Raw genomic sequence first — 144,179 nt, 5'->3', positions numbered from 1 at the left:
GACACCCCAATTAGAAGACAACTTTTTTGAGCTTTGTTGCAACCCTGTTCATTTGGCACGTTCATGAACTTAGCTGATCGGTGACAGCCTTGGCATTTGCAAATTGGGGGAAACTTTTTGCCAACTTTCGCTTATCATGAAAGTGGTTCTATTTGTTTAAAAATAAAAGTATAAGTATGAAAAGCAAAGATCAAGGTATGTAGAAACAATTTCTAAGCCATATCGTGACGTCATTGTATGTGTGTTCGTGTTATCCAGTATTTTGTGTGTGTCTATTTAGCAGGAATGTATAACAAAAGTAATTGTGTTTTGTGGAGTATTACTTTCGCAGAGCGCGTCAGAGCGTGGAGGTAAGTGTCAATGATATATAATTATTAAGTCTCCTTTACCCGTTTTCGAAAAAATCGCTTTCATTACAGCAAAACTCGTGTTTGGGCACGTAGAAATTATTGGCATTTTTATGCATACATATGTATATTGCAAAATTAAAAAGTCGTAGTTGAAAATAATACTATGTTGATATCGGAAAAAGTAAAAGCTTTCGCCAATTATATTAAAAACCACAAGCCGAGTTGTAATGAAGCTCTATAGAAATTCAAAAAAACACGAATTGTTTTGCGTTTAACATGGTTGTAGAAGTTGATGGCCATTTTGAGTATTGATTAAAAACGCTACAGTCGAGCAATCTCAACAGTGAAATACCCTGTACCCAGACAAACTTCCGGCACTAAGTTATATGAGTCCCTAGCGGAAGCAAAAGGAAGAAGAAGAGCGAACTTGATGCTGCAGTTTGTAGGCATAGTACTGGACTGAAATTGTTTCGCTAATAACTTTTCTATAAATTAATCGATTTCGAAATTTAAAACAAAGCTAGATAGTTGTAAATAGAATCTGCGTGAAAAGTTTTGTTTATGTAGCTTTCGAAATGTGGACAGTATTGACAATATTCTGTATTGGAGAGAGGGGAGGGGGGAATATTAAAAAAATAAAATAAACTATTTTGTAAACTGAAATATATTGCACTGGAGAGAATTATAGGCCAATTCCTGTTTTGATACGGCAAAAAAAAAACCAATGTTAGTAAAAGTCGGCCATATCGGTTATATGACAGCTATATGAATTAGTGGCCCAAACTGAAGTAAACTTGGTATGTCGTACAAACTAAATTCGGGGCAAATATCTTAATATTTCGAATTTATGCCAAAAAATGTGGATTTGGGACCATAGTGCGCTGGTCATAATTTATTTCTTCCATTTCATGTTTTCTCATTAAGCTCTTTTATGGGTAAAATAAACAATTCAAGGCAATAGGAAATTTCTTCTCAGTACTGGTTATGTACGTCGATAGAGTTGGCTTTAGTTGTATCCAAAACCCTGTAACATTCAGATTTAGCTCGTATTAATTGCATTACCTGGAGCATGTTCCAACTACAAAAGTGAGTTAAGGTAATACGCTTCTTTTTTAAATATTTTCAATTTCTATCGTGTAAGTACGAGGTTTTCTGCATGTTAATAGCAGCGTTCCTAAAATGTGTTCACCACCCGCTGCTACCCATAAGGAATGCAGCCACAGGTATTTGTGAGTCGCACGGCTCGCACGACCCACGGCTTCTGCCAGACGGCTCGCACTACCCATGGCTTCAGTTGGCAGCGAGCCGCGGAAGAATTTCTCGTGGGTCGCATTTTACGAACCCTATAAAATAGCACGGAATATATAAACTGTGTAGAGGCCTCTGGAACTATATTATTAAAAATAACAATAATTTTTTTTTATAAAAATCAAACGGATCATAAACGAAAATATGAGAAAACATACATTTTAGTTATGTAAAAACTTCAAAGAAAAAAGCAATTACGTAGTAGTTTTATGTCCGCCCTATCACTTGGCATCATCTTTGTTATTCTAATGGCCCCCATACTCAGCTAGTTACGCGCAATTTTGGTCTCGTCGATTCTGCTCCGGAAATTTCTACCTGAAAGATGCACTTTGCACAAGCCCGTCGACTAAAACTCCGATAATATCGTGCCAAATTTTGAAGTAGAACGACATGTCAGCAGTGTAAGCGCCGCTCAAAAGCTTCAAATTAACCACACAACAATTTTAAACCACATTTAACCACGAAAGGACTCTAGCATTCCTTTGAGGGGCCATATGATTTTTCGTTATCCCTAATATGCATTTTGAATGACTTCACTTTTGATAGTTTGAAAAAATTGATTAAAAACAAAAACATCAAAAAAGTCCACAAAATAGTTTTGGATAACCGTAAAGTGAAGTTGATTGATATTGCTGAGACCCATAAGATATCAAAGGAACGTGTATACTGTGGCTCACAGCTTATTCGACCCAGTCCATAGAACAAATTTTAAATGAGTATAACTTTTAAACGGAAAGTGATATCAACCAAATCGTAGATTAATATTTAAACTAAAGCATAATGATTTCATTTTTAATTTATATTAACCTATTTAATAATTAAAAAACAAAAACAAAACAATTTCAACAGTTCAATGTTACAGCTTATTAGACCCACCTTAAAAAATATTGGCAAAAAGCAAAATAAAGGAACAACTACAATATTTTAATATTTAGTATGACCCCCCCTTTTCCTCTTAGGCATCGATTCTACTAATTATACTCTGTACATGAAATGTACAAGAGTATATTAGGTTTGCGCGAGCTGAAAAATGTAACAGGCAGAAGGAGGCGTGGTAGACCCCACAAAGTATATATATTCTTGATCAGCATGACAAGACGAGTCGATTTAGCCCTGTCTGTATGTCTGTCCGTCCGTATGATCACCTAGATCTCAGAGACTATAAGAGCTAGAGACACCAAATTTTGCACAAAGATGCCTTATGTGTGTACGCTATACGAGTTTGTTTTATTTTTTTGATTTTCCCCCCACTTCCCCCCTATGGGGGTTTTCCCGATTTTCCATTCGTATAATCGCCTATATCTCGGAGACTATAAGACCTAGGAACACCAAATTTTAGTCCCAGATGCCTTATGTGAATACGCAGAAAATGTTTATTTTGGAATTTCCCTCCCTCCCCCCTCTCCCCCGCAAATGCGATTTTCTCTAACTCCCGTAATTCTTGGAATTTCGAAAATTTTGGAAATACCACCAGTTGGTTATTATGTGTCCGTGTGTCAAGTTTCACTATGATAGACCGATTTAACAAGAAGTTATAGCCATAAATATATTTGCTGCTGCAGCGCTGCTGTTGTTGATGTTGCTGTTTAGTTGACTGCGAAAATGCTTACACAGACACAAATAGACGCACATAAACATACATACACTCACATAGACCCAATTGCTTTGTATATGTGCAATTATATACCCTTTACGTGAGTTCGAATACCGAGAAAGGTAAAATCGATCAAATTTTTTTAAATTTTCTAATTTTTTTTTCTATAATTATTGTAAACATATGTACAGAGTATTTCAAAGTCGGGACACCCGACTTTAGCTTTTTTACTTGTTTTTTTGTTATTTCTGAAGAGATCTTTTCCCATTCCTCAGTAAGTGCAGTCTTCAAGTCGTTTTTGTTGGAAATATGTCTTTTCCGGATATTCGCGTCCAAAATCGCCCATAAATTTTCAATTACGTTAATGTCTGGTGACTGTGCCGGCGGTTTTATAACGTGCGGACCGTTCCAGATACACCAAGTTCGCACTATCCTGGACGTATGCTTTGGATCATTGTCTTGATAGAAACGAAAAGTGTCCTTTACGCCAAGATCCTCAGCACTTTGGAGCAAATTTTTTTAAGTATATCTAGGTACATATTTTTGTCCATTGTACTTTCAATAAGTTCCATTCTTCCGATCCCCGCTGCAGACATACAGGCCCAAACCATGACGCTGCCACCGCCATTTTTGACTGTAGCTTTTAAATGTTTTTCTTCCAGCTCTGCATTAGCTTTACGCCAGACGTATGACTGCCCATCGGAGCCGAAAATATTAAATTTGGACTCATCAGCGAAAATAACGCTCTCCCAGAAGCTCCTTAATATGCTCCTTAGCGAATTTCAATCGGTGCTCACGATTTCTCTTGCTTATAATAGGCTTCTTACGAGCAATTCTGCCGTGCAGATCATTGTTTCGTAGCACTCGACGGATTGTTTCTGCAGAACATGACTTGCCTAGCCTGTCCCGCATGTCACTGGCCACTTTTGTAGCAGAAATCTTTGGGTTTTGTTTAACAATCCGCACAATACTTCGCTCATCCGTTTCATTGATTATTTTATTTGGCGCTATTCTTCCTTTGTTTTCCACTCTATTTTCAAAACGATTTATGATTCCCTTTACTGTGGACTCCGGCATATTAACACATTGTGCTATTTTTCGGCGAGAATGGCAATTTTTGTGGTGGTTTAGTACCAGTTCACGTTGCTCTACGGTTGTGCGATTGCCCATTGTTATAACACGGGTTGCGCTGATCAAATCTGAGTAGAAATGTACATTCTACTTGCAAATATAATGACCAAAGCATAGACAAACAAGTAAAAAAGCTAAAGTCGGGTGTCCCGACTTTGAAATACTCTGTACATATGTTTACAATAATTATAGAAAATAAAAAAAATTAAGAAAATAAAAAAAAAAATTTGATCGATTTTACCTCTCTCGGTATTCGAACTCACGTAAAGGGTGTATAATTGCACATTTACATAGCAATTGCGTCTGTGTGAGTGTATGTATGCCTATGCGCATCAATTCGTGTCTGTGTAAGCATTTTCGCAGTCAACCAAACAGCAACATCAACAACAGCCGCGGGCAGCGCTTGAGCAGCGCTGCAGCAGCGCTGCATCAGCAAATATATTTATGGCTATAACTTCTTGTTAAATCGGTCTATCATAATGAAATTTGGCATACGGACACATAATAACTAACTGGGGGTATTTCCAAAATTTTAGTTCGAAATTCCAAGAATTACGGGAGTTACGATTTGCGGGGTAGAGGGGGGAGGGAGGGGAATTCCAAAATATACATTTTCTGCGTATTCACATAAGGCATCTGGGACTAAAATTTGGTGTTCCTAGGTCTTATAGTCTCCGAGATATAGGCGATTATACAAATGGAAAATCGGGAAAACCCCCATAGGGGGGAAGTGGGGCGGAAAATCAAAAAAATAAAACAAACTCGTATAGAATACACACATAACGCATCTTCGTGCAAAATTTGGTGTCTCTATCTCTTATAGTCTCTGAGATCCAGGTGTTCATACGGACGGACAGACGGACAGACGGACAGACAGACAGACAGGGCTAGATCGACTCGTCTCGTCATGCTGATCAAGAATATATATACTTTGTGGGGTCTGCCACGCCTCCTTCTGCCTGTTACATTTTTCAGCTCCCGCAAACCTAATATACTCTTGTACATTTCATGTACAGAGTATAAAAAGTACCATTATCCTGCATGTCCAGCGATCGTAACTGTTCATTGAACATCGTGGGTCGAATAAGCTGTGACATTGAATTGTTGAAATTGTTTTGTTTTCTAATTATTAAATAGGTTAATATAAATAATAAATTAAATCATTATGCCTTAGTTTAAATATTAATCTATGATTCTGCGTTTAAATTTGGTTGATATCTCTTTTCGTTTAAAAGTTATACTCATTTAAAATTTTTTCTATGGACAGGGACGAATAAGCTGATAGCCACTGTATATCTTGAATGAATATTTGGGTATACGAAAGCTCTGTTCAAACTGGTTGCCGCGCAAGCTCACAATCGATCGAAAACACAAGCGGATTGATGATTCTGGGCAGTTTTTGGAGCTGTTCAGCCGTAATACAAGTAATCCTGAATTTTAGCATCGATATGTGTCAATGGATGAAACATGGCATCATCATTTCACACTGGAGTCAAATCGACAGTCAGCCGAGTAGACTGCACGTGATGAACCGACTCGAAAGTTGGCTGGCAAGGTTATAACATCAGCACAATTGCATGAATTGGGCTTCAATTTGCTTCCGCATCCACCGTTTTTTCTCAGTGTTTTTTTCCGGTTCTCAGACCTAAACAGAATGCTCGCTGGACAGAAATTTCGGCCCGATGAAGAGGTAACTTCCGAAACTGAAGCCTATTTTGAGGCTAAAGAAAAATTGTACTAAAAAAAATATTATATAAAATCGTATGATCGCTAGATTTGTTCTATCACCCGCGAAGGCGTAGTGGATACCGCACCCGCACATCAAAGAAGAGGTCGGGGGTTCGAGCCCCACTCATGGCGAGAGCATGACCCGAATTTTATTTGGTATTTCCTCCTCTCGAAAAACTCTCCTAAATACATACTTTCAACGTCGTGGTCATTTAATAACCACCAAAACACGTTCATCCACGCTATCTGGACAACACCAATAGTAGCCCCCAAGACGCTTCTCTCCGGCGGCGACAGGTAGAAGCCTCACCACTGGCATAAATCGCAGCTGGCTATTCACCAGTTCGATTGACAATTACATTGATTACCGAAAATGCAAGACACATAAATCCAAACGGCTCCACTTTCATGACGACCATAGGCATTTCATCACGGACAAGAATCGGACAATGGAACGTTAAAAATCCTAAGGAACTAACCATGGTAGCAAAATTGGAAGGAGAATTTCAGTAGAAAGAGCGGCAATATGGGGCGCACTTGCAAGGAAAGGAGACTCGATCAAAATCATCGTAATAATTAAGGCAATGTATGATGATTTGTTGCATCGAAAAAAAAATTTAACTCGTACCTTCTCGGTCTTAGAAGAATCTGAATAGCAAGTTTGGTTGTTCTAGCTCTTATACTTTCTGAGATCCTTGCGTTCATACAAGCGGACGGACAGACGGGCATGGTTATATCGACTCGCCTTGTCATGCTGATCAAGAATATATATACTTTGTGGGGTCTGCCATGCCTCCTTCTGTGTGTTCCATGTACACTCGCACAAAACTAATATACCCTTTTACCCTTTGGGTACAGGGTATAAAAACTTTATTTATATCTATATATATATAAAACAGTTTATCCTGACTGACTGAGTGGTGATCAACGCACAGCCCAAACGGTAAAAGCTAGGAAGCTGAAATTTGGACTCAAGTATCCTTTCATAGCGTAGGCTGGTGATAAGAAAGTTAGAGCTCCAAAGGGGGAAAACAGGCTCCAACAAACTTAGTTTGTATACTCTTAGAAAAGTTCCAAGAAAAACTGCATACTTGGGGCCTGAAATATGGGAGTTTTCCTGTAAAAAAATGTTAGCCCAAACGGTAAAAGCTAGGAAGCTGAAAATTGTATCATATTATAGTGTAGATGTGTACTAAGGGATTTTTAAAAATTCGAGCTCCAAAGGGGGAAAACAAGCTCCAAATTTTTCAGATTTTTCAGCCGATTGACCTAAAACGTGATTTCTAAAATCAATACAAGAATACAAGGTGCTTTCCAAAGTAAACAGGACTTTGTGGCAGATCTGGCAGCCCTCTGGTGGAAAAACGCTGACGATTATCAACGATTGTTTAGAGTGGCTTCGATTGAAATAAATGGCGTCAAGCTTACCATTGTTACAATAAAATACAATCAGCGTCAGTTCACATATATTGGCGTTTCTTTTATTTCTGCGCAATTTGGCATTGAATGAACAACACTCGTTATAACTTACGATCGCTTACGAGACGCAAATTAATTTTCATGGAGAACGATAAGCCAAGCACGAGCACAGCTACGAAAATGGAAGAGGATTATAAAATTCAAATACGCGATCTCCAGCAACAAATAGAAACATTAAGCGCTAATTCACAGCAACAACTAGAAACATTGAGCGCTAATTCACAGCAACAACACATTCATCAAGCTAGTAACTACAACGAAACTAGTGCATTTAAGGGACGCACTAATATACAATTGCCAAAATTCACGCGCAACAACCCAAACCTATGGTTTGGTCAAATTGAGAGACTGTTTCGGTTGCATGAGATACACCATGATGTTGACAAATTTGACCTTGTAATAGTGCAACTGGAAGAAGATATAATCTTGGATTTCGAAGAGTTGGTTACAAATCCCCCAGAACACAACAAATTTGATATTCTTAAAACGCGCCTAATACATAAGTATGCAGAGTCGCCAGCATCAAAGTTAAGCCGTGTGAGGATGATGTCAGCGCCATTTCGCCATAAAGTACTCTTAAAGAGCTAACCCTAAATATCCACAAACTTAATGAGAAATTCGAGGATTTACAAAGCCAAGTAAAACGCTTACAAACAGCAAGCCGTTCTCGGGCCGCTTCGCAGCCACGCTCACGCAGTTCTACAAACCAGAATCAACAGGCAGACTCGCTTTGTTTTTATCATGGAAAATTCGGCGATATGGCACGAAAGTGCTTGCCAAGCTGCTCGCGTTATCAATCATTTCAAGCGTTAAGCTTGTAGGGCTGTCGTCAAACACGCTGGAGGACGATAGCAAATTAAGTTCCAGCGTCGCACACGACTCTCCTGTTCCAAGAAAGGAGATCCGCTTACCCATTGATGATCTCAACACACATATTCGGTTTTTAATCGACTCTGGATCTGTGGTCTCAGTGATACCACGCACAGTGGTTAAACAAAAAACTCGTCAGAATAATATGGTACTTTACGCTGCAAACCAAACATTAATTAACACATACGGGAACTATATATATGAAATAGACATAGGACTACGTCGTAAATTCAGCTGGCCGTTTATTATAACTGACGTGGAGACAGCTATTATAGGAGCTGATTTTTTATCTAATTATAAACTGGTCATAGACCTTACAAACAAACGCCTTATCGATTCCGGCACAGGCCTCTCTACGAATGGATGCCTTGCAAGTTCAAAACAATTCCCTATTTCTACAGTTCCGCGACCTATTGCAGGAATTTGTGGATATTACAAAACCAACTTTTAAAATGGATCCTAATATCAACAAATCCGATGTTTGTCATAACATTGAGACAACCGGTTCTCCAGTAGCAGAGCGCCCACGTCGTTTAGCAGGTGAGAAATTGGCAGCAGCTAAGGCTGAGGTTAATTTTCTAATTGAAAACGGCATTTGTCGGCCATCGAGAAGCTCATGGGCAAGCCCCTTACATTTGGTGACTAAGAAAGATGGCACATGGCGAGCGTGTGGAGACTACCGAAAGCTTAATGCAATTACGGTACCAGATCGATATCCAATTGCTCATATACATGATTTTGCAGACCAGCTATTTGGGAAAACAATTTTTACGACATTGGACTTGGTCAAGGCGTATTATCAGATACCTATGGCTGAATGTGATGTGAAAAAGACAGCAATTTCTACACCATTTGGACTCATCGAATTTCTTTTCATGCCTTTTGGGCTAAAAAATGCAACTCAAACGTTCCAGAGATTTATGGACAATATATTTCGAGGTCTTGATTTTGTATTCTGTTATATTGATGACATTCTAATAACATCTACAAGTGCAGACGAGCATGAAAAGCATCTACGTATTGTATTTAACATTTTACGCCAACATGGGTTGTGCATCATTACTAGCAAGTGTCAAATTGCTCAAGAAGAAGTTCGTTTTTTGAGCTATGTGATTAATAAAGAGGGCATAAAGCCACCCACAGATCGCATAGATGCCATTACAAATTACACACAACCGTCAACAATAAGCGAACTTGGACGTTTTCTGGGAATTGTAAATTATTACAGGCGTTGTTTGCCAAACTGCTCTCACATACAAGCACCGCTGACGGAGCTAACAAGAGATATTAAAAAGAACGACAAGCGCAAAATAGACTGGTCGCCGGACTTGTGTGAGGCTTTTGAGGAATGTAAACGCAGTATTATGGCCGCAACTATGTTATCGTTTCCTTTCCCCAATGCCGAGCTTTCATTGGTATGCGACGCCTCGGATGTTGCGATTGGTGCAGCTCTTGAGCAGAAGGTGAATGGTTCTTGGGAACCTTTGGGATTTTTCTCTAAAAAATTAAAAAATGCCGAAAAAAATTACAGCACTTACGACCGCGAGCTTTTTGCTATTTACGAAGCGGTTAAGCACTTTAAGCATTTATTGGAAGCTCGCATTTTCGTTATTAAAACCGACCATAAGCCGCTCATTTATGCCTTCAGTCAACGTCTGGAAAAGGCATCGCCTAGGCAGATACGTCACCTTAATTACATATCGCAGTTTTCAACAACAATTGTATATGTTAAAGGCAGAGAGAATTGTGTAGCAGACGCATTTTCAAGATTGTGCGAAATAACAATGCCCAGCGCCATAAGTTTGGACGACATAGAAAAAGCCCAGACGACAGACACGGAAATACAAGAATTGCTTGAAGGTGGAACATCACTCAACCTTCAGTCCCAAAATCTCGAAAACGATATCGCTCTTTACTGCGATACGTCTTTTGAAATTTTGCGCGTATACATTCCAGAAAGCCTTCGGCACAAAATTTTTTGCATCAATCCACGGCTTGTCACATCCAAGTGGCAGAGCTACACTAAAACAAATCCGTAAAAAATACGTTTGGCCATCTATGTGTAAGGACATTGGTCCAAGGTCCAAGATATATAAACACAACAAACTCACGCCGCAGAAGATTCCGGTTCCAGATAACAGATTTGATCACGTCCATTTGGATATTGTTGTGATGCCGCTGCATAATGGGTATCGATACTGTTTAACAATGATAGATCGTTTCTCCCGTTGGCCAGAAGCAATACCATTATGTGATATGACTGCTGAAACAGTTGCAGACGCCTTCTGGCGAAATTGGATTGCTCGTTTTGGTACTCCGAAAACTATCACAACTGATCAGGGCTCACAGTTTGAATCAGCTCTGTTCAAGAATCTCGCCGCTTTTGTTGGAGCTCAGCATATTCATACAACAGCGTACCATCCCCAATCCAATGGTCTCATAGAGCGATGGCACAGATCCTTTAAGGCAGCCCTTAAGTGCAATGTTGGTACTCCTTGGACTGAACTCTTGCCAACCGTGCTTTTGGGGTTACGCAGTTGTTTTAAGGAAGATTTGCAATCCTCAGCAGCAGAAATGTTGTATGGTACCAATCTACGTCTTCCCAACGAATTTTTTTATGATATCGACACTGCAGCAGATCCGCAAGCATTTATCACAAAGTTCCGAACACACGTACGTCAGATACGCCCCACTCCAACTGCACATCATATGAGGCAGAAGATGTTTCGTTTAAAAGGTATGGAGGATTGTTCGCACGTTTTTATAAGAACAGATGCAGTCAAGGAACCTCTGGAAGCCCCATATACTGGTCCGTACGAAATTACAGACCGTGTAAGCGATCGTGTTTTTCTGGTAAGGGTAGATGGCAAGGATGTAGCCGTTTCCGTCGACCGGTTAAAACCAGCCTGTTTGGTTCGAGACAATAAAGCACTGGAGGAGGAGGCTATGCGAACGACAAAGAGGCCTCTTCAAACCTATGAAAGAAATCGCCGAGTCCTTCCTAGGAAATCGTGACATGGTCACTTGGGGGGGAGTACTGTGGCAGATCTGGCAGCCCTCTGGTGGAAAAACGAGGACGATTATCAACGATTGTTTAGAGTGGCTCCGATTGAAATAAATGGCGTCAAGCTTATCATTGTTACAATAAAATACATATTAATTGATTTAATAACTAGTTTAATTAACTAATTCTTGGCTTATATTGGATAAACCAAAACTTTTTGAATCTAGCGCCCCTTGGTGGCGCTATCTATATGTTGACTGGTGCGTTAGAATCTGCTATCTTTATCGATTGTCCAATCGATGAAATGTCATGAAATTCTCACTCTCCCACCCCCCTAACTCTGGTAGTTCTTGGAATTTTGAACTCAAATTTGGCATTTACATCCAGTTCATGGTTTTGGTTGGATTTGTCCGTATGCCAAGTGTCATCATGATAGGTCAATTATGAAGAAAGTTATATCCATAAATAAATCGCTGCTTATGCTCTGCCTGCAGCTCTGCCGGCAGCTGTTGTTGTTGTTGCTACTTTGGTTCAACTTTGTGCTGCATACATACACACATAGGCACGTAATGTAAATGTATGCTGTTAAAACTGAACATAAATATGTCTTCTACTTTAATTTAATTAATTAATTCAATTTTTTTTAATCATTTAATTTTTTTTTAATTTTCCTTTTTTGTGGAGAGTACAGGCTATTTTACTGTCGGGCTTGCTCGACTGTAGCGTTCTCTCTTGTTTTATTTTGATACACCCCCCAGTATGTTCAAAATGTTCGACCACCCTTGCTAAAAATTCAATCAAATCAGATCATTGCTTGGCTGCAAACGAGCTCGAACGAGTTGAGTACCCTCACCATTTTTCTTATCATCGAACTTGCATGACCAATCTTTCTACTTTTACGAACAAGCACCGGTCTTGATTGGTTTGCTTTCAAACAGTTCAGACTCGGTCACTTCGAGTATTCTGTTCGTTGCGACGGGTACCAGCCTTGATTGGTTTGCTTTCAAACAGTTCAGGCTCGGTCACTTCGTTTAACATGACTGGGTCCTGATCGAAACAAACCAGATTTTGCAAAATGAGCGTTTGATCGAACGAGTATAGTGCCGTTATTGGTCGAGTATTGTTTGGGTAATGAGCGAGCTATACTCAGGTATTGCGCAGGTTTTACCCGAGTATGTCTCGAGTACAGAGAATAATAGCCCATATATAATTGGATGGTCTGGCTCCAAAGTGTTCATAAGAGTTTTCACATCAGCCCCTTCAGAACAATCAAGATTGAGTGGGAACTTCAAAATATCTCCAAATTTTAACAATGTTTTCAGCATTATTAATGTTGAGTTCCAGCGAGTCGCAATACCGACCAGAGAACTGCAAAGAGTATGTTCGACCACCCTTGCTGAAAATGCAATCAAATCAGATCTTTGCTTGGCTGCAAACGAGCTCGAACGAGTTGAGTACTCTCAGCATTTTTCTTATCATCGAACTTGCATGACCAATCTTTCTATTTTTACGAACAAGCACCGGTCCTGATTGGTTTGCTTTCAAACAGTTCAGGCTCGGTCACTTCGAGTATTCTGTTCGTTGCGACGGATACCAGCCTTGATTGGTTTGCTTTCAAACAGTTTAGGCTCGGTCATTTCGTTTAACATGACTGGGTCCTGATCGAAACAAACCAGACTTTGCAGAATGAGCGCTTGATCGATCGAGTATAGTGCCGTTATTGGTCGAGTATTGTTTGGGTATTGCGCGAGCTATACTCGGGTATTGCGCAGGCTTTACCCGAGTATGTCTCGAGTATTGCCGTATAAAATGTGCATGTATGTACATATGAATTTGTGCGTGCATGTGTTCTTTGCAAATTTGCGCAAACATGTGTATATGTATGTACGTATTGTAAATAAAGAGGTACAGAATGAAAAGAAAACATATGTATACATATATTTATTTTTATAATATGATGTTCAGCATGATTTTATTTCTTAAAAAAAGAAGTCAAATATATTAAAATAAACAAATTAATATAAATTAAACAGTACCACACTGAGCTTCGACTAGTAAAGACGTGTAACTACCAACGAATCGTGTGCTTATCTGTTAAAGCCAACAAGTAAAAAAGCTAAAGTCGGGTGTCCCGACTTTGAAATACTCTGTACATATGTTTACAATAATTATAGAAAAAAACAAAAATAAGAAAATTAAAAAAAATTTGATTGATTTTACATTACATTTTTTTTCTCGGTATTCGAACTCACGTAAAGGGTATATAATTGCACATATACAAAGCAATTGCGTCTATGTGAGTATATGTATGTTTATGCGCGTCTATTTGTGTCTGTGTAAGCATTTTCGCAGTCCACCAAACAGCAACATCAACAACAGCCGCGGGCAGCGCTTGAGCAGCGCTGCAGCAGCAAATATATTTATGGCTATAACTTCTTGTTAAATCGGTCTATCATAGTGAAACTCGGCATACGGACACATAATAACTAACTGGGGGTATTTGCAAAATTTGTCCAAGAATAATTCCAAGAATTACGGGAGTTAGAGAAAATCGCATTTGCGGGGGAGAGGGGGGAGGGAGGGAAATTCCAAAATAAACATTTTCTGCGTATTCACACAAGGCATCTTGGACTAAAATGTTGTGTTCCTAGGTCTTATAGTCTCCGAGATATAGGCGATTATACGAATGGAAAATCGGGAAAACCCCCATAGGGGGAAGTGGGGGGGAAAATCCAAAAAATAAAACAAACTCGTATAGAATACACACATAACGCATCTTTGTGCAAAATTTGGTGTCTCTATCTCTTATAGTCTCTGAGATCCAGGTGTTCATACGGACGGACAGACGGACAGACGGACAGACAGACAGACAGGGCTAGATAGACTCGTCTCGTCATGCTGATCAAGAATATATATACTTTGTGGGGTCTGCCACTCTGCACATTTCATGTACAGAGTATAAAAACAATTCTTCACAAACAAACAAACAACCGCACAAAGCAAATTTTGAAAAAATTCCAAAAACAAAAATACGGCAGAACAGTTACAAAAACCAAAAACTCAGTAGGGCTTCTGCCCAGTCACACTAACAATGTCTCGTCCACCAGACTTAAATAGTCTTTTGACGAACAAAAACAACAACAATAACCCAAAATACATTACAATTACTAGAACAGACAACCAAACCTTTGAAAAAGTAAATCCTTTTGTTATTAAAAAAGTGATCGACCACCAATGCAATGGAAAAGTGGATATGTGTAAAAAAACAAGAGCAGGAACGCTGTTAGTAAAAACAAAAAACTCTATTCAAGCGCAAAAGCTACTTAAACTAACATACTTTCACGACTTCCCTGTACCAGTGAATGAACACAAAACATTAAAGTCCTCAAAAGGCGTAATATACTCAAATGAGCTTCACAATATTGAGGAAACAATCATTTTGGCAGAGCTTCAATCACAAAATATTGTAGAAATACGAAAAATACTAAAAACAGAAAACCTCATACGTAAAGAAACCGGCTTTATCATTGTAACCTTTGCATCGCTCACAATTCCTGAAACCATAATGATAGGATATGAAAGAGTAAGAGTTCGCCCATACGTACCACTCCCTATCAGATGTCGCAACTGTTTGAAGTTTGGACATTCTGCTAGCAATTGCAGAAGCCCTACAACAAGCGCTAACTGCTCTACCGAAAAACACACCGATGAAAACGAAGACTGCACAAAGGAGAAATTCTGCATTAATTGCAAATTTGATTCAACAAATGAAAACAACCACAGTCCGCTGGACAAAGCATGCCCTGCCTTCATTAAACAAAAGGAGCTAACAACCATCAAAACAATCGAAAAAGTGGACCACAAAACCGCTCTCCAAATATACCACACTCATCAAACAACACCATATGCAAAAATAGTCGCAGAACAACCAGCCAAACCATCTTCAAGCCATAACTCCAAACCCATACACACAACATTAACTACATCAACCCATAGCAACAAACCATCCAGTCACACCCAGGTCACCAAACCAAAACAAAACAACCCGATAGAAAGAATCACCACATCCTACAAAGACATCTATGATACAACCCCACCCATACTAAAACCAACAACAAACCTTTCCAGTCAAATCTCCGAAGACCTTAAACTTAGAATTTTTAGTAATAAACAAAACTCTCTGGCCAAACCTGTTATATCTAAAGATAAGAACGAACAAAAACACAAAAACACCTAACCTTACATACATATATACTTATATATATACAACAAGCAAAGTTTGATAAATGTTGAAAGATCTTCAATGGAATTTAAATGGTTATATTAATAATTATATCGAGTTGCAAACCATTACTCTACACAAAACATACCCATCCCAATTACTTCTACAGAAACACATCGACAAACGGATACGGAGGAGTGGCCCTTCTGGTACACAACTCCATAGAACAACAACAAATAAACATCAACACTGCAGGCTTCGACACAATAGCAGTAACAATACATTCCAAAATAAAGTTCACTATAATCTCATCATATATCCCACCAAACAAACCCTTCTCAATAAAAAATCTCAGAAACATCTTTAATAACATCAGACCACCACTACTAATAACAGGAGATTTCAAAAGCTGGCACAGAAGCTGGGGCTCGCAAACAAACAACACCAGAGGTAATACACTTCACAAATTCATTAACCAAACTTCTCTTATTACTCTTAATGATGGCTCTCCGACACACTTCACCACACACCACACATTTACACACATCGATCTTACCATGGCATCCCCCGACCACGCTCCATACATAAAATGGAACATAAGCAACTATCTCTCAGGAAGCGACCACTTCCCCATCCACTTAACAATATTCCAAGAAAATAGCCCAAGTAAACCGACCTTCAAACCCAAATTTAATTTAAACAAAGCTAACTGGTCACTGTTTCAAAAACTCACAGACAAATACTCAAATGTAAAACAACCCAGCCAACAAATTAACCAAGAAACAGCAAACATAGTAAGATTAATTTTACAAAGTGCATATCAATCCATTCCACAGAGACACATATATCATGCAAAAGAGGTCCCATGGTGGGACAAAACTCTACAACAGCTCAAAAATAAACAAAAAATGCAGCCTGGCTAAACCTCAAAAGGAACATTAGTACGGAAAACATCCTTACCTACAAAAAATCTAATGCCAAGCTCAAGCGTGAGCTCAAAATTAAAAAACAACGCGGTGCAAACATTTACAGCAGAAATAAATCCATCCACTTCCACATCGAAAATTTGGTCCAACATCAACCGATTTTGTGGCCTAAATACCCGTCACGATATCCACTGCCTTGTCAATCCGAACAGCCCCACACAAACAATAGTAAACAAAACCGAAATAGCCAATACTTTATGCGAATATTGGTCAACCGCATCCTCAGATAACAACTTCCACCCAGAATTTAGATAACACAAAACAGACTCCTTCCATATTATAAGCCACACCCCATCGCCCGTAGCCATGAAACTTGAAAACGATGTGACTCTTCTTGAGCTTAAAGCCGCACTTAATCAACTTAAAGGGAAAACACCTGGAAGAGATCGTATTAGCTACCCCATGCTTAAAAATTTGTCCCCCGCCGTTGAAAGACTACTCAATCTATTTAATGAAATTCTAAATGGGCATATCCCTCAACAATTTAAAATCAGCAGCGTCATACCCATACCAAAACCTAACACTGATAAAACCTCTATAAACTCTTACCGCCCGATATCACTAAACTCCTGCATTTCAAAAGTACTTGATAAAATTGTATCCAACCGACTTTGGTGGCTAGCTTTTAAAAGGCAGCTACTCGACAGTCGGCAAATGGGTTTCCGAAAGGGAAAATCGGTGTCTGACCCACTAGCCATGCTAGATTTTCAGATCACCTCGGCCCTCTCGACCAAAAATCATCTATCTGTGATCTCATTAGACTTTGCTAAAGCCTTCGATAGAGTGGGAATCCACACAATAGTCGACGAACTCACCACATGGAAAATAGGACCAAAGGTAATGAAATACGTAATTAGCTTCTTATCAAAACGAAAAATAATAGTCCAAACATACAATGCCCGCTCCACAACAAAACCGGTATTCCACAGGGATCACAATTGTCAGTAATTCTCTTCTCAAAAGCATTCAATAAATTAAACAAAACAATAGCCATACACAAAACATTTCACTTTTCCGCTTACGCTGACGATTACACAATAGTTAAAAAAATCCACAGAACCCAAAACTCTCTCAATATTGACAATCTTCTCGCTGACATAATAAAATGGTGCAACTACTCGGGTGCATAGTGATGCAACTCTATCACCAAATACAAACATCTACATAGTATTGGCCGGAAAAAAGAATGCGTACTGAAATTACAATCCAACAACTTCACATTAAAAAATGAAAACTATCTGAAAATACTAGGAGTCATATTCAAAAAAACTACAAATGGAGTCTACACATAGAAAACCTCGCACTACAACTCACAAACAGACTCAATATTAATAAATGCCTATCAAGTAAAAGACTTAACTGCCACACCACCATACTAATAAATATAATAAAATCCCTGATATTATCCAAAATAGATTACAGCCTTTTCCTATATGGAAGGGCACCTAAATCAACACTCAGCAAACTAAAGACAATATACCACTCGGCATTGCGCTTAGCAACGGGTGCATTTCCAACCACTCCTATAAATAACCCACTGTACGAAAGAAACATTCAACCAATAGAATCCAGAACAATCCACGCTACACTTAAAAACTTTAAAACCATAATGACAGCAAAGAACTCCCCTTTAGAAGATATATATATAACAAATTGAAGAAAAATAAAAAGCAGCCCAAAATCCCATCATCACTAAAAGACACAATAACCCAATGCCAACAACTACAAAATTTCACCTGTAAAAAACTCAAGACAAATAACTCCACCCTGGTCCTTCCATCACAAATACATTAACTTGACATTACACCTTAATCTAAAAAAAGACACCCAACCAGTTGAATACCAACACAAATTTTATAAACTCAAAGAATCTCTAAATTACCGACAATTCCTATACACTGACGGGTCAAAATCGACCGCCGGAGTATCTTATAGCGTCACAACGTCGACGGAAACCATCACCTACCAACAACTTCCCCACTTCTCCTCCATTTTTACAGCAGAAATCTGTTGCCAAACAAACATATCCTCTTTAATAGCAATAGACAATATTAATAACCAAAATTACTACTCAACTACAATAAGAAATATCTTGAGCTCATACAAAAACAAATTTTTACTCATCTGGGTCCCAGGACACTGTCAAATATTGAGAAATGAAATGGCAGATAAAATCACAAAAAAATGCTCTTAAACACCCACTTAAAACAGAACAGAACTTCTACGCATCAGACATACGAAAATACATCAAACGGGAACTGAATAACCACAGCACCACGCTTTGGAACCGCACCTCCCAACATTATAAGATTGTCAACCCTGAGAAAACTACAAACAACAATATAAGGTGCGCGAAATAAGTAAGTAGGACAAACACATTTATTGTTGTTGCATCTGCACTATGCATTTTTTGCATTTCATCTTCCCACCGTAATTTGTTTATTTGATAAGAACCGTTAGGCTGTCCCGTTATGCCTATTAATAGCCGGACTACCTCACTTTTGCGTGCGAAATAAGTAAGTAGGACAGTTTAGTCTTTGTTGTGATGCAGCTATTGTAACACGTAAGTTTCCAGATTTTTGAATTAAATTTATCGTTAAACGATAAAACAAATCAAAAGAAGTAAGTTTTTATAAAAACCACTGTTTTTCAGAGGAATAATACGATTTTTTTGGTAACGACATGTCGGTTTTCAGCTTTACTGAAATCTCTACCACCTGATATAAAACAAATAAAAATAGGATTAGTAAATAAATCTAGACTTAAGTAAACACATTGTAAATAAGTTGACACTGATAAGCTTAAGGCCTTAGCTGCTATAGCTTAAATCACAAGCTTCTTGCAATTTGCAATTGTAAGTGGAATTAACAATAATAATAATAATGTACCCAAAGGGTGAAAGGCTATACTAGTTTTGTGCGAGTGTATGTAACACACAGAAGGAGGCGTGGCAGACCCCACATAGTATATGTATATATTCTTGATCAGGGTGACAAGCCGAGTCAATTTAGCCATGTCCGTCTGTCCGTCCGTCTGTATGAGCGCAAGGATCTCAGAAGGTACAAGAGCTAGAATTACCAAAGTTTATTTTTTATTCTGATACACCCCCCCACTCCCCCGCAATTAGTATTTTCTTGTATAACTTCCGTAATTCTTGGAATTTTGAAATCAGTTTTAGTAGTTACGTCCAGTTAGTGCTTATGTGTCCGTATGCCGAATTTCCTCATGATAGGTCAGTTCTGAAGAAAGTTATAGCCATAAATAAAATCGCTGCTCATGCGCTGCCTGCAGCCCTGCCGGGTATTTTACTGTTGGCTTGCTCGACTGTAGCGTTCTCTCTTGTTAAATTTTTCTATCTCTTTTTCCCGCTTTTTTTATGATTCTTTGTCCTTATTTGGTGGCGAGGTGCTGGCAACACTGCTTTCATACGCATATGAACACACAGAGACACGATTCTAATGTAAATGTATGTATGCTATTGTACATATGTATGTATGTACACATGTATGCATTGAGTAATTTTTGTATTTAATTTAATGAATTAATTTAATTTTTTCATATTTTGTGGGAATGTGTCCAAGGTAGTGCTGGGCGAAACATCGATGTAAAATCGTTATATCAATGTTTTGTAATTTTTTCCAAACATCGATGTTTTATTTCCGATTTTCGATGTTTTTTTACTACTTGAAAAAAAATCGCGGGAAAAGCTAGGTTAGTCAAAGCTATAATTTGCATTTTTGAATAAAACCTTTAAGATAATACAGACATGCTAATTTTTTATTAACAAAAATGGGTGGATCTCACATAATTAGTCATGAATTATATTTTTTTTATGTTATGCTTTTATAACAAAATATTCTTTGAATTTATGAAAATATTGTTGTTACTAGCTTATCACAGTCATAGATAGGGCTGTAAAAAAACATCGATGTATCGAGCATCGACGATGTTTTTACCACGATCCATCAATGTTTTCCGATGGTTTTTTTGCTAACGATGCATCGTCGATCCATCGATGTGTGTCCAAACATCGAACATTATTCATGTTTTGTTTGGGCGGTCACATTTCTTTGTGTGGTTTACCGAAGACGGTATATTTGTATAATAAATTATTAATATGTGTATTTTGCAGGGTTCGTAAAATGCGGGCAAACCCCGTTCGGGCCCGCGAGAAATTCTGCTGAGGGCCGCCGTGGGTCGCTGCCGACTGAAGCATAGGGTCGTCTGGCAGAGGTCACGGGTCGTACGGGTACGCCGTGCTTCGCCGCGGGTCGCTGCCGACAGCAGCAGTGTCGTACGAGCCGGTCTGCAATGGCAGAGCGCTCGTTCGTGGTAGGCAGGCATATGTACATACATATGTATGTGTGATGTGTGAAATTTGTATGATGGTATGCTTGTGTGTATATATTTTTTTTAAGGCGAAATGTGCGCGATCCCTTTCACTGTGTACCTGCAGCCTACTCCGTTTCAACTTGACCCAGCTGTTTTGCCTACGTTTGCACAGTGGTACCTGATACTATTTTTAAGGATCCGTAGCGTTGCAACTTGGCGTAATTTAAATGGACTTTTTTACCTATAGGAGTATCCTATACCAATAAAACCTGCAGTCAATTCGTATACTTCATTCACATAACGGCACCTGCAGCGATTCACATATGCTAGTGTATTTTTCACAATCTTCAATTTGGTGAACGACTATGCCTCGAAGATAATATATTGCTGCACTGGAAGTCTCTTCAATGTAGGGAACCCGAGCTGGCACAAATAGCGGAAATTGCGTTGGCTGTGCCAGCAACTCAGGTGTCAGTGGAGAGGGCTTTTAGCGCGTTACCACTTATTTTTACTAAATTAAGAAATAGACTAAGTCCAAATGTATTGAGCGATATTTTAATAGCGAAACTAAATGCGGAATTAATAAGCGAAATTTCTTTCGAATAGTAAAAAATATTTTAGTAACAAGTTTATTTATTTGCAAATGATCTTTTTATTTCCTATAGCCAAAAAAATCGAAATCTAGTATCAGGTACCACTATGCAAACGCAGACTAATCTGCTGAGTGAGGCTATAAGGGATAAAATGTATCGCGCACATTTTGCCTTGAAATATATACACACAAGCGTACCATCATACAAATTTAACACATATGTACGACCTGATCGGACCCGCGGCCTCTGTCAGCAGCGACCCGAAAAAACCCGCTCCAGCATTTCTTAAGGGTTGCAGCGGGTTGCGAGCACATTTTACGAACCCTGGTATTTTGTAATATAAATTTTAGTCTGTTAAGTATTTGATCTTCTTTATTTCGTACATTATGTTACCCTTAATATGCTTAAAAGGTGTAACGGTAGCGCGTCGTTGTTTTTAAAACTATATATAACCAGTTTTTATACCCTGTACCCGTAGGGTAAAAAGGGTATATTAGGTTTGTGCAAAGTATGTAACATACAGAAGGAAGCATCTCCGACCCCATAAAGTATATATATTCTTGATCAGCATGACGAGAGAAATCGATCTAGACATGTCCATCCGTCTGTCCGTCCGTCTGGATGAACGCAAGGATCTCAGAAACTATAAAAGCTAGAATAACCAAAGTTGACATCCAGATTCTCCTAGGTCCGAGTAAGGACGAGTTTATGTTTTTTTTTTAATTCCCCCCCCCCCCCCCCCCCCCCCCCCTTCCCCCGCTACAGAATTTCGTCAATAGCGTCCACATTTCAAATGCTACCTAAACCAAACATTGCACACATAATTTATATATAATTGTCTACTGTTGTATTAAATTTTATTCAATATTCTGTCAATTCTAAGAAAAGTTATTAGCGAAACAAATTCTCCCCAGTACAACCCCCACAAACTGCAGCAACAAGTTCGCTCTTCTTCTTCCTCTTTTTGCTGCTGCTATGGGCGCATATAACTCAGTGACGGAAGTTTACCTGGGTACAGGGTATTACACTGTCGGGCTTGCTCGACTGTAGCGTTCTCTCTTGTTTTTAGTTAAGCCATACAGGTTCATAAAAGTCAATATTACGAGTACTGTTTTGCTTAACAACATTAAGTATAACGCTATGACAGTCGCTCTTGATATATAAACATTTTTTATTCCAAACATCGGTGCTGATTTTCTCCCTAATAATAGCTTTTTTTCTATGGAAAGTTAATTGATTGCATTGATTTTTTTGCGATGCATCGACAATGTATTGATTTTTGATAAAGAGACATCAATGTACATCAACATCGATATTTTCCCTTCGACTTACATCCCTAGTCACAGATAGGGTTGCAAATAAAGTACGCAACATTTCGTTAAGGGCAATCAATTGTGTGCCGATATATTGCGACAAAACGTCGATTTTACCACACACAAATATTTTTGTGTTTATGAGGGCATGTTTAATACAATACAGTATACCTTTATGTAATGAATGCCGAATATTTTTTATTTCGATAAATAAGATTAATAAGACGTGATATTCAAATGCAGTTAGCTGCAAAAATGAATTTCAATTTTCCAACACAAGGCGTAAGATTATAATGGAAAAGCTGGAATAGATGTCCAGTGTTTTTATCGAGACAATTAATAAACGGATGGTTGTCCGATATATCAGGCAGGAAATAAAATGTCTTATTTTAGAAGAGCCTCCAACTGAAATACAAGATAAGTAACTTTCGATGCTTTTGCCAAAGCAATGATGATCGTCGATGTACCGCATTCGTAAAACATCGGAAATAATCGAGTACTTATTTAAGCATTGCCGATGTCAAAAAAAATCGATTTTTTTTTAACCCCCAGATAATTTTCGTTGTTTTTGTGGCTCTGTTCGTTCGTCAAGTACTTATATTTATTTTTGTGCGTATTATTGTATTCGTCGTCATTGTCGTTGCCGCTATAATTAATTGACTTTTGTAATAAACGTAAAATAAGTGAACTCCTCTGTTTGTTTTTTTTTTTATTGTACGGAACAATCAGTCCAAGAGACGGCTGCACGAATGAAAAAGTGATGAGCAAATTATTTGTGCACTAACAAGAAATAAAAATACGTAACAAGTGTGGGCTGTATTTGAAAAGACGCAGTACGTTTTCAAGTAGGGGTTGTAAATTTAGAGCAACACCAGAGAAAAATTGGGCGCAGTTGTGTGTGTCTGTGTCGCGTGTTTAATCTAAGCACAATAGCCGCCACTTACTGCGTACCTTCCTGTCGCTGTTATCGCCGTTGCCGCCGTTGTCGCACCGTGCCATGCGTGACCTCGGCACCAAAATGGCCGAGCTGAAATTCGAAGCTCCACTGGCAAAATTTGAGGAGACGGACGAGTGGGGCGGTTGCGACTTCATCACAAATCAGAATGCTCTGAATGACACACTAAATCTGAATCTAAAGGACGCTGACGTTGTAGGAAAGCAAGACACCAAATTGCGTTTGTTGGAAGATGCAGTGCGTGATGCGCACGTCAGCAAAAATGGGGGTGCTGGTGGCAATATAAGCCCCAATTGCAATACCCTGCTTGGCTCCATGGAACTAGGCCTCTCCGATGTTGGTGAAGTACCGGGAGATGGAGCCGGCTTGGATGTTGCCGACAAGCGCTTGGCAGCAGGCGATCATGTGGACAATTTCACGGAGACATTTGGCGGTAGCTTGGAAGATTTGGTTAATACGTTTGATGACAAGATAACTAAATGCTTTGGAAACTACGAAGAAAATGTGGAGGAGCTGGCGCCGGTACAGGTTCGCAGCCAGGAGGAGATCATGAATGAATGCCAGTGAGTTTTCAATTCTATATGTTATGCAGATCTGCTTACCCACAGATATTTGTACATACCGATGACCATCAGTTTAGATATATGTATGTTTGTTATGTCATTTACATGGTTGGCATATTTTTGTGTATATTGCGACGCTGTTTATTTTTCTGCGCACGCGTCGACCCACTAAATACCCATCCGGCGCCGCACCCCGTCGTCATGTATCGACATAATCCTGTGCAAGCTTCATCTGAAAAGTTTTCGCCTTTCTTGACTTCCTTGTCTGCCTTGTGTTGTGGTTGTTTTGAGCGCCATTGTTGGATCGATAAAATGACACACCGGCCCAATTGAAATAAATGCGTGCAAGCTTTATACATATTTTTTATATATTTAGATTGTGTGCCTCGTTGTTGTTAATCTTATTGTTTCTTTGTTGGTGAGAAAATTTGACAACAGAAGTTTTCACAAACATTAAACATGCTTGTGTTCTGTAACGTCTTCACATCATATATTGCTTATACCAAAAGAGAATGCTGCAGTCGTAAAGCCCGTCAGTGAAATACCCTGTACCCAAAAACAAATCCGCCGCTGTGTTATATGCGCGCATAGCCTCTTAAATGTCCTGTACCCACTTCCACAATATCAAAAACAATCTTTTTTGTTAATTTTTTTTAAACTTTAATTAAATAAAATAAAACAAGATAGAACGCTACAGTCGAGCAAGCCCGACAGTAAAATAGCCTGTACTCTCCACAAAAAAGAAAAATTTAAAAAAAAATTAAATTATTAAAAAAAATTAATGAATTAATTAATTAAATTAAATTAGAATATATGTTTATGTTTATTTTTAACAGCATACATTTACATCACGTACTTTTGCGTGTTTATATGCGTGTATGTATGCAGCACAAAGTTGAACCAAAGTAGCAACAACAACAACAGCTGCGGGCAGCGCTGCCGACAGAGGCAGCGCATGAGCAGCGATTTTACTTATGGCTATAACTTTCTTCAGAATTGACCTATCATGATGAAATTTGGCACACGGACACATTAGTACTAACTGGATGTACCTACCAAAATTGATTTCAAAATTCCGAGAATTACGGAAGTTATAAGAAAAAACACAAATTGCGGGGGAGTGGGGGGGTGCATCGAAAAAAAATTCAAACTCGTACTTTCTCGGTCTTAGGAGAATATGGAAACCAAGTTTGGTTATTCTAGCTCTTATACTTTCTGAGATCCTTGCGTTCATACGGACAGACGGACAGACAGACGGACAGACAGACGGACAGACGGACGGACGGACAAGGCTATATCGACTCGGCTTCTCATCCTGATCAAGAATATATATACTTTGTGGGGTCTGCCACGCCTCCTTCTGTGTGTTACATACATGCGCACAAAACTAGTATAGCCTTTCACCCTTTGGGTACAGGCTATAAAAATTCACAAATACATAACACTTAGAGTCGTACAGTGTCAATAGAATACATTAACCTAAACATTGTATATATGCATGCCTGTACATTTGTGCACTAGAGACTTGAGCCAAAGCAGCAACAAAAACAATTACAAGTAAAAAAGTTAAAGTCGGGTGTCCCGGCTTGGAAATACTCTGTACATATGTTTAGAATAATTATTTCATAGATTTTACCTCTCTTGGTATTCGAACTCACTTAAAGGGAGTATAATTGCACATTTACATAGCAATTGCGTATTTGTTAGTGTATGTATGTTTATGCATACATAAAACGTACAAGAGTATATAAGGTTTGCGGGAGCTGAAAATGTAACAGACAGAAGGATGCGTGGCAGACCCCACAAAGTATATACATAACTTCTTGATCAGCATGACGAGACGAGTCGATCTATGTCTGTCTGTCTGTCTGTCCGTGTAAACACCTGGATCTCAGAGACTATAAGAGCTATAGGCACTAAATTTTGCCTTATGTGTGTACGCTGTGCAAGTTTGTTTTATTTTTTGACCCCCCCCCCACTTCCCCCCTATGGGGGTTTTCCCGAATTTCAATTCGTATCGCCTATATCTCGGAGACTATAGGACCTAGGAACACCAAATTTTAGTCCAAGATGCCTTATGTGAATACGCAGTGTATTTTGGAATTATGTGATTATGTGTCCGTATGCCGTGGTTTTTATCATTATTCTAAACATATGTACAGAGTATTTCAAAGTCGGGACACCCGACCTTAGATTTTTATAGCCTGTACCCAAAGGGTGAAAGGGTATACTAGTTTTGTGCGCATGTATGTAACACACAGAAGGAGGCGTGGCAGACCCCACAAAGTATATATATTCTTGATCAGGATGAGAAGCCGAGTGGATATAGCCTTGTCCGTCTGTCTGTCCGTATGAACGCAAGGATCTCATAAAGTATAAGAGCTTGAATAACCAAACTTGGTTTCCATATTCTCCTAAGACCGAGAAAGTACGAGTTTGAATTTTTTTTCGATGCACCCCCCCACTCCCCCGCAATTTGTGTTTTTTCTTATAACTTCCGTAATTCTCGGAATTTTGAAATCAATTTTGGTAGGTACATCCAGATAGTACTAATGTGTCCGTGTGCCATGTGTGTGCTTCATCATGATAGGTCAATTCTGAAGAAAGTTATAGCCATAAGTAAAATCGCTGCTCATGCACTGCCTGCAGTTCTGCCGGCAGCGCTGTCCGCAGCTGTTGTTGTTGTTGCTGCTTTGGTTCAACTTTGTGCTGCATACACGCATATAAACACGCATAGGTACGTGATGTAAATGTATGCTGTTAAAACTGAACATAAACATGTATTCTAATTTAATTAATTCATTCATTCATTCATTTTTTTTAAATTTAATTAAAAAAAAAAATTTTTTTTTTTAATTTTTCTTTTTTGTGGAGACTACAGGCTTTACTGTCGGGCTTGCTCGACATGTTTGATTTTGTGTTTGTTTTTTTTTTTTTTACCAATGATGCTGTTTTTGGTGGCAGTTTTATAGCCTGTACCCAAAGGGTAAAAGGGTATACTAGTTTTGTGCAAATGTATGTAACACACAGAAGGAGGCATGGAAGACACCACAAATCAGGGTGACAAACCGACTCGATATAGCCATGTCAGTCTGTCTGTCTGTATGTACGCAAGGATCTCAGAAAGTACAAGAGCTAGAATAACCAAACTTTGTATCCAGATTCTCGGGACACCCAACTTTAGCATCTCCACTTGCTTACAAGGTGCGTTCCAAAGTAAACAGGACTTTTTGAATCTAGCGCCCCCTGGTGGCGCTATCTATATGTCGACGGGTGCGTTAGAATCTGCTATCTTTATCGATTGTCCAGTGAGAATTTCATGACATTTCATCGATTGGAAGTGAAGTTATTGCGTTTTAAGTGTCAGTATGTTTGCGTTATCCATGCGAAAATGAGCTAGAGCCAACATCAAATTTTGTTTGAAAATTGGTAAAACTTTTACCGAAACGTTTCATTGCCTATCCCGTAGCAGAGTGCACGAGTGGTTTCAACGTTTTCAAAGTGGTCGTGAGAACATAAATGACGATCAACATGTGGGCCAATCAAAATTCGTGATCACCGAAAATTCCATCGAAACTGTGCGTGAATTCATCAAAAATCAGCCGAAATCATAATTGAAATTGATGGAAATGGAATTGAACATCTCCAAAACATCGATTTATCGAATTTTGACCGAACATTTGGGCTTACGAAAGGTGTGTGCACGGTTTTTCCGTACAAATTGGCTGACGACCAAAAATTGCTCAGAATCCAACCGATTGTGACCGATTTCTTGACCAAAAATCACATTTTAACCATTAACCACTCGCCGTATTCACCTGATATGGCACCGTGCGACTTCTACCTTTTCGGAAAAATGCATTGGCCCATGAAGGGAAAGCGTTATGCAGACGTAGAGACCACTCAAAAGGCTTGCACCGGCATACTGGCGGCCATACCGGCCAACGAGCTAAAACACTCGTTCGACATGCTTTTGGATCGTGCAAAGGGTGAAAGGCTATACTAGTTTTGTGCGTATGTATGTAACACACAGAAGGAGACGTGGCAGACCCCACAAAGTATATATATTCTTGATCAGGGTGACAAGACGAGTCGATATAGCCATGTCCGTCTGTCTGTATGAGCGCAAGGATCTCAGTAAGTACAAAAGCTAGGATTACCAAAATTGGTATCAAGGTTCCTATAAGCCCTAGGCAGATCAAGTTTGTTTATTTTTTCTGATACACCCCCCCCCCCTCCCACTCCCCCGCAATTCGTGTTTTTTTTTCATAACTCCCGTAATTCTTGGAATTTTGAAATCAGTTTTAGTAGTTACGTCCAGTTAGTGTTTATGTGTCCGTATGCCAAGTTTCATCATGATAGGTCAATTCTGAAGAAAGTTATAGCCATAAATAAAATCGCTGCCCATGCTCTGCTTGCAGCGCTGCCCGCAGCTGTTGTTGCTTATATATACACGTATATAAACAAGCATAGACAAGTGATGTAAATGTAAAACTGTACATAAAAATGCCTTCTATGTATGTATTAAATAAATTTTCTTAATTAATTTAATAAATTAATTAAAGTTTATTTAAATAATTTAATTTTTTTTAAATATTTTTTTTGTAATTTTTCTTTTTGTGCAGAGTACAGGCTATTTTACTGTCGGGCTTACTCGACTGTAGCGTTCCATCTTGTTTTTTAAAAGTCCTGTTTACTTTGAAACACACCTTGTAGAACTGATCGATTAGGATTAAATTTGAGGCAAATTAAACTCCAGTTGCTTACGTACTAGGAGAGCCAACGCCCGGCTACGATTCGAAGTTGAAAAGGACGTGCGTGTGATGCAATAATTCATACCGGGCATATGTATAAACACTCCGAAGTGCGATAGTTCGCCACCATGAATTTCTATGGAAAAATGTTACAATCGACAATGCAAATCATCAACATTTCTGCGCTTGTTCCTCAGTCGCTAACAAATGACATCATCCATTAATTTTATAATTGCGTGCAATGCTCTAAGGCACATACCGTTTGCGTCAATTTAATAAGTTCAAAAGTTAACAAAATATTAGGTTAGTCTTACTTATTCGAGAACTTTCAAGCTACCCTGTACCCAGAGTGTAAAGGGTACACAAGTATATACATATATTCCTGATCAGTACCCTTTCAGACCCTGATGCATCGATTGTGCTTGTCATTGTTTACGTTTGTTTCTCACATTGTTCCGCGGTTTGCTTTACCGTTACTTGAACATGAGTGAATTTCTCGAGAAACTTCTCAGCTTTGACAAAATACTTGTAAAGCTGTAGAAGTAAGAAGACATTTAAATTAAAAATTAAAATTACAGCGAATAAATAGGAACAAGATAGAACGCTACAGTCGAGCAAGCCCGACAGTAAAATAGCCTGTACTCTCCACAAAAAGGAAAAATTAAAAAAAAAAAATTTAAAAAATATTAAATTATTAAAAAAAATGAATGAATTAATTAATAACAAAATAATTAATTAAATTAAATTAGAATACATGCAGCACAAAGTTGAACAAAAGCAGCAACAACAACAACAGCTGCGGGCAGCGCTGCCGACAGAGCTGCAGGCAGCGCATGAGCAGCGATTTTACTTATGGCTATAACTTTCTTCAGAATTGACCTATCATGATGAAGCACACACATGGCTCACGGACACATTAGTATTAACTGGATGTACCTACCAAAATTGATTTTTAAATTCGGAATTACGGAAGTTATAAGAAAAAATACGAATTGCGGGGGAGTGGGGGGGGGGGGGGGTGTATCAGAAAAAATAAACAAACTCGTTCTGCCTAGGACTTATAGGAACCTTGATACCAATTTTGGTTATCCTAGCTCTTGTACTTACTGAGATCCTTGCGCTCATACAGACAGACGGACAGACGGACATGGCTATATCGACTCGTCTTCTCATCCTGATCAAGAATATATATACATTGTGGGGTCTGCCACGCCTCCTTCTGCGTGTTACATACATGCGCACAAAACTAGCCTTTCACCTTTTGGGTACAGGCTATAAAAATACCGAATTTTACATTTTTTTTACTATAAATTTTAGTGTTTAAAATGAGTTTGTCATTTGTGGTAAAAACAAGTAGAGAAGCTAAAGTCGGGTATCCCGAATTTGAAATACTCTGTACATTTGTGTACTATAATTATGCGTGTATGTCTGTGTATTGCTCGTGTGCCTGAGCAAAGCAATAACAACAACAGCTGCGGGCACTGCTAGGTTTTATGTACACACATATATGGCTATAACTTCCTGTGAAATCGGCCTATCATTATGAAAATTGGTTTTAGACTTCTAATCACTAACTGGAGGTATTTGCTAAGTTTGAAAGTTCGAAATTCCGGGAGTTACGATTTGCGGGGGATAGGGGGGAGGGAGGGAAATTCCAAAATACAAATTTTTTGCGTATTCACAAAGGCATCTTGGACTAAAATTTGGTGTTCCTAGGTCTTATAGTCTCCGAGATATAGGCGATTATACGAATGAAAAATCAGGAAAGCCCCCATAGGGGGGAAAATCAAAAAATACCAAGTTTCATTATAATAGGTTGATCAGAAAGAAAGTTATAGCAATATAACCAGGCCCAATACACACATGCATACATATGTACAAGTACACCTGTATTAATTAATTAATTCAAATTTAATTAATTAATTTAATTTCTTTTTTGTGGGGTGGTACAGGGTATTTAAGCGTTGAGCTTGTTCGACTTTATAATTCCTTTCTTGTTTTACATTCTTCTTTTTTATAGTTTCAATTCCAATAAATAATGTTGATGAAAAGTGGTTCGATTTTAATTTTTATCGTTTTCCCTGTATCCAAAGGGTTAAAGGGTATACTAGTTTTGTGCGAATGTATGTAACAGGCTGAAGGAGGCGTGGCAGACCCCACAAAGTATATATTACTGATCAATATGAGAAGACGAGTAGATTTAGCCATGTCCGCCGTACAAGTCCGTCTGAAAGTACAAGCGCTACAATAACCGAACTTAGTATTCAGGTTCTACTGAGCCCTTGGCAGGTCAAGTTTGTTTATTTTTTCTGATACACCCCCCACTCCTCTCAATTCTTGTTTTTGCCATAACTCCCCTAATTTTTGAAATTTCGAACTAACATTTTGTAACTACATCCCGTTAGTCTGTATGCCAAGTTTCATCATGATAGTTATAGACATAAATATAACCTCTGCCGAAGCTTGTTCCGCAGATGTGCCCGCAGCTGTTGTTGTTGTTGATGCTTCAACATTGTGCTGCATTCGCATATAAACACGCAGAGACACGACACTGATGTAAATGTATTCTATTGAAATTGTACATAAACACTTATGTATGTATTCATGTGTTGACTATTTTTATACCCTGTACCCGAAGGGTAAAAAGGGTATATTAGGTTTGTGCAAAGTATGTAACATGCAGAAGGAAGCATCTCCGACCCCATAAAGTATATATATTCTGAATCAGCATGACGAGAGAAATCGATCTAGACATGTCCGTCCGTCCGTCTGGATGAACGCAAGGATCTCAGAAACTATAAAAGCTAGAATAACCAAAGTTGGCATCCAGATTCTCCTAGGTCCGAGTTTATTTTATTTTTTGGAATTTTCCCCCCTTCCCCCGCTACAGAATTTCGTCAATAGCGTCCATATTTCAAATGCTACCTAAAACAAACTTTGCACACATAATTTATTTATAAGTATCCACTGTTGTTTAAAATTTTATTCAATTCTGTCTAAGAAAAGTTATTAGCGAAACAAATTCTCGCCAATACAACCCCCCAAACTGCAGCAACAAGTTCGCTCTTCTTCTTCCTCTTTTTGCTGCTGCTATGGGCGCATATAACTCAGTGACGGAAGTTTACCTGGGTACAGGGTATTACACTGTCGGGCTTGCTCGACTGTAGCGTTCTCTCTTGTTTTAATTTAATTATTTAATTAAATTTTTTAAAATAATTTTTTTTAATTTTCCTTCTTTTGTGGAGAGTAGAGGGTAATTTACTGGGCTTGCTCGACTGTAGCGTTCTATCTTGTAATTTTTTAATCTGTGCATACATAGGGCGGAAGTGGGAGTAAAAAAAAAAATAAATAAAACAAACGCAAATACACAAATAAGGCATCTTTGTGCAAAATTTATTGTCTATCTCTTTTAGTCTCTGAGATCTTGGTGATCATACGGGCGAACAGACAGATAGGTCTAGATCGAGTCGCCTTGTCATGCTGATCAATAATATATACTATATGTATACTTTTTGGAGTCTGCTACGCCATATTTTCCTTACATTTTTCACCAACTAAATATAATAAAAAGCCTGAGGCTGCAGCTTGCAGCTTGCGACTTGTACTTTTCTCTTTTTTTCATTCCACCTCCTCCAAAATATTTATGTACAACTACTATTTATGTACAACTACGCCATGTTGTAAAAATGTTTACAAATTAGTAACAGTGAATTTACTACCTTACTTGTTTACAGAAACAAGTATTGGGGTCAGGTGCACTAAATATGGGACAGCAAAAAAATTAAACAAAAAATTAATGATTTTCATGGCTACTGCAGGGAATCTGCAGAGTGCTTGGCGCCAATAAAGTCATACAAATGTCTGCCTTCTGCTTGCTAGATGACTAATACACGCACGCCCATGTTGAGAAACTAACAAACACATATTTATGTATGTATGTACATAAATATATAAAAATGTGTATTACTGTTATTGTGTCGCGTTTTCATTATTACGTCATCGAGTAAAGCAAACGCTGCTTGGGGCATTTCTTATATCATGTCTTTGCAGCTAATCATAGAAATTTGGAAAGGGTCAAGACCAATGCTGGATAAGTTAGAGTATCCCACATACATATGTAGATGGAAAGAAATAAAGAAAGGGAGAGGCGGGAGAGAAAGTTCATTTATATACTATATTATCTGGATAGTAATTGGTTAGACACAACTCTTCTAGACTTTTCCTTGCCTTTCCATCAGATAGTTACTTCTTTGCAAAGCACGGAAAAAATAAAATACACATGCACATCGTCACATATGCAAATTTTGAAATACATATGATCTGCGTATACATATAAGGCATGTAAAATAAAATATAAAATGTGGTGTCCCTAGATCTTATAGTCTTCGAAATATAGGTGATTATACGAACGCGCTACGTAAAATTCCCTTTACACACAGCCCCCCGTGTTCATCAAAAAAATAAAACAAGCTATGTATGTACATATTGAATAACTTTGTCATTAGTGAACCGATTGACTTGAGTAGACCAGTGTTGAAAACCTCAGTTCAAGAAATTGTACAAAACCAAATCAAATAAAAATATCTCATACTTGAAAATCGGTTGTTTATTTTCAAAGATATTCAATGTTTGCATACCGACATAAAAGATGGCGCACCCTGTACATATGTATGTATTGAAGATTTCGTATTTAATGAAATTTATGAAATCTATTTAGTTATTTTAAATTAATTATAAAATTTTTGTAAACTTTTTTATAATAAATTATTCTACACATACAGGGTGCGCCATCTTTTATGTCGGTATGTAAATATTGAATAACTTTGTCATTAGTGAACAGATTGACTTGAGTAGACCAGTGTTGAAAACCTCAGTTCAAGAAATTGTACAGAACCAAATTAAACAAGAGAGAACGCTACAGTCGAGCAAGCCCGACAGTGTAATACCCTGTACCCAGGTAAACTTCCGTCATTGAGTTATATGCGCCCAAATTCCAAAAAAATAAAATAAACTCGTCCTTTCTCGGACCTAGGAGAATCTGGATGCCAACTTTGGTTATTCTAGCTTTTATAGTTTCTGAGATCCTTGCGTTCATCCAGACGGACAGACGGACGGACGGACATGTCTAGATCGATTTCTCTCGTCAGAGATTCAGAATATATATACTTTATGGGGTCGGAGATGCTTCCTTGTGCATGTTACATACTTTGCACAAACCTAATATACCCCTTTTACCCTACGGGTACAGGGTATAACAAGTAAAAAAGCTAAAGTCGGGTGTCCCGACTTTGAAATACTCTGTACACATGCTTACAATAATTATAGAAAATAAAAAAATTAAGAAAATAAAAAAAAAATTTGATCGATTTTACCTCTCTCGGTATTCGAACTCATGTAAAGGGTTTATAATTGCACATTTACATAGCAATTGCGTCTGTGTGAGTGTATGTATGCGCATCTATTCATGCCTGTGTAAACATGTGTGCAGTCAACCAAAGCACCAGCATCAACAACAGTCGCTAGCAGCGCTGCAGCAGCAAATATATTTATGGCTATAACTTCTTGTTAAATAAATTTTAGTTCGAAATTCCAAGAATTACGGGAGTTACGATTTGCATGGGAGAGGGGAGAGGGAGGGAAATTCCAAAATATACATTTTTTGCGTATTCACATAAGACATCTGGGACTAAAATTTGGTGTTCCTAGGTCTTATAGTCTCCGAGATATAGGCGATTATACGAATGAAAAATCGGGAAAATCCCCATAGGGGGGAAGTGGGGGGAAAATCAAAATAATAAAACAAACTCGTATAGAATACACACATAAGGCATCTTTGTGCAAAATTTGGTGTCTATCTCTTATAGTCTCTGAGATCCAGGTGTTCATACGGACGGACAGACAGGGCTAGATCGACTCGTCTCGTCATGCTGATCAAGAATATATATATACTTTGTGGGGTCTGCCACGCCTCCTTCTGCCTGTTACATTTTTCAGCTCCCGCAAACCTAATATACTTGTACTTCTGTACATTTTATGTACAGAGTATAATAAAAATATTTCATACTTGAAAATCGGTTGTTTATTTTCAAAGATATTCAATGCTTACATACCGACATTAAAGGTGGCGCACCCTGTATGTACAGAGTATTTCAAAGTCGGGACACCCGACATAATCTTCTCCACTTGTTTACTAAAAACTTCAGTCCTCAATTTCTGGACGAGGCATACGGACTCATAATCACGAACTAAAAGGATTTTCCCAATTTCAATGAAAAATTCCGAAAAAAAATCGGGAGTTCGGAAAAATCATTGTTTTTGCGTGAGAGGGGGAACGGAGGGAAATTCCAAAATGCACATTTTCTGCGTATTCATATAAGGCATTTGGGACTTAAATTTGGTGTCCCTAGTCTCTGAGATATAGGCGATTATACAAATGGAAAATCGGAAAAACCCCCACAGATGGTAAGTGGGGGGGAAAATCAAAAAAAATAAAAACAAACTTGTATACACATAACGCATCTTGGTGCAAAATTTGGTGTCTGTAGCTCTTATAGTCTCGGAGATTCAGGTGTTCGTATGGACAGACAGACAGACATAGATCGACTCGTCTTGTCATGCTGATCAAGAATATATATACATTGTCTGCCTGTTACATTTTGCACCTCCCGCAAACCTAATATATACTTGTACATTTTATGTACAGAGTATAAAAATCCTTTGCAATACAAGTACGTGTCTTTAAAAGGGCTAACTACTTGCACGAACAACAACTAAAAACTATTCCCTTTGTTTTTTTGTGTTGCAGAATGTGGTGGACAATAACGGGAAATTTTGGCAATATATTGCCAATCGATTGGTCTAAGTCGTACACTCGTCAGATGCATATGCCAACCCTTAATCTAGGCCAGAATCATACAAAGCAACAACACCGCAATCAACTGCAGCAGCAACAACAGCAGCAGCATAATTTTCTGGATGCACAAACCCCGGGAGATGAGTTCAACGATTTAGCCAGCGAGGACGAAGCTGTCGCAAATGATCTCGATATGCATGCATTGATATTGAACGGCTTGCATGGCGATGCCGATGAACCCATTAAATCTGTGGAAGAGGTGATAAAGGAAATCGATGACATAATGGATGAGGCTGAGAGTCCATTGGAGGAGCCAGATGCATGCGAATCTGAGGTCATAGAAAAGGCCCGCGAAGTTTTAGGTGCACCGCTTTATGCGGAAAGTGAGTAGAAAACAAATTTGATAAGAAGCGAAATTGTTTACGAAAATTATTGATTTATTCTTGATTGATTTTGTAGAACTGCAATATGTCACTACTACACAGCTAAATGAGCTCTACATGGAAATGGAAGTTCTTATACAGGAGCTGAGCGAAACGCTCATCAATGAGTTAGCGTTACGCGACGAGCTCGAGTTTGAGAAGGAGCTGAAAAACTCTTTCATTTCATTGTTGCTGGCGGTGCAAAACAAGCGCAGACAATATCACGTAGAGAAGAAACGTGGGAAATTCCAAGGTAATTTTATTAGTCAGCGTCTTCTCATCAAAGTGACCCCAATATCGGTATATTTTGCAGGTCCGGATCCCAAATACCTGACGACTGTCATACCGTATCACTTGGAGAACGGCACTCCAAACAATCAATCGTTGCAGGTGCTAATCAAAAGTAAGTATCATTAGCTTTCTGCCCCGAATCACATTTCTAATACATACTACACAACCTCTATGATCATTTCTAGTACTCAAGGCCATTAACGAAGATAGTCCTACAGTACCAACGCTTCTGACGGACTATATACTTAAGGTGCTTTGCCCTACATAAACGAAGCAAGCGCTTCAAAAATTAAAAAAAAATTTTTTTAAATGCCACTACACTCTATATCTGTCTGTATTTATATATAAATTTTATTTTAATTAAATAATTATTTAACGCGAGGCGTACGAGTACGATGTATGTCTTCAACAAAAGAATATAAAAAACTTCTTAGCTCGTTAGAAACAAAATAAAAGCTTAGTGCATGTTTACATTTGTAAACGTACTTGCATAGTTTGAAGAACAATGCTTTCTGGCTAGCGGAGCTAATCTATACAAGTATTTAGAGCAAATATGCAGATATTTATAGATAAAGTAAATACATATTGAAAGGGAAGTGTGCGGGGTACGTAAAAATATATGAATATATATTATTTTATTTATATATATATATATATATATATATATATATATATATATATATATATATATATATGTATATATATATATATATATATATATATGTACTCAATAAGAAAATAAAAGCAAAATGTAATACTCATTACTACAATTACTATGGTATCATTTGAATCGTATGCGAATGCAAGAAATATTTATAAATGCGCAAAAGCGTTACTAAAATGAATACAAACAAGTGGAGAACCTAAAGTCGGGTGTCCCGACTATAACATACTCTGTACATGCCTGTAGAATTATAGGAATTTTAAAAAATTAAAAAAAAGTAACAAAACTGTAATTTAACAACAAAAAATGTTAAAGGTATAACTGCACATTTACATAGGAATTGTATCTATATGTCTGTGAAATGCAGCAACATCAGCTGCGGGCAGAGATTACATTAATTGCTATAACTTTCATTCAAATGAGGTATTCCCAAGTATCGAAAAAATCGAACAAACTCGTACAGCGTACACACAGCGTGTGTGTATAAAACTTGGTGCCTTTATCTGTTTGATACAGGGCTAGATTGACTCGTCTTGTAATTCTGATCAAGAATATATGTATATACTTTGTGGGGCCAGCCACACCTCCTTCTCCCTGTTATATTTTTCACCTCTCGCAAACATAAAACAAACAATCATGTATATTTTATGTACAGAGTATTAAAACAACAACAGCAAACCAAGCTTAACACATTGCTTTCATGTAATATATATTCACATATAGGTATACATACATATGTATGAGGCACTCTCAAAGCAAAACACATCTATATACAAGTACATACAAACGTACGGATATATGAGCCCGAACCACTATTAACTGGTACGGCTACGTTTTTTTTTCGATAGCGCAACTTTTAATGACTTATATTTCTTTTTAGGTGATTATTGCCTAAACATATTCATACTTTTTAAAAAGGTAATTTATTACCTTCATATCAAAACATGCACAAGTTTCACAAACAGTAATGCAAAATACCAATTTAAATAAGTCAACTTTCATAATAAACGAAATATTTTTGACCATTATTAATTGGTACGGCAACAATATTTACTAATTGAACCTGAGTATCACCTTTTCTTTAATAATAGCTTTAATTCTCGTTTTAATAGTATTAACTAAATTTAGACATTCTTCAAGAGTTATAAAGTCCAACATTTTATGCAATTTTGATTTTAATCCAGACAGGACACGTTCTGGGTCGTTTTTCAGCTTTCTTTTAATGATTACCCACAAGTTTTCTATTGGGCTTAGACCTGGGCTTGATGATGCCCAATCTAGGACATCAATACCATTCTCTTGAAACCAATTATCGGTTGTTTTTACGGGGTGTATACAAGTAGATGCAACATCGTGTTGAAAAGTATTCCCTAATCTATTCTTTGACCTAAAAACATGAAAATTATTTGTTATGTTCAGCAGGAGCTGTAATCATACCTTATAGAAGCCATATTAAGTTCGTTTCATTTTCTGCCGCGTACATTCATATTTTATTGTTTTACCAATATTTTTTCGAGACTTAACATCCGTTTGCTGTATTACTGTGAATATTGTCAGTCTCTATACTTTTGAACTTTATTTTGTACCGTAGACTGAAGCATACGATTTATTCATACTTTGCCATAGTTGTTGACCAATTAAATTTTTCTATATTCGAAGCTTGACCTTACTTACAAACTGGCTTACCTCGTGCCATCGTGCTCAAAAATTAGTAAGCTTATTAAAAATTACAACTCAAAGGCATATGTTTTTTATATAAGGTTAGTTTTATAGTTTATGTTGACATTTTACTTTTTTACAGTCTTATTTGAAAAAATAATATTGCCGTACCAATTAATAATGGTCAGAAATATTCCTGTATTATAAAGTTGTCTTATTTAAATAGTTTTTTTTTTTGCATTATTGTTATGTGACACGTGTGCACGTTATGATATGAAATTAAAAGTAACTCAATGACCTTTTTAAAAAGTGTAAATATGTTTGTACAATCATCACCAACAGATAAAAATAAGTCATTGAAAGTTGCACTATAAAAACCAATTAATAGTAGTTAGGGCTCGTATATATGTATACTCGTATATATTGTGCATAGTGCAACTCTTATATGCGTTAGGACATAATATGATGGAGCCTACTTCACATTCTCTGAAGTGAGACTGAATGTGAGACGCATTTTGGGAACCTTAATTAGCAATACTACAAGTATTAAGCTTATTCATCTGCTAGCTACAAATGTTATATGTTCGCTCCGCTTTAGTCGTTACTTGTATTAAACAGGTATCACATCAGGCATTTTATATTTACCGCCAATTATTGTATCTATCCCCACAGTAAAGCCTACTCAGTTTTGACTTTAGATAAGAACAGTATCAGTTTCTTAAGAGAGATTTTTGGCAGAAAAATTCACCTAGTGGCTCGTATTGCATTTCTGTACATTCTTTTTTTCCGCCGCACTTTTGAAGCATTATTTTATTTATTATTTTAAAGTTTTTACTTTTGATAGAGTTTTTATTTTAAATGGTCTTTATTTATAGGTTCATTAAAATCATGAAAATGTTCTCCATCGGTATATTAAACGTAAGACCTCTTTTGTTAAAATTTTGAGATATATTTCAATGTATATTAAGATTTTTGGAAAAGATCAAGACTGTTTTTGGTTCGTTTTAAAAAGTTAGATTTGAGAGTGGCCATAAAATGAGTTTTATTTTAAACGAATTGTTCGAGGTATATATGTACTAGTATATTTTATATTTTCATATAAACACTGTTATTTACATTTTATAAATCAGTTAAAATATAATTATTAAATCAAGAAGCTACTACCAGTTAGGCTAACAACGCTTTTAAGTTTATTAGACCTAAATAAACGAAACAACATAAATGCTTATGAAATTACCACAGCATAGACAAAAGTTCAATTTATACTTATATAGAATGATGACGCTTGACAAAAATAAACAATAGCAAAAGTTGCAAGTCAATACTTAAACGAAAATATAACAAAATTAAATCGGGATATCAAGCCCAGTAAAGCAAAAAAAAGCTAAAAGGTATGCTATACACATACATACAAATTTCATTCAAACCAATCGAAAAGTCCACGGCGTGCTAGGCATTCAAATAACTTTGATTTCAAATGTTTATTATTTATTATTAATAAATATATGTATTGTAATGTAATGCTCTATATGCAATATAATAATAATTATAAAATTTAAAATTGCTTAAATAAAATATGAAAATAAAGCACAAATCTTTAATCCGTTTACTATATCATGTGATTTTCAGGTTTTCTTATTGCCATTGGAAACACAACTTTTTACACTTTAAAAACAAAACGGCAATGTAGCAAAACAATTTAATTATAGCAAGTTTCTCGGCAAGTATAAAAACGAACTAGAGACGCCCCATTTGATATATTTTTCATTGCGTCCTCTGCTGATAGAAATGATTTAAAAGAGCTCTTTGAATCTTGTTTTGTAAGTTATCTATGATTTATCTTAATTGGATAACTTTAATAAAAGCCGGGATTGTAATCGCAATGACTTTACTTAATATATAGATTTAGTTATTATTTGTGTAAGTACTTACATGTAACAATAAAAAATAAAATAAGATAGACATGCTAGAGCCGAGCGGGAAATTCCAAAAAATAAAATAAACTCGTCCTTTCTCGGACATAGGAGAATCCAGACAGACAGCCGGACGGACATGTCTAGATCGATTCGTCTCGCTGACTAAGAATATACATACATATGTATGTATGTACTTTATGGGGTCGGAGATGTTTCCTTGTGCCTGTTACATACTTTGCACAAACCTAATATATCCATTTTACTCTACGGGTACATGGTATAATCAGCATCAGAAAAAATAAACAAACTTGACTCGAATACCAAGTTTAACGGTACTATGTAGTTTAGTGTGAATGTAACACACAGAAAGAGGCGTGGCAGACCCAACCAAGTTTATATACATACATACATATGTATATTAATGACGATGACAAGACGAGTCGATGTTGTCCATGAACGCAAGAATCTCCGAAGTTACAAGAGCTGGAATTACCAAAGTTGGTATCTAGGTTCCGCTAAGCCCTAGGTAGATCAAGTTTGTTAATTTTTTCCGATGTACCCTCCACTCTCCCGCTATTAGTGATTTTTCATAACTCCCGTTATTCTTGGAATTTGGAACTCAAATTTGGTAGTCACATCCAGTGATTGTATGCCCGTATGCCAAGATTCATCATGATAGGACAATTATGAAAAAAGTTATAGCCATAAATATAATCTCTGCCCAAGCTCTGCCCGCAGCTGTTGTTGTTGCTGCTGCTTTGACATAATTATGTACAGCACACATATTTACAATTACACAAACACGCATAGACACGATTATGATGTAAAGGTGTGCTGTTGAAATTGTACATGAAATTTTAATACAAAATTTTAAATTAATTTTCTTTTGTGGGGTGGTAGAGGGTATTTAAGAATTGAGTCCGCTTGACTTTAGCATTCCTTTCTTGTTCCCATTATGGTATCGTACCCAAAAAAAAATAAAAAATAATCAGGGATGCCACAGAAAACTCCGGTGGTATCGGCTACTTTTGTTTTTGAAAACTCCGAAAAAATATGAACTTCGAAAGATTTCATTTTTTCGAACTTCCCCTCCAAGCCAGCTGTCAGCAACAGCTGCCTGTCGACGCTCACATTTGACTGGCCAATTCTGTAAAAATCCTGTTTCGCACTATGTTAATTAAAAAACTCATATGCCCTTTTGCATTAATATAGGCCCGTAAGCATTTGCATTTCCGCAATTAATTGTTTAAAAATTACAACGCCAATGTTTGATCTAATCTAAATCTAATCCCATTTAAGAATACCACTTATTAAAAATTAAATTGGCGATCTATGTTTTCCCTTGCAAAAAACTAGCATTTGAAATGGAATTCAAAAAGTACAAAAATGTACTTCTATTTTGTTTCGCTGGTCCGTATTGTTAGTTTAAATGTGAATGGTTCATTTCACTAAACAAACCTGCCCCATCGACGTCACACAACTTTGCCAAGTTTGTTTAAGTAATACAGAGTTATTTGGTTCTTATTTTAAGAATTGCGTTAAATATATAAGTTATCTTTTACTTTCGGTTCAATCACAAAATATGACTTAACTCAGCAAAATGTAATTTTCTGTGCGGTTGTTTTGGATCCTGTGTGTGAATGTATTTAGTATACATTTAGTAATGTGCTAATTTAATAATATTTACATAGGATATTCAAAATAGTTTTTATGCAAATTATCCAGATAAGCTATAAGGTTTATATTCCAATGATGAAAAAATGTGTTTATTAGTGTTTTTAATCAAAACTTCTGACAAACAGACGAGGTTTCAAAACCCCCAAAACTGTGGCACCGAGAATTGGTTTTGGGGCGAAACTTGGGCGGAAGAGCTTTGTGTGGCAGCCCTGACTAATATTATAATAATAAAATAGAATAAAAAATTTTTACATTATTTATTTGGTATCGTAATTTTTTAATTATGTACACATATCTGCATTTTGGCATTTAACGAATATACAGTTGATGTGTTAACGGATAAATTCATTCGATATTTTAAAATATTATGTGACTGTGAAATATTTCCTGAAATTTTGTTTGTATATATACGAGTACATTAGAATGTAAATATACATATGTATTTATTTAAATTTTAATAACCCGTTAGGGTTATGAGTAAATCCCACTGAAAATCGAGCAACGCCACACGCACTATGTGTATTTTGTTTTTGCATCAATTTGCTTGTACGTCTCGCTTGCGACAACTGCATGTATTTTGTTTTTGTAAGCCCGCTACATATGTATGTAAGTACTTGTATTAGCAGCAGTTTTATTTGATGGATAACATTGATTAAAATTAAACGTGACGAACATTTTATTTTAGGCGCCCTTCCCGTTTAATAGTGTTTCCACATTTGCAACAGATGTTAAAACATTTAAAATTCCAATTTGACATAGGTTCTGTATGAAACGTATTAGAAAAAAAACAGTGCTTACACACCTAACCAGCTTATGTGATTACCGACAGCGATGTGCGCTTACTATCGAATAGCTCGATTGCTTTTGTACTCGATAGATTCCATCACTACGACGTACTAGCCTGGCCTACCCATAGTTTTTTTTTGTATCCAAACAGTTCAATTAAGTTTAGACAGAAAGTGTATACGTATAAGATAAATTTTTTAAGTGTTACATTTATTTATAAGAGCGCGTTCAATAATAAAATGTCATCGCGAAGGTAATTCCAATAGGAAAAACGAAAATGTACACATACAATAATCCCATATGTATGTATGTCCACACACCAGCACCACACACTCATCACATCCTCACGCATGGGTACCACTTACGCACACACTCTGGGCTATTTACATATGTATAAGTATATACAAAAAATAATAAAATTGAGATAAAATGTCCAACAAAAAGAAATATACTAAAGTGACCTGCCAGAACCAATCGCTCGTAATAACCACTCACCAGGAAAATGAATAATACCAATGATAACCCTTTAATTAATAATTGTTGTGATTTGGAGATTCGCTCGGTATCTTACACTATTGAATTTAATTCAACTTATTTCTTCACAGATGGTTTCACCCAACAATAACGGGACTCGAAGCTGAAAAACTACTGCAGCAACAAGGTTTCGATGGATCATTCCTTGCACGGCTATCCTCTTCAAATCCGGGCGCCTTCACACTCTCTGTGCGACGGGGCAACAAGGTAACACACATCAAAATCCAAAACAATGGTGATTTCTTTGATCTTTATGGCGGTAAGTGTGCTTTGCCTGGCAATGAAAATAATGCCAAATTTAACTCACCCAATTTACCAGCACAAAAAAAAAACATTCATATCATCTATTTTTTGATGTAGGTGAAAAGTTCGCCACACTTCCGGAGCTGGTACAATACTATATGGAGAACGGTGAGCTGAAGGAGAAGAATGGACAGGCCATTGAGCTAAAACAGCCACTCATTTGCGCGGAGCCTACGACGGAAAGGTAAGCGATAATGACTACAAATGCAAAAGAATGAAGGCACAGCAACAGCTAATGGCTGCCTCCAAATGCATTACCATTACTTTAACAAGACAGAACGTTACAGTCGAACAAGCCCGACAGTGAAATACCCTGTGTTTATGCTCGTATATTGGTGTCTGTGTAAGCATGTTAACCAAATTTAAAGCCTTTCCTAAATTGTATGATATAATTGGCAGAATATAGTATGGAAAATAGGCTTCACGTTGTCAATCTTTAAATAAATCAAAGATTAGGATGTCTTAGAAAGAAAAAAATTTTAAAAACAAGTAAAAAAGCTAAAGTCGGGTGTCCCAACTTTGAAATACTCTGTACATATGTTTACAATAATTATAGAAAATAAAAAAAATTAAGAAAATAAAAAAAAAATTTGATCGATTTTACCTCTCTCGGTATTCGAACTCACGTAAAGGGTTTATAATTGCACATTTACATAGCAATCGCGTCTGTGTGAGTGTATGTATGCGCATCTATTCATGCCTGTGTAAACATGTGTGCAGTCAACCAAATCACCAGCATCAACAACAGCCGCGGGCAGCGCTGCAGCAGCAAATTTATTTATGGCTATAACTTCTCGTTAAATCGGGCTATCATAGTGAAACTTGGCATACGGAAACATAATAACCAACTGGGAGTATTTCCAATTTTAGTTCGAAATTCCAAGAATTACGGGAGTTACGATTTGCATGGTAGAGGGGGAGCGAGGGAAATTCCAAAATATACATTTTCTGCGTATTCACATAAGGACTAAAATTTTGTGTTCCTACGTCTTCTAGTCTCCGAGATATAGGCGATTATACGAATGGAAAATCGGGAAAACTCCCATAGGGGGGAAGTGGGGGAAATTAAAAAAAATAAAACAAACTCGTATAGAATACACACATAAGGCATCTTTGTGCAAAATTTGGTGTCTATCTCTTCTGCCTGTTACATTTTTCAGCTCCCGCAAACCTAATATACTTCTGTACATACAGAGTATAAAAATGTTTAATTAATTTTCAAAAATTATATTGATTAAATTATTTTATTAAATTAAATACAAATTATTCAATACATATATACATTTACATACATACATTTACATCAGAATCGTGCCTCTGTGTGTTTATATGCGCGTATGTATGCATCACAAAGTTGAACCAAAACAGCAGCAACAACAACAGATGCGGGCAGAGCTGACGGCAGCGCATAGGCAGCGATTTTATTTATGACTATAACTTTCTTCAGAATTGAACTATCATGATGGCATACGGATACATAATCACTAACTGGAGGTGTTTGCCAAATTTGAATCAAAAATTCCAAAAATTACGGGAGTTATGGGAAAAAACACGAATTGCGGGGGAGTGGAGGGGTGAATCAGAATAAAAAAAACTAGCTTGACTTGCCTAGGGCTTATGGGAACCTGGATACCAAGTTTATTAATTCTAGCTCTTGTACTTCCTGAGATCCTTGCGCTTGTCCAGACGGACGGTCAGACGGACATGGCTATATCGACTCGGCTTGTGTTACATACATTCGCACAAAACAAGTAAAAAAGCTAAAGTCGGGTGTCCCGACTTTGAAATACTCTGTACGTATGTTTACAATAATTATAGAAAAAAAATTAGAAAATTTAAAAAAATTTGATCGATTTTACCTTTCTCGGTATTCGAACTCACGTAAAGGGTATATAATTGCACATTTACATAGCAATTGCGTCTGTGTGAGTGTATGTATGTTTATGCGCTTCTATTTGTGTCTGTGTAAGCATTTTCGCAGTCAACTAAACAGCAACTTCAACAACAGCTGCGGGCAGCACTTGGGCAGCGCTGCAGCAGCAAAAATATTTATGGATATAACTTCTTGTAAAATCGGTCTATCATAGTGAAACTTGGCACACGGACACATAATAACTAACTGGGGGTACTTGCAAAAATTTAGTTCGAAATTCTAAGAATTACGGGAGTTAGAGAAAATCGCAATTGCGTGGGAGAGGGGGGAGGGAGGGAAATTCCAAAATATATATTTTCTGCGTATTCACACAAGGCATCTTGGACTAAAATTTGGTGTTCCTAGGTCTTATAGTCTCCGAGATATAGGCGATTATACGAATGGAAAATCGGGAAAACCCCCATAGGGGGGGAAGTGGGGGGAAAATCAAAAAAATAAAACAAACTCGTATAGCGTACACACATAAGGCATCTTTGTGCAAAATTTGGTGTCTCTAGCTCTTATAGTCTCTGAGATCTAGGTGATCATACGGACGGACAGATGGACAGACAGGGCTAGATCGACTCGTCTTGTCACGCTGATCAATAATATATATACTTTGTGGGGTCTGCCACGCCTCCTTCTGCCTGTTACATTTTTCAGCTCCCGCAAACCTAATATACTCTTGTACATTTCATGTACAGAGTATAAAAATGGGTTGAAAAAGCAGATATATTACATGTGTCTATATAAAATATATACATACATACATACATATCCATAAATATAAAGATTTTGACATTGAGGGCTGGTTTTTTCGTCAAAATCAATTTATTTTATTCAAAATAGTCTCCTTCTGCTTCAATACAGCTTTTTGCACGATCGTTGGCCGATATGTTTATGTATTTGAATGGCCTCTACGTCTGCATGACGCTTTCCTTTCATGGGCAAATGCGTTTTTCCGAAAAGGTAGAAGTCGCACGGTGCCATATCAGGTGAATACGGCGAGTGGTTAATGGTTAAAATGTGATTTTTGGTCAAATAATCGGTCACAAGCGTCGATCGATTCTGAGCAATTTTTGGTCGTTAGTCAATTTGTGCGGAACAAACCGTGCACACACCTTTCGTAAGCCCAAATGTTCGGTCAAAATTCGATAAATCGATGTTTTGGAGATGTTCAATTCCATTTCCATCAATTTCAATTATGATTTCGGCTGATTTTTAATGAATTCACGCACAGTTTCGATGGAATTTTTGATCACGAATTTTGATTGGCCCACATGTTGATCGTCATTTATGTCCTCACGACCTCTTTGAAAACGTTGAAACCACTCGTGCACTCTGCTACGGGATAGGCAATCATCGCCATAAGCTTGTTCCATCAATTGAAACGTTTCGGAAAAAGTTTTACCAATTTTAAAACAAAATTCAATGTTGGCTCTTTGTTCGAAGCTCATTTTCGCACCGATAACACAAACATACTGACACTTAAAACGCAATAACTTCACTTCCAATCGATGAAATGTCATGAAATTCTCCCTGGACAATCGATAAAGATAGCAGATTCTAACGCACCCGTCGACATATAGATAGCGCCACCAGGGGGCGCTAGATTCAAAAAGTCCTTTTTACCTTCGAACGCACCTTGTAAGTGCGACTCGTCCGAAATTCCTCAGCACGCTCCTCGCGTGGTCGAGTTATTTCCGAAAAGCGGGACTGATCCTGTCCCGCGCGGGATATTTAATTTTGATTTAAAAATCGTGATGTCCCGCCAAAATCGGGACGTCTGGCAACGCTGATATGTACATACATATGTACATTTTATTTTTAGAAATAGGCGCTATCTATCCTCATATGCATGTACATACATATCTATATGTACATATACATATGTAAGTATATGTATTCAATGGATATGGAATATGGAATAAGCTTAAGGCTTAATGTCTCCCAGAATTCTTCAGAATACATTTGTAGCTTTGTTAGCTGACGCAACCGTTTAACACAAACAAATCGCTTAAATATCCGTAAATATGCGATCACCTGAGATGCTAGAGATGGGCATGTGTCAGCTTTTTGCGTAATTGGCTGTAAAAATACCCGAATCCGTATGCACGGTGATGGATTGTATACATGTGTATATGGTAGTCCAATTTTGAGGACCGATATATGTACATAATATTAATTTTTCGTAAAATATTAATTTATTTTATGTAAATGTGGCTAACAATAACATTGTTATTTTTGGGATATGCGCTCCAAATCCCTTGCTTTTTTCAACAATACTTGTAAAATACGTATACATACATACATATGTACATAACACAATGTTTTTAACTGGAATAAATATTAGAGTAACTGTAATTTTTTATTATGGTCGTGCTTTTTTGTTTTTATCGCATTTTCACGTTCGTGTCTTTTCGTGCATTATTGAGTCAACACGAACACGCACGAAATTGGAATATGAAACACGGCACTAATGCCCACGCAGTGTATCTCTGTTTGTGTCTGTGAGTGTGTCACTGTGTAAGTGTGATTATGTGATGTCACCAACTGTTTGATATTTTGCGTTCTTTGTTATTTATTGTTGCTGCATATGGCAAGTAAAAAACATATTTCTATGTTTCGAGATATGTACAAGTATAGTTATGTTTATTACGGATACCAAATTTGAAATCCAGTCCAGTAAGCCCATAAGTGAAATACCCTGTACCCAGGTAAACTTCTGACACAGAGGTATATGCAGAAGCAAAAGGAAGAAGAATAGCGAACTTGATGCTGCAGCTTGTTGGCGTAATACCGGAGTGAAATTGTTTCGCTAATAACTTCTCTTAGAATTAACCGATTTAGATGAAATTTGAAACAAAAGTAGATTATTACGGATAAACAAGAAAGGAATGCTAAAGTCGAGCGAGCTCACTCTTAAATACCCTGTACCTCCCACCAAAAAGAAAAAGAAAACGAAAAAAAAAAATTTAATTAATTTTTAATTTATATTAATTAAATTATTTAATTAAATTAAATTGTTGCAGCCGGCATAAGTAAAGGAAGTTAAAAGCTTCTAATAGCACTCATTTATATTTATAAAATTATTTATTAAAGAGTTTTGGGTATTCATATAAAAATATTCGCGAAATCGAAAGATACAGAGAGGTTTAAAAAATCTTTTGGCTTCCCATCGGCCTCTATGCTTCAACTGCCATACTTCTAGCTTTTCGGTCGTATCGTAGGTTTTGGTGTTGCCAGATAAGTAGTAGGTGATTAAAATTCGAATTAACGGCGCCTTTAAATTAGGCTGTGCTGCAACATTCCCCCCCTCCGTTAACGAGCTTCAGGGGCTTACTTATTTGGCTGGGCGACGTCCAGTATAGCTAATTTAGTAGACGGGCGGACCATAAGACCATGTTGAGTTTTTACAGTTGCCTTTCGTACTTGTCCGTCCTTCGCTGCCACAACGTCCACAATACGTCCCTTAGGCCAGCAATTTCTCGGTAGATTTTCATCGACCACGAGAACGACATCCCCAATTGCAATTGGTGGCTTTTTGCAAAACCACTTGCAACGTCGCATCAGCATTGGCGCATACTCCTTTACCCATCGTTTCCAGAAGAGATTTGCAAACTGCTGAGCCTGAGTCCATCGTTATCTTAATTCGCACCCGCTGGAAGCAGTTGGCTTATATCCATCGGTGAATCCGAGCAGTAGGTGATTAGGAGTTAGTACATCATCATCATCTGTTTCTAAGGATACAAAGGTTAGTGGGCGAGAGTTAATTACATACTCGGCTTTCATCAGGGCACATTTAAGTGTTTCGTCGTTGTAATTTCCTGTAGAGCAAATCGATTGAACAGTGCGATTTAATCCTGCGTATTAGTCGTTCCCAAGCCCCACCCATGTGAGGTGCGCAGGGTGGATTGAAATGCCATTTAATCTCGTCATACTTTATGGATAGGCCAGCGAAGTCCATTTTCCTCAGCTCCTCCTTGACGACCTTTGCAGTTGCTTTAAAATGTGTTCCATTGTCTGAAAATATCTCTCGTGGTGTACCTGTGCGCGACATAAAATTTGTCAAGCCCATGATACACGAGCTCATGTCCAGGCTATGTGCTATCTCGATGTGAACTGTTCTTAGGGTTAGGCAAGTGAAGACGACCCCCCAGCGTTTTTCCGTATGCCTTCCTACGTTGACAAGCATCGGTCGAAAGAAATCCACGCCGGTGTAGGTAAAAGGTTTCTCGAAGCTAGCTCTTCGTGCTACTGGCAGTGGCGCCATTTGGGGTGGCTGCGGCTTCGCAGAATTAATTTTGCATCTTTGACATGCTTTCTGTACAGTCTTATATACGATTCGTAGTTGAGGGATATAATATTTACTTCGTATTGTGCCCTCGTGTAATAGGTGATGGTTTCTTTCAGGGAAGTGCTGTTTTTTGGCAGGATGATAGAATCGTCATTTGGATTGATTCCCTCTGCTCTACCTTGGACACATAAATCCATTCTCGTCAAGGTTTAACATTCATCCCGATTAGCTTACTTGGTTGTAGGATAGAACCCCTAGCCTGAGGTCTGTTAATTCTTCGTTGAAAGCTTCCTGTTGTGCATTTTTTAAGAGCATCCTTTTAGCTGAATTCGTTAACTCATTCTCTTCGCTAGCTTGCTTTGGTACACCTGGCTCGAAGGATCTTCAAGTAGAGAAGAAACGGCGCAGTTGCCCAGTACAACCAAAAGTCGTGGCTGATCTTTAAGTTGCAAGTGCGCCGCACCTTTTGATCACGGTTGCCATAAGCTCCATTCTTGGTATAGAAAGTGGCTTGAGAGGAGCCACGTTGCTTTTCGCTGCGACCAAGGAGAGTGTTACCTCATCGCCTTTTTTGACGTGGAGGTAGCAGACGGCTGCATATCCATATTCACTTGCGTCCACAAAGGTATGAAGTTCGGCTGCACGAAATGTCCGAGAGTATTGACGGGGCACCTTAACCGTCGCGGCTTGCGATAGTAAGTTTTGCTAAGTTATTCCCAAGCACCAGAGATTCTGAAGTAGCATCTTCAGACCAATTGTACAGCACGAGAGTAGGCCCAATGGATCGAAGATCGACATTAGAATTTGTAGCGCCTCTCGCTTTGTCGGAATTGTTTCTTCAATAAGAACATTTCGTCTCAATCTCGAGACCTGAAAATATATTTGAACACGTCGCAAATTGGGACCTGCATGAGTGCCTATTTTTGTGACTCTAAGTATACTTACTTAAAAAGCCATCGCATACTTTTTTGTCTATTCAGTCACTGACTTAAAAGGCATTTTTGTATTCTTATGACTGGATCACTTTCATACTCTACCATGGGTGTATGCTTTAATTTTTCATCGCACATTCTTGTTGTTGTTTTCTGCAATCGTACTTATACTCATACGCGCATAATACAAATATTGCGTGGGCAACAAACGAGAGAAGAGTTGACAAAATCAATGTGATGATTAGTGAAGCAAAGACCAAGTACTTCAAACACCGCATAGGAAAACAGAAGCAAAGCAAAGGCCAAGAACAACGCATGTGTATAACGGGGTTTTTCTTATTTTTGCTCATTATGTACGGCAAATTAGGAAGTAAATAATTCCTTTTAATTGTGTGAAAATCTTTTTATACCCTGTACCCGTAGGGTAAAAAGGGTATATTAGGTTTGTGCAAAGTATGTAAAATGCAGAAGGAAGCATCTCCGACCCCATAAAGTATATATATATTCTTGATCAGCATGACGAGACGAGTCGATCTAGCCCTGTCTGTCTGTCCGACTGTCCGTCTGTCCGTCCGTATGAACACCTGGATCTCAGAGACTATAAGGGATAAAGACACCAAATTTTGCACAAAGATGCCTTATGTGTGTATTCTATACGAGTTTGTTTTATTTTTTTTTTATTTTCCCCCCCACTTCCCCCCTATGGAGGTTTTCCCGATTTTCCATTCGTATAATCGCCTATATCTCGGAGACTATAAGACCTAGGAACACCAAATTTTAGTCCAAGATGCCTTATGTGAATACGCAGAAAATGTATTTTGGAATTTCCCTCCCTCCCCCCTCTCCCCTCTCCCTTGAAAATGCGATTTTCTCTAACTCCCGTAATTCTTGGAATTTTGCAAATACCCCCAGTTCGTTATTATGTGTCCGTATGCCAAGTTGCACAATGATAGCCATAAATATATTTGCTGCTGCAGCGCTGCCCGCGACTGTTGTTGATGTTGCTGTTTGGTTGACTGCTAACATGTTTACACAGACACGAATAGATGCGCATAGGCATACATACACTCACACAGACGCAATTGCTATGTAAATGTGCAATTATACACCCTTTACGTGAGTTCGAATACCGAGAAAGGTAAAATTGATCTAAAATTTTGTTTTTAATTTCTTGGTTTTTTTTTATTTTCTATAATTATTGTAAACATATGTACAGAGTATTTCAAAGTCGGGACACCCGAATTTAGCTTTTTTACTTGTTTTACTTGGCATTGTTTATGTTTTAGCAATATGTACAGACAAATGAAAATATTAGTACATACATACATATGTACTTACATATTAGTACATATGTACATATTAGTATATACATATGTACGTACATATGTACATTCGTAACACTGCAGGCAACGCAGCTGAATTGATCGTGCAAAGCGAACACTCAAAACGACTGAGTAAAAAAATTGCCGAGTGCGAGAGAACCCAATACTCAATTGATCGCTAAAATTTGGTAGTGGTTTTTACTCTCACAAGTTTCTTTGCGTTCACCAACCTCATAAGTACAAAAACAAGAAAGGAATGCTAAAGTCGAGCAGGCTCAACTCTTAAATACCCTGTACCACCCCAAAAAAAAAAAAATTAATTTAATTAATTAATTAATTTAATTTAATTAATTAACTAAATTAAATATAAAATATTCCATACATGCATACATACATTTACATCAGAATCGTGTCTTAGCGTGTTGGTGTACTTGTACATATGTATGTATGTATGCATTGGGCCTGGTTTTATGGCTATAACTTTCTTTCTGATTAACTTATCATAATGAAACTTGGTATATGGATATATAATCACTAACTGGATGTGTCTACCAAACGGGAGTTATAGAAAATCGTGAATAGGGTGGGAGTGGGTGGGTGCATCGGGAAAAATGAACAAACTCGTCCTTTCTCGGGCTCAGGAGCTCTAATACTTTCTGAGATCCTTGCGTTCATACAGACAGACGGACAGACGGACATAGCTATATCGACTCGGCTTGTCATGCTGATCAAGAATATATATACTTTGTGGGGTCTGCCACGCCTCCTTCTGTGTGTTACATGTACACTCGCACAAAACTAATATACCCTTGTACCCTTTGGGTACAGGGTATAATGAGTGAAGAGGACAGCGAAAAGTCTTGTTGTGATTGCATTGATCTAAGTATAAGAAGGCCATGAGTATAATCAACACCGCATAATTTTTTATGCGGTGTTTTGCATGATCGAGAATGAAATATTCTAAGTACGTATGCGGTGTACTTATTGTTGCGGTGCACCGCTGCAGGTCTCTGGTCCCAATACATACCGATAACTTTTTCAGTATCTCCCATTTCTTTGGGGCTTTGGGAGTCCATTTTATTGCCTTGCAAATGTTCCAATACTTTGGTCGAGTTGGATGCCCAGTTTCTAATATAGAAAAAGCCGCCTGCTGCGTGTATTTCTCGAACTTTAGAAATCAACTCGACGCAGTGCGCCTTGGTGATAGCATCAACTGCACGTGGATTACGTTGGCGATACTCCTCTGCATTTATGTCGCGTACATAGTGTGCAATGCATGGCGCGCAGCATATTCCAAATGTCATTGCCCGCATAATGAAGACTCTTGTAGCGTTGTCTTTGCTGAACCATAGGAAGCGTTGGGCGTGTATTTCTGATTCTTGGATGTTGATCTGATAGAACATTTCAGCAATGTCGCCACATACAGCGACGTTACCAATCCGAAACGCCAAAAGAACATCTGTTAATGGGTTCAAAAGGTCGGGCCCATTATACATGTGAATTGTTTATTCAATATGTTTATTATAATGGTGGATATAGTAATGTAAGATATAATAATGTTTGAACAGATTAATATAATAAGTCACAACTGTTTCAAAATGGCGATGACAGCTTCTCTTGACACTCGACTACAACGACGGCAACGGCTGACTGCGAATCTACAACAATAGCGACGGCTGACTGATGAACTTTGACTGCACTGTATGACTGCTGAACTACTACTGCAACTGACTCACGAAGTAGGAGTGGTTGGACTACCAACTCCGCTGTATATCGCCTGCTTACATACATAAAATAATTAAGTGATCTTCCGTGAGATCGGGCTGCGGCATCCCAAACTAGTCTTACTTTTTGTGGCTTATTAGGATTTCGGGTGATAGATATTGGAACGTACCATGTGCGATCATTTCCTCTCATTACTTCGTTGTCAGTCAATTCGCTTTTCTAACAAATTGTTGATTTGCTTTTCAATTGCTTCGTTCAATTCCGGATCCTTGTTCACTTTCGCCTTCAGACAATTCAATCGTTTTTGTGCCGTACTAAAACTTTCAGGCAATACTGGATTCTGATGACGCCAAAGCAGTCTCACTTGGACGTTTCCATCGAGCTTGATACACGTGTCCTGTATTGCGACTGGGTCTACGCTGAAGCTCTCCTTTATCGTTCTGTCAATTTCATCCTAGTTGCACTGACAATGATGCATTGAGATGTAGTTGTGTGGCTATGACAGTTGTCTGCGCCGATCAGTACCATGGGTATGGCGTCCTGGTATGATTTTAAGGGTGTGCCATCAAGGTGGTTATATTTTGTTATTAAAAAATTTACATCCACAGTCTGTTTTGGTAGAGCCAGGTTTTTAACTGTGTGCACATTATTCAACCAATACGTTTTATTGGTCTCTGCTGCTCAGATTTGTATGTGGTCTGGCTTGTCCACTGCAGACATATAGGATCTGCTGAACCACGCTGTCCCAGACGTTAAAAATGGATTTATCGATGACATTTGTAGCATAACTTTTTTCGCGAACTACACGTTCTTTCTCATCGCCAGTGAGATTTTTAAATATTTCGCACTCAGTCACCTGATGATGTGTTGCATTACAAGCTGCACATTTGTTATTTTTCTCAGCGGAGAAGTCATAGTCACGCCTCACATTGGCACGTTTTGGAGATTCCGTTCGCTGGCCCAAATGTGTGTGTACAGTACTTGGTTTTATAGATGAGATTGATATCACTGTTGATGCTGCCTCAGCGATCCTGTATCGCTAAAGGCCTTTACAGTTGGCACGTGTGTTCCTTTTAGGTGCATAGCCCAGTTCAACTTATATTGGTTCGGAAGTTTGGTCACCAGCTACTTCACAAACGTGGGCCAATCGCATGGGCGTAGCCAGGATTTAGTCCAGGGGGGGGGGGGGGGGGTTAAGATTTTTTTTGGCCGATTTTCCACTATACAAAAAACACATGAAAAATATGGAAAAATCGGGAAAAAAAAATTCAAAATAATGAAAATTTGAAATTTCGAATGCAACAAAATGTAAAAAAAACTTGCTAAAAAATAAGAAGATTTGTGATCGTGGAACTAATATAAATTTGGTCCCGTGCGACATCGAGAGTGTACAATTTTAGAATTTGAAATTATGTTTTCTTACATAAATGATAAATTTGTATATCTATATATATAAAACAGTTTGTCCTGACTGACTGACTGACTGACTGACTGACTGACTGATTGGCAATCAACGCACAGCCCAAACGGTAAGAGCTAGGAAGCTGAAATTTGGACACAAGATCCCTCTTATAGTGAAAGTGAGCACTAAGAAGGGGTTTCGGAAAATTCGAGCTCCAAAGGGGGGAAACGAGCTCCAACGTTTGTATGAAAAATCTACAATTTTCATCCAATTAACTTCAAACTTAGTTTGTATACTCTCACAAAGAATACAAAAAAAAACTGTATACTTGGATTTTCAATATTTTTCCTGCGGCCTGAATAATAATGATTTTCCGGTGGAAAATTCGGTAAACGAAAAGCTATGTGCAATCAACGCACAGCCCAAACGGTTAGAGCTAGGAGGCTGAAAATTGGACACATGTTGTCTTCAGTGGTGTAGGTGAGCACTAAGAAGCGGTTTTGGAAAATTCGAACGCCAAAGGGGGGAAAACGGGCTCCAACGTTTGTATGAAAAATCTACAATTTTCATCCAATTAACTTCAAACTTAGTTTGTATACTCTCAAAAAGAATACAAGAAAAACTGTATACTTGGTTTTTTACCATTTTTCCTGGGGCATGAAAAAGGGGGGTTTTCCGTGGAAAAATTGAAACACAATCAACACCCCACAGCCCAAACGGTAAAAGCTAGGAAACTGAAATTTGGGCTCAAGTATCCTATCATGGTGTAGATGCGCACTAAGAAGGGATTTTGGAAAATTCGAGCTCCAAAAGGGGGAAAAGTAGCTCCAAAGTTTGTTTGAAAATTCTGCATTTCTGAATCGATCAACTTTAAATTCGGTTTTCATAATCTATAAAAGAATACAAACAAATTGAATTATTGGGGTTTTAATATTTATTCATTTTTTCAAATGAAAAGTTTGTGTTATAAATTTTGTCCGATCGATTTCAAATTTGGGTAATATAATCTACGTAACTAAAATTACAACTTTGCATTTAACGATTTTTAAAATATGCATTTTACAAATGCAGGCAGAACAAACAATACAAAATATCAAACAGTTGGGGACAACTAAGTATACATACACACACACACATACATACATACAAGCAGCTGTTCGTGTAGTTGCGTGTAAACGGTTGAAGTAGCCAAAGCAAAATGTGAGACACTAATGTGTGAATGTTAATTTGTACACATGTATGTACATACATACATACATATGTATAAAAGTACATTCGTCTTGCACTGACAGGGCAAGAAATGTTAATTAATTAAAAATTATTAACATTATAACATAAACATTTTTATGTTATTTTTTCTTTGTTTAGTACATTTGGCATAAGGGGTTTTTAGGACAACAGACTACAAGGGCGTACGCAGGTTGGGCAGGGGGGACATTGCTCCCCTTAGAAAGAATTTCGCATTATGAATTACACCAGCACCATATGTATTACATACGTACATACATATGTACATACGTCTGTATGTATATTATGTACATATGTACATCAATAAGTATGTATGTACATACATTCTTAAATACATATATAGGTTTGTGTGTATGCAGTGGGCCATCGAACACTATTGTTTAATTGTAATAAATAGTGTTCTATGTTTTCAAATCAAAATTTTTAAAACAACAACAAGTTATTGGCTCGCAAATCTTCTTTCGTTTTGATCATTTACGGCTGTTAATTGCATACGCAAAATGCCAAAAGTTTACAGTTACCGTACACATACAAATACATTTGTATGTATGTATGTATGTATGTGTACAGTGAACAATCGAATACAGTATTATAATCAAAAACTCTCCAACGATGTTTTTCGATGTATTTGTATTCGACATGTATTACGATATATCAACACAAGTATCGATATTTTCGATATATCGCATTTAATTTTATTATTGGGGTTTTAATATTTATTCACTTTTTCAAATGAATAGTTTGTGTTATAAATTTTGTCCGATCGATTTCAAATTTGGGTAATGTAATCAACATAACTATATCAACAAATTGGCATTCAACGATTAAAATATAGCAATATGTTTTTTACTTGCCATATATCAAATATCAAATAGTTGGGGACATCGCATACACACACTCACACATACATACAACAAGCAACAGTTCGTGTCTATGTGTGCCCATGCATACATACATATGTACATGCATATGCATGTATGCCTGTATATGTATGTAGCATGTACATACAAAACAACAACAACAACTTTAAGTTGTTGGCTCGCACATCTTCTTTCGTTTTGACCATTTAATGTTAATTGCAAAGGCAAAACGCCAAAAGTTTACAGTTACCGTCGCTAAGCAACGACTGCGTAAGCGATAGTAAAGCAGAAACCGAATAACGGAGCTACGCATATTCTGCTTCGCATTGCGCGCAGATGTATGTATGTATGATTTGTTCTTATTGATCTCAATAAATAATTATATTTTATTATTTAAATATTCTGCTTATTGCATTCAAACTTCGATATTTTGATGGTATCGGTGGCTTCAACTATCGAAAGTTTTACTCTAGCAAATTGAGATGAGAATTGTCAGTGCTTTTTGATCGTGGCTCATCACTGCACGGCATTGACACGAGTGCCGTGTTTCATATTCCGAGTTTGTGCGTGACCGTATTGACTCAATATGACACGAAAAGGCTCAAATGTGAATTTAAAATTAGGATATACCCTTATAATTATTCCCCCTTTTTTGCAAATCGTCTATCTTAAAACGTTGCGTTATCTCTATATATAAAACAGTTTGTCCTGACTAATTGGTGATCAACGCACAGCCCAAACGGTAAAAGATGAAATTTGGACTCAAGTATCTTTTCATAGTATCCATCATAGTGTAGGAGCACACTAAGAAAGGCTTTTGGAAAATTCTAGCTCCAACGGGGGGAAAACTAGCTTTAAAAAATATTAGTTATAGTGGTCATGTTCGTTGAACGAAATAGTTTGGCAAGAACAAAAATGTAACGGACTACTGAACAATTTTTTGTCAAGAACAGAAAATGTTAATTTAAATACCTTAAATGCCTTCCTACTGGTAACTTATAAGGTGAAAACATATGGGTAGGTTATGCACACACAAAATAAATACAATTGGAAACATTATATTGAGCCGGGCTAAGACGGGCAATACCTGCTAGTACTCGTATATACTTGTACAAGTACATACGTGTACACACTTTAAAATGATTGAAATCTAGATGAATAACACCGGCTGCGAAAAAAATAAAGTGGCATGCAAACGGGGAGAAAAATATGTAATTTTTTTAATGGGTGCTGCTCTCAGTTTGAAAATCAGTTTATAGTATCAACTCTAGTTAATTTTCTAAAAAGAAGCTAAAATAGAATGGGAGCCGTATCTGGGGTCGGGGCAGTTATCAAAAGAACGTTATGGCAGCTGCCCGCTTTGCACCCCCCTCGCTACGGCCATGGCCAATCGTCTGGATACTTGGCGAGTCGCCAACTGTGCGCTATTAGGACTCACATACTCACGCACCCGATCATGGTGGCTCAATTCTAGCGGAGGCAGGTAATTAAGGATCTGTGTTTTAGTGCTCGAGTTTTCTGTCCCGATGGGGGAATTTTATTTGCAAATGCGAGCTATGCCCCTACTCACAACCTTGATTGAGAAGATTCCTCAAGGTCCGCAAAGAACGCAGAGCACTCTAATCTCAACACTGCATTCACGCTCAGTGACTGTACTTTTAATGTGTGTTATACACACCACTCTGTTGTAATTTCACCACACGCTATATGCACGGGTATAATTTTGATTGTATGTGTGTGTTAGTGCCGCCTACAGCGTGCTATATATAGAAGTTTACAGTTAACTGCAGGGCGCTCCGTGGCGTCTTAATCTTGTGGAAGCACAAACTGTTATTGTAGAAATACTGTGTAATATTTAAGTTTTGCAAGCGCGGAACTTAATTATCTAACTACGCCCTTGCCAAGAAATTAAAACACAAGCCTTGTATTTCACAGTTGCACGTTATTACACATTTAGTAATGCGCGGAACTTAATTGTTCATCGAATCGCAAAAGACAAAAGATTTTTTAAAGAATGGTTGCAGCTGGCATAATTGAAGGAGGTTAAAAGCTTCTAATAGCACTCATTTATATTTATATAATTATTTATTAAAGTGTTTTGGGTATTCATACAAAAATATTCGCGAAATCGATAGATACAGAGAGCTTTAAAAAATCTTGTGGCTTCCCATCTGCCATACTTCCAGCTTTTCGGTCGTATCGTAGGTTTTGGTGTTGCCAGATAAGTAGTAGGTGATTAAAATTCGAATTAACGGCGCCTTTAAATTAGGCTGTGCTGCGGCGGCAACACCCCCCCCCCCCTTTGGAGCACGAATTTTCAACAAATTATTTTTTTGAGGTCCCAAGAAAAATTTCAAAAAAACAAGTGTGTAGTTTTTCTTGGAATTTTCCAAAATACTTTTTAGTGGGCACCACACTGTGAAAAGATACTTGAGTCCAAATTTCAGCTTCCTAGCTTTTACCGTTTCAGCTGTTCGTTGATCACAAATCAGTCAGTCAGGACAAACTGTTTTATGTACATATTCTACATCAATACTACGAGAGAAATCGATTTAGACACGTTTATCCATATGGATGAACGCCTGGATTGCGGGAACGGTTGAGCGCACCATGATTTGTGAGCTGGTGCATTATCATGTTGCAGAATCCATGATTTTTTTTTCCACAATTCCAATCGTTTGACCCGTATTGCTTCAGGCAAACGTTGCATAACTTTCTTGTAATATTCCTTATTAACAGTACGACCTGATGGCAAGAACTTATGATGCACCACGCTATTGTAAACAAAGAAAACAGTGAGCAAAACCTTAACCTTTTCTTTTGAACAGGCCTCGTAAAAAGATAGATTTATAATGTTTTTTCTATTCCGACGGTCTAAAGTTTCTAAATTAGCTAACCAAACAGCTAAATTCTTTAGTACGTTCCTTGGGCTAGGGTATACAAATACTGCAATATATAAGTACATACTACGTACTACACACATAACACATATGGTACATGCAAACATACATACTAATGTTGCCAGATATTTTTTTGCCAAGTAAGGATTTTGAATATTTTTGAGTGAATAAAGCGGGATTCTTTTCTCGAAAGCAGGAAATAGTGAAGAAAACGTATATGTATATACATATATTGATTTCAAATTACGTTTACGTGAAAAATTATGTAAAAATAGCCACAGAAAATGTAATTTAATAAAACAAGAGAGGAATGTTAAAGTCGAGCAAGCTCAACTCTTAAATACCCTGTACCTTCCAACAAAAAGGAAAAACTGAAAAAACAAATTTTTAATTAATTTTAAAAAATTATATTAGTTTATTATTATTATTATAATTTTATTAATTATCGAAAAAAACTCAAACTCGTACTTTCTCGGACTTAGGAGAATCTGGATACCAAGTTTGGTTATTCTAGCTCTTATGCTTTCTGAAATCCTAGCGTTCATACAGACAGACAGACATGACTATATCTACTCGTCTTGTCATCGTGATGAAGAATATATATACTTTGTGGGTTCTGCCACGCCTCATTCTCGCTGTTACATACATTCGCACAAAACTAGTATACCCTTTCACCCTTTGGGTACAAGGTATAATTATACCTTTTACAAATCAAAATAAGGTGGTTGTTAAAAATACGCGCACAAACTTGGAGTTTAAAAATAACGAAGCAATTGTAACCCACATGTGTACGTCAACGCCTACCGATCAATGACTTTCATTTTTATGGGCGTCATCTGACTTAACACTGTAAATTTATATATTTTTTTAAAAGCTGATACTAAATTTAGCAAAAAGACATACAAGCGAGACACGGAAGTAATACATGCATATATATATATATATATATATATATATATATATATATATATATATATATATATATATATATATATATATATATATATATATATATATATATATATATATATATACTAGCAGGTCTTGCCCGTCTTTGCTGGGCTAACTAAAATGTGCTTATAATTATAAGTTTATTTACTATATGATATTCTTCTTTCAACGCTCTCTAACGGTTTTTAGAGAGTTCATTTTCCAAATAGCAAATATAGTACAGTAAGTACTATGTATGGTTATACATACATACATATGTTCATAAAGACACGAACTGTTGCTTGTTCTGTGTGTGAGTGTGTGTATATGATGTCCCCAACTATTTGATATTTGCGTTTTTATACCTTGTACCCAAAGGGTACAAGGGTATATTAGTTTTGTGCGAGTGTACATGTAACACACAGAAAGAGGCGTGGCAGACCCCACAAAGTATATATGTATATTCTTGATCAGCATGACAAGCCGAGTCGATATAGCCATGTCCGTCTGTCTGTCCGTCTGTCTGTATGAACGCAAGGATCTCAGAAACTATAAAAGCTAGAATAACTAAACTTGGTATCTAGATTCTCCTGAGAAAGGACGAGTTTGTTCATTTTTCCCGATGCACCCCCCACTCCCTCCCTATTCAAGATTTTCTATAACTCCCATAATTCTTGGAATTTTAACTAACTTAAATTTGGTGGACACATCCAGTTAGTGATTATATATCCGTATACCAAGTTTCATTATGATAGGTTGATCAGAAAGAAAGTTAAAGCCATATAACCAGGCCTAATGCGCACATACATACATATGTACAAGTACACAAATGTAAATGATGTAAATGTATGTATGCATGTATGGAATATTTTATATTTAATTTAGTTAAATAATTGTTCATTTATTTATTTATTTTTTTTTTTTGTGGGGTGGTACAGGGTATTTGAGAGTTGAGCCTGCTCGACTTTAGCATTCCTTTCTTGTTTGTAATTTGTTGTTGCTGCATAAAGTTACTAATGAAAACCCAATGCCTAATGTACTAAACAACGAAAAAATTACTTTTAAAAATGTTAAATAATTTTTAATTAAATAACATTTCTTGCTCTGTCAGTGCAAGACGAATGAACATACATACATACATAGAAGTGTACATGTACATAGATCTGTACATATGTATGTATGCGTGTACATTCACACATTAGTGTCTCACATTTTGCTTTGGCTATTTCAATCGTTTGCACGCAACTGCACGAACAGCTGCTTGTCTGTGTGTGTGTGTGTGTGTAGCCCGAGCTACCAATATGCACGATTCGCATGTGAGACAAGATTTACTCTTTGGCTTGCTCGCGCCTACGTACTAAACCCCCATCCTTTTTCGTATCCTCCAGACCATGTGTTCCCCCCGGTACCGCCGTCAAGCATGAATTCAGGGGGTGGGCATTATTCGTGCTAATGCATTGCTTACTCCAGCACACCGTCCTCCAACATATTTGAGGTGCTCCTTGTAGTTGAGTCTGTTGTCTATCATGACTCCCAGGTACTTGATTGCTGCTTTGGAGGTGATCTGTTCATTTCCTACTTCTATTGTTATAAACTCTACTTTTTTCCTGCTGCTTACAAGTAGCACCTCTGTCTTGTGGTCAGCTAGTTTGAGTCCTATGCTTGCTATCGTCCGCGAACCCAGTGATTTCTGCCCTCTTGGGCAGTTCCAGCCAAAGTATGCCATCATACATAATGTTCCATAGTATTGGGCCTAACACTGATCCCTGTGGTACACCCGCTGTCACGGCATAATGCTTTCTGCCTTCGTCTGTGTCGTACAGGAGCACTCTGTCGTTAAGGTAGTCCCTAATGATCTCTACTAGGTACTTTGGTACATTTTTCCCATCAAGTGCTGCAAGAATGACATCCCAGTCTGCTGAGTTAAAGGAATTTTTTACGTCCAGCGTGATAATGGCGCAGTACTCTTTTTCTCCCTCAAGCCACCGCACTCCTTGTGACAAGAGTGACATCTGGGATGTTTTCTGTGGACTCACAGCTTGCCACTGAGTATGTAATTTCTGCCCTCTGGGGGAAGAGGCCCTCCACAATTGCCTTGAGCTTCGTAGCGCATGTTGTGACTGGTGAACGGAAGCTGCATAGCTTTTTCATTACCAGCTTGTACCCTGTGCCCCATGGGTTATTCTCAGCGTCGTCGCACGTCTCTCTGTAGCAGTTCCTTTTGCTTTGGGTGATAGATTTTTTTAAGGTGGCTCTCGCAGCCTTATACTCTTCTTTGAGTTCGGCAAAGTTTTCGCGACCTCTAGCTCTCTGGCATATTCGACGTGCGCGTATGCAGTTCTTGCGGAGGTCGGCAATCTGTCTGTTCCACCAGTAAACGGGTTGTCTTCTAGCCTGTTTACCTTTCTTGGCCATAGACGCGTTACAGGCATCAGCAATGCAACGCATCAGGATGGACGCTTTGTTGCTCGTACTACCCATTAGGTGACACTCACCCATCGACAGTTTGAATGCCTCTTTGTCGAAGGTGGTGTCTCTCCATCCTGGATTGGGTCGGGTGCCATTTGTTGGGTTCCGTCTCGTAGGTCATCTGTGGATCTCAAATATTATTGCCTGGTGGTCACTGTGCGTGTATTCATCCGATACGTGCCATTCCGTTGAGGGTAGTAGGGCAGAACTGATGAAAGTTATGTCGATCTTTGAGCTTCTCCCCCCTCTGGAGAAAGTGTCCTTTTCGCCGCAGTTGAGCAGTGCCACATTCAGGGTTGCACATCCCCTGTGGTTCGTGCGATTTGAGCCCCACTCGACTGCCCATGCATTGAAGTCGCCTGCGATAACTATGGGCTTTACTTCTTCCGCATCCTTGACGAGCTTATCAAGTGCATGTCTGTACGTCTCTAGCAGCATGCTGGGAGGGTAGTAACAGCTGTAGTACGTTATGAAAATCCTTGAATACAAAGTTGTAGATTTAGTTACGTAGATTACATTACCCAAATTTAAAATCGATCGGACTAAATTTATAACACAAACTTTTCATTTGAAATAGTGAATAAATATTAAAACCCCAATAATTCAAGCTCCACCAAAATCCGAGTATGCAGTTTTGTTTGTATTCTTTTATACATTATAAAAATCAAATTTAAACTTGATCGGTTGAAAAATTCTGATTTTTCAAACAAACTTTGGAGCTACTTTTCCCCCATTTGGAGCTCGAATTTTCAAAAATCCCTTCTTAGTGCGCATCTACACCATGATAGGATACTTGAGCCCAAATTTCAGCATCCTAGCTTTTACCGTGTGGGCTGTTGACGCGGTTTGCTTTTGTGCCCCAATAATTTTTTACATATTTTAGGCCCCAAAAAAATATCAAAAAACCAAGTATACAGTTTTTCTTGGAATTGTTCTGTTTGAAGGTTTGAAGTTAATCAGATGAAAACTGTAGATTTTTCATACAAACGTTGGAGCCTGTTTTCCCCCCTTTGGAGCTCGAGTTTTCCAGTGGGCCAAATTTCATTGCCTAGACTATGAAAGGATACTTGAGTCCAAATTTCAGCTTCCTAGCCTTTACCGTTTGGGCTGTGCGTTGATCACCAATCAGTCAGTCAGTCAGGACAAACTGTTTTATATATATAGATATATATATACGGGTATGGAAGAATGATGTGCGAATGCATTGGATACATAACGAGAGAAAAGTCTTGCAAACCCTCACAAATTAACACTTCTGTATGTGAATGAAAAATGGTTTTAAGGAGTCTGATAATATTAACGATAATATTAGCGAAGAGATAAATAACATACTGTAAAAATTATAGAAAAGCAATCCTAGGCAATTCCCTCTAGGTGTTTGAGTTTGTTCAAGATAACATTGTTTATTGTGGGGTATAAATAACAATGGAAAGCAAGAGTTGAATAGGCCGAATTATTAACAAGAAACAAATGCTAGAGTCGAGCCTCAACTCTTAAGTCTCTGTACTCACCCCATAAAATACAACAAATTTTTTAAGCTTAAAAAATTAATTAAAAACAAGATAACGCTAAAGTAGCCTATACTCTCCCCAAAAAAGAAAATTAAAACAAGATAGAACGCTACAGTTGAGCAAGACCGACAGTAAAATACCCTGTACTCTCCACAAAAAGGAAATTAAATGAAATTATTAAAAAAAATGAATGAATTAATTAATTAATTAAATTAAATTAAATTAGAATACATGTTTATGTTCAGTTTTAACAGCATACATTTACATCACGTACCTATGCGTGTTTATATGCGTGTATGTAACAACAACAACAGTTGCGGGCAGCGCTGCCGACAGAGCTGCAGGCAGCGCATGAGCAGCGATTTTACTTATGGCTATAACTTTCTTCAGAATTGACCTATCATGATGAAATTTCGCACACGGACACATTAGTACTGGATGTACCTACCAAAATTGATTTCAAAATTCCGAGAATTACGGGAGTTATGAAAAAAAAAAACACGAATTGCGGAGGAGTGGGGGGGGGGGGGGGTGTATCAGAAAAAATAAACAAACTCGATCTGCCTAGGGCTTTTAGGAACCTTGATACCAGTTTTGGGTTATCCTAGCTCTTGTACTTACTGAGATCCTTGCGCTCATACAGACAGACGGACATGGCTATATCGACTCGTCTTGTCATCCTGATCAAGAATATATATACTCTGTGGGGTCTGCCACGCCTCCTTCTGTGTGTTACATACATGCGCACAAAACTAGTATAGCCTTTCACCCTTTGGGTACAGGCTATAAATATATATATATATATTTAAAAAAATTAAAGTATTAAAAAAATTGAATTAATAAAGAACATTTATTTAATACATATATAGAAGACATGTTTATGTACAGTTTCAACAGAATACATTTACATCAGAATCGTGTATCTGTGTGTTTATATGCGTGTATGTTTGCTGCACAAAGTTGAACCAACACGCACGCGCACGCACGACGAAAATATTTTTAAACACGGCCAACACGAACCTGTTATAACCATTAAATGTAACAAGAAAGGAATGCTAAAGTCGAGCAGGCTCAACTCTTAAATACCCTGTACCACCCCACAAAAAAGTAATTAAATTAATTAATTAATTTAATTTAATTTAATTAATTGACTAAATTAATTAAAAAAACAATTAATTTAATTTAATTAATTAACTAAATTAATTTAATTAATTAACTAAATTAAATATAAAATATTGGGGTGGATCAGAAAAAATGAACAAACTCGTCCTTTGTCGGGCTCAGGAGAATCTGTATACCAAGTTTGGTTATTCTAGCTCTTATACTTTCGGAGATCCTTGCGTTCATACGGACAGACAGACGGACAGACGGACGGACGGACAAGGCTATATCGACTCGGCTTCTCATCCTGATCAATAATATATATAGTTGAATAGGCCGAATTATTAACAAGAAACAAATGCTAGAGTCGAGCCTCAACTCTTAAGTCTCTGTACTCACCCCATAAAATACAACAAATTTTTTAAGCTTAAAAAATTAATTAAAAACAAGATAACGCTAAAGTAGCCTATACTCTCCCCAAAAAAGAAAATTAAAACAAGATAGAACGCTACAGTTGAGCAAGCCCGACAGTAAAATACCCTGTACTCTCCACAAAAAGGAAATTAAATGAAATTATTAAAAAAAATGAATGAATTAATTAATTAATTAAATTAAATTAAATTAGAATACATGTTTATGTTCAGTTTTAACAGCATACATTTACATCACGTACCTATGCGTGTTTATATGCGTGTATGTAACAACAACAACAGTTGCGGGCAGCGCTGCCGACAGAGCTGCAGGCAGCGCATGAGCAGCGATTTTACTTATGGCTATAACTTTCTTCAGAATTGACCTATCATGATGAAATTTCGCACACGGACACATTAGTACTGGATGTACCTACCAAAATTGATTTCAAAATTCCGAGAATTACGGGAGTTATGAAAAAAAAAACACGAATTGCGGAGGAGTGGGGGGGGGGGGGGGGGGTGTATCAGAAAAAATAAACAAACTCGATCTGACTAGGGCTTTTAGGAACCTTGATACCAGTTTTGGGTTATCCTAGCTCTTGTACTTACTGAGATCCTTGCGCTCATACAGACAGACGGACATGGCTATATCGACTCGTCTTGTCATCCTGATCAAGAATATATATACTCTGTGGGGTCTGCCACGCCTCCTTCTGTGTGTTACATACATGCGCACAAAACTAGTATAGCCTTTCACCCTTTGGGTACAGGCTATAAATATATATATATATATTTAAAAAAATTAAAGTATTAAAAAAATTGAATTAATAAAGAACATTTATTTAATACATATATAGAAGACATGTTTATGTACAGTTTCAACAGAATACATTTACATCAGAATCGTGTATCTGTGTGTTTATATGCGTGTATGTTTGCTGCACAAAGTTGAACCAACACGCACGCGCACGCACGACGAAAATATTTTTAAACACGGCCAACACGAACCTGTTATAACCATTAAATGTAACAAGAAAGGAATGCTAAAGTCGAGCAGGCTCAACTCTTAAATACCCTGTACCACCCCACAAAAAAGTAATTAAATTAATTAATTAATTTAATTTAATTTAATTAATTGACTAAATTAATTAAAAAAACAATTAATTTAATTTAATTAATTAACTAAATTAATTTAATTAATTAACTAAATTAAATATAAAATATTGGGGTGGATCAGAAAAAATGAACAAACTCGTCCTTTGTCGGGCTCAGGAGAATCTGTATACCAAGTTTGGTTATTCTAGCTCTTATACTTTCGGAGATCCTTGCGTTCATACATTCTTTGGGTACAGGGTATAAAAACGAAAAATATATCCATATTAAGCACTTCGAATTTGTATTAAAGAATATGTACTCATCTATATTTGATCTAAAAGAAGCCGAGCTCGTCGCTTATTTAAAATGGCTCCAGAAGTGGAAAAACCTCGTTCACTTCTTGAAAAGCTGTCAGGGATATTGACAATACAAGTATATGTATCTTGATATTTGCCTAAGCAATTCGATTTTTATAGCCTGTACCCAAAGGGTGAAAGGCTATACTAGTTTTGTGCGCATGTATGTAACACACAGAAGGAGGCGTGGCAGACCCCACAAAGTATATATATTATTGATCAGGATGAGAAGCCGAGTCGATATAGCCTTGTCCGTCCGTCCGTCTGTCCGTCTGTCTGTCCGTATGAACGCAAGGATCTCAGAAAGTATAAGAGCTAGAATAACCAAACTTGGTTTCCATATTCTCCTAAGACCGAGAAAGTACGAGTTTGAGTTTTTTTTCGATGCACCCCCCCACTCCCCCGCAATTCGTGTTTTTTCTTATAACTTCCGTAATTCTCGGAATTTTGAAATAAATTTTGGTAGGTACATCCAGTTGGTACTAATGTGTCCGTATGCCAAATTTCATCATGATAGGTCAATTCTGAAGAAAGTTATAGCCATAAGTAAAATCGCTGCTCATGCGCTGCCTCTGTCGGCAGCGCTGCCCGCAGCTGTTGTTGTTGTTGCTGCTTTGGTTCAACTTTGTGCTGCATACATACACGCATATAAACACGCATAGGTACGTGATGTAAATGTATGCTGTTAAAACTGAACATAAACATGTATTCTCATTTAATTTAATTAATTAATTCATTCATTCATTTTTTTTAATAATTTAAATTTTTTTTTTAATTTTTTTTTTTTTTAATTTTTCTTTTTTGTGGAGAGTACAGGCTATTTTACTGTCGGGCTTGCTCGACTGTAGCGTTCTATCTTGTTTTTTTTTTGTTTTACTTTTTTCCAGTATTTTAACAAACAAATCAACACTACATATATAGTTATATATTTCAAAATATATTCTTGACCTGTCCAATTTTTTTTGCATTATTAGTTTCCAAGAAGTAAGAAAAGTCGAGTTGACTATTTATACTCTGTACATGAAATGTACAAGAGTATATTAGGTTTGCGGGAAGTGAAAAATGTAACTGGCAGAAGGAGGCGTGGCAGACCCCACAAAGTATATATATTCTTGATCAGCATGACAAGACGATTCGATCTAGCCCTGTCTGTCTGTCCGTCCGTATGAACACCTGGACCTCAGAGCCTATAAGAGCTAGAGACACCAAATTTTGCACAAAGGTGCCTTATGTGTGTACGCTATACGAGTTTGTTTTATTTTCTTTGATTTTCCCCCACTTCCCCCCTATGGGGGTTCTTCTGTAACGCCGTTCGTATAATTGCCTATATCTCGGAGACTATAAGACCTAGAGATATAAAATATAAAGTCAAAGATGCCTTATGTGAATACGCAGAAAATGTATATTTTTTAATTTCCCTCCCACCCCCCTCTCCCATGCAAATCGCGATTTTCTCTAACTCGCGCAATTCTTGGAATTTCGAACTAAAATTTTGCAAATACCTTCAGTTAGTTATTATGTGTCCGTAAGCCAATTTCACTATAATAGACCGATTTAACAAGAAGTTATAGCCAATATATTTGCTGCCGCAGCGCTGCTCAAGCGCTGCCCGCGGCTGTTGTTGATGTTGCTGTTTAGTTGACTGCTAACATGTTTACACAGACACGAATAGATGCGCATAGGCATACATACACTCACATAGACGCAATTGCTATGTAAATGTGCAATTATAAACCCTTTACGTGAGTTCGAATACCGAGAGAGGTAAAATCGATCAAATTTTTTTTTTTATTTTCTTCATTTTTTCTATAATTATTGTAAACATATGTACAGAGTATTTCAAAGTCGGGACACCTGACTTTAGCTATTTTACTTGTTTTTTTTTAATTTTCTTAATTTTTTAAATTTCTATAATTATTTTAACCATATGTACAGAGTATTTCAAAGTCGGGACACCCGACTTTAGCTTTTTTACTTGTTTTATTACTACAGTTGTTAATTATTTATAGCCTGTACCCAAAGGGTGAAAGGCTATACTAGTTTTGTGCACATGTATGTAACACACAGAAGTAGGCGTGGCAGACCCCACAAAGTATATATATTATTGATCAGGATGACAAGACAAGTCGGTATAGCCATGTCCGTCTGTCTGTATGAGCGCAACGATCTCAGGAAGTACAAGAATACCCAAACTTGGTATCGATGTTCCCATAAGCCCTAGGCAGGTCAAGTTTATTTTTTTATTCTGATACAAACCTAATGAATATAATACATTGCAAAGCCGCAACTAGTCAAGGAGCTAATTATTCCGTAATGGGGCTGCTTGACAACTTTTTCAATGGCGAGACCCACTAATCAGTCGTAAAACGGAAGGCAGAAGCAACAAAAACCCGTTTATAAATAATAACGTTCATTATACAAACATTCTCGTATATGTATTTATGTATGTGCGTATGTATATATTGCTATATAGTTTTATGCTTGGCATATATTAAGCGGTCGATGCGCACTTCTTGATTAGTGCGTCGTGTACAAAAAATATTAATAGTAATAACATGTTGGTTTTCAGTTTTAAACAAGAAAGGAATGCTGAAGTCGAGCAGGCTCAACTCTTAAATACCCTGTACCTCCCACCAAAAAGAAAAAAAAAATTGTTTAATTAATTAAAAAAAAATATATTAATTAAATTAAATACAAATTATTCAATATATATCTACAAAAGTGGTGACATGTTCATGTACAGTTTCAACAGCATACATTTACATCAGAATCGTGTCTCTGTGTGTTTGACTTGAATATAATATCAAATTTTTTGGTAATTTACCCTTTTACCCTTTGGATACAGGCTATACAAATTATTAGTGTTTTTATACCCTGTACCCGTAGGGTAAAAAGGGTATATTAGGTTTGTGCAAAGTAAGTAACATGCAGAAGGAAGCATCTCCGACCCCATAAAGTATATATATTCTGAATCAGCATGAAGAGAGAAATCAATCTAGACATGTCCGTCCGTCCGTTCGTCCGTCTTTCCGTCCGTCTGGATGAACGCATGGATCTCAGAAACTATAAAAGGCTTCAACTATCGAAAATTTTACTCTAGCAAATTGAGATGAGAATTGTCAGTGCTTTTTGATCGTGGCTCAATATGGCACGAAAAGACTCAAATGTGAATTTAAAACAAGTAAAAAAGCTAAAGTCGGGTGTCCCGACTTTGAAATACTCTGTACACATGTTTACAATAATTATAGAAAATAAAAAAAAATAAGAAAATTAAAAAAAAAAAAATGTTGATCGATTTTACCTTTCTCGGTATTCGAACTCACGTAATTGGTGTATAATTGCACATTTACATAGCAATTGCGTCTGTGTGAGTGTATGTATGTGTGCTGTTAACCAAAGCACCAGCATCAACAACAGCCGCGGGAAACGCTTGAGCAGCGCTGCAGCAGCAAATATATTTATGGCTATAACTTCTTGTTAAATCGGTCTATCATAGTGAAACTTGGCATACGGACACATAAATATAGGCAATTATACGAATGGAAAATCGGGAAAACCCTTATAGGGGGGAAGTGGGGGGGGGGGGGGGGGGGGGAATTGAACTCGTATAGAATACAAACATAAGGCATCTTTGTGCAAAATTTTGTGTCTCTATCTCTTATAGTCTCTGAGATCTGGTGATCTTACGGGCGGACGGACGGACGGACGGACAGACGGACAGACAGGGCTAAATCGACTCGCGCAAACCTAATATACTCTTGTACATTTCATGTACAGAGTATAATTAGGATATACCTTTATAATTATTCCCCTTTTTTGCACATAGTCTATCTTAAAAAGTTGCGTTATCTCTATATATAAAACAGTTTGTCCTGACTAATTGGTGATCAACGCACAGACCAAACGGTAAAAGATGAAATTTGGACTCAAATTAAAAAAAAATAAAATAAACTCGTCCTTACTCGGACCTAGGAGAATCTGGATGCCAACTTTGGTTATTCTAGCTTTTATAGTTTCTGAGATCCTCGCGTTCATCCAGACGGACGGACAGACGGACGGACATGTCTAGATCGATTTCTCTCGTCATGCTGATCAAGAATATATGTATGTTACATACTTTGCACAAACCTAATATACCCTTTTTACCCTACGGGTACAGGGTATAAAAATGTAACGGAATACTGAACAATTGTTTGTCAAGAACATAAAATGTTCATTTAAATACCTTAAATGCCTTCCTACTGGTAACTTATAAGGTGAAAACATATGGGTAGGTTATGTACACACAAAATAAATACATTGGAAACATTATATTGAGCCGGGTTAAGACGTGCAATACCTGCTAGTATGTACATATACCAAGTTTCACTATAAGACCTAGGAGCACCAAATTTGGGTCCAAGATGCCTTTTATGATTGTGCAGAAAATGTGTATTTTGGAATTTCCCTCTATCCCCCCCTCTCCACCACAATTAGTGATCTTCCATAACTCCCGTAGTTCTTGGAATTTCGAACTCAATTTTGCAAAAACTCCCAGTTAATGAATATGTGTCAGTATGCCAAATATGCCAACATATGTATAGAGTATTTCAAAGTCGGGACACCCGACTTTAGCTTTTTACTTGTGTTTTACCAAAATTGTATAACTCATACGTAGTCATTGTTATACCCTGTACCCAAAGGGTACAAGGGTATATTAGTTTTGTGCGAGTGTACATGGAACACACAGAAGGAGGCGTGGCAGACCCCACGAAGTATATATATTCTTGATCAGCATGACAAACCGAGTCGATATAGCCATGTCCGTCCGTCCGTCTGTCTGTATGAACGCAAGGATCTCAAAAGGTATAAGAGTAGAATAACCAAACTTGGTATACAGATTCTCCTGAGCCCGAGAAAGGACGAGTTTGTTCATTTTCCCGATGCACACCCCTCACTAATTAATTAATTAAATTAAATTATTTTTTTGTGGGGTGGTACAGGGTATTTAAGAGTTGAGCCTGCTCGACTTTAGCATTCCTTTCTTGTTTTCAGTTTCGTTTGTTACGTCGTTTGTTTGAGTCGCCAACAATTTGTAGTACAATATACATACATACATATTTGTCATAGCCAGCAATCCCCCTCAAAGAGTCGCAGTATATCACGTCTTTCTGTTCCTCAATCCATTTCACGTCTCTAGGCACTGGAGCACGTCATCATAAGATCTCCAGTGCGACAAAATTTTTACCAATTATGCAGCACACGTTTGCTCTGACGTCTGATGTTTGCGCCAGTAAATGCGTGCCGGCGACAGCAACACATACAGCCTCTATCGTTATCTCGCCTGCACTTGTAAACGGCGAAAAGACTCCAAAAACAAAGCATTGCTCACATTGTTGATTTTGATTTTATTTCCGGTTTCCTGGCTTAGGTCGCACTTACAAGCACGCTTATAGTATATAAAATATTTACTTCGCATGATAATGCCCACATACATAGTTATGTGTGTATATGTATATATATATATATATATATATATATATATATATATATATATATATATATATATATATATATATATATATATATATATATATATATGTATGTATAGCTTATGTTTGATATGTATGTACATACACAATTTTAAATCGTCCACATGCAACAAAAAACAATGTTGCTATACATACATATATGTATATTTAGGAGCAAATACATAGTTAAAATAATAGTTATTTAGTTACAGGGTATAAAAACATATGCTAAAACATAATTTTGTTTTCAGAAAAGGACAAGGTTATAGCTCTTGACTAGCTCTATTGTTTTTGCTAAGTTGGGTTCCGGGGATTGGTTAGTTTTCCAGATAATTAAAAAAAACCAAGGCTTTCGCACAAAAGCAGAAGTCGCTTTCTCGACGAACAGTTCAAACACTGATTTCAGCGAAAGTAGAAGAAATACATACATATCGTAATCCGATTAATTTTAAAATGTTAGGCATTGATGTATCTTAATAATGTTTTTTTTTTTGATGAAAAAATATTTAGTAGTTTTTTATTTATTTAGTTTTAATCACTGTCTCACACGAAATTTTGGTACATTATACTTTTTATAGCCTGTACCCAAAGGCTATACTAGTTTTGTGCGCATGTATGTAACACACAGAAGGAGGCGTGTCAGACCCCACAAAGTATATATATTCTTGATCAGGGTAACAAGCCGAGTCGATATAGCCACGTCTGTCTGTCCGTCCGTCTGTATGAGCGCAAGGATCTCAGGAAGTACTAGAGCTAGAATTACCAAACTTGGTATCGAGGTTCCCCTAAGTCCTAGGCAGGTCAAGTTTATTTTTTTATTCTGACACACCCCCACACTCCCCCGCAATTCGTGTTTTTGTTTATAAATTCCGTAGTTCTTGGAATTTTGTAGGTACATCCAGCTAGTACTAATGTGTCCGTGAGCCATGTGTGTGCTTCATCATGATAGGTCAATTCTGAAGAAAGTTATAGCCATAAGTAAAATCGCTGCTCATGCGCTGCCTGCAGTTCTGCCGGCAGCGCTGTCCGCAGCTGTTGTTGTTACTGCTTTGGTTCAACTTTGTGCTGCATACATACACGCATATAAACACGAATAGGCATGTAAATGTATGCTGTTAAAACTGAACAAAAACATGTGTTCTAATTTACTTTAATTACTTAATTAATTAATTCATTTTTTTAATAATTTAATTTTTTTTTTAATTTTCCTGTTTTGTGGAGAGTACAGGCTATTTTACTATCGGGCTTGCTCGACTGTAGCGTTCTCTCTTGTTATGTTTTTATATCCTGTACCCAAAGGGTGAAAGGTATACTAGTTCAGTGCAAATATATGTAACAGGCAGAAGGATGCCTGACAGACCCACCAAATATATATATAGTATTATTGATCAGGATGACAAGCCGAGTCGATATAGCTATGTCCGTCTGTATGAACGCAAGGATCTCAGAAAGTATAAGAGCTACAATAACCAAGCTTGGTATCCACAATCTCCTAAGTCCGAGAACCCGTTCTATCTTGTTTTTTGTTAAAGTTGTTATTATATTTTTGTAGGAACACCTTATCCTTGCGAACTTTCTCGAACTCTTATGTACATATATGACATCTGGTGTTCGGAAAATGGTTCAAATGCTGAAAACGCTCAAATACGAACACAAAAAAGACAGATTTGAAAATAAAGCCTGCACATTATATTACATTACCATACAAGCATAAATCAATACGAGTATTACTTAAATCTGTTTTTGATTTGTTCATTTCTTTAAATTCTCCATTTTCATTAAATATGTTTAATTGCCTTGAATTAAAAACCATATGACCATATTCAGATTTATTACATATTACATTTTTACAAAGCTGCGACCAAAGTTTCTGCTGGAAGTATTTCTGGCTGTCGACCGTTGTTGGTCGGTTATATGGAAGCTATATAATATATAGGTGCGATCTGGTCAGCTGACGTAAAACCTCCTTAAATGGATACATACCAAATTCTGTTGTTGATCTTGACGATTTTGACTGTGCGATAGGTCGTTATAAGCGATTTCGACCAAATAGTATATGGATTATTATAGCGCTTCACTATATAATTTGATCCGAGTCGGTTCACTATACCACTTAACTGCCTTTGAACAATAAAGTTTAGTTGAATTTCTGTAGCGAGGAAAGGGTAGGTACAGGATATTCAAGATTTTCATACGATTTTCCTGTTCATGTTTGTATAGTAATGCGATAAGCTACCAAGGGCTGCAGTGCACATTGGTTTTTTAGACCTCTGTAAAGGAGAGGGCGGCTGTTGCACGATAATCGTATGTATGCATTTGACTTGGGTTGGTACTATCTTGGACGCTGCTGCTATTCAAGCGACTAATTATTAATTATTAAGACAGTGGCAAGAGGCGAGATTACGATGATGACGACAACAAGGGAAGCGGTCGATGACGTCAAAGGCTACAGGTGAAGCCGTGTTGTAATATCATGCCGTGCCTCAATTTGAAACAAAAAGAGGAGCTCCCATCTACAGAGCACTCATTCATTCACGAGCACACAGTCTGAGCGCTTAGAACCCAGAGCAGCAGCTGGCGGCAGTGAGTAATGCAAATTACGACAACAAACGCGAAGCAGTGACAGTGGCAGAGGTTCCGACGAAATCAGAGCCAGTGTTTAAGTTCAGTAAAAATTCTGGTATCTGACGCACCCGGCATTATTCTCGAGTTGCGGCTCGGCGGCGTAGCAACGGAGTAAACGCACGACGCTTTAGTGCCAGTGGAAAGCAGTGCAGCATTAAGTCGAGCAGTGCCAACATTATTTTTTGCTACTTCGTGTATATTTTGTGCGTGTTAAGGTTTATAGCGATTTGCAAAAAAAAAAAAAATCAAACGGCAATATAAATATAATATAGCATTGATAATAATATATGATATAACACAGTATATATACAAAAACAACGAATAATGCCTTCAGCCACATTTGTTTTTGAGCATTTGATTGCGGCACAAGCACGACTCGACGAAGCAGTTGCAGCAACAATAAGCGCGGTCGCCAAAGAAAAGGAAACAACGGCGAAGGCAACGAAAAGAATTGTAGTTTATAAAGTTAATCGGAACTAAGTTTGTACAACATATGTATATAAATATTGTATGTAAAGACACGCTCGAACATGTACGTACTGATGTAAATATAATATGCACTTACGCATTTTTAATTATGTATGAGTACATAAATAAACATATTAGTAGTGTAATTTGTTTTTAGTGCAAAAAAGAAATAAATAAAAATAGTGTTTGTAGATCTGCGTACAAAAAAACAGTAAATATTATTCGTAATATATAAAAACAACAAAAACCGCCACAAACGCAACTCTTGAAAGCGAAGTTTTTAAAAAAATGATTTCTGTTGTTAATTTTTTGTTTTCCTCACATAAACCTTGAACGTCACAGTGTGAATTGGTAAAACTTGTTACAAAAGTGAAAACAAATTTCTACTCCAATGATTTGAAACACACAAAAATTAATTGTGGGAAATGCTCTTTAACAAGTGTCTCGAGAAATTGTCCAGCTCGCTGGGCAATGTTATTACTCAAAAACTGCAAGAGAAACACGTCTACACCAATAAAAACAATGATGACTTCAATAATCAGCAGCTGCGTAACTTTGAGTACGAGCGAGCCATCCAGGCTCACTACGGAAGAAAATCATCAGCGAAATTGAGCCCTACTACGACAGCGAAGAAAGGAGTAAGCAAGGATCAGAAGAAAAAAGAGATACCCGATTGCACCAGTTGCATGACAAATGATGAGTTGGCGCTGATAATCAAGGGTGTGTCACAAACCAACTTAATCAATAATGAGAATAACAGCAAACGGTGTACAGGGAAAAACAGCTCAGCGTCAGCATCTTTGACGCCATCACCAAGCACCTCAACGGAGTCGCTTCATATGAATCGTAGCGGTGTCGCATACTATCCAGCCACGTCCACATCCTGGTCAGCCTCGCCTCCTCGCTTTAGAGCATCCAATCTGTCCATGAAAGCATCAGCCAACACGCTTGTATTCCTCAGTGCCTTGCGTGTGCAGCTATATGCCCACAAGTTCGTATATAAATTATATTTTAATCAGTAGTAATAATAATTTCCTGCAAACTGCTCTCTATTTCATAATAATTAACTAATGACTTGAGTGAACTTTGACCAACTTTGAGCAACTTTTAGGAGTCTGCCACGCCTCCTTCTGTGTGTTACATATATTCGCACAAAACTAGTATACGCTTTAACCCTTTGGGTACAGGGTATAGAACTATTCAACGCATGAGACATATGTTTAAATACATATGTACACTTTAAATAGCATACACTTAAATAGCATACACATATGCACTACATAAGTTGAGACGAAGCAATAACAACAATAACAACTGCTGGCAGAGCATTAACTTTCATTACAATTAACACATCATTATTAAACTAAACGAGTGGTTAATGATGGCAGATAGACTAGTTTGCAGAATAACAGATTGAGAGGAGTGCATGAATATATGAAATGTACTAGAGTATATTAGGTTTGCGCGAGCTGAAAAATGTAACAGGTAGAATGAGGCTTGGTAGACCCCACAAAGTAAATATAGTACAAGTATACTCTTGATCAGCATGACAAGACGAGTCGATCTAGCCCTGTCTGTCTGTCTGTACGTATGAACACCTGGACCTCAGAGACTATAAGAGGTAGAGACACAAAATTTTGCACAAATATGCCTTACGTGTATACGCTGCGCAAGTTTGATTTATTGCAAAATGCAGAAAATGTGCATTTCGGAATTTCCCTCCCTCCCCCCTTCGCCCCGCAATCACTATAATGAAAGTTTCATTATGATAAGACGATTTAACAGGAAGTTATAGCCATTTATGTCATCTTGTCCAAGCACTGCCCGCAGCTGTTGTTGTTGTTGATGCTTTGTACAGGCATACGAGACACACACAGGACCACACAAACAAAGTCGGGATACCCGACTTTAGCTTCTCCACTTGTTAATTTTTATACCGTGTACCCAAAGGGTTAAAGGGTATACATACTAGTTTTGTTCAAATGTATGTAATACATAGAAGGAGAGAAAGTATATATATTCTTGATCAGGGTGACAAGACGAGTCGATATAGCCATATCCGTCTGTCGGTCCGTCTGTCTGTCTGTGTGAACGCAAGGATCTTAAAAAGTATAAGAGCTAGAATAACCAAACTTGGTATCCAGATTCTCCTACGCCCGAGAAACGGCAAGTTTTTTCATTTTTCCCGTTCCCACTTCCCCCCTATTCTCGATTTTCTATAACTTCCGTTATTCTTGGAATTTTAAACTAAAATTTGGTAGTCACATCCAGTTAGTGAATATATATCTGTATTCCAAGTTGCATTATGTTAGGTTGATTAGAAATAAAGTTATAGCCATACAACAACGCCAAAGCTCTGTCTGCAGCTGCTGTTGTTGCTGCTTTGACATAATTATGTAATGCACACATACATATGTACAAGTTCACACACACGCATAGACACGATTCTGATTTAAATGTATGTATACATGTATTGAATATTTTATATTTAATTAAAAAAGCTAAAGTCGGGTGTCCCGACTTTGAAATACTCTGTACATATGTTTACAATAATTATAGAAAATAAAAAAAATTAAGAAAATAAAAAAAAATTCAATGATCGATTTTACCTTTCTCGGTATTCGAACTCACGTAAAGGGTGTATAATTGCACATTTATATAGCAATTGCGTCTGTGTGAGTGTATGTATGCCTATGCGCATCTATTCGTGTCTGTGTAAGCATTTTCGCAGTCAACCAAACAGCAACATCAACAACAGCCGCATGCAGCGCTTGAGCAGCGGGGTAGAGGGGGGAGGGAGGGAAATTCCAAAATATACATTTTCTGCGTATTCACATAAGGCATCTGGGACTAAAATTTTGTGTTCCTAGGTCTTATAGTCTCCGAGATATAGGCGATTATACGAATGGAAAATCTGGAAAACCCCCATAGGGGGGAAGTGGGGGGGAAAATCAAAAAAATAAAACAAACTCGTATAGAATACACACATAACGCATCTTTGTGCAAAATTTGGTGTCTCTATCTCTTATGGTCTCTGAGATCCAGGTGTTCATACGGACGGACAGACTGACAGACGGACAGACAGACAGACAGGGCTAGATCGACTCGTCTCGTCATGCTGATCAAGAATATATATACTTAGTGGGGTCTGCCACGCCTCCTTCTGCCTGTTACATTTTTCAGCTCCCGCAAACCTAATATACTTCTGTACATTTCATGTACAGAGTATAAAAAGTAAGAGAATTAAAAAAACATTTTTGATCGATTTTACCTCTCTTGGTATTCGAACTCACGTAAAGGGTGTATAATTGCACCTATACAAAGCAATTGCGTCTATGTGAGTGTATGTATGTTTATGCGCGTCTATTCGTGCCGTGGGCAGCGCTTGAGCAGCGCTGCAGCAGCAAATATATTTATGGCTATACCTTCTTGTTAAATCGGTCTATCATGATGAAACTTGGCATACGCACACATAATTACTAACTGGGGGTATTTGCTCAATGCCCACACCCACAAAAGCAACAAGTAAACAAGAAAAGAATGCTAAAGTCGAGCAAGGATATTTAAGTGTTAAATATCCTGTACCTCCCACCAAAAAGGAAAAAATAAAAAAATTTGTTTTAAAATAATAAATAAAGTATATTAATTAAATTAAAGACATGTTCCTGTACAGTTTCAACATACATTTCATACATTTACATCAGAATCTTGTCTCTGCGTGTTAATATGCGTGTATGTATGCAGCACAAAGTTGAACCAAAGCAGATACAACAACTACAACAGCTGCGGGCAACGCTGCCAGCAGAGCTGCAGGCTGCATGAGCAGCGATTTTATTTATGGCTATAACTTTATTCAGAATTGACCTATCATAAAAATTTGGAACACGGACATATAACACTAACTGGATGTAACTACCAAAATTGATTTCAAAATTCCAAAATTTCGGATGTTATAAAAACAACACGAATTGCGGGGGAGTGGAGGGGTGTATCGGAATAAAAAATAAACTTGACCTGCCTAGGGCTTATGGGAATCTGGATACCGAGTTTGGTTATTCTAGCTCTTGTACCTTCTGAGATCCTTGCGCTCATACAGACGGACGGACAGACGGACGGACGGACATGGCTATATCGACTCGGCTTGTCACTCTGATCAAGAATATATATACTTTGTGGGGTCTGACATGCCTCCTTCTGTGTGTTACATACATTCGCACAAAACTAGTATAGCCTTTCACCCTTTGGGTACAGGATATAAAAAGCTTAAGTCGGGTGTCCCGACTTTGACATACTCTGTACAATAATTATAGAAAATAAAAAAACCAAGAAATTAAAAACAAAATTTTTGATCAATTTTACCTCTTTTGGTATTCGAACTCACGTAAATGGTGTATAGTATAATTGCACATATACAAAGCAATTGCGTCTATGCGAGTTTATTCGTGTCTGTGTAAACATGTTAGCAGTCAACCAAACAGCAACATCAACAACAGCCGCGGTTTTAGTTCAAAATTCCAAGAATTACGGGAGTTACGATTTGCCTGGGAGAGGGGGAAGGGACGGAAATTCCAAAATATAAATTTTCTGCGTATTCACCTAAGGCATCTTGGACTTTAAATTTGATATCCCTAGGTCTTATAGTCTCCGAGATATAGGCGATTATACGAATGGAAAATCGGGAAAACCCCCATAGGGGGGAAGTGAGGGGGAAAATCCAAAAAATAAAACAAACTCGTATAGCGTACACACATAAGGCATTTTGTGCAAAATTTGGTGTCTAGTTCTTATAGTCTCTGAGATCCAGGTGTTCATACGGACGGACAGACAGACAGGGCTGTATCGACTCGTCTTGTCACGCTGATCAAGAATATATATACTTTGTGGGGTCTGCCACGCTTCCTTCTGCCTGTTACATTTTTCACTTCCCGCAATCCTAATGTACTCTTGTACATTTTATGTATATTTGCTGCTGCAGCGCTGCTCAAGCGCTGCCCGCGACTGTTGATGCTGGTGCTTTGGTTGACTGCACACATGTTTAGACAGACACGAATTGATGCGCATAGGCATACATACACTCACACAGACGCAATTGCTATGTAAATGTGCGATTATACACCATTTTCGTGAGTTCGAATACCGAGAAAGGTAAAATCGATCAAATTTTTTTTTTTAATTTTCTTAATTTTTTTTATTTTCTATAATTATTGTAAACATATGTACAGAGTATTTCAAAGTCGGGACACCCGACTTTAGCTTTTTTACTTGTTTAAAATAATATTCAAATTAATAAATATCATAAATTGTGAAGTTAGGTGGATATAATTAGTGTTGTTGGTAGCCTAGCAGCCGAAAAGTTAATACATGAAAACATAGGTATTTGTTTTCAAAATCAATATACCGGATTTTTACTATGTACACACTGTGTTGTATGTTTATTAGTTTTCGCAGCTACACATACGTGGGAAGCTTATTCGGATGTGTTGCATAAATATACTTGAGTATACTCGTACAAGTACGCACATACTAACTTAGTATGTAGATTTGCAAACTAAACTATGTTACTTCCGCCGACTTGTTGACTAAAAATATCTTGTGTTTCGCGTGCTCTTATCATAATGGCAGACGTGTACTCTACCACCTTGAGCTTGTAACAGGTTGTTGGCTAAACTGACAATAAACATTGAAGAGCATGCTATACACCACTCGAATATAAACTTAATTGTTTATATATAATGTGACTATGTGCCTACATATGTACATTCACGCACACACACATTCACTCACGGAAGATCAATTATTCAGCAATATTTAAAAAGCATAATATGTACGTAGTACATGCATGTTACAATTCTATGTATATAATACTTATGACCCCAAAATACTTACATACATACATTCAATGTGTACGTTATATGTACTTTCATCTAATGGGGTTTATTATATTATATCTACAATAGTATTCCTACTCCAGCAATCAAACCGGCTTAAGGACAATAACACAATGCAAAGTCAATAAATATCTTCATACATATGTATGAGTACGTTTAACGAAATATTTTGGCAAGAAAAAAAATGTAGCGGACTACTGTAAAATTGTTTGTCAAGAACAAAAAATGTTCATTTAAATACCTTAAATGCCTTCCTACTGGTAACTAATGAGGTGAAAACATATGGGTAGGTCATGCACACACCAAATAAATACAGTTTGAAACATTATATTAAACCGGGTTAAGACGGGCAATACCTGTTAGTATATTCATATACTTATATTGACAACAAGCACTGCCAGCAGCTGTTGTTATTGGTGCTTTTAACAGGCACACGAGATACACACAGACATTCGTAGACACGTATAGACGCAATTCGTATGTTACTGTGCCTTAACACACGTTTTTTCATTTTTATTTTATTTTTATAATTATTTTACACATACATATGTACAGGGTATTTAAAATCGGGCATTTTTGTTATGATTTTCGATTTTTACTGTGACGCAATGCTTTTACTGCCCGTCATGAACGTAGTCGGCATCGCAGCTTTGAAATCGTTGTTGCTAGCAGCTCATATACTCGTACATACAAATACATACACAGTATGTACATATTTATATAAATATGTACATATATATATATAGTTTATAATTGCATTTTGAGCGCGCACGTATTAAAGTTTCTCGGCTCAGGCGGCAGCAGCTGTGCATTTTTATACACTGTACATGAAATGTACAAGAGTATATTAGGTTTGCGGCAGGTGAACCCCACAAAGTGTATATATTCTTGATCAGCATAACAAGACGAGTCGATCTATCCATCTGTCTATTTGTCCGTATGAACACCTGGATCTCAGAGATTATAAGTGCTAGAGACACAAAATCTTGCTCCTGAAGATATGTACGCTGTGCAAGTTTGTTTTATTTTTTCATTCTCCCCCACTTACCCCTATGGGGGTTTTCCCGATTTGCCATTCGTATAATGGTCTATATCTCAGACAGTATAAGAGCTAGGGCCACAAAATTGTAGTCCCAGATGCCTTTTGTGAATACGCAGAAAATGTGTATTTTGGAATTTCCCTCCCTCCCCCTCTCCAACGCAATTAGTGATTGTCTATAATATTTATATTATATTATATAATATATAATATATAATATATTATATAATATTGAAATTCTAAAAATACCTCCAGTTAGTGATTATGAGTCCGTATGCCAAGTTTCATAATGATAGGCCTATTAAACAGGAAGTAATAGCCATATGTGTATATATGACCAATCAGTGCCCGCAGCTGTTTGTGTCGTTAGTGCTTTGCACAGGCACACGAGACATACACAGACACACATACACGCATAATTATTCTACACATTGAGTACACAGAGTATTTCAAAGTCGGGACACCCGACTTTAGCTTCTCTACTTGTTTTTTTTATTTTTAGAATTTTTACATCGGGTACTATTTCATACATTCAATCTATACATAGTATGTATAGAAAAGTAAATGGGTATTCACTGCCCCATACATAGCTATAGAACATAGTACTTCTATATTTGTTAATTTCCTTTTTGTTCATTTTGCAGATGGTTTCATGGTAATCTTTCCGGCAAAGATGCTGAGAAATTGATATTGGAGCGTGGAAAGACTGGCTCATTTCTTGTGCGTGAATCTCAAAGTAAACCTGGGGATTTTGTGCTCTCGGTTCGTACAGATGACAAAGTGACGCATGTCATGATTAGATGGCAGGTGAGCTCAAACGGGAGTTGCGCTGTTACCTTTTTGCTACTTAATACATAAATATGCATATACATATGTATGTTTGTATTGTACGTATATAAATATTTTACTTGCGTTCAATGTACTACAAACATTTGTTGATTATAAAAGTACATATTACTAATGAAAAATGATAGTCAAATCCAAAAAAATATGAGAATAGCTTTCATTTTATACCGCATTCGGTTAGGGTAATTCTCAACATTTAGTCGTGTCGCGTCAAACGCACATCAAACGTGCGCATACATACAAAGGTAAATACATATACATATGCATGTATATATGCGCATGAGGGACTACTAGAAAAATGGTTTGGTCCAAGAAGAATTAAGTTGCCTTGCCTCGCCCTACTCGAACAATTTTTAACTCATATTAATCACGAAACCTCATGATCTGTTTCATGGAAAACCTGTGCAGGATAAAAAGTACGACGTTGGCGGCGGTGAATCATTTGCAACCCTATCGGAGCTAATCGACCACTACAAGCGCAATCCCATGGTGGAGACCTGTGGAACAGTTGTGCATTTACGACAACCATTTAACGCGACACGAATTACTGCCGCAGGTATTCATGCGCGTGTCGAGCAGCTGATGAAGGTAAGTCCACAAAATCCATCGACAACACATATCATGGAGTGACTAATGCCTTAGATCTCTTGCAGGAAGGCTTCTGGGAGGAGTTTGAGTCTCTGCAACAGGACAGCAGGGACATATTCTCACGTAAGGAGGGTTACAAGCAGGAGAACCGCCTTAAGAACCGTTATCGCAACATTTTGCCCTGTGAGTTCTAGCAAACACTAACCTAACAATTCTGTAAATTGCTAATCCTAACCTTTTGTCTTTCAGATGATCATACGCGTGTCAAGCTGCAAGATACGGACCGGAACACACCTGGCGCCGAATACATCAATGCCAACTATATACGTCATCCCACCGACAGTGACCAGTATAGCATAAGCAGCTCGTCGGAGAGCCTTAATAGCTCGGTGCCGTCATGCCCAGCTTGCACGGCGGCACAAACTCAAAAGAACTGCCCCAACTGCCAGCAGCTAAACAAGACATGCGTCCAATGTGCAGTAAAATCGGCGACGCTGCCTTATAGTAACTGTGCCACCTGCAACCGCAAGTCCGACTCGTTAGGCAAGCACAAACGCAGTGAATCACTGTCGATGAATGGTGGGGCCGCTAGTCTGGGCACGCCTATATCTGCGGTGTCTGTGGCTGGTAGTGGCTCCAATGGTTGTCGGAGCACCTTGGGTGGGCTACCAAAAAAACATAGTAGCGACGCGGCGATGGCAGCTGCAGCGACTACGCCGCCGCCTTGCTCGACTACACTCACATCAGCTGCCCAACCTGGTACCGAGCGCGATATGTTTAAAATGTATATTGCAACCCAGGGCTGTTTGACCAACACGGTGACTGATTTCTGGAACATGATCTACCAAGAGAATACACGCGTCATTGTGATGACCACCAAGGAGATGGAGCGCGGTAAGAACAAGTGCGCCAAGTACTGGCCAGATGAAGGTCAGTGTAAGCAGTTTGGGCCAGCCCGTATCCAGTGCACGTCCGAGAACTCAACCAACGACTATACACTGCGCGAGTTCCTGTTCTCATGGCGAGATAAGCCCGAGCGTCGTATCTACCACTATCATTTCCAAGTGTGGCCTGATCACGGAGTGCCTGCCGACCCAGGTTGCGTGTTGAACTTTTTGCAGGATGTTAACACGAGGCAGAGCAACTTGGCTCAAGCGGGAGAGAAGCCGGTAAGTCAGGTATACTATGGAATTAAACTTGGGCTCAACTTCAGGTTAAAGAGCTGCACAATCATCAAAGCATATATCATAAATACATATTAGTGACTCTTACGAAATGAATTGATTGAGAAGCAAAATCTATGTAGGTGAGGTTAGGTTGCAATGGCCGGGGTGATAGCGCTCACCCTCCCACTTAGGCCTATAAGGCCCATTGTGATGCCATATAATCTTTCTTAGTCTACCCTTAGCCACCCGGTGGTCTTTAGGAATGTAATTAGGCTCACGAATTCCATGTTGGTTGCTTCAGAGAGATCGTTTAGAAAGGGTTTCCCTAGGGTAAGTAGTCTACGCCTGCTTAGTGCCGGGCAATAGCAGAGGAGGAGCTCTACGCTCTCTTCCTCCTCTTCGTCTCTGCAGCTTCTGCAGAAGTCATTATATGGGATTCCCAGTCTCGCAGAGTGCCTGCCAATTGGGCAATGACCCGTGAGCGCCCCCACTACCAATGAGATATCCGTTCGCCTCAGTTTTACAAGCTTGTACGTCCTTCTTGCGTCAAGGACTGGCCAGATGAGCTTTGCTCGAACACATGTGTTGGTCTTCTCCCAGCGTTGCTGTGCCATAGACCGCGCATGGTTGCGTGTCAGAAGCCGGAAGGAGGCTAACGGCATGCCCGTTCCTTCCCTGTCTGAAGGGATGCATGCGGTAGTTCCCTTCCTTGCCAGCTCATCTGCAATGCAATTTCCCTCGATGTCCCGGTGCCCTGGCACCCATGTGAGGGTGATACTGACTTGCTGGGCCATCTCATTGAGAGATTTGCGGCAGTCAGTGATGACTTGGGAGTTGTCCACATTGGATTCCAACGCCTTAAGGGCCGCTTGGCTGTCAGAGTATATGAATATCGGCCTGCCACCTGTCATACTGGGTGCTAGGTGCCTTGTGACCTCATGTATTGCAGCGACTTCCGCATGTCCAAGTCCGGAGAGTAGACGCCTCCACCTACTCTCTGATCTAGCTTGGAGCCATCCGTGTAGAAGTTGATGGCGTTGTCTCTCCTGTGTGGGAGGGTTTCCCAATCTGTCCGAGTGGGAATTTTGACTACGTATTCTTTTTCAAAAATAAGTTTGGGTATGCAGTAGTCCGTGTAGGTGTTCCAGGTGCAGACGGAGTATGCTGGCATGTCCTCTTGTTGAGCTCTTCCAAGCAGAGGTTTCTCTCAGCCGTAGGGCCGAGTTCGTGGCTAGTTCTTTCCCTGCGATGTCCAATGGGAGAAGATTAAGAAATATATTAAGGGCCCCCGCTGATGCTCACTTCCGCCGATCTCTGCACCCTTCTGAGTAGGGTGAGGGCGGTTGATTTATTTAGCGCAGGCTAGAGCAGAATCGGTCGGATGATGGCCGTGTAAATCCAATGCACTATGCGTGGTGAGAACCCCCAACTGGTGCTTATGGCTCTCTTGCAAGTGTAAAGTGCATTCGTAGCTTTCTTCACTCGCTCTGTTATGTTGTCGTTCCAGTGCAATTTGCTATCCAGGATGACTCCCAGATACTTAGCACTACGACTGAATTTTAGGGGGACCCCCTTTAGAGTGGGTGCCTCAAGTTCCGGTATCTTGTACTTTCTAGTGAAGAGTACTAGCTCCGTGTTTGTGGGATTTACTCCCAGACCATAAGGGGACGCCCATTGCGAGAGCGTCGATAGTGCCGCCTTCATTAGGTAACACAGTGTTTGCGGGTATTTACCGTTGCATATTATGGCCACATCATCGGCATAGGCTATGACCGTATGGCCTTCCGCCTCCATACGCCGAAGCAACTGATTGACTGTTAGCAACCATAATAGTGGGGAGAGGACTCCACCCTGTGGAGTGCCCCTGCTTACAAACTTTCTGCAGGACTGTCCACCCAGTTCGGCATTCACAGCCCTGCTAGTGAGCAGCTGGCTGATGAAGTCGATTAGGAAGACGTCCACCCCAAGATCCGCCATGGATTGGGTGATTGCCGAGGGTAGTATATTGTTGAAGGCGCCCTCGATGTCCAGAAAGGTTACTAGTGCATACTCCCTAGCCGAAAGTGAGTTCTCTATTTTAGAGACCAGAGAGTGGAGGGCCGTATCAGTGGACCTGCCTTTGCTGTATGCGTGCTGCGAATTCGACATTAGAACCGGATTGATTGTCTGTCTAAGGTATATTTCTATAAGTCTCTCCAGAGTTTTTAATAGGAAAGACGATAGGCTGTTAGGCCTGAAATCTTTAGGTTAGACGTGTGATGCCTTTCCCACTTTGGGGATGAACACCACTCTAACTTCTTTCCAGCTGGCTGGAATGTGGTTAATTCCTAGGCAGCTTCTGAGCATTGTCAGTAGCCACGGCATGATGTGCGTCAGGGAGTGTTGGAGTTGGGCCGGGACGATGCCGTCTGGCCCAGGAGATTTATAGGGCTTGAATGTTTTTATAGCCCATATGCGCTGTTCAGTGACGATAGCGTCTATCATATGCCTAGGTATCTCCTCTGTTCTAGGAGTAGGGATTGTGTTGATAACATCAGTACAACCCGGAAAATGCGTATTTATGAGAAGATCGAGCGAGTCTCTGGCGGAGTCTGTCCAACTGCCGTCAACCCTTTGCAAAAGGGATGGCGGAGAGGAAGACTTGGCCAGCACCTTCCGCAGTCTTGAAGCTGCGGATGTGGACTCAATGTTCGTGCAGAAGTTGGCCCAAGAGGCGCGTTTGGCTTTTCTAATGGCCAACTTGAAAGTAGCGAGTTTGCGCTTGTATAATTCCCAGCTGGGTTCTGTGTTGCTTCTCCTGGCTTCGTTAAATTGCCTCCTGCACTCAACTCGAAGGTTGTCTAACTCAGTGGACCACCAAGGTGGTTTGCGTTTGGTTTTGTAGACCGTGGTCGGACAGGCTTTATTAAGCGAGTCTGAGCACGTTCTGGTGAAGATGTCTACAAGCCTGTCCAGCTCGTCCCCCGTAGTGGGTTCAGAGTTATGCAGGGAGGGTAGATTTTTGGTAATCAATCTGAGATAATACCCCCAATTGGTCTTCCTCTGGTTTTTTCTTTTGATAACGGCTGGGACTTGATACCCTAGCCTGAATTGGATGAGTCTATGGTCCGAGAATGAGGGTTCATCTAGGACCCTCCAGGCAAGAACCCTGTGAGCAAGGCAGTCAGACGCTAGTGTGACGTCTAACACCTCCCTACGATTCTTAGTGACAAAGGTGGGGTAGTTCCCTATGTTACAAATGTAGTCGTATACTGACTCACCTCTTTCGTTAATATCACTGCTCCCCATTGGGTATGGTGAGCATTGGCATCTCCTCCCAGGATCTTGCCTATTTTTCTTCTGCTGCTATTGCCGACTAGGGCTCTTAGCAGCTTAGAGGGGGGGGGTCACCTTGGTGGTCGTGCCCCAGATAGTAGGATGCTTATCACCTTATCGCAGTAGTCTCCCCAGTTTGGTTCCCTAGTCATAGACCGATCGTCGTGAGGTCGCCATCGCTAAATTGGGGAAGTAGAATAGCGTTAAGTTGTTTTTTCGCTAAAATACAGGTTGTTGTCCATCACGTCTTCACTGGGTGGCTCTATGGTGTTTAGGTTATCGGTCACACTGGTCAATGCTCCGGTATCTGTTTTGTAAACATTGAGTTTGATATTATCAAAGCCGTAGTTGACTCGACCTTCCGTCGCGTTCAGCTGCTCAATGCATTCGTTATTGAGCATTATTACGACCTGCATAGTCGCTCTTTTATCTATGGGTAAAATGCTAGCATGTATCAATTCAAATAGTCCTAAATTTTCAATCAGGTCATGCAATTTGAAAACGTAATGTTCCCCTTATATCTATCCAATTAAGGGTCCCATTTGTGTGCACTGCTCGGCAGGGATTGGACGCACTGGTACATTTATCGTGATCGACATGATACTGGACCAGATAGTTCGACATGGTAAGTACTTATACATTTTCCCAGCGCATACGGATACACATAACCAACACTTAACGCTACAGGATTGGACACCGAGATAGATATCCAACGCACAATTCAAATGGTGCGTTCGCAACGTTCGGGCCTCGTGCAGACAGAGGCGCAGTATAAGTTCGTCTATTATGCAGTACAGCACTACATTCAAACGCTGATCGCGTGCAAGCGTGCCGAGGAGCAGAGCCTGCAGGTTGGTCACGAGTACACAAATATTAAGTAAGTACAGAACAGAAGGTAGAAAGTATCCACTAAAACTGTTCATGCATTTATAGGTATGCAGGCGAAATTGGCAACGATTCACAAAGATCTCCAATACCACCAGCAATTTCTAGTTTAAGTTTGGTAGCAAGTAAACCAACAACACCAACAGCGACAGCAGCACAAGCGGCACAAGCGGCAGCAACCACTCCTTGCAACAGCGAGCAGCAGCAGTCGACGCCTGTTTTGTCAGTGGGAAACAAACATGCCACGAAAATACAACCGCCGTTGCCATCCACCAGCAACAGTAATTGCAATAGCAGCAACAATGTCGCGTCGAGCAATACTATTAGTAGTAGGAACAACATGCGCAAGTCCAACTATTACAGTGACTCGTTATTGGTGAAGCAGCAGTTGCAGCAGCAGCATTGTAATGATCTAAATACAGGCGGCGCTGCGTCACAGACGCAAGCGCAAGTGCAGTCTCAGCCGTTGCCGCAAGCGCAGCACGCCGCCGCAGGTAAGCAGGTCTCCAGCAGGCCGGGTTTACTGAAGTTGTTCACCAGTCCCATAATCTTTCAGCAAAATACAAAAACATTCCCAAAGACATGATTAGTGCGAGACAGCCGCATGCATATATCTCACCTGCGCTGCCGCCACCACCGACACCACCGCGCAAAACATGACAAATGAACTTTTAACTTTGAACATATGAGAATCTAATGTGAACAGTACAGTGAACGTTGACAGATACTTCGATTTCTACTTCGACTCTGACTGCGACCCGACTGCAACAGCAACAGTGAGGATGGTATTATTAACTGTAATAGCACAAGCTACGGTTGCATCGCTGTTAATATTGACTTTCGACACATTTTACATTCATGTCATATATACATATATGTACGTACACGCAATTTATTGGGTCATGTACACAGACACAGATACAGACAACCTCATCCACATCTGCAATATTCACACCCTCACATGCACTTTCTAATCTTAAACGTCTAAAACACAAGAAAGCGCGCTTTCTTTCTTTAAATATTACAGTTTTTATAATTTTAATTTGTATCGACTCGCTTTAATTACTAAGCCAGCCCATCCAAGCATAATTCATTTATGTACGAGTATGTAAGTCTTAAAGAGAAAACTAAGAGCTGCTACAGCAAAATAACAATAATAATAATATTACAAATATGTTATGCATAATATGTACGTATATGTAACCAGCAGTGATGTTACCCAATGAAATACCAATTATGTAATTACGTTAATAAGCAACAAACAGGTGTTAAAATTGGGGCATTGCCCTACATGCGCTTTAAACGAGAATATTAATTATGAGATGTATCTTGAAGATGATGTAGACGATGAGAGTTAATGAGGTAATGCAAATGATAATGTTCTAGTGTTGTAAGTGTTGACGAAAAGCGTTGATTGTGATTTTAAAAAGTGGCGAGCAGTATGATGAATTAGGAGCATTAAGCAGAAAGAGTAGCGGAAAGAGCATTGGAGCCGAAGAGGCAAAGAGTTTTATTGTTATGGCATATGTATGTATATGTAGTATGTATGTGTTAGTAAACGGATAGCTCTCTACCCATTTTAACATTGTAATCGCAATAAGCAAAATGCACTTACATACATATACTATATGTATATATGTATGTAGTGTGAAATTTCATATGCCTGAATCACAGTACGTGATAACCAAATGGCTTCCAAATTATAAATGGCATTCGAATGATTAATATACTCGTTAATTTACTTGTTTTAAAATTTGCAATTACAACCACTACATGCACACTTAATGTAGTATATATACATATGTGTGTATGTACATATATATGTACAAATGTATTTGTTTATACAAATGTGCACACAATATTGTGTTATTTTCCATATGTATGTACACACATACATATGTATATAACATTGCTTCTAAGCGGCCAATATTGTGTTTTTGTCAATAGGCTTTTCTTGTTATAACTGTTTTATTCATTTTAGTATCTTCTCTATATTATTATTTAATTATTACTATTATTTTTTGTTCAAGAAGATCAAATAAGAGCAGTAACTTAACACCCGTGGTGTTAAATTAAATTTGCAATAATGAAAGCAGCACTAACTTAGTGAAAAATAAGATTACACATCACATATATGTACATACAATACATACTATACATGCTGCATATTTGTGCAGTACGAGCTACTTGCGCCTTATTAATTCTATGGAAATTCAAACAAGAATAAGTTATACATACGTACATTTTTAAATACATACTTAAACCAACAAGAATGTGTAGTATATGCTTTTTATGCTTTCGCATAAGTGCTTTAAATTGTTATTGATTGCAAAATAAGGAAAACAACCAAGTTTTCCAAAATTCAAAATAAAAAGCCATTAAACACTTCTCACTACATAGATATGATTTCTGAATTTCTATATTACCGCAACTGTATGCCAAACAAAAATAAATGAAATACATAATTTAAAAAAAAACAATACAAAAAATGGTAATTTTTTTTAAATATTATTTTTCAAAACATTTATGCGAACATTATATGTATACCTAATTCTGCTTTTAAATGGTAGATTGGTGCCAAAAAAGGTCGAGTAAAAACAAGAGAGAACGCTACAGTCGAGCAAGCCCGACAGTAAAGTACCCTGTACTCTCCACAAAAAGCGAAAATTAAAAAAAATTAAATCATTTAAAAAATATTAAATCAATTAATTTAATTAAATAAAATATATACATACATAGAAGACAGCTGTGGGTAGAGCTTCGGCAGAGAAAATATTTATGGCTATAACTTTCGTCATAATTAACCTATCCTAATATTGGAGGGACTTGCCAAATCTGAGCGCTATATTCCAAAATTACGGGAGTTATGAAAAAAGCACAAATTGCGGGGCAGTGGGGGTGTATCAGAAAAAAAACACAAACTCGTCCTTTCGCGGACTTAGGTGAATCTGGATACCAAGTTTGGCTATTCTTGCTCTTGATCCGTACTTTCATACAGACGGACATGGCTATATCGACTCGGCTTGTCATCCTGATTAAGAATATATATACTTTGTGGGGTCTGCCACGCCTTCTTCTGTGTGTTACATGTACACTCGCACAAAACTAATTCAAGTATACCCTTCTCCCCTTTGGGTACAGGGTATAAACAGGGCTGCACAAATAACTTAAGCAAGCGCTACACACCAAACAAGCAGCGCTTCTCTGCTCAAGAAAAACAAAACCTTTTATAGAAAAGTTATAGCCATATAACCAAGTCCAAGCTCTGTCCGCAGCTGTATTTGTTGCTGCTTACAAAAAATTTATAATGCAAACATACATATATATAAATACACAAACACGCATAGACACGATTCTGATGTAAATGTATGTATGGAATATTTTATATTTAATTTAATAAATTTAATTTAAAATTAAATTTTTTTAGTAAATTTTTTTTTGTGGTGTGGTACAGGGTAAATAAGAGTTGAGCCTGCTTGACTTTAGGATTCCTTTCTTGTTTTTTATACTCTACATAAAATGTACAAGAGTATATTAAGCTTGCGGGAGCTGAAAATGTAACAGGCAGAAGGAGGCGTGGCAGACCCCACAAAGGGTATACATTCTTGATCAGAATGACGAGACGAGTCGATCTAGCCCTGTCTGTCTGTCTGTCCGTATGAACACCTGGATCTCACAGACTATAAGAGGTAGAGACACCAAACTGTGCAAAAAGATGCGTTATGTGTGTACGCTGTGCAATTTTGTTTTATTTTTATACCCTGTACCCAAAGGGTACAAGGGTATATTAGTTTTGTGCGAGTGCACATGGAACACACAGAAGGAGGCTTGGTAGACCCCACAAAGTATATATATACATATGTACACATACATACATATGTACAAGAACACAAACACGCATAAGGCACGATTCTGATGTAAATGTATGTATGAATGCATGGAATATTTTATATTTAATTTAGTTAATTAATTAAATTAATTTAGTTAATTAATTAAATTAATTTGGTTAATTAATTAAATTTAATTAATTAATTTAATTACTTTTTTGTGGGGTGGTACAGGGTATTTAAGAGTTGAGCCTGCTCGACTTTAGCATTCCTTTCTTGTTTTTATCTGCTACTGACCACGTTTAATAAGCTTGTATAAATCGTTCAAAACCATAAGCAGTTACGGCTGTAAACTTACGGCTTACGTAATGTCTACATTATTTCATCTATACATACTTATGGCACACACTAGGAAATAAACCTTGTTAAGGCTAGGGAGAAGTGTGAAATCAAATTACATATTTATGTACCTTGTTTAAAAATTGCGAAGAAATTATTTGAAATTAATTTAATTATTTACTGTTCTCTTATAAAGTGTTCAATGCGTACACTTTTGAAAGTTACTGTTGACCGAAACACTAGGTCAAATCGCATAAATTTTACTGATATTTATTTGTCTAAAATTGTTGCTGTTTAGTACAATTTATTTAATTACTAATAGCTAAAACCACATCTGCACATTCTGCACATTTTGTTGTTTTGCGTTTTCAATTCAGCTGCCTTATTATTGGTAGGGATTGAGCGTAAATTTGTTTGTGTCAACGTAAACATTTTCGGCTATTAATCTAAAGTTAATAAAAGTACAAACAAAATTGGGCTAAATCGGTCAGAAGAGCAAGCCGCACAGAATTTAAATTGTGTTTTGTCACAAAACTTTTGTGTAATGCGGAAATTACGGTTGTAAAACTAAATGTGGACATACAGTTCATAAACTTTGCATAAAGACAGATTTTCGTAGCGACAATACATGTCCGGTTTGCAAAGCCATTTGTCTAGATCCTCCTGGCCCCTCAACACGTCAACAAACTCGAAATCAAACTAAAGCAACTGAAAATACTGCAATCCAATCGGAAATCCCCAGACCATCTAGTGTAGCTTCAAATTCTGGTACAAATCGAGAAGGTACTCCATCTGGCATTACTATGGAACTAAGTTCTTTTATTAGCCATTCCCTACAAGTTATGCAAAACGACTTGCTTCTTCAATGGACCGAAAGGTTGGCAGCGGCAGTTTAAACTAGCGTTTCCTCACATTTGAGTCGACACAACAGTGTTACTCAGCAATCACGCTCGCAAAATGCAACCAATAGTTCACGTTCGCCTGATCAGCTATTGAGATTGGCCCCAGGTACAACTGAAACTAATTATGTTTCAACAGGGCGATCCGTCAGCAATAATGGCTCATATTTAGAAAATAGGCCGGAAAAGATTGGTTACATAATAAATAATTGGAAGCTTCGTTTTAGCGGGGGTACAGAAGGATTAAGCGTCGATAATTTTATCTACCGGGTCGAAGCGCTTACTCACCAAACGTTGGTGGAAATTTCGCTTTGTTGTGCGATAACGCTAGTCTTTTGATTGAGGGAAAAGCTAATGATTTTTATTGGAGATTCCATAAATCAGAGCAAGCAGTGCGATGGAACTCATTATGCATGGCACTCAGAAAGCAATTTCGAGACACGCGCTCTGATGTGGACATTAGGGAACTAATTCGCAATAGAAAGCAAAGAGAAAAAGATAACTTTGATGGTTTTTATGACGCAGTAGTCCAGCTAGTTGACCGTTTGGAACAAGCTTTGGACGAAACCACATTAGTTGAAATTTTAAGGCGCAATCTACGGCCAGAGGTACAACATGAAATCCTTAATATAGAAACCAGGTCAGTTTCTAAGTTGAGGGAAGTTTGTCGAAAGCGAGAATGTTTCTTGGACGAAGCCAGACGTGTACATGGATATCAAAAATCCACTTCATTAAAAAGAAATGTGGCTGAGGTATTTGAAGAGAATAATTCTGATATTTTCTCAGAGCCCGATTCTGATGGCAACGTAGAAATAGGGGCAATGTCCCTTATCTGCTGGTATTGTCGCAGAGAAGGGCATCGTTACCAAGATTGTGTAGCCAAACGTAAAGTATTCTGCTACGATTGGGGCACTAAAAACACTTACAAGCCTGCTTGCCCAAAATGTCAAAAAATCTTGTGCTGGATCACTTCTCAAAATTCGTTTTCCTCAAAGCAGTTAAAAAACTGAATGCTGAGCTGGTGATCAAGTATTTGCAAAATGAGCTGTTCCACACTTTTGGGGTACCAGAATATATTGTGTCAGATAATGGGTCCCAATTTAAATCTATTGCTTTTCGGAATTTGTTGCAAGAACACAAAATTTTCCAGATGTTCACAGCCGTACATTCACCGCAAGCAACTGCTTCTGAACGAGTTAATCGGTCAGTGATTGCAGCAATTCGTTCATACATACGGCCTGATCAGCGAGATTGGGACGAAAATGTATGCAGAATTTCTTGTGCTTTGCGTTCTGCAGTACATGCTGCATTAAATACGAGTCCTTATTATATGGTATTTGGGCAGCATATGGTGACTTCTGGAGCCACTTATAAGTTGTTGAAATCGCTAGAGCTATTAGAATATAGAGCCATTGCATTTTCAAAAAGCTACAAGTCAGATCAGTCTTGTGTGCATTAAGCCCGCTTTATTCCCCAAGTCTGATTTTGGTGAGCGGGTGTTTGTAGCGTGACTTGTAGCCTGTACGTTAAATTTAATTATTTTTAAAATTTAATGACTCGCCATCTGTTGGTCAAGCTAAACAGTAGCCTTTAACAGGTACAAGGTGAAAGTGAAATAGCAGCAGCAAACGTCAACAAAAGGAAGAAATTGGCGCCTTTCACTGACGCTATGTTAAAAGCTTTCGTTCGCGCCAGCGGTAGTACGTTCGCTCTTTTTATACTCTGTACATGAAATGTACAAGAGTATATTAGGTTTGCGGGAGCTGAAAAATGTAACAGGCAGAAGGAGGCGTGGCAGACCCCACAAAGTATATATATTCTTGATCAGCATGACGAGACGAGTCGATCTAGCCCTGTCTGTCCGTCTGTCCGTCCGTATGAACACCTGGATCTCAGAGACTATAAGAGATAGAGACACCAAATTTTGCACAAAGATGCGTTATGTGTGTATTCTATACGAGTTTGTTTTATTTTTTTGATTTTCCCCCCCACTTCCCCCCTATGGGGGTTTTCCCGATTTTCCATTCGTATAATCGCCTATATCTCGGAGACTATAAGACCTAGGAACACAAAATTTTAGTCCCAGATGCCTTATGTGAATACGCAGAAAATGTATATTTTGGAATTCCCTTCCCTCCCCCCTTTACCCCGCAAATCGTAACTCCCGTAATTCTTGGAATTTCGAACTAAAATTTTGGAAATACCCCCAGTTGGTTATTATTTGTCCGTATGCCGTATGATAGACCGATTTAACAAGAAGTTATAGCCATAAATATATTTGCTGATGCAGCGCTGCTCAAGCGCTGCCCGCGGCTGTTGTTGATGTTGCTGTTTGGTTGACTGCGAAAATGCTTACACAGACACGAATTGATGCGCATAGGCATACATACACTCACACAGACGCAATTGCTATGTAAATGTGCAATTATACGTGAGTTCGAATACCGAGAGAGGTAAAATCGATCGATTTTTTATTTTCTTAATTTTTTTATTTTCTATAATTATTGTAAACATATGTACAGAGTATTTCAAAGTCGGGACACCCGACTTTAGCTTTTTTACTTGTTATACCCTGTACCCGTAGGGTAAAAAGGGTATATTGGGTTTGTGCAAAGTATGTAACATGCAGAAGGAAGCATCTCCGACCCCATAAAGTATATATATTCTGAATCAGCATGACGAGAGAAATCGATCTAGACATGTCCGTCCATCTGTCCGTCCGTCTGGATGAACGCGAGGATTTCAGAAACTATAAAAGCTAGAATAACCAAAGTTGGCATCCAGATTCTCCTAGGTCCGAGAAAGGACGAGTTTATTTTCTTTTTTTAATTTTCCCCCCCTTCCCCCGCTACGGAATTTCGTCAATAGCGTCCACATTTCAAATGCTACCTAAACCAAACTTTGCACACATAATTTATATGTAATTATCTACTGTTGTTAATTTTATCCAATTCGGTCAATTCTAAGAAAAGTTATTAGCGAAACAAATTCTCTACAGTACAACCCCCCCAAACTGCAGCAACAAGTTCGCTCTTCTTCTTCCTCTTTTTGGGCGCATGTAACTCAGTGACGGAAGTTTACCTGGGTACAGGGTATTGCTCGACTGTAGCGTTCTCTCTTGTTATACCCTGTACCCGTATGGTAAAAAGGGTATATTAGGTTTGTGCAAAGTATGTAACATACAGAAGGAAGCATCTCCGACCCCATAAAGTATATATATTCTTGATCAGCATGACGAGAGAAATCGATCTAGACATGTCCGTTCGTCCGTCTGTCCGTCCGTCTGGATGAATGCAAGGATCTCAGAAACTATAAAAGCTAGAATAACCAAAGTTGGCATCCAGATTCTCCTAGGTCCGAGAAAGGACGCTACAGAATTTCGTCAATACTGTCCACATTTCAAAAGCCACATAACAAACTTTGCACACGCAATCTATATACAGTATCTACTTTTGGTTTAAATTTGATCCAATTCGGTCAATTCTAAGAAAAGTTTTTAGCGAAACAAATTCTCTCCAGTGCAACACCCCAAACTGCAGCAAGAAGTTCGCTCTTCTTCTTCCTCTTTTTGCTGCTGCTATGGGCTCATATAACTCAGTGACGGAAGTTTACCTGGGTACAGGGTATTACACTGTCGGGCTTGCTCGACTGTAGCGTTCTCTCTTGTTATACTCTGTACATAAAATGTACAAAAGTAGATTAGGTTTGCGGGAGCTGAAAATGTAACAGGCAGAAGGAGGCGTGGCAGACCCCACAAAGGGTATATATTCTTGATCAGCATGACGAGACGAGTCGATCTAGCCCTGTCTGTCTGTCTGTCCGTATGAACACCTGGATCTCAGAGACTATAAGAGCTAGAGACACCAAACTTGGCACAAAGATGCGTTATATGTGTACGCTGTGCAAGTTTGTTTTATTTTTTTGATTTTCCCCTCCACTTTCCCCTATGGGGGTTTTCACGACATTCCATTCATATAATCGCCTATATCTCGGAGAGTATAAGACCTACGGGCACCAAATTTTAGTCCCAGATGTCTTATGTGAATACGCAGAAAATATGTATTTTGGAATTTCCCTCCTCCCCCCCCTCTCCCATGCAAATTCTCTAACTCGCGTAATTCTTGGAATTTTGAACTAAAATTTTGCTAATACCCCCAGTTAGTTATTATGTGTCCGTATGCCAAGTTTCACTATGATAGACCGATTTAAGAAGAAGTTATAGCCATTTGCTGCTGCAGCGCTGCTCAAGCGCTGCCCGCGGCTGTTGTTGATGCTGGTGCTTTGGTTGACTGCACACATATTTACACAGACCCAAATAGATGCGCATAGGCATACATACACTCACACAGACGCAATTGCTATGTAAATGTGCAATTATAAACCCTTTACGTGAGTTCGAATACCGAGAAAGGTAAAATCGATCAAAAAAATTTTTTTTTAATTTTCTTAATTTTTTTATTTTCTATAATTATTTTAAACATATGTACAGAGTATTTTTGAAAGTCGGGACACCCGCCTTTAGCTTTTTTACTTGTTTTAATTTCTATAATTATTCTAAGCATTTTTTTTTTATTTCCTTTGTACTCCACTTGGGAGCTTAGGGCTACTACAAGGACATTTTTTCCAATCTTAACACTCTATTATTGTAAACATATGTACAGAGTATTTCAAAGTCGGGACATTCGACTTTAGCTTTTTTACTTGTTTTGTTTTAATTTTCTTAATTATTTGTATTTTCTATAATTATTGTAAACATATGTACAGAGTATTTCAAAGTCGGGTTTTTTACTTGTTTATTCCGAACGTCAATCAAGCCAGAAGTGTATCAAGTGTATAGTTCAACTAGTCGAAATAAAAAAAATAAAAAATGCTTGTGCCTTTTGTGGCAAAAAAAGTAAAGTTCCCAAATTGAATACGAAATAGTGAAATTGTTCTGTTTAACCGCGTTGAAGGGTACATACCATTAAAGCCACTAAAATATTTGCGGAAGAAAAATCAGGCCACGGTAAGTTGTATTATGCAACAAGTGTTTAGGCAAGGCAGTCTGATAGGCATTAAATTAATTTGCAGGGCCTTGATCAGCTGTCTGCAACAACAAACTTTGCTTGGGACTTCCACTCGATCGGCCGCAGTGCCTAGAGGGAGAATAAACGGCAAACAAAAGAAGAGCGCAACTTCCAGGCTAGCTTTCCCGTCTATGTACTCGACACCCGGCAGCTTCTACTTTCATTTGGGAGTGTAGAAAAGACGGCTATAGCGACCCTTTTTAAATCGGCGAACAAAACATTAAAATAAGTATCGGAACTCGCCCGGAGGTGTTAAACATTTTTATACTCTGTACATAAAATGTAGAAGAGTATATTAGGTTTGCGGGAGCTTAAAAAGTAACAGGCAGAAGGAGGCGTGGCAGACCCCACAAAGTATATATATTCTTGGTCAGCATGACGAGACGAGTCGATCTAGCCCTGTCTGTCTGTCTGCCTGTCCGTATGAACACCTGGATCTCAGAGACTATAAGAGGTAGAGACACCAAACTTTGCACAAAGATAAGGTGTGCGAAATAAGTCACCTTATCATGCTTATAACGTAATTCCACAGATTTACCATTTATGTTTTCCACTTCATTTTTTGCATAGTTTGCTTTCATCTAATTCTCTTGCTTAAAACAGTAAGGAGAAGCAGAAATCCGTTATTACTACCGTTATTTCTATCGAAAATTGCTGCTGCCTCTCTTTACACAACGAAATAATTGAGCTGATCAAATCAGTTTTTGTCATTGTACCAGTGCATTCAAGGGCCATTTTCATCAAAATTTTGGGATTTATAGTTAAAAAAATTAAATAAGTGAGTTTTGACTTTAATCCAGGCTTAGAATATTAGATCAGATTATAATTAACCATAATTTTAGTAGAAATGCATCAAAGCCGTTACCTATCTGATAAAGAAAGAGCAAAAATATTAGCATTTCGAGAAACTGGAATGCCCTTACGTGAAATTGCTTCCAAAATACAAAGGAGCTTTTTTACTATACAAAAGTTTTTGAAAAACCCCGAACACCACGGAAAAAAGCCACGTAAATCGATCAAATTTTTTTTTATTTTCTTAATTTTTTTATTTTCTATAATTATTTCAAACATATGTACAGAGTATTTTTGAAAGTCGGGACACCCGACTTTAGCTTTTTTACTTGTTTTAATTTCTATAATTATTCTAAGCATTTTTTTTTATTTCCTTTGTACTCCACTTGGGAGCTTAGGGCTACTACAAGGACATTTTTTCCAATCTTAACACTCTAACTTCTAGCCGTCTGTCTGGCTGTGTCCCATGTGGTGTTGTTGTTTCTGGGAGAATTCCTGAAGGGTGCATCCGCCGCCAGGTTGCCGTCTTTTTTAGGTCTGCCGATCCCGTCTGCTTCCTTGGGGGTTCCAGCGCCATCCTTGACATCAAACATCGAAGTAGTGGGAGTCCTTTTTGGATTCAGTTGTCTTGTAGTAGTTTCCATAATCATGTAGTTGTCGGTCGACCTGGTAATTGGCCAGATGCGACTTATCCCAGTGGTGGGGCTGATAGCCAGATAGCGTGGATGGATGTGTTTTTGGGTGGATAGATGACCACGACGTTAAAGGCATGAGTTTAGGAGAGTTTTTTCGAGAGGAGAAAATTTGGGTCATGCTCTCGCCATGAGTGGGGCTCGAACCCACGACCTCTTGTTTGGTGTGCGCATGCGCTATCCACTACGCCACCGAGGCCTCCAAAGCATATGTACAGAGTATTTTAAAGTCGGGACACCCGACTTTAACTTTTTTACTTGTGTACTACTCGTATATGATATTCTTCCTTCGGCGCTCTCTAAAGTTTTTTAAAGAGTTCATTTTCCAAATAGCAAATATAGTACAATAAGTACTATGTATGGTTATACGTACATATGTACATATCTTCGTTACGCACCGGGCGAATGCCAGTCATGACTTAATTGTGTTCCTCAGATAGAGTCGGGACACCCGACTTTAGCTTTTTTACTTGTTGGCATTGCCTCGGACTTAATCCTGCAAAGATGGCGTTCCATTTTTTATACCCAGTACCCAAAGGGTAAAAGGGTATATTAGTTTTGTGTGAGTGTACATGGAACACACAGAACGAGGCGTGGCAGTCTCCACAAAGTATATTGTATATATTCTAGCCCGGGTACACGGATCTCTGCCCGGGTGGTCGAACCCTTCTCCGCCACTCGTGGGAATCACAATCAAATCTAAAAATGAATACCTCAACACCGAAACAACAACAACAACCGAGAAGAAATAATCTGGAAATCGTCCCTCCACAAAGGTCGGAAGGATCTGAAAGTTCCGCAACGAGAGGAGCCGTGTCTCAACCGCGCTCCGATGTTACTAGGACGAAGCAGAGCCACAATGGCAAGCATAGTCCCCATGCTCAGACCTCCACCGCCAACCCGAAGGCCGTTCCGAGCATATTACCCACCAGTGAGCCCTTGGCTGCTGGCGCGCTTGCAACGGACGCGCCCGAGGGGAAAGCGGTGGGTGGAAAACGAGCGCAGAAGATACCAAGAGTAGATCCGGAAATGGCCGGATACAGCGAGCGACGCGCGGCAGCTCGGATACTTCGTCGTCAGGCCGATGCTCCAATCACACCGGAGCAAGCGACGAAGGAAGAATTCGAAAGAATCCAAGCGGACATTCGATGGGCGAAGCGGGTGTTACCCAACTTCGTTTATAAGCTTGAAGCTTGAAAGGACATACCATCCCGTCCGAGGGCCAGGGCCTGGATCCCGGCCAAGCCCGCAAAGCCCGCAAAGATTCTGGAGCTTATCCAACTTTTCAACACGAAGGTTAACACCCAGGGTTGGAAAGTAATAAAAACTGAAGCGACAAAAAGAACTACAATGCAGGTCGTCCTTATGCTCAACAATGAGTGCATAGAGCAGTTAAATGCGGCGGAATGTCGCATCAACTACGGGTTTGACAAGATCAAACTAAGTATATACAAGGCGGACATGGGAGCATTATGCAAAAACGAGATGGACGTCGACGCAGAAGACCCCTCGAGATCTACGGGACGACATCTCGACCGACTCCAATTATGGAAACACGCTGGGCAAGCTCTATTCCGAGCGGGAGCTTCTTGAAGACAGCAGTGGAGAAGCCGACGCGACGCTAACGGAGGAGAGTGCGGAGAACACCGGAGATGCAGGTCCTCCAAATAAACCTGCATCACTGTAAAGTAGCAACAGCTGCTTTAATGGTTCGTCTGGCAGCAGGCGAGGCGGACCTAGTCCTAATCCAAGAGCCCTGGGTAAATAACAGCAAAATCAGGGGTCTTGGATCACCAAGCTTCGACCGTTTTTACAGGAGCGGTAAGGGTAAACTTAGAACTTGTATTCTAGATAAGAAAAAACTTAACGCCATTCTAATTCCACAATTCAGCGATGATGATTTAACGACGATCAGTCTACGACTTGGGGACACAAATGGTGAGGCTAAAACTACCATACGAATGGCTTCCGTCTATATGGCCCATGACCAAGAAGGCAGCTCCCCCTCACAGCTGCTAAGAGCCCTAGTCGGCAATAGCAGTGAAATTGGCACGATCCTAGGCGGAGATGCCAATGCTCACCATACCCAATGGGGTAGCAGTGACATTAATGAAAGAGGTGAGTCTTTATACGACTATATTATAAGTAGAAACCTGCTGATCTGCAACGTAGGGAACGACCCCACCTTCGTTACTAAAAATCCCAGGGAGGTGTTAGACATCACGTTAGCGTCTGACTTTCTGTCGCATAGAATCCTTGCCTGGAGGGTCCTGAAGGATCTTTCATTCTTGGACCACAGGCTCATACACTTTAGGCTTGGGTACCATACCCCAGCTACAATTAAGAATTTGAACCCTAGAAAAACCAACTGGGGGTATTATCTGAGACTTCTTGTGAAGAAACTACCCCCTCTTCAAAACTCTGAACCCAGTACGGGAGAGGAATTGGACAAGTTGGTTGATATTTTTACTAAAACGTGCACGTAAGCGCTTGAAAAAGCCTGCCCTAGCACAATTTATAAAGACAAATGCAAACCACCCTGGTGGTCCACCGAGATAGATGGTCTTCGTGTAGAATGTAGAAGGCAATTCAATGAGGCTAAGATATGCAATACAGTACCCAGCTGGGAACTGTATAAACGTAAACTTGCAGCCTTTAAGTCAGCCATTAGGAGAGCCAAGCGCACCTCATGGGCCAATTTCTGCTCAAGCATCGAGTCAACGTCTGCAGCATCGAGACTCAGAAAAGTGCTGGCTAAATCACCCTCTCCACCAACCCTTCTGCAAGGGGACGATGGTAGGTGGATGGAATCCTGCAGGGACTCCCTAGACCTGCTTATCAACACACACTTTCCGGGCGGTACTGACAGCAGCAGTGCAGCCATCATCCCCCATACGAGTGGGATATCTAGGCATTTGATAGGTAGCATCGTTACCGAAGAATGCATACACTGGGCAGTAAAAATATTCCAATATTCCTTGAGGCACATCATGCCATGGTTGCTAACTATGCTTATAAGACATCACATGTAAAAGCAAAAGACTTCAGGCCCATCAGCCTATCCTCGATTCTTCTAAAATCTTTGGAGAGACTCATTGAAATATACCTCAGACAGTCCATTAACCCGGCACTGCTGTCGAACTCTCAGCACGCATATAGCAAAGGTAGGTCCACTGACACTGCCCTCCACTCCCTTGTCTCTAGAATAGAGAACTCACTCCACGTTAAGGAGTATTCGCTGGTAGCCTTTCTGGACATAGAGGGCGCCTTCAACAATATATTGCCGTCGGCAATCACCCAGTCGTTGACGGATCTTGGGGTGGATGACTCCCTGGTAAGCTTCATCAGCCAGCTGCTCACTAGCAGGGATGTGAATGCCGAACTAGGGGGACTATCTTGCCGCAAGTTCGTGAGCAGGGGTACCCCTCAGGGCGGAGTTCTGTCCCCGCTACTGTGGGTGCTGACGGTAAACCAACTACTACGGCGCATGGAGATAGAAGGCCACGCGGTCATAGCTTACGCTGATGATGTGGCTATAATCTGCAGTGGTAAATACCCACAGACACTTTGCCACCTCATGAGGACAGCATTATCAACGCTCTCGCAGTGGGCGTCCCCCTGCGGTCTAGGAGTAAATCCTACAAAGACCGAGCTAGTACTTTTCACAAGGAAGTACAAGATTCCGGAACTCCAGCCACCCACGCTAAAAGGAGCTCCCCTCAAATTCAGCCGCAGTGCAAAGTACCTGGGAGTCATCCTGGACAGCAAACTGCACTGGAACGATAACACAACTGAGCGGGTGAAGAAAGCAACTAATGCACTCTACACCTGCAATAGGGCCATGAGCTCCAGATGGGGATTCTCACCAAGCATCGTACAATGGATATATACGGCTATCATACGACCGATCCTCCTATATGGAATTGTGGTATGGTGGCCTGCGCTGGAAAGATTGACCATCCTCACTCTGCTCAGCAAGGTGCAGAGATCGGCGGAAATAAGCATAAGCGGGGCTCTTCGCACAACACCAACGGAGGCCCTTAACATAATGTTCCACCTCCTCCCACTGGATATAGTCGGGAAGGAACTAGCCACAAACTCAGCCCTCAGGCTGAGAGAAACCTCTGCTTGGAAAAGCTCAGCACGAGGACATTCAAGTGTACTCCGTCTGCACCCCGGGGTTCCTACCCACACGGACTACTGCATACCAAAACTTATTTTTGATAAGAAATATGTTGTCAGGATTCCCACTCGAACAGAATGGGACAACCTACCACACTACCAGAACAACGCCATCAATTTCTTTACAGGTGGCTCAAAACTGGATCAGAGAGTCGGCGGTGGCATATTTTCTCCGGACCTGGGGATAAAACTGTCATTTCGCCTCCCAGATCATTGCAGCGTCTATCAGGCAGAAGTGCCTGCGATACAAGAGGTCACTAAGCGCCTATCCCATGGCACGGCAGGCGGCAGACCGATTTTTATTTTTTCGGACAGCCAAGCGGCGCTCAAAGCGTTGGAATCCAATGTGGACAACTCAAAAACTATTACTGACTGCCGCAAATCTCTCAACGAGATGGCCCAGCAGGCTAGTACCACCCTCATATGGGTGCCCGGACACCAGAATATTGAGGGAAACTGCATTGCAGACGAGCTGGCAAGGGAAGGAACAAACGCAAGCATTCTTCCCGACAGGGAAGGCATGAGAATGCCGTTAGCAACCTTTCGGCTCATGACACGCAATCATGCGCATTTCATGGCACAGCAGCGCTGGGAGAGCACAAACACATGCGTTTGTGCCAGGCTTACCTGGCCATCCCTTGATACAAAAAGGACGTTAAAGCTTGTAAGGCTAAGAAGGACAGATATCTCCTTGGTGGTGGGGGCCCTCACGGGCCACTGTCCGATTGGCAGACATGCATCAAGACTGAACATTCCGTTCAACGACTTCTGCAGAAGCTGCAGAGACGAGGAGTAGGAGGAAAGTGTGGAGTACCTCCTCTGCCACTGCCCGGCACTGAGCAGGCGCAGGCTATTCACCTTAGGGAAACCTTTCTTAAGCGACCTCTCGGAATTAAAAGATGTGGAGCTCGTGGACTTAGCAAATTTTTTGAACACCACAGGGTGGCTGAAGGCTCACCAACAAAACTAGGGATTACATGGTATCACAATGAGGAGGCCCATTGGCCTAAGTGAGGGGTGATTATCATCACCCCCGCCATTTCAACCTAACCTAACCTATATATATTCTTGATAAGGATGACAAGCCGAGTCGATATAGCCATGCCCGTCTGTCTGTCTCTCTGGCCGTCTGTCTGTATGTACGCAAGGAACTCAGAAAGTATAAAAGCTACAATAACCAAACTTGGTATCCAGATTCTCCTGAGACCGAGAAAGGACGAGTTTGTTCATTTTTTCTGATCCACCCCCCACTCCCCCTTTTAACGATTTTCTATGCCTCCCGTAATTCTTGGAATTTTGAACTAAAATTTGGTAGTCCCATTAAGTTAGGTTGATTATATAGTATATCCGTATACCAAGTTTCATTATGATAGAATGATCGGAAAGAAAGTTATAGCCATATAACCAGGCCCAATGGACACATAAATACATATGTACAAGTACATAAACACGCATAAGGCACGATTCTGATGTAAATGTATGTATGCATGCATGGAATATTTTATATTTAATTTAGTTAATAATTACTTTTTTGTGGGGTGGTACAGGGTATTTAAGAGTTGAGCCTGCTCGACTTTAGCATTCCTTTCTTGTTGCATATTTACATAGCAATTGCGTCTGTGTGAGTGTATGTATGCCTATGCGCATCTACTCGTGTCTGTGTAAACATGTTAGCAGTCAACCAAACAGCAACATCAACAACAGCCGCGGGAAGCGCTTGGGCAGCGCTGCAGCAGCAAATATATTTATGGCCATAGCTTCTTGTTAAATCGGTCTATCATAGTGAAACTTGGCATACGGACACATAATAACTAACTGGGGGTATTTGCAAAATTTTAGTTCGAAATTCCAAGAATTACGAGAGTTAGAAAAAATCGCAATTTTCATGGGAGAGGGGGGAGGGAGGGAAATTCCAAAAAACACATTTTCTGCGTATTCACATAAGGCATCTTGGACTAAAATTTGGTGATCAAGAATATATATACTTAGTGGGGTCTGCCACGCCTTCTTCTGTCTGTTACATTTTTCACTTCCCGCAAACCTAATATACTCCTGTACATTTCATGTACATAGTATAAAAATATGATATATTCACATCGAAATTTCGACTTTATGCCAGAAAAAACGACTTCTGGATCATAGTGCAATGTTCCAACATCACAACGTCACTACCTAACGGACGCAACATTTTTATAGCCTGTACCCAAAGGGTGAAAGGCTATACTAGTTTTGTGCGCATGTATGTAACACACAGAAGGAGGCGTGGCAGACCCCACAAAGTATATATATTCTTGATCAGGGTGGCAAGCCAAGTCGATATAGCCATGTCCGTCCGTCCGTCCGTCTGTATGAGCGCAAGGATCTCAGAAGGTACAAGATCTAGAATAACCAAACTCGGTATCGAGGGTCCCCTAAGCCCTAGGCAGGTCAAGTTTGTTTTTTTTATTTTGATACACCCCCCACTCCCCAGCAATTCGTGTTTTTTTCTTATAGCTTCCGTAATTCTCGGAATTTTGAAATCAATTTTGGTTGGTACATCCAGTGTAATGTGTCAGTGTGCCAAGTTTCATCATGATAGGTCAATTCTGAAGAAAGTTATAGCCATAAATAAAATCGCTGCTCATGCGCTGCCTGCAGTTCTGCCGGCAGCGCTGCCCGCAGCTGTTGTTGCTGTTGCTGCTTTGGTTCAACTTTGTGCTGCATACATACACGCATATAAACACACATAGGTACGTGATGTAAATGTATGCTGTTAAAACTGAACTTAAACATGTATTCTAATGTAATTTAATTAATTCATTCATTTATTCATTTTTTTTAAATAATTTAATTTAAAAAAAAATATTTTTTTTTTAATTTTTCTTTTTTGTGGAGAGTACAGGCTATTTTACTGTCGGGCTTGCTCGACTGTAGCGTTCTATCTTTTTTATTGTTCCCGCTTGTAATTACAACCAATTACTTATTATATACTTTGGATATTAGTCACCGACTATCTCTCCTCGAGTGCGGACGTCTGTGCCTTATCTATAGTCAGTGTTTTTGTCTTTTCAATTCTCTTTTGATCCTATTACACGCACACCTGTGCCCACTGCAAACTTCAGTAATAAAAAAAAAATTTTTTTTTTTTGTTTAACCATGGCCCCTGGGCTACCTATTTTAGGGGATAACCGCTTTGCTAGGCTTAATGATAGCCCAAAAGCGAAAAAAAGACGATCATATAAAAATTTGCCTAAGGAATTTCCTGAACTTCCTCCACCCACGCAACAAAACCCGAGATTCATTATCATTACCTCCAAAAACACCGATAAGGCCATTTCTGATTTCTCGTGCTTTGCAGTACATCGCGCTTTAAACATAATAAACAAAGAAATAATCTCGATCTCCACCCTCCGCGATGGGAATCTGTTGATGTTAGTAAAATCCAAGCAGTCGCCGAAAAGTTAATTAAAGTTACCATTTCGCCTGGCATTTGCGATATAGAGTGCAAGCTGCACGACACTCTTAACTTTGTTAAAGGTACCATTTACGTACCCTACGTGGTCAATATCCCCGACGAAGAAATAATCGAAGACCTTAAATCCCAGAATGTGCATTCCATTTTCAAGTTCTCCAGAATAATCGTAATTTTGATCACCTTCGACCTTTACAGTTTACCAAGCAAACTGGATATCTCCTGGCATACCGTCAGGTAAGGGAATATATCCCCAACCCGATGAGGTGCAAGACATGCCAGCATTAGGCCACACATCAAAGCATTACGAAAATCCACCCACATGCGTAGCATGTAATCTGGTTCTCCACCTCCCCGAGTCCTGCACCCCCACATTTTGTGCCAATTGCAGCGGCAATCATCCCGCCTCCTCTTCATCATACCCAAAATACCAACAACAGAGTAAACTTCGCAAAATAAAAACCACTAAGAAGGGCAGTTTGCGAGAAGCACGAATAATTATGAAACAACAACAAACAAGCACTACAGTTTACTCATGAACCACCTACGCTGCTGTTGCAGTTAATCAACCAACTCCGCCGTCTACTGCTACCAAAACAAATTGCGATAAGAAAGAAATTCTCCGAGAGAAAATCCTTGCAGACTCCCCGATGTAGGCAGCTCCCTCTGCCTCCCACCTCTGTTCAATAACCTCTAAGCTCAAAACTTCAAGCTACGAAAGTTCCCAAAACTCAAATATAAAGCCCCTTGTAAAAACTCTTGCTCTTAATTTAGAAGCCCAAGAAATTTTACAACAACAAAATCAAAACAACACAATTATATTAAGCGAAAAAATTTATTCTTATAAATCTATTTCCTCAACAGAAGACAAAACCGATGATTCGGATACATCAATGGAAGATCTCGTCTCATAGTCAAATGTCTCTCCATTGATATATCCCTATATTACACACATAAAACATCTGCCGTAAAATTGTACAATGCCTATTAAAATATTACAATGGAACATAAATGGTATATTTAATAATTATAATGAACTTACATTTTTGATAAAAGACCACTCCCCAGATGTTCTATGTTTGCAAGAAACGCACTTGCCACAGAACTTTAAAAAGTTTACTTGCCTCAAGCAATATATTGGCTACTTTTACAACCTCCCACAAAACATCGGCCAAGCAACGTATCGGTGTGCTTATTAAAAGACACATTCCCCACACGCACAACTTTTTGAACTCCAACATTCTCTGCTCCCTCCTACAGCTTAACCTCGATAGTGTGATAAATATTATAAATACATATATCCCGCCCAGCCAATGTTTTACCAGTAGCCTAATTACCAACATATTGAACCAAGCCATTTGACCACTTATTCTTTTGGGTGACTTTAATGCGTGGAGTCCCCGAAAAAAAATGCTCGCGGTAAAATCATTGAACGTGCAATAGCTGGTAAAAACTTGGTTATCCTTAACGACGGCTCTCCCACTCACATCTCAACTCACAATACCTTTACACATGTGGATATCACAACGATATCACCACAAATTGCTCATAGGTGTAGCTGTATTCATCCAACTTTCCACTCAATTTAGCCCACCGCTTCCAAAGTATAAAACCGATCATGCAAACTGGGAACTTTTTGAAAACAAATGCAAAAAAATGGCAGAAAACTGGGCCAGCTCAATTAACAAAATGCATAAGAGCTGCCGCCAATTGCAGTATTCCACAAACCAAACGTGTGCGTCACAAAGCGAAAGTTCCCTGGTGGAACCATAACCTCCAGCAGTTAAGAGATAAAAACAGCGCCTTTTTCACTCATATAGATCCCAAGTGACCAGTTTTGCTCTTATTAAGTATAAGAAAGCTAATGCAATATTCAATAGAGCAGTGCTTTTGGGCAAGCGAAACTGTCTTGAAACTTCACTTCTCGAATCTCCCCATTATCTACCTCAAAGAAAGTTTGGACCGACATAACACGATTAGCGGGTGTTCCACCCACGCCTTAAAAATATATTAATACGACCTCAGGACTGATGTCCTGTTCCCACCGTATTGCAGAGGAGTTTGGCCAAGTCTGGTCAACGTACTCAGCGGACAGCAATTTTTCAGCCGAATATTTACGCCAAAAAATCTTCTATCAGACACTTACTTACCAACCAAACGCCTTGTCTGCATCCGCAAGATGCTTAGAAGCCAATTTTACAGTAATAGAAATCGAAGCAGCTATTGTAACGTTGTTACTCTGCCGCGGGTATGCTCGCCAGCCAGAGTCTGCTGAAATAAATTAGGCTCCCCAAAGTGCCGAGGTGTCCAACAAATAAAAGAGGGCGGTATGCCAAAACTTCTCCACGTGTTTCTTTCTGCAACGTTGCTTTAATTCCAATATATAATACAGAGCGCTTCAGTGCGCGTTGGGCATGAGCCAGAAGAGGACTAACTAGAACCGAACTTAAAATTACTCGCCTTCATGGCTTACTATTCTTTACAACTATTTGTTAGCTTAAAATTACTCGTAATGACGCACAGCTGGTTGCTGCGCAACGCGTCGTTACACCTCCCCCTTTCCCCAAGGGGTCGACCGGCCCGATCGGTGGTGTTTTCGAATTTTCCTTCACCGCGCCATAATCGAACGGCAGATGTGTAGCAGCTGGGTGGCAGCGCTGCCACCCCTCGCGTTTGGCCACCTGTCAACGCCACCTGTACCTTCACCGTCAGCTGTTCGCTCTGTCATTCTGTCGCATTGTTGTTTTCTGCATTTCCGCCGCGTGGTGCTGACGTGTCGTGATCCTCTGGATTCTGTACTGGGTGCTGTAGTGGCTGCTGTGGGACTGGCTGCTGTTGCCGTAGCTGTTTAGGGATCGCCAATGGAATTATCATACCGCCCATCTGCTGCGTCTCTGGTATATTCGGCGCTGTATGTGTATCTCAGGCGGTGCGGTAATCTACATCGCTTCACATGGCCTGAAACGTAACAACAAACTTCGTTTAATTATGTTTGTAGGCTTACATGGGCATCTTCTTCGGCTAGAACGGCAGCTTTGCTGTTCCCGCTTTGGTGGACGCCGGTGGTGTTGCTGTTGCTGTGTGGCTGCTACGAAGCCGGCTGCTGCCGTTGTGCTCGTTGATGTGGCCGATGTTGTGGTCCGGACTGACGTTGTGGCTCCGGAGATTGGTGTTGCGGCTGCTGTTGTGGTCGCTGAGCAATGGACTGCTGTGGCTGCTGTGAAGCTGTCGGTGGCGTGGCCCTGGTGACCATACTAACGCTGCCTCTGTCGTCGCTGCCTTCGTCGGCTTCGCTGTCTTCTGCGTTCACCGCTTTTAGATCTCGCACATGTGCCGTTCTACCTCTGCCGCCCGCTACTGGTCGCACACGCACTATAACTGGGGATATGAATGCTCGCACTGTGAATGGTCCATCGAAGCGAGGCGCCAGCTTGGCCGCAAACTGCTCGGCTGCGTTGGACAGGTGATGTTGTCGCACGAGCACCTCGTCGCCCAGTTTGGGTCGCCACTCGCGTCTCCGCAGATTGTACTGGCGTGCCTGATCCTCGCTGGCCACCCCTTGGTTTCTTCTTGCTATACGGGCAACAAACTGTAGCAGCGTCGCGTGTGTTTCTGGGCTACCCGGTGCTGCCTCAGGGGCGTCAGGATCCCTGCCGTACAGTGTGCGTGGATGCCGTGGTTCTCTCCCAAATAGGATGAAAGCCGGTGAGTAGCCCGTTGCGTCTGAAATTGCTGTATTAATGGCCAATTGTGCTTCCGGCAGTTGTTCGTCCCACGTGTTGTGCTGCCCGTCCGCCAGCTGAGCAATCAATGTTTTGACCGTTCTATTGGTCCGCTCAGTGGGATTCTCCTGAGGTGTGTATGGTGCCGTCAGTTGTTGCAGTATGCCTGCCTCGGCGAGGAACTGCTTCAGCGCGCGGCTCGTAAACTGGGCTCCATTATCTGTAATGAGCTTCCTTGGTGTGCCAAACCGTGCCAGGATCCGCTCTCGCAAGGCCAGCTTCACTGCCGCTGCCGTTGCCTTGCGGATGGAGACCAGTTCTGCCCATTTACTGAACTTATCGACCAGGACCAGTAGATACGCGTTGCCTCGTTTGGACCGCGGCAGCGGCCCCACAAAATCGGCGCAGACGACGTCCCACGCTGCCTCCGCTGGTTTGAAGTGCATCTTGCCTGCCGTCAGCTGTTGCTGGGCTTTATAACGTTGGCACAACAGGCACTGGTGCACATACTTCGCTACGTCGCGATACAGACCAGGCCAGTGGTATCGGTCTGCAACGCGTGCACAGGTTCGGCGTACTCCCATATGGCCCGCTGTTGGGTCGTCGTGGCATTCTCTCAACACCTCCAGTCGTAGAGGCGCGGCCACGCATAGCCTCCATGGTGACACCTCATCTTCTCCTAGCACGTGAGCGATGCGGCGGTACAGCCTGTCGTTCTGTATGGCGTAATTTGGGTACTTGTTGGGACTCTCCAACACCGCTGCCGTCAGCCGCTGTAACCATTTACAAGTTGGTGCTGCCTCTGACTCCACGTGTGCACGGCCGATCACCTCGCGTGGTTGTCGTGACAGTGCGTCGGCCACCACATTCAAGGCTCCTTTTCGGTACTGGACATCGAAGGTGTACTGCTGCAGCTCCAAAGCCCAGCGTGCGTTGCGGCCGGTGGGGCTCTCAATTGAGTTAAGCCATCGCAACGCCAAGTGGTCGGTCACGACGGTAAAGTGATAGCCCTCCAGATAGTGTCGCAGCTTTCGGATTCCCCAAACAATGGCCAGGCACTCCTTCTCTGTGGCGCTGTAGTCGACCTCTGCTTTCTGCAGTTTCCTACTGGCGTAGGAAATCACGTGCTTCTGGCCGTCTACGTTCTATGTCAAAACCGCGCCCAGCCCATACTCGCTGGCGTCAGTCTGTAGGCAGAAGCGTTGTGTGAAATCGGGGCACGCTAACACCGGCGCTTCCATGAGCTGTCTTTGGATCCAATCAAATGCCTCCTGCTGCGGTGTTCCCCAACTCCACTTGTGGCCCAGCTCGGTGAGTGGGCCTACCGTTGTGGCGAAATTGGGTGCAAAGCGGCGGTACCACGAGGCCAACCCGATGTACTGCCGCAGCTGTTTTAGGTTGGCCGGGGGTTCAGTTCACGTATGGCTGCCACCTTTTCTGGATCCGTCTGTATCCCGTCTTCTGTCACCAGGTGCCCCAGGTAGCGTATCGAAACTCACACTTATCTTGATTTACCCGTAGGTTTGCCGCTCTCAGTCTTCGAAACACCTCCCTCAGGTTACATAGGTGTTCTTCGAAAATCTTCCCAACCACAACTATGTCGTCCAGATAGGCAAACGCGTGTGGAGCCATATCCGGGCCGATGACGCTATCTAGCGCCCGCTGGAAGGTGGCTGGGGCGGAGTGCAGGCCAAATGGTATCACTCGCCATTGGAAAAGGCCCCGTCCGGGCACTGTGAAGGCGGTGTATTTACGGCTGTCGGGCTCCATGGGGATCTGCCAATAACCGTTTCGCAAGTCGATGCTGCTGATGTACTTTGCCTGTCGTAACTGTTCGAGAATATGTTGGATCCTCGGAATGGGGTATGCGTCTGGCTCCGAGCGCTCGTTCAGCTGGCGGTAGTCGATGCACATTCGCCACGCCCCATTCTTCTTGCGTACCAGGACTATGGGCGCGCTGTACGCGCTATCGGACCGCTCAATGCAGCCCTTCGCCAGCAACTCGTCAACCTCGTTGTCAATTACCGCTTGCATCGCCGGATTCCTCGGATAGTAGCGCTGTTTAATGGGCCTGTCGTCTTTCACGCGGATCGTGTGTGTCGCCACCGACGATACGCCCACAATGTTCTCAAAGCGTGGTAATTCCTCCTGAAGGAACGTGGCAGCCTGAGCAGCCTGTTCATCTGTCAGCGTAGCCGCCGATGGAGCAATTGGCTCTGTGGTCACCAATGCCGCACATCGTACTCTGCGGCGCGCCTGACGCCTTCTCCGCCGTCGTTGCTCACGCACATCTCGCATCTCCAGCTTGTGCCTGCCGGCGGTGAGCGTACCATAGGCCTTCCTGATGAAATCCAGCCCTAGTGAGAGCTCGTCCTCGCAGCCCGGCAGTGTTAACAGTGGTATCGAGATGCATTTGTCGTCCACTGTTATCGCCGTCATCGCCTCCTCGCAAACAGTTTGTCGCGAGCCGTTGGCCATCGACATCGACACCTCTACACTCCGTACATTCTCCCCACCTGGCTTTCTCAAGCGTCGTGCCAGCGCCGGGCTCACGAAGCTGCGAGTGGCTCCCGTATCCACCACCGCGTCGAGGGCAAGATCACCGCAATCCACCCTCAACACCATCACTCGCGAGCGTTCTGCCACTAGTTTTCCTGCGTGGGCTCGCCTATTGGCTGTATGTGGCGAGCCCCCCTGGCGTTTCCCGCTCTGCGGCGACAGCATTCGTTCGCTCGTATGCCCAGCCTACCGCAATCCCAGCAGTATAGTTGTTGTTGGTTTGGGCAGCATTCGTTGTCGTGCCCCGCCATACCACAGCGTTTGCAAGACCGCCCCTGGTGTGCCGACGAGCTCTGCATCTCGGGCCCGGTTGCTGTTGTTCGCGCGGGTGTAGTCTGTAAAGGGACAAAGTCTCGCCTGTTTAACTCACCACCAGATATGGGCTGCGTATCCGTTGGCTCCGGACGTCGGATCGGAAACCCCCGTGGGCCCATGAACGCTGGCTGGGATGGCCCTGCCCCAATGGTACAGGCCGGAACCAGGCCCAATTCCTCCAGCTCTGCTGCTTGCCGTTTGAATTCTGCCACAGTATGGACATCCTGATGCCGTATCCTGATGTTGATCGCTGGTCGGCTGTTGCGGTAGATGAGCCTCAGCTGCTCCTCTCCGGGCATGTCTGCATCGAGCATCAATTCCAGCATTGCTTGGACGTAGGTCGCAGTGGACTCCGACTCGCCCTGAAAGCGTCGTTGCGCATTCTGTCGCCACCGCTCAATGTGAGGAGCGCCCGGGTACGCTTCTAGCAGTTCCGCGCGGAACTCTGCCCACGACTGGGTCGGGCTTCGCCTTGTGCGGTCCCACGTCAGTGCCGCACCCTCCAGAATGTTTGGTAACATCGGCACCAAATTATCTACCGGCTCCCCACTCACTTCCGCTTTCTCTTCTAGCCTGCGCAAGAATGCCCGTGGGTCCCCGCTGCCGTCGAAACGTACTCCCCACTGTGCCACCTCCGTGCTCAGGGCTCTCCGCTCCGCTCGTGACATTGTCGAGTGGGCCGAACCAGCCGCGGATGCGGTTGACACGGCTGATGTTGGCGCCTGTGGTTCTGCCACCGCCTGCGCGCTTGCGAGCGGTGACGCTGGAGTCGGTGCTGTTGGGTCATCTTCGTCAGGCGCATTACCAGCAGGCGCGGTGGAAGCGCAGACCTGGCTCGACAGTTTCTGGAACCCATACTCCATAGCCTGGGCCAACCGGTGGGTGTACTGAGCCAACGCAACTGTCACCGAATCGGCAATCGCTTGTGTCAGGTCCGCCGTTGAGAGCACTGGAGCCACTGTTGGCGTCGCTGAGGCTGCCGTGGGCTCGGTTGTGGTAGCTCCCGGCGAGGCCGCGACCGCTACCGAAATGGTCGGCACTGTCGCAGGAGTTAGCGGTGTCGTGTTTGTCTCTGTCACGACGAGCAGCCCCTCCGGTACGTCCTCTTGTTTCGGGACTCCCAGCCGTCCGCCGGGCACCGGGCTCAACTGACCTGTCGCCGCGGTACGCGACGACATGTTCTCGTAATACGCCGCTAGTTCTTCCAGGCGGGGGTCGGTACTCTTCTTGGGCCGACTTCACGAACGTTGCCAGCCGCACCCGCAAAGCCTCCACGGGGCCGGTCTCCTCGATGTCGAACTCGCGCAGCACCGTGCTGAGCTCTTCCTTCCGCAGCACACGTATCCAGCTCGTTCGTAGCATCGTAGGTCCACGCTATTGGCTGTATGTGGCGAGCCCCCCTGGCGTTTCCCGCTCTGCGGCGACAGCATTCGTTCGCTCGTATGCCCAGCCTACCGCAATCCCAGCAGTATAGTTGTTGTTGGTTTGGGCAGCATTCGTTGTCGTGCCCCGCCATACCACAGCGTTTGCAAGACCGCCCCTGGTGTGCCGACGAGCTCTGCATCTCGGGCCCGGTTGCTGTTGTTCGCGCGGGTGTAGTCTGTAAAGGGACAAAGTCTCGCCTGTTTAACTCACCACCAGATATGGGCTGCGTATCCGTTGGCTCCGGACGTCGGATCGGAAACCCCCGTGGGCCCATGAACGCTGGCTGGGATGGCCCTGCCCCAATGGTACAGGCCGGAACCAGGCCCAATTCCTCCAGCTCTGCTGCTTGCCGTTTGAATTCTGCCACAGTATGGACATCCTGATGCCGTATCCTGATGTTGATCGCTGGTCGGCTGTTGCGGTAGATGAGCCTCAGCTGCTCCTCTCCGGGCATGTCTGCATCGAGCATCAATTCCAGCATTGCTTGGACGTAGGTCGCAGTGGACTCCGACTCGCCCTGAAAGCGTCGTTGCGCATTCTGTCGCCACCGCTCAATGTGAGGAGCGCCCGGGTACGCTTCTAGCAGTTCCGCGCGGAACTCTGCCCACGACTGGGTCGGGCTTCGCCTTGTGCGGTCCCACGTCAGTGCCGCACCCTCCAGAATGTTTGGTAACATCGGCACCAAATTATCTACCGGCTCCCCACTCACTTCCGCTTTCTCTTCTAGCCTGCGCAAGAATGCCCGTGGGTCCCCGCTGCCGTCGAAATGTACTCCCCACTGTGCCACCTCCGTGCTCAGGGCTCTCCGCTCCGCTCGTGACATTGTCGAGTGGGCCGAACCAGCCGCGGATGCGGTTGACACGGCTGATGTTGGCGCCTGTGGTTCTGCCACCGCCTGCGCGCTTGCGAGCGGTGACGCTGGAGTCGGTGCTGTTGGGTCATCTTCGTCAGGCGCATTACCAGCAGGCGCGGTGGAAGCGCAGACCTGGCTCGACAGTTTCTGGAACCCATACTCCATAGCCTGGGCCAACCGGTGGGTGTACTGAGCCAACGCAACTGTCACCGAATCGGCAATCGCTTGTGTCAGGTCCGCCGTTGAGAGCACTGGAGCCACTGTTGGCGTCGCTGAGGCTGCCGTGGGCTCGGTTGTGGTAGCTCCCGGCGAGGCCGCGACCGCTACCGAAATGGTCGGCACTGTCGCAGGAGTTAGCGGTGTCGTGTTTGTCTCTGTCACGACGAGCAGCCCCTCCGGTACGTCCTCTTGTTTCGGGACTCCCAGCCGTCCGCCGGGCACCGGGCTCAACTGACCTGTCGCCGCGGTACGCGACGACATGTTCTCGTAATACGCCGCTAGTTCTTCCAGGCGGGGTCGGTACTCTTCTTGGGCCGACTTCACGAACGTTGCCAGCCGCACCCGCAAAGCCTCCACGGGGCCGGTCTCCTCGATGTCGAACTCGCGCAGCACCGTGCTGAGCTCTTCCTTCCGCAGCACACGTATCCAGCTCGTTCGTAGCATCGTAGGTCCACGCTCTCTTCCCTACTTGGTCGGATCTAACCTCACTCTTCTTTGGGGTCCCTGCTCGGGCGCCACTTGTAACGTTGTTACTCTGCCGCGGGTATGCTCGCCAGCCAGAGTCTGCTGAAATAAATTAGGCACCCCAAAGTGCCGAGGTGTCCAACAAATAAAAGAGGGCGGTATGCCAAAACTTCTCCACGTGTTTCTTTCTGCAACGTTGCTTTAATTCCAATATATAATACAGAGCGCTTCAGTGCGCGTTGGGCATGAGCCAGAAGAGGACTAACTAGAACCGAACTTAAAATTACTCGCCTTCATGGCTTACTATTCTTTACAACTATTTGTTAGCTTAAAATTACTCGTAATGACGCACAGCTGGTTGCTGCGCAACGCGTCGTTACACTATCAAAAGTGCAAAAGGGAAAAGTCCAGGCGCGGATAGAATATCATATCCCATGCTAAAGCATATCCCAATGACTCTAAAAACAAAACTTCAGGAGATATTCCACACCATGCTCAATTCTGGGACCTACCCACACATATGGAGATTAGCCGTGGTAATCCCTATAGCAAAACCAAACAAACCACCCCACGAAATCCACAGCTACCGTCCGATATCCCTGCTATCCTGCCTAGGTAAAACAATTGAAAAAATTATAACTCGAAGACTGATGTGGTTCATTACCCGTCATAATTTAATTTCGCACAACCAGGTAGCATTTAAGTAAAAACACAGCACAATGGACGCTTTGTTGCGCATCCAACACTTCGTGTCGAACGCTCTTTCGTCTAAAAATCACGTTTCCATATTGGCAACGGATTTTGAAAGAGCCTTCGATCGCGTGGGGTTACATGCAGTGCTTTGTCGTCTCGAGCGCTGGGGCGTTGGTCCTAGGCTTTATAACCTTATAAAGGCCTTTATGACCAATCGCTTTTTCAGAGTTCGGGTCAACAACATCGCTTCAAACACCTACAATCTCTTTAACGGAATTCCTCAAGGCTCCCCACTCTCCGTCATTCTTTTCATAATAGCTTTTGAAGAACTAAACAGCATTTTGGCAAGACATAAAGATATTCATGTATCAATATACGCCGATGACGCTATTATTTTTACCAACAAAAAAAATTTTTCCCATGGAAAGAAAAAATTTACCGACATCTTGCAGGACGTAGAATCGTGGGGAGCCTTATCGGGTTCCTCACTGGCTATAGAAAAATGTTAACTACTACACATCTGCCGCAAACACCGATGTAACCTATGTGGCATAGATTTTAAGAACAAATGTATTAAAAGTATAGGCCAATTAAAAATCCTAGGTATAACCTTCGACTCCAAGCTTCTCTTTAAACCTTAGAAAACAACTCGAAAAGCGTTTCAACATTATAAAATTCCTATCTTCAAAATACACGAGCACTCTTATAAACATTACCCGTTCCCCAATTCTCTCTAAAATAGATTATGGCCTTTCAATATATGGATGGTGCGTAAGGTCCCACATCAAAAATATCCAATCGCCATACCAGGGGGCGGATCAATCAATGCATTTCCCACGTCTCCCGTGGCTTGCACTCTGGGAGAATCAGGACTGCCCAGCATTCCGTACCGCATCGAAGAATTAACCATGCAGCTTATTCCAAAACTTTACACTACATCTAACCTCCTGTTAAAAAAAAGACTTCTCTGATATCTTCAAACATAACCGAAAGTACAAAAATGTGTCCACCCTCAGGCGTTGTGCCAGCTCGGCTTACCACCACCTAATTTACACCGCCCCATCAATTTGCATCCATACTGGTCCTCCAAGAAACCAAACATCAACATCATCCTACACAACGCAAACAAAAGCAACACCTGCAGTTCGGAGTTTCTAGCTCGTTTTTTATGCGAACAAGTAAAAAAAAGCTAAAGTCGGGTGTCCCGACTTTGAAATACTCTGTACATATGTTTAGAATAAGTATAGAAATTAAACAAGATAGAACGCTACAGTCGAGCAAGCCCGACAGTAAAATAGCCTGTACTCTCCACAAAAAAGTAAAATTAAAAAAAAAAATTTTAAAAAAAATTAAATTATTAAAAAAAGTTAATGAATTAATTAATTAAATTAAATTAGAATACATGTTTATGTTCAGTTTTAACAGCATACATTTATATCACGTACCTATACGTGTTTATATGCGTGTATGTATGCAGCACAAAGTTGAACCAAAGCAGCAACAACAACAACAGCTGCGGGCAGCGCTGCCGACAGAGCTGCAGGCAGCGCATGAGCAGCGATTTTACTTATGGCTATAACTTTCTTCAGAATTGACCTATCATGATGAAATTTGGCACACGGACACATTAGTACTAACTGAATGTACCTACGAAAATTGAATTTTAAATTCCGAGAATTACGGAAGTTATAAGAAAAAATACGAATTGCGGGGGAGTGGGGGGGTGTATCAGAAAAAATAAACAAATTCGTTCTGCCTAGGGCTTATAGGAACCTTGATACCAATTTTGGTTATCCTAGCTCTTGTTCTTACTGAGATCCTTGAGCTCATACAGACAGACGGACATGGCTATATCGACTCGTCTTCTCATCCTGATCAAGAATATATATACTTTGTGGGGTCTGCCACGCCTCCTTCTGTGTGTTACATACATGCGCACAAAACTAGTATAGCCTATCACCCTTTGGGTACAGGCTATAAAAAGTAAGAGAATTAAAAAAAAATTTGATCTTACCTCTTTTGGTATTCGAACTCACGTAAAGGGTGTATAATTGCACATTTACATAGAAATTGCGTTTATGTGAGTGTATGTATGTTTATGCGCGTGTAGTATGCGCATATGTCGTGAGTGCACTGTATCCAGTGCCCGTCAAATATATACAACAGCAACACTTTGTCGCTGTATAAACATAATTCAAACAGCGACACTTTCAAGTGCAATGACTTGAACGTAGGTGGCGCAATTAGCCGCGTCAGCATTCTTGACCGCTCATGAGACATACATATATGCATACCACTCTCTTCTATATATATAAAACAGTTTGTCCTGACTGACTGACTTATTGGTGATCAACGCACAGCCTAAACGGTAAAGGCTAGGAAGCTGAAATTTCATAGTCTAGGTGCCCACTAAGAAGGGATTTTGGAAAACTCGAGCTCCAAAGGGGGAAAACAGGCTCTAACGTTTGTATGAAAAATCTACAGCTTTCATCTGATTAACTTCAAACTTAGTTTGTATACTCTCAGAACAATTCCAAGAAAAACTGTTTACTTGGTTTTTTGATATTTTTTTTTGGAGCCTAAAATATAGGAGTTTTCCTGTAATAAAGTGTTGGGGCACAAAAGCAAACCGCGTCAACAGCCCACAGCCCACACGGTAAAAGCTCAAGATCCTATCATGGTGTAGATGCGCACTAAGAAGGGATTTTGGAAAATTCGAGCTCCAAAGGGGGGAAAAGTAGCTCCAAAGTTTGTTTGAATAATCCGCATTTTTCAACCGATCGACTTAAAACTTAGTTTCTAAAATCAATTAAAGAATACAAACAAAACTGCATACTTAGAAATTTGTGTTGGAGCTTGAATTATTTGGGTTTTAATATTTATTCACTATTTCAAATGAAAAGTTTGTGTTATAAATTTAGTCCGATCGATTTAAAATTGGGGTAATGTAATCTACGTAACTAAATCTACAACTTTGCATTCAAGGATTTTCAAAATATGCATTTTACTTAAAAAAGTAAAGTATGTACTAGCAGGTATTGTCCGTCTTAACCCGGCTCAATATAATGTTTCCAATTGTATTTATTTTGTGTGTAACCTACCCATATGTTTTCACCTTACAGGTTACCAGTAGGAAGGCATTTAAGGTATTTAAATGAACATTTTCTGTTCTTGACACAAAATTGTTCAGTAGTCCGTTACATTTTTGTTCTTGCCAAACTATTTCGTTAAACGAACATGACCACTATAACTAATATTTTTTAAAGCTCGTTTTCCCCCCTTTGGAGTTAGCATTTTCCAAAACCCTTTCTTAGTGTGCTCCTACACTATGATGGTTACTATGAAAGGATACTTGAGTCCAAATTTCATCTTTTACCGTTTGGGCTGTGCGTTGATCACCAATTAGTCAGGACAAACTGTTTTATATATAGAGATAACGCAACGTTTTAAGATAGACTATGTGCAAACAAGAGAGAACGCTACAGTCGAGCAAGCCCGACAGTGTAATACCCTGTACCCAGGTAAACTTCCGTCACTGAGTTATATGCGCCCAAAGCAGCAGCAAAAAGAGGAAGAAGAAGAGTGAACTTGTTGCTGCAGTTTGTGGGGGTTGTACTGGCGAGAATTTGTTTGTACCCTACGCGTACAGGGTATAAAAAGGGGAATAATTATAAGGGTATATCCTAATTTTATTATACCCTGTACCCGTAGGGTAAAAAGGGTATATTAGGTTTGTGCAAAGTATGTAACATGCAGAAGGAAGCATCTCCGACCCCATAAAGTATATATATTCTTGATCAGCATGTCGAGAGAAATCGATCTAGACATGTCCGTCCGTCTGTCCGTCCATCTGGATGAACGCGAGGATCTCAGAAACAATAAAAGCTGGAATAACCAAAGTTGGTATCCAGATTCTCCTAGGTCCGAGAAAGGACAAGTTTATTTTATTTTTTTTAATTTTCCCCCCCTTCCCACGCTACAGAATTTCGTCAATACTGTCCACATTTCAAAAGCTACCTAAATCAAATTTTGCACACATAATTTATATGTAATTATCTACTGTTGTTTATTCAATTATGTCAATTCTAAGAAAAGTTATTAGCGAAACAAATTCTCGCCAGTACAACCCCGCCCACCAAACTGCAGCAACAACTTTGCTCTTCTTCTTCCTGTTTTTGCTGCTGCTATGGGCGCATATAACTCAGTGACGGAAGTTTACCTGGGTATTACACTGTCGGGCTTGCTCGACTGTAGCGTTCTCTCTTGTTTTAAATTCACATTTGAGTCTTTTCGTGCCATATTGAGTCAATACGGTCACGCACAAACTCGGAATATGAAACACGGCACTCGTGTCAATGCCGTGCAGCGATGAGCCACGATCAAAAAGCACTGACAATTCTCATCTCAATTTGCTAGCGTAAAACCACTAACCATACGAGCCATAACCACTATTAATTGGTACGGCAAGGTTTTTTTCGACAGTGCAACTTTCAATGACTCATATTTATTTGTAGGCGATGATTGCCCAAACATATTTATACTTTTTAACAAGAGAGAACGCTACAGTCGAGCAAGCCCGACAGTGTAATACCCTGTACCCAGGAAAACTTCCGTCACTGAGTTATATGCGCCCATAGCTGCAGCAAAAAGAGGAAGAAGAAGAGTGAACTTGTTGCTGCAGTGTGGGGGGGTTGTACTGGGGAGAATTTGTTTTGCTAATAACTTTTCTTAGAATTGACCGAATTAAATAAAATTTTACACAACAGTAGACAATTATATATTAATTATGTGTGCAAAGTTTGGTTTAGGTAGCATTTGAAATGTGGACGCTATTGACGAAATTCTGTAGCGGGGGAAGGGGGGGAAAATTAAAAAAAAAAACATAAACTCGTCCTTACTCGGACCTAGGAGAATCTGGATGCCAATTTTAGTTATTCTAGCTTTTATAGTTTCTGAGATCCTCGCGTTCATCCAGACGGACGGACAGACGGACGGACATGTCTAGATCGATTTCTCTCGTCATGCTGATCAAGAATATATATACTTTATGGGGTCGGAGATGCTTCCTTCTGTATGTTACATACTTTGCACAAACCTAATATACCCTTTTTACCCTACGGGTACAGGGTATAAAAAGGTCATTGAATTACCTTTAATTTCATATCAAATTTTAATTTTATATCGAAACACAAGTTTCATGTCAACAAAATGAAAAAACTCAATTTAAATAAAACAACTTTCATACTACACGAAATATTTTGACCATTATTAATTGGTACGGCAACATTATTTTTAAAAAAAATGCAGTTGTTGTTTTTAGAGCATTATTTTTTTTACAATCAAACAACTGTGTTCGATTGCCCAATGTATACATTAATACGAATGTACATACATGCTATATTCATACACAGGCATACATACATACATACATACATATGTATGTTTCTCTTTACTTTTTCAACCGCACGTAGAGAACCGCACACATACATAGACACGAACTGTTGCTTATATGTTATATTAGCAGGTATTGCCCGTCTTAACCCGGCTCATTATAATGTTTCCAATTGTATTTATTTTGTGTGTGCATAACCTTCCCATATGTTTTCACCTTAAAGGTTACCAGTAGGAAGGCATTTAAGGTATTTAAATGAACATTTTCTGTTATTGACAAAAAATTGTTCAGTAGTCCGTTACATTTTTGTTCTTGACAAACTATTTCGTTAAACGAACATGACCACTATAACTAATATTTTTTAAAGCTCGTTTTCCCCCCGTTGGAGCTAGAATTTTCCAAAAGCCTTTCTTAGTGTGCTCCTACACTATGATGGATACTATGAAACGATACTTGCGTCCAAATTTAAATTCACATTCGAGTCTTTTCGTGCCATATTGAGTCAATACGGCCACGCACAAACTCGGAATATGAAACACGGCACTCGTGTCAATGCCATGCAGCGATGAGCCACGATCAAAAAGCACTGGCACCGATACCATCAAAATATCGAAGTTTGAATGCAATAAGCAGAATATTTAAATAATGAAATCGAATTATTTATTGAGATCAATAAGAACAAATCATATACATACAACAAACATACATCTGCCCGCAATGCGAAGCAGAATATGCGTAGCTCCGTTATTCGGTTTCTGCTTTACTATCGCTTACGCAGTCGTTGCCTAGCGACGGTAACTGTAGCATTTTGGCGTTTTGCCTTTGCAATTAACATTAAATGGTCAAAAGGAAAGAAGAGCGAGCTAATGACTTGCAGTTGTTTTTGTTTTTAGAGCATTATTTTTTTTTACAATCAAGCAACTGTGTTCGATTGCCCAATGTATACATTAATACGAATGTACATACATGCTATATTCATACACAGGCATACATACATATGTATGTACATATGTTTCTTTTTACTTTTTCAGCCGCACGTAGAGAACCGCACACATAGACACGAACTGTTGCTTGTTGTGCGTGTGAGTCTGTGTATGTGATGTCCCCAACAATTTGATATTTGTTGTTGCTGCATAAAGCTATTAATGAAAACCCTAATGCCAAATGCACTAAACAAAGAAAAAACAAGTAAAAAAGCTAAAGTCGGGTGTCCCGACTTTGAAATACTCTGTACATATGTTTACAATAATTATAGAAAATAAAAAAAATTAAGAAAATAAAAAAAAAAATTTGATCGATTTTACCTCTCTCGGTATTCGAACTCACGTAAAGGGTGTATAATTGCACATTTACATAGCAATTGCGTCTGTGTGAGTGTATGTATGCCTATGCGCATCAATTCGTGTCTGTGTAAGCATTTTCGCAGTCAACCAAACAGCAACATCAACAACAGCCGCGGGCAGCGCTTGAGCAGCGCTGCAGCAGCGCTGCATCAGCAAATATATTTATGGCTATAACTTCTTGTTAAATCGGTCTATCATAATGAAATTTGGCATACGGACACATAATAACTAACTGGGGGTATTTCCAAAGTTTTAGTTCGAAATTCCAAGAATTACGGGAGTTACGATTTGCGGGGTAGAGGGGGGAGGGAGGGGAATTCCAAAATATACATTTTCTGCGTATTCACATAAGGCATCTGGGACTAAAATTTGGTGTTCCTAGGTCTTATAGTCTCCGAGATATAGGCGATTATACGAATGGAAAATCGGGAAAACTCCCATAGGGGGGAAGTGGGGGGGAAAATCAAAAAAATAAAACAAACTCGTATAGAATACACACATAACGCATCTTCGTGCAACATTTGGTGTCTCTATCTCTTATAGTCTCTGAGATCCAGGTGTTCATACGGACGGACAGACGGACAGACGGACAGACAGACAGACAGGGCTAGATCGACTCGTCTCGTCATGCTGATCAAGAATATATATACTTTGTGGGGTCTGCCACGCCTCCTTCTGCCTGTTACATTTTTCAGCTCCCGCAAACCTAATATACTCTTGTACATTTCATGTACAGAGTATAATTACTTTTAAAAATGTTATCTATATATATAAAACAGTTTGTCCTGACTGACTGACTGATTGGTGATCAACGCACAGCCCAAACGGTAAAGGATAGGAAGCTGAAATTTGGACTCAAGTATCCTTTCATAGTCTAGGTCCCCACTAAGACGGGATTTTGGAAAACTCGAGCTCCAAAGGGGGAAAACAGGCTCCAACATTTGTATGAAAAATCTACAGTTTTCATCTGATTAACTTTAAACTTAGTTTGTATACTCTCAGAACAATTCCAAGATAAACTGATATTTTTTTTGGGGCCTAAAATATGGGAGTTTTCCTGTAAAAAAAATGTTGGGGCCCAAAAGCAAACCGCGTCAACAGCCCACAGCCCACACGGTAAAAGCTAGGATGCTGAAATTTGGGCTCAAGTATCCTATCATGGTGTAGATGAGCACTAAGAAGGGATTTTGGAAAATTAGAGCTCCAAAGGGGGGAAAAGTAGCTCCAAAGTTTGTTTGAAAAATCCGCATTTTTCAACCGATCGACTTAAAACTTAGTTTCTAAAATCAATTAAAGAATACAAACAAAACTGCATACTCGGTTTTTTTGTTGGAGCTTGAATTATTGGGGTTTTCTTGGGGCACAAAAGGAAACCGCGTCAACAGCCCACAGACCAAACGGTAAGAGCTAGAAAGCTGAAATTTGGGCTCAAGTATCCTATCATGGTGTAGATGCGCACTAAGAAGGGATTTTGGAAAATTCGAGCTCCAAAGGGGGAAAAAGTAGCTCCAAAGTTTGTTTGAAAAATCCGCATTTTTCAACCGATCGACTTAAAACTTAGTTTCTAAAATCAATTAAAAAATACAAACAAAACTGCATACTCGGATTTGCACATCTATGTATGTACATATGTATCTACATATGTATGTATGTACATTCGTCTTGCACTGACAGAGCAAGAAATGTTAATTAATTGAAAATTATATAACATTTTTAAAAGTAATTTTTTCTTTGTTTAATGCATTAGGCATTAGTGTTTTCATTAATAACTTTATGCAGCAACAACAAATATCAAATAGTTGGGGACATCACATACACACACTCACACACAACAAGCAACAGTTCGTGTCTATGTGTGCGGTTCTCTACGTACGGTTGAAAAAGTAAAGAGAAACATATGTACATATGTATGTATGCCTGTGTATGAATATAGCATGTATGTACATTCGTATTAATGTATACATTGGGCAATCGAACACAGTTGTTTGATTGTAAAAAAAAATAATGCTCTAAAAACAACAACAACTGCAAGTCATTAGCTCGCTCTTCTTTCCTTTTGACCATTTAATGTTAATTGCAAAGGCATAACGCCAAACTGTTACAGTTACCGTCGCTAGGCAACGACTGCGTAAGCGATAGTAAAGCAGAAACCGAATAACGGACCTACGCATATTCTGCTTCGCATTGCGGGCAGATGTATGTTTGTTGTATGTATATGATTTGTTCTTATTGATCTCAATAAATAATTCGATTTCATTATTTAAATATTCTGCTTATTGCATTCAAAACTTCGATAGTTTGATGGAATCGGTGCCAGTGCTTTTTGATCGTGGCTCATCACTGCACGGCATTGACGTGTGCCGTGTTTCATATTCCATATTGACTCAATATGGCACGAAAAGACTCAAATGTGAATTTAAATTTGGACGCAAGTATCGTTTCATAGTATCCATCATAGTGTAGGAGCACACTAAGAAAGGCTTTTGGAAAATTCTAGCTCCAACGGGGGGAAACGAGCTCCAAAGTTTGTTTGAAAAATGCGCATTTTTCAACCGATCGACTTAAAACTTAGTTTCTAAGGTCAATTAAAGAATACAAACAATACTGCATACCAAAATCCCTTCTTAGTGCTCATCTACATCATGATAGGATACTTGAGCCCAAATTTCAGCATCCTAGCTTTTACCGTTTGGGCTGTGGGCTGTTGACGCGGTTTCCTTTTGTGCCCCAAGAAAACCCCAATAATTCAAGCTCCAACAAAAAAACCGAGTATGCAGTTTTGTTTGTATTCTTTAATTGATTTTAGAAACTAAGTTTTAAGTCGATCGGTTGAAAAATGCGGATTTTTCAAACAAACTTTGGAGCTACTTTTCCCCCCTTTGGAGCTCGAATTTTCCAAAATCCCTTCTTAGTGCTCATCTACACCATGATAGGATACTTGAGCCCAAATTTCAGCATCCTAGCTTTTACCGTGTGGGCTGTGGGCTGTTGACGCGGTTTGCTTTTGGGCCCCAACATTTTTTTTACAGGAAAACTCCCATATTTTAGGCCCCAAAAAAAATATCAAAAAACCAAGTATACAGTTTATCTTGGAATTGTTCTGAGAGTATACAAACTAAGTTTAAAGTTAATCAGATGAAAACTGTAGATTTTTCATACAAATGTTGGAGCCTGTTTTTCCCCCTTTGGAGCTCGAGTTTTCCAAAATCCCTTCTTAGTGGGGACCTAGACTATGAAAGGATACTTGAGTCCAAATTTCAGCTTCCTATCCTTTACCGTTTGGGCTGTGCATTGATCACCAATCAGTCAGTCAGTCAGGACAAACTGTTTTATATATATAGATATAAGCATATAAGTTAAATTTCTTTTTATTATTTTTATAAAAAAAATTTAAACTTTTATTTGTCCAATTTTGACTTTATTTGTTGGTTACAATTTTAAGACTAATCAAACTAAGCTAAAGAAACCCTAATGAGAGCTGTGTGTGTCGACGGCGGCGTTGGCAGCGGCGATGGTTTATTGTCTTCTTTCTGAACCAGTGGAGGGTAAGTGTTAGGATGGCTAGGGATGCTATTGCAGTCAAGAGTGGGATCCGGTTGATATTTGAGTGGGTTTGGAGCTTTTGCAATTTTTCTGTATTATCCAGGTGAAGCCCTTCTAGTGCTTCCAGTGATAAAATTCTCAATCGTTCTATTTCTACTGGAGCTAGCTGGATAAGTGGTATTCCCGGTTCAGCAATTGTCATCTCTGTATTGCTAAACTCCTTGCCGTTGATGCAGATTGTCTCATTCCAGAAATTTATAAGGAATGTTCCCTTTATCTGCTTCGCGTTGTCTTGCCAAGTTACGGTGCCATTAAAGTTGTTCACTAGAATGATTCCCTCGTCGACTTCCTCCAATGTGCGTATGTGGTCGGCGTTGGTAAACTCACACATCGCTTGCTCTCCCCTGAGTAACTTAGGCAAACAATTATTCTGACTTAAATCTTCTAACTTATTTTTGTTACAAATTTTAATGTTATAGAAATTCTTACATTAATTCTTAATGCCCAACATTATGTTTTTATTTTTGTTTTCAAAGATTTCCTTTGCAGGAAGATTAACAATGCTATTGGATTTTATTATTATTATTATTATTACTTCTTCTTTAATAAGCCGAACCTGGTTTTGAAAACCAATGGCAAATTCATCACTCAAAAGTGAGTCCTTTTTAATTGAGTTTGAAAGGTCGTTGGAGATTTTAGTCAGCTTATTTATTCTATATTCAAGTTGTCTATTGATTATTACTTGTTTATTGTTGTTGTTAGTCAGTTTGTCTATACTATCCGTTATTAGAATTAAATCGTTATGATCAGGGCTGCCTGCTACAAATTTCCAAGCAGTACCCAGAATATTTATTGCCCTACTTTTCCTAGAGTGGAATGTAGAGATGGTCTTGAAAATTACAAATGTTTGGGCTATCTCGTGCTTTATGGTGTGATATAAGTTATTATATTTAAGCTCATTTTCTGTGTGCATTTGTAAAATGTTGAGAGCGTCCCGAATTTGTTCCAAGTTGATAATGTGTAAGATTTTAGTGTCGTTGGAACGAATTTTTCCGATTCCTTTGTAAATCGTCACAGTCTGTGCATCAGTATAGTTGGTTATTGTCATAGTTGCATTGGCGAAGCATATCAACATGCTGAAATTGAACTTAGGATTTAATATGGCTTTTATGTACCGTACGTCCTGATTCTGTTAGTATTGTAGTGTTCCTGTCTTCTTTTACGGTTTCCCTTTTGTATCGATCGGACAGTTTCGACCCTAATCTTGTATTTATTTTTACGAATACTTCTTCTCCTACTTCATAGGTTCGAATGGGTTTTTTCCTGCTATTATGGTCCACTAGGTCATTGGTCTGTTTGCGTCTTAGTTGTTCTATGTTGTCAAGTCTTGCCTGTTCGTCCTTTGTCGGGTCCGTGGTGACTCTTCTGCCAAAGAAAACTTCTAATGGCCTTTTCTTCGTTACTCAATGAATTGAGTAATTATACTCATAGACGGCTCTATTTAGAAGTTCTTCAAAATTTCGATGGGTTTGATCTCTTTTCAAGCATCTCATTATTTCAGAGAGTGTTGAATGAAATCGTTCTATCTGTCCGTTAACTGTACTCTTGTTAGGGGGCGTCGGGTAGATTTCTATTCCTAGTTGGTCTACTAACATAAATCGTATTGATTCGGAGTTTAAAGATTTCTCATTGTCCATTACTATAAATTTCGGTACGCCAAAATAGAATACCATATCGCGTAGTGGGGTTCTAATATCTTCTATTGCTTTCGATTTTATGGTTTGAGCCTTCGCTAGTTTGGAAAATTTGTGTATTGCTGTAAGTACGAGTTGTTTTTCCGTTGATTGGATGTCAATGTGAATTATATGTCCGGGGTATTCTGGTATGGGAGTTTCTTTTATCTCTGGGTTAGGTGGATGCCGATCATATTTCGTTTCTTTACAGATTTTGCACTGCTTGACTATATTTGCGATTTTCTGTTTCATTCAAAAGTAGAATTCTTCAGATAACTGAATTTTGTTCTCTAAGGCATTTCTATGGGCTCTGTTGTGGATCTTGAGGATCTGCTCCTCTTGGTCCGTTGTCTTGGTCAGGTCCTTTACCTGGGTCTGGGTGAAACGTACTTTGAAGTTCCTAAAATGGCTTGGATATAATTGTTGAATTTTCCACATTATATCTTCGGTCGTACAGATGCCATTGATTATTGAGGGATTAAGATATTTTTTCAAATCGGATAATAGATCATTTGAACTGTACTGCTGTCTGTAAATGTCGTGTCTATGGAAACTTGGGAATGGTATGCTGAACTTGTAGTCCGAAGACTCTGCTTTGTGAAAGAAAATTTGATTCCTGAAGGCATTGATGGGGACTTCCATGCTTGGTATCAGTTCCTCGCCTGAGCTTTCATCGCTGTGTTGCGTTGAGGCTATTGAGTTAATTTGCCCCGTAGGTGGTATTCGAGATAGTGCATCGGCTACCACGTTTTCTTTTCCTGGTTTATAGAGTATTTCATAATCGTATTCTTCCAAATAAGACTTCCACCTTTTAACTCTTGCATTTCCGTTCCAGCTACTCAGAGAATGAGTCAAAGGCTGGTGGTCCGTAAATATTTTAACTTTAGATTTACCGTAAAGGTAATTTTTTAAGCTTTTTAGGGCCCAAATGATGGCTAACATCTCTTTTTCGTTAGCGGTGTAATTCTCTTCTGCTTTGGATAGGGTTCTTGAGAGAAATGAGATAGGTTTGTTATCTTGCGATAAAATTGCGCCTATTGCATAATTGGATGCATCGGTTGTTAAGTGAAACTCCTTTTCAAAATCTGGGTAGTGGAGTATTATATCTTTAGAAATTGAACTGCTTTTGAGCTTCTTGAATGCTTCTAGTGCTTGGTTGTCAAGCGAAATTGATTTTTTTGAGGACAATTTTTTGGACACTCGTCCGTCTTCCCCTCTTAAAAGCGAGGTAAGGGGCTTGGCGAGCTTAGCGTAATTTTCAATAAATCTCCTGTAATATCCTGAAAGCCCCAAAAAAGATCTTAAATCTTTGAGGGTCTTCGGAATAGGATACTGGGCGATAGCCGAAACTTTATCTGGGTTAGTTTCAATGCCCTTGTCAGATACAACAAAGCCAAGAAATTCGACTTTGTTTTTAAGAAGCTCGCATTTGTCCAACTGGCATTTCATGTTGGCTTCTTGCAAGGTTCGAAAAATAATGTCCAGATTTTTAAAATGTGATTCATCATCTTTACTGAATATGATGATGTCGTCAATGTAGATGAAGCATATTTTACCAATGTGTTCATGAAGTATATCATCTAAGGCCCGCTGGAAAATTGCTGGCGCGTTCTTTAGTCCGAATGGGAGTCGTGTAAACTCGTATTTTCCGTTATTCACGGAGAAGGTGGTTTTTTCTATGTCGGACGTTTTCAATGGTATTTGATGGAATCCACTCTTAAGGTCTAATACGGAGAATACTTTATTGTTTCCTAGTTGGGCAAGCACTTCATTTATCTCCGGGATTGGGTATTTATCTGCAATGGTAACTAGGTTCAATTTCCTGTAATCTATAACCATGCGATATTTTTTTTACCCCTGAGGCATCTGCTTTTTTCGGTACTATCCATACGGGGAGTTGTATGTAGACCTTGATGGTCTGATTATTTCATCATTCAAAAGTTCAGAGACCTGCTTATTTACCTCATCTTTCAAGCTCATTGGATATTGATAGAACTTAGAATACACTGGTGTATCCGAAGAAGTTCGTATTTCTGCCTTCACATTAGTTGTGTAGGTCAGTTTCTGGTTTGGCTCTGCGAATAATTTTGGACATACTTGAAGAAGTTTTTTTAATCTGTCACTTTGAAATCTCGTCAAATGCTCGGTTCTTGGTACTATGGTATTTACTGCCTCAAATTTCTTTTCTTTTATGGGTATGTTAATTTTGTTCTTTATTGTCATTATTTTTTTGCTGATTTTTATTTCAGCTTCTACCTCTTTAAGGCTATCGTTGCCCAGAATGGCATCAAATGACTTTAAAGTCGGCAACAAAAAGAACTTGACGTTAATGTCGGGATGGTTAAAAAGGTTAGCTATTTTATGATGAGTGACATTTACACTGCCTCCTATAGACACAGCGTTAAAGTGCTTTTGGTTGGGTATCGGATTGGTGACATGTTTAGGTTGAATATAATTCCTATTTGAACCTGTATCTATTAATATTTTTAATGTTGTTCCATTCCTCAGCTTGCATTCGAAATATGGAAGCGAGGAATGCTCTATTCTAAAAAATTCATTCCGGAGTTGTCATAGTATTCGGTTTCTTCGTTGTCGTAGTTGTCAAGGTATTCGTCCAAGGTCTCGTTTTGAGTTTCTTCATCTGTCTGGTCCGCAATTGCTTCCCCGTACTCTGCCATAGTGGCATACGTATCTGCAGGTTGCATTTCGTTCTGACCATTTTCGTTTATTTGTATATTGAAGTTTCTCTGTCTTTTTTGTGTATCGGCCATTGGGCCGGGAGGTCTCTTCCTTAATTCGAACTGTGGTCGATTCATATAACCAACCATTCTCGACCTAACGCTCCGATCCACGTCCATGGGTTCTGGTTTTGGCAACAGTTTTGGCGCTGTTGGCCTGGGTGGTGTAAACGGTTGCTGTCTATATTGATTGGGATCGTATTGCCGCGGTGCGGCGAATTGTCGTTGCTGTCCGAAGTTAGTGTAGTTTTGTTGCTGTGGGGCTTGTTGATATTGGAACGGACGATTTCTGGGGGGAACCTGTGGTGGCTGTCGAAAACCTGAGTTAATAAATTGCATGTTGCGCGAATCTGGTGGTGGTTTGCCATTCGCATTTCTGCTATTGGTTTGTCCTAAGGTTATTGCATGCATGGATCGATATTTTTGATTTTCCATTTTTAAGCATATGTTTAATGCCGAAGGAAGATCTGGTGGTGCTTGCGCACCTAGAATACGAGCAAGATCTCCGCGTAAGCCACATACGAACGTATCAAGGGCCTTGTCGCGGTACATCTTCTTTAGAAGTCGGTGAGCTTCTTCTCCCAAATCCATGCAATTCACCTTATTCAAGAGGAGACACAGGTGTTGGTATACCATTTGGTGGAATTCTTCAACCGATTGGTTACTACCTTGCGATAACATAGTCATCTGGTATTCGAGGGTACCAAGATCACGTTTGTCCCCGTAGTGCGTTGTTAGACACTTTGATATTGCCTTCCAATTTAATGGAATGCTATATGATTCCAGTGCTATGTCAGCGTTGCCTATGATATTATTTCTGACTACATGGAGTATACCAAAATATCTTGGTGTCTCAGCTTCTCCTGCATAGGCATCCATAAGGCGGTCAACGCTCTTTTTCCATGAGCTGAACTCCGCTGGATTGCCGGAAAATTCTCTTAGACACTTGACTACATCGGGGATTCTATCAAGTCCACTCAAATTTCCACGGTGGTCTTCGTCTATAACCTGATCTATTGCATTACTAAACTCCTGCTCTGGGTTGTTTATAGCTTGCACTATATGCGGAACCTGTTTTGCTATTAATTGACTGACTAATGCAGTCACCTGTTCTATAGTCGCCATACTTCTATTCTGTTGTTGTTCTAATAATCTTTGAGCCTGTATTTGTCGCGCTTGTTGTTCGATACCTACGTTGTCCTGGTTCAAAATGGAAGGTCGTAGTAAATTATTTTCGTTGCCCATTAATTATACTCTGTACATGAAATGTACAAGAGTATATTAGGTTTGCGGGAGCTGAAAAATGTAACAGGCAGAAGGAGGCGTGGCAGACCCCACAAAGTATATATATTCTTGATCAGCGTGACAAGACGAGTCGATCTAGCCCTGTCTGTCTGTCTGTCTGTCCGTCTGTCCGTCCGTATGAACACCTGGATCTCAGAGACCATAAGAGATAGAGACACCAAATTTTGCACAAAGATGCGTTATGTGTGTATTCTATACGAGTTTGTTTTATTTTTTTGATTTTCCCCCCCACTTCCCCCCTATGGGGGTTTTCCCGATTTTCCATTCGTATAATCGCCTATATCTCGGAGACCATAAGACCTAGGAACACCAAATTTTAGTCCAAGGTGCCTCGTGTGAATACGCAGAAAATGTATATTTTGGAATTTCCCTCCCCCCCCCCTCTCCACCGCAAATGCGATTTTCTGTAACTCCCGTAATTCTTGGAATTTCGAACTAAAATTTTGCAAATACCCCCAGTAAGTAATTATGTGTCCGTATGCCACTATGATAGACCGATTTACCAAGAAGTTATAGCCATAAATATATTTGCTGCTGCAGCGCTGCTCAAGCGCTGCCCGCGGCTGTTGTTGATGTTGCTGTTTGGTTGACTGCGAAAATGCTTACACAGACACGAATAGATGCGCATAGGCATACATAGACTCACACAGATGCAATTGCTATGTAAATGTGCAATTATACACCCTTTACGTGAGTTCGAATACCGAGAAAGGTAAAATCGATCATTGAATTTTTTTTATTTTCTTTTTATACTCTGTACATGAAATGTACAAGAGTATATTAGGTTTGCGGGAGCTGAAAAATGTAACAGGCAGAAGGAGGCGTGGCAGACCCCACAAAGTATATATATTCTTGATCAGCATGACGAGACGAGTCGATCTAGCCCTGTCTGTCTGTCTGTCCCTCTGTCCGTCCGTATGAACACCTGGATCTCAGAGACTATAAGAGATAGAGACACAAAATTTTGCACAAAGATGCGTTATGTGTGTATTCTATACGAGTTTGTTTTATTTTTTTTATTTTCCCCCCCGCTTCCCCCCTATGGGGGTTTTCCCGATTTTCCATTCGTATAATCGCCTATATCTCGGAGACTATAAGACCTAGGAACACCAAATTTTAGTCCAAGGTGCCTCGTGTGAATACGCAGAAAATGTATATTTTGGAATTTCCCTCCCCCCCCTCTCCACCGCAAATGCGATTTTCTGTAACTCCCGTAATTCTTGGAATTTCGAACTAAAATTTTGCAAATACCCCCAGTAAGTAATTATGTGTCCGTATGCCACTATGATAGACCGATTTACCAAGAAGTTATAGCCATAAATATATTTGCTGCTGCAGCGCTGCTGAAGCGCTGCCCGCGGCTGTTGTTGATGTTGCTGTTTGGTTGACTGCGAAAATGCTCACACAGACACGAATAGATGCGCATAGACATACATACACTCACACAGACGCAATTGCTATGTAAATATGCAATTATGAACCCTTCACGTGAGTTCGAATACCGAGAGAGGTAAAATCGATCAAATTTTTTTTTTGTCTTAATTTTTTTTTATTTTCTATAATTATTGTAAACATATGTACAGAGTATTTCAAAGTCGGGACACCCGACTTTAGCTTTTTTACTTGTTTTATTTAAAAGTTTTGTTATATTTCGTGTAATTCTTAAGCACTATCTTACATAAAGTTGATTGATGTGGCTACTCCTCCCGACTGTCCGGATTTCATTCTTTTTGATTGCTCTACTGGGGATCCTGCGACCAGTTCACGTTGAGGATGTTCTGCGAGCGGATCTTACAGAACTGTAGTCCACCGATGAGCGAGTAATCAATTAAGATCTACTGCATTCGCTGATGGAACAATTAAGTTCCTGTCGGTTAGTTTAGTATTGACCGCACGAATTAACGCGAGGGAGTCTATTCAACACTTCACTAGGCCAGTGGGTGGTTGGCAACTGTCGGACTTAACCCGTCGCGAACCGAAAACTTAAAGACGGTTTTGCTTTCTCGTTTATTCCACTGGTCCCTGCTCGGGCGCCAGTTAAATTTCTTTTTATTATTTTTATAAAAAAATTTAAACTTTTATTTGTCCAATTTTGACTTTATTTGTTGGTTACAATTTTAAGACTAATCAAACTAAGCTAAAGAAAGTTATCCAGACGCTGAGGTTAGCACTATTGGGGCTCTTGCACTTGCCTGCCGGATCTTATTGCAATTGCAGTTTTGAAGACAATTGCATTTTTGCAGACTTTAAATATTGTCGTTGTTAACTTATATACATAAGGCTGCTCTGCCGCTGACTTCTGCTGAAGCGACGCAGCCACGCAGTTTTTAGGCTAAGCACATTTTATACATTTCACATTACATTAATAAAGATTTACCAAACGACTCGCAAGTGTTTGTTTTTGTGTTCGAGACAACATCGGGATAGAAACCCAAAAGGGTTTCACTTCATGGCGACCGTGACAGCTGCAATCTGCAGTGATGTGAATACATATATGAAGAAGCGACGAACTGGGAAAAATTTCATTCGACCGGATAAAAGCGGAGGGAGTAGAGTGCTAGTGCCAAAAACAACAAGTAAAAAAGCTAAAGTCGGGTGTCCCGACTTTGAAATACTCTGTACATATGTTTACAATAATTATAGAAAATAAAACAAGATAGAACGCTACAGTCGAGCAAGCCCGACAGTAAAATAGCCTGTACTCTCCACAAAAAAAAAAAAATTAAAAAAAATTAAATTATTAAAAAAAATGAATGAATTAATTAAATTAAATTAGAATACATGTTTATGTTCAGTTTTAACAGCATACATTTACATCACGTACCTATACGTGTTTATATGCGTGTATGTATGTATGCAGCACAAAGTTGAACAAAAGCAGCAACAACAACAACAGCTGCGGGCAGCGCTGCCGACAGAGCTGCACGAACGGACAAGGCTATATCCACTCGGCTTCTCATCCTGATCAAGAATATATATACTTTGTGGGGTCTGCCACGCCTCCTTCTGCCTGTTACATTTTTCAGCTCCCGCAAACCTAATATACTCTTGTACATTTCATGTACAGAGTATAAAAATAATAAATATATGTAAGATTTTTATTATAAAAGGAATATTATATAGTATTATAAATCAATGTGGGATAAGTTAAATACAACTGATTTAAAATAATATGAATTACAAACTACAACGTTGACACACTGCTACGGACGAAACAACTTCTCTTCACGACGTTCTCAGATCGACCTCTCTCTCACGACTCCACTGCTCTACTCTGTCTCTCCGTGCGGAAAAGGCAGGCTGGCAATACTCTTGTGTGTTGCCACCTTACATTCGGCCCTCCTGATCTTCGTCATCCGACCCGGATGACAACAGCTCCTCGTTTTCGACGAAATACTTCCACAGCTTAATGTTATCGCAGCTAGTTGCTGTGATACCTGGTCCTTCGACGTTTGCGTCTGCTTTCTTCACATCGTAGCGGCCATTTTGCTTAACCTTTACAATTTCGTAAGGGCCCAGGAATTCGCTTGCTAATTTCCGGCCCTCCACAAATTGTGTCCGCTTGATAGCGACGAGATCGCCCAACTTGTAGCCTTTCTCGCTACAGCGCCTCTTGTCGTAGTTTCGCTTGTAGTCCTGCTGTGCCTGCTGTATGTTGCGCTTAGCCTCTGCACGCAACTCTTCTCGCTCCTTGTTAAACACTTCGATTGACTCTTGGTTTAAGAGCTCCAGCAATCGATCATCAGCTTTGTTATGCATCTTGGTGCCAAATAATAGTTCAAATGGCGACGACTTTGTAGACATGTGTATGTGCGCGTTAATTGCCCTCTGCACACGGGGCACATACTTGAACCATCTTGCAGGTTCCTCATCTGACAGCTTCGCAATGATGGACAAAACGGAACGGTTCAAGGCGGCGCCCCTGTCACTTATAATACGCCTCGGAAAACCAAAGATGCTCGCCCACTCCTTCAACTTTTTGATGACTTCTTCTTGGCCTGTTGTCTTCGTAGGGAACAGCCAGACAAATTTGGAAAACGAATCGACGACCGCCAGGATGAACTTATACTGCTTTGATGTTGCATCCATAGGGCCTAGATGGCCGATGTGCAGCGTGTGAAGTGGTACATCACCCTTTTCCATACAGTACATGAACCCTTCTCGTTTCGTTAGCTTTTTACTGTGAATTATACAACTTATGCAATTAGCAATAAACCTTGTTACCTTACCCTCCAGGTGTGGGATAAAAAACTGCTGTTGAATATTATGCATCGTTTTGCGCACCGCAAAGTGACCCGACTCGTGAGCGTTCTTGATTACCTCACGCTCCATCAGCTTTGGGACGACCAGCAATTCGCTACCGTTGACTTCTTTAAATAGCAGCCCGCCTTTCATCTTATAGTTCTCGTATGGCCCAATTTGTAACAGCTTGACGACTGCTTGTAGTTGCTCATCATTTTCTTGTGCTTTCTTTAGTTGTACCGACAAAAGTGTTGATACCATAAACACATTTTGTGGTTAACGGCTTAGATGATCGACGTATCTCATTTGTTCGGCTACACGGTGTTCCATATCGATACAAAAGTCTTGTAAATACAAAACCCACTGCGCGACTTCTCTCGGCATATCCTGCTTGCTCGTGGTCTGCTTAAAAGCGATGCAATCCGTCACCAGCTTAAACTGGACTCCCAGCAGATAATGGCGGAACTTTTTCAATGCCAAATATGCTGCCTTAACCTCCAGGACGTAACTTTGCTGCTTCGACTCCGCTTTCGACGTTTTCTTGCTCCAATAGTAGATTGGATGGAGCCTTCCATTGAATGACTGCAGCAACACCGCTCCATAACCCTCTTTAGACGCGTCTGTATGTAACTCGGTGGGTGCTTCTCTGGTGTAAATATGCAAAACTGGTTCACTCGTAAGCATATTCTTCAACTGTTGCATGGACTCTAATTCCGCAGGACCAATTTTAAATTCCACATCTTTCCTCAGGAGATTCGTAAGTGGACGCGCCACCTGCGCATAGCTCGGCATAAATTTCCGGAAAAATCCCGTTAGACCAAGGAACGACTGAACGCCTTTTATATTTTTCGGCGTGGAAAACCGGCTGACAGCAGTAATCTTTTCAGTACCAGGCCAAACTTTACCATTTTCGACGACATGGCCAAAGAAACATATACGTTGATAAAGAAATTTGCATTTTTTCCACTTCATCTTTAGCCCGTATAGAGCAGCGGCTTCCAACACTTTTCTCGTCTTCTGCAAACATTGTTCGGCTGAGGAGGCATAAACTATTATGTCGTCCATGTATAGTTGCATAATATCTTCATTTATTAGCTTCTGGAAGATATGGTTCACGAAACGTATAAAAACAGCTGGAGAGTTTCGGAACCCAAACGGTGTCTTGTTGAATTCAAATAATCCTTCTCTTGTAACGAACGCTGTGTAGAGTCTACTGCCTTCTTCCACTGGTACATGCAAAAATCCATTTTCAAGATCCATTATTGTGAAATACTTAGCTGCTTGTAGTTTCTCCAGTACATCTTCAACCATGGGCACAGGAAAGCGATCCTGTAACACCATACTGTTCAACTTGCGGTAGTCGATGCATACTCTAAGCGTCTGATCCTTCTTTTTTACTACGACGACTCTGCTTGCAACGTGTGATGACGATTTCCGTACAATGCCTTTCTCCAACCATTCTTCGACTTGGAACTTTACAGCTTCGGCTTCTTTGACAGACAGACGACTTGGTGAGTGGCAAAATGGTTTCAGTACTCCATCGGGAATAATCTTCAGCTCGATTGGGCTCTGTAACTGGGCTGCAGGCGGCTGACAACTGTTCTTGATCAACTGCTCGACGACTTTTTGAAACTGCGGAGGGGCTGAAACGACACAAGACTCTTCAAAAACACTGTAAACATCGAGCGGATATTCATCTGTGGATTTCTGTTCGGCTTGCAACTGTTCAAAAGAATAGCCATTGCTATCGGCAGAGAACTTGAACTTTTTAAGGAAGTCGTGTCCCAACAGCGCATTACAATCCATCCTGTGACTTGGTACGACCAAAAACTTCTGCTCTGTACACAACTGGTCTACTTCGACCTTGGCAAGAAAGCATCCAACTGGCTTCGTGCTGGCATTACCCAATCCGCGCAACGTAGAATAACTTTTCAGCATCTCGACATCGTTTAAATATTTCAGTATACGTTCGTTCAAAATTGTTACATCCGATCCTGTATCAACTAGGCATGCAATATTAGCCCCGTTGATAACAATTGTTTTTAAGCGACTTTGATCTGCAATAACTCGCACTTTCTCGACTTTTTTCTTGCAGTCCCGCGCTATATGTCCGCTTTCGCTGCAATTGAAGCACTTAGTATCCGCTGTACACTCTCTTCTTTTGTGGTCTGGTGAGCCACAATTAAAACAGAACTCTTTTCTTTTGTCACTATTGTATTGTTTACCAGTTGCAATAGTTGTATTTTTCTCGGTGCGTTTTTTCTCTTGCTCATGAACTAGTTCGAAAATTGCGTACTCCTCTTTGAGCGACTTATACGACTTACATCGATACATGGCACATTTAAATTCATTCTTTATATTGAGGCCATTAACTATGTGGCGTAAAACGGCTGCCTCTTCTACATCTCCTACACTTGCCAACTTTTTCATATGCAAAATGTATTCATGAAAGGACTCAGACTTTTTCTTTTTTCGGTCACTCAACAGCTGGTGAATATCGGCGCTGTTCAAAGAACATTCAAACTCATCGACTAGCTTTTGTTTAAGCTCTTTAAAATCACTCACACGCTCTGACTCCAAGAACAATCTGGCAGCTCCCGACATTTTTCCCCTCGCTTGTACATATTTTTTGTCCGACAATTCGTAAGCATCAGCATTACGCTCAAATATTTCAAACCATTTTACAGCTGGCACCGAATAACCGTCGAAATCGCTTAAAATTTTTTCAAAATTATCGGCCGTTATTTTGATTTGGTTTTCTTTGCGTTCATCCACTTCCACTTTTAATGCCAGCAACTGTATAAGCTGCTGCATTTGCGCTGTGACGTCACTGTTGCTCTTTATAGCTGTTTCGCTGACTTTCAGAGACATTGTTGCTATCTCCTTTTCTTCGTTTTCTTCTACCGTATCAATGGCGTCGATGTAACTGGTACTTATGTTCCCTTTATGCGGCGTTCGTCTGGTTTTCGTCATTCTCTTCTTCTGTATGTGCAAAATTCTTTACGGTACTTTTGCGTGTGTATCTGTAGAAATTTCTAGACGCGATCACTTGGCCTTGAATACTGCGCTGCTTTTGGCTTGATTGGCTGAATTATTGTAATTGCTTACTTTAACGGCTGCACAACTTCACAACTTTTCGACTTTTAGCAATCTACAATAAATAACTCAACTTTTAGCCCGTACAACTTTTCACACAGTTTTTCTACCTCCACGATCGAGTCAAACTTCACTGTACATGTCGCTGCGAAAACTAGTATTAAGAAATTTATCGTTATCGTTAAGTATTTTGAGTAT

The 144,179-nt window shown here is 39.8% G+C and overlaps 2 protein-coding genes across 3 annotated transcripts; both read left to right on the top strand.

Annotated features, from left to right (window-relative positions):
• The first annotated feature begins 23,539 nt into the window (after positions 1-23,539).
• LOC115630230 (fasciculation and elongation protein zeta-2) lies at positions 23,540-37,349 on the top strand. The gene is made up of 5 exons (XM_030526783.1): positions 23,540-24,428; positions 35,988-36,418; positions 36,495-36,710; positions 36,771-36,860; positions 36,934-37,349. The coding sequence occupies exons 1-5, from the start codon at positions 23,908-23,910 to the stop codon at positions 37,014-37,016; spliced, it is 1,341 nt and encodes a 446-aa protein (XP_030382643.1). The 5' UTR covers positions 23,540-23,907; the 3' UTR covers positions 37,017-37,349.
• Positions 37,350-43,596: 6,247 nt separating this feature from the next.
• LOC115630231 (tyrosine-protein phosphatase corkscrew) lies at positions 43,597-93,477 on the top strand. Of its 2 annotated transcripts, XM_030526785.1 has the most exons (11): positions 43,597-43,703; positions 44,056-44,243; positions 44,345-44,471; positions 84,935-85,097; positions 85,545-85,724; positions 85,790-85,907; positions 85,974-86,893; positions 90,740-90,830; positions 90,893-91,082; positions 91,139-91,584; positions 91,647-93,477. In XM_030526785.1, exons 1-11 carry the CDS (start codon positions 43,690-43,692, stop codon positions 91,748-91,750), a joined length of 2,541 nt encoding a protein of 846 aa, XP_030382645.1. In that variant the 5' UTR covers positions 43,597-43,689; the 3' UTR covers positions 91,751-93,477. The 2 variants fall into 2 exon arrangements, with proteins under 2 accessions (XP_030382645.1, XP_030382644.1); XM_030526784.1 differs by lacking the exons at positions 43,597-43,703; positions 44,056-44,243; positions 44,345-44,471 and adding an exon at positions 77,789-78,354 and having other exon boundaries at positions 91,139-91,265; positions 91,299-91,555; positions 91,601-93,477.
• The last annotated feature ends 50,702 nt before the right edge of the window (positions 93,478-144,179 follow it).

The sequence above is a fragment of the Scaptodrosophila lebanonensis genome, unplaced genomic scaffold, assembly GCF_003285725.1.
Source record: "Scaptodrosophila lebanonensis strain 11010-0011.00,11010-0021.00 unplaced genomic scaffold, SlebRS2 tig00000372-arrow-arrow-pilon, whole genome shotgun sequence".
Taxonomy (NCBI): domain Eukaryota; kingdom Metazoa; phylum Arthropoda; class Insecta; order Diptera; family Drosophilidae; genus Scaptodrosophila; species Scaptodrosophila lebanonensis.
Note: the sequence above shows the minus strand (reverse complement) of the source record. Positions and strands in the feature narration are given on the sequence as shown.

Excerpts from the sequence above, each read along its gene's own strand:
- LOC115630230 (XM_030526783.1), top strand. The coding sequence starts at position 23,908 with ATGCGTGACCTCGGCACCAAAATGGCCGAGCTGAAATTCGAAGCTCCA. Across the intron at positions 24,429-35,987 it reads GAGATCATGAATGAATGCCA|AATGTGGTGGACAATAACGG; the intron begins GTGAGTTTTCAA and ends TTTGTGTTGCAG. Across the intron at positions 36,711-36,770 it reads GAAACGTGGGAAATTCCAAG|GTCCGGATCCCAAATACCTG; the intron begins GTAATTTTATTA and ends TATATTTTGCAG.
- LOC115630231 (XM_030526784.1), top strand. The coding sequence starts at position 77,789 with ATGCTCTTTAACAAGTGTCTCGAGAAATTGTCCAGCTCGCTGGGCAAT. Across the intron at positions 78,355-84,934 it reads GTGCAGCTATATGCCCACAA|ATGGTTTCATGGTAATCTTT; the intron begins GTTCGTATATAA and ends TTCATTTTGCAG. Across the intron at positions 85,908-85,973 it reads TTATCGCAACATTTTGCCCT|ATGATCATACGCGTGTCAAG; the intron begins GTGAGTTCTAGC and ends TTTGTCTTTCAG.